The sequence below is a fragment of the Nyctibius grandis genome, chromosome 31, assembly GCF_013368605.1.
Source record: "Nyctibius grandis isolate bNycGra1 chromosome 31, bNycGra1.pri, whole genome shotgun sequence".
In the NCBI taxonomy this organism is placed as follows: domain Eukaryota; kingdom Metazoa; phylum Chordata; class Aves; order Nyctibiiformes; family Nyctibiidae; genus Nyctibius; species Nyctibius grandis.
The window spans coordinates 2,334,308-2,456,663 of NC_090688.1; the positions used below are offsets into that span (position 1 = coordinate 2,334,308).

Below are 122,356 nucleotides of genomic sequence, written 5' to 3' on the forward strand. Positions count from 1 at the left end.
GGATGTGGTGAATGTTTTCTTCACCGTTTGCTAAAGGGCAGAATCTGCCTTCTTTCCGATCCAGGGTGAACACAGGCCTGGCATTAACCCTGCCATGGGGCTGGGTTGTCTGCTCCTTGGGTAACCCCTGGCTCCCTCCCCTTCATCTCCTGTAAAAGCCTCACCCTCAGGTTGGGAAACGAGGGAAGACAAACCTCGCAGCCATCTGCCTTATTGCAGCGTGTGAACAGCATCCAGAACCGCCTCCAGCCGAGATGATTACTGACACAGGATTTGGGATCACGTATATTTATTGCCACAGCAGTGAATGGGAGACATGTGGCCACCAAACCCCCGTGTGGGCTCAGAGAAAGCCAGCCTGGGGCTGAGCATCTCCCTTCAGGCTCCGGGAGCATCCTCCTGCTCACCCTCCTCACCTGCTTCAGGCCACGGTCAAGGACAAGATGCCAAAGTAACTGCGCTCCCACCTTGTTCCTCGCTCGCCTTTGTGCGTAGCACCAGAGTGGCCGGTGTTTCTCTTTAAGGCAATATTAAAATGAAAGAAGAAAAGTTCTAAGTTATTTCAAAGGCCTTTGCTTCAAAAACATTCAAACCAAATTTACGCACCAAAGCCATAAATGTTCCTTTTATTGCACACACAAAATAACTCGCTGCAATATGATTCCTTTAAATTTATGGTTCTTCCAGAGCTATTAATTCAGCCCAGGTCTTCTCTTTTTCTTCTCCCCCCCCCTCCCACCTTAAGTCAAATAATTCATAAATACTTCACGCTGGAGTGTACTTTATGAGCATTATTACGATCACTTGAACATGGAAATGCCTCTGAAGTTATTACAACAGCTTTAATACAGCACAGACTCCCCAGCGGTACGGACAGCGAGGTATAAAGCAACTTCATCACACGCTGGAGGGAAGAGCTCTCTTGAGAGGCTGCTTATTTGGCCAAATAATAAGGATCCTGTAGCCCATATATGTCTCTGAATCGAATCAATGACAACGTCTGGGATGAGTTTTACTCCAGCTCAGGAGAGTTACGTGTGTAAGTGAGTCATGGCTTAGGTGCACAAGTCTCCATACAATTTTCAGACCCAAAGCCAGAAAAAAAGACATAGAAAATGGTCAGAGGTGCAACAGCAGGGCCATCAGGAACACGTTTAGAAGAGCAGGTAACTTACTTGGAGTCCCCAGGCGTGCAGGGAGGCACAGATAAGCCGACTTGCCCTTGTCAGGAGAAGGCAGATGCTTTTTTGTGTTATCCTTGAACACATCACAGGATGGCACGCTGTTGAAAGCCAGAAGTTAAGAGTCATGGGGCTGTATCGTCCCAAAGACATAGCTGAAACCCATTGGTTTCTTTAATGGAAAGAGGCAGAACACTACAGCTATTAAACTACACCTAGATGTAAACAGGAACTCACCAAAATTAAACGTATTTTCTGAGATTGTTGAGCCATACAGGGCCTTTCCTCAGGGTATCTCAAGAAAGGGGCTTTGCACATGCTTCTGGATTCTGCATTTCTCCTCCTCATTCTCCCACGTAAAATGGATCACTGGGGGCAACCACGGCCTAGAAACTGTAAAGCCAAAAATCAGTGAGAGCGTGTTTGAATTCCCTGAAAGGTGCTGCAGGAAGATAACCCCTCCAGCACCCAAAACCAGCTGCCCCCCGACCTTCCCCCCCAAGACCACCCAGAAAGAGCTGCAAAAAGAGCCCACAAGTCCTGCCTGCCTCTGAACCACCACTGCTCCCCAGGAAATCGGTCTTTTTCTCTTGTAAAGAACTCCTACAGTAATTGCCTTCATATCTCAAAGGTGTCTTACAGCCACAGAGGTGCAAATATTTATCCATACTTGGGATTGCAGAGTGAAGCCTAACTAAGTGTTCCCAGACACTTCAGCAATTGTTGTTTTTAAGACCTGAACCGTAGACACCTGGCTGGAATTAATCAGCAGATGTGAACAGGGAGGCAGAGCAAAGCCCTTATTAACCCTTCACACATCAATGTCAAGGTCATGGGGCATTTCAGTGGGGCAGCCTGTACCTAGATGTCAGCTGTCAACAGCCTGGGAATCCCAAAGCAAGAAACGTCCTCCACTGAGCAGGGCATGAACTGGTAGCAAACTTTATCATGCTCCTGTCACCACTTGAAGACTTGCTGTGCCGAGGCGCTCTCTTGTGAATAGCGGCAATAATAAATGTTTATTACTAGATAATAAAACACAAGAGCAAACCACCTTCTGTATGGGCTCTGTCTAAAATCAACAGGAGTTTAAGCATCTCTTTAGGGGAAAGTATTCACTTTGCACCAGGTGGTTTCAAGTAGTTCACATCATCAACAGCTCCCCATCAAGATCAAAAATCCAAGCCCTTCAGAAGTGATCAAGCACAGACCTGGGAAACACCCGCAGCCTCTCCCATTCCAGTTCCTCTCCAACACACTGGCTTATCCCTCTCCCAGGGTAGGCAATCAAGCCACATTGTCCCAATCTCAAGCCTCCAAAAAATACACAGCACCAATGACTTCTCCAAAGCCACTGTCCTGGGAGGGTCAGGACAAGGCCATGCCCCCGTGACTCCAGCCATGGTGAATCCCCTGGTACCTCCGATCCAAATGCCTTCACTCTCATCAGTTCCTTTCCAGGAAGGGACAAAAGTCAATGAAGCGAAGTACAAACATTGGCACACCCAAGATGAGGCACTGTGGAGTTTATCTTAATGCTAACCCACACAAACCCCAGGTGGGGACGTGGTTGGCGTTGATGAACTACATCAAGACAAAAAGGAAAACTACCTCTGCCCCGTTCTGCCAGCCCTATTCATTGTGAGACGTCTGGTGATGGAGAGCTCGCCTGCTTTGAAGTGGTGATGGATCCAAGAGCTGGGCAGGTGCAAAGCCTTCCTCGGCAGACAACATGCCACAGAGCTCCCCCTGCAAATCCATCATCTGCAGGTTCTTTGGGGTGGGGGATATTTCTAAGCAGATTATAAACCTCTGCAGGAATCCCACCAGTCAATCCATTTGAATCATCTGCCACCCTCCCCGAAAGGCATGAGAGAGATCTGTTTTCTCTGCCACTGACCCATGTCGTTCCTCTGCTGCTGAGCAATTCTGATTGTGGAACTTAATGCAGAACAAAAACAAAACAAAACAAAACACAACAAAAAAACCTTATATTTTAAACCAGAGGAGAAAAACCTTCCTGGATCTGTCACTGTAGATATTAGCCCATTGCCAGCTACAGAAAGCTGCATCCTTGACTGATGTTGCTTTTCATGGTCCATTTGCTTGTTTGCTTAAATTTCCCCTCCTCGACAACTCCAGGAACCAGCAAACTGTAGAGACTGGTTTTTGTAGGCTTGCTGGCAGGCTGGGAGCTGTTTCACACAGAGGATGAGAATAGAGCAGGAGGAGGCTGGGAGGAGGATCCAGGGGACCAAAGGAAGGGGAGAAGCAGAAGAGCAAAGGCACTGCAGGGAGAGGGAAGGTCAGAGTTTGAGTGCAAAGAGAGAAATTACTGAGAACAAGGGGCTGAGTTGAGACGAGGAAGTGGGTGGGATGGAGGAAGGGTCAGTCTCAGCCATCCATCTCCCTTTTTCCCTGCTGCATCTGAGCAGGATCAGACCTTTCCTCTCTTCTCATTCAGTGCTGAGATGGAAACAGCTTGGGCTTCCAGTTCATCTATAGAGCAGGTCTAAAAACCAGGCTCACTGGTTCACAGCTCAGCCAGCAGCAGAGTCCAACATCAGCTCCCTGGAGAGGCAGCTGATGCCAAAGCAGCAGAACGTGACCCCGTAAACAAGAGTCAAGGGACAAGGTCCTCACACAGACCATCCCACCAGGTCAGGCCAAGGGCTCAGTTTCCCTCAAGCTTCTCTTTAGCAGTGACCATAAAAGGATGCCCAGAGACATGTAAGAACAAGACAAACATATATGATACTACTCCAAGTCCTCTCCCAGTCTCCAGCTGTTTCCAACTCAGAGGAACTCTTGAGCCAGATGTACTTAGTAACCCCTCAGCAATTTCTCCTACAGGCAATTGCCCAGTCTCCTCTTAAACCCATATAAACTTCCAGCATCCGCAGGCTTCTTTGACAACAAGGTCACAGGGCAAGATCCAGCGCTGGCTGTTGACATTGCTCCCTCCAGCTCTGGAGGACTCCCCTGCCTGTCGGTGAGGTCGGACAGCAGCACATCCTCTGTTCTTCAGACCTCGCAACCTTTGAGCAGCTGCCCAGGCCATCAGATGCTGCCTCCCTCTCCAGCCAGGCACTGGGAAACACCCAAAGACCACAAGAGCCGGACTCATCCTGGAGAAGCTAAAAAACAACAAGGAACTTCCAAAATCTGCATCCTGCTGCACTTGAACTAACAAAGTCCCACCCGGCCAAGCAGGTGTGAAGGCGGCCAAGGACCAGGATGCTTTTCACCATGGCTACCTCGACACTAAACAATCCACTCCCCAAGCCAGGGCCAGCCCCGGTTCAGCAAAAAGAAAAACAGAACAGCAGGTTGCTGGACAGCACCGCTTACGCCCTTCTGCGTGTTTTTGTGCCCAGGGAAGTCAAAGAGGCAAACAGGGGAGGGAGGATTTGCTGCTGATCACCAGGGAGGAGGGTGTGGGTGAAATGTTCCTGTTTATGAGATGTAAACAAGCCCTTCAAGCAGGTCAGGCCACGCTGATGCCCTCTTATCATGAGTCATTTGGTTTGGCATAAACACCAGCCCCCAGGTCAGGGCCATAATCTCTCCCAGATGCTTTTGTCCACGGGCCTGATCTAAGGCTTCAAACCTCAAGTGGGGGATGAAATAATCCCCACCCGCTGCCTTCTTTCTCTAGCAGCTCTTTTCTACCCCAAAACATTATTTCTCCAGTGCAGGAGGTTGGAGAATGGTTCCTACAGGAGGTGGCCATGGCTCTGCTCCACACCATCGGGGCCACCACAGCAAGAGCAGAGCCATACGGTGCTGCAGGCAACAAGGCTTTACCCTGATACAGAGCCTGGGAAGGGATGGCTGTGCCAGGGGCTGCTACCCTGAAGAGCTTATTGGGAGGTGACCACACGCCCTCAGCCTGTCAGGGAGTTTAACTTGACCTGTCAGTCAAGGTCTCCATCCCCATCACAAATGAACTTGTCTCACAAAGCCCAGTCCGACATGACAAGTGTTTATACAGGACTAATGAGCGTCTCCATCCCCAAGGACATTGGGGATCGCTCAGGAGCCGAGGTCCAGGCACGCATGCCATTTCCCTTGCTGCGTGTGCAGGAGTGCAAAGAGCCACAGCCCTAATTCTGCCCCACCGCAGGGAGCAGCCCGGTGTGCTCTGGGCTGTGCTTCTGCACACAGGGAACCTGCCCGTGGCAGGAACCACAGATGCCTCTCCGGAGGGGATGATGGCTGGTCCAGCAGTGAGGCCCTCGGCTCCTGTGCAAGGACCACACGCCACCCTCCCGGCCAGGACCACACGCCACCCTCCCGGCCAGGACCACACGCCACCCTCCCGGCCAGGACCACACGCCACCCTCCCAACCCAGCTCTCTGCAGGACTGCCCACGTGACCAGTGAGCAACCAAAAGCATCTCCTGAGAAAGAAAAGCACCATTTTCTCATTGAGGTGCCTTAAATATACCAGGATTTGAGTAAGAAAATGCCAGCCCCTACCCTCACGCCTCTTTTCATGCTACACCACAAATATCTGGTGCAACTCTCTCCACCTCTCCAAGGAGCCCTGGCTCTGCCAGATTTGCCTCCCTGGAGAGGCTCAATAGCCACGCAAAGTGATGGGGCCCATCAGCAAACGCCTGCGATGCTGGGTTTGGGCCACGCATTCCTGACAGTCGCCTCTGCCCACGCAGGGGCCTCCTTCCAGCCGAGTCCTTGGGGCCCCGTAACCTGGCAGCCTCCTCGGAGCAGACGTGCATTACCCCCATCCCACGCAGCCTGGGCTGTGCTCTGCCACACGGCGCTGCCTTCGGATGGGGAACCTGTGGCCAGGGAGGCACCATCCACCCCTGCACGTCCCCGCTGGAGTGGTCAGAGGCTGGCGGGACCCAGGGGTGCCAATTCCCCACAGATCCCCAGCTTGGCCCCATCAATGTCGGTCAAGACATCAGCTTCATAGGAGAGAAGGAAAGGTGCTGCCAGCGGGGTCTCAGCTGGGAATCGTGATGCCTTCGGTTTCCAGAAACATCTGGGCACTTACCTCCCTTATCCCTTGGGAGATGCATAACTTTATCAGTGCAGTTGGTGCCCACCTAAACGGATCCTTCCTTCTCCACACCGCTCTCCTTATGCCCTCAGCAGCTCCTGGGATTCACGCTCACTCGTACCTCTGGATTTCATGCACAACTGGGCTTCACAAGACTTCGTAGCAGCACCAATTTCCTGCAAAAAACAGAGCGCGAGAGGCAGCAAAGAGGAGACGCAGAGGCTCCCGCTGCTGCAAAGCCTGCACCCAACACGCTCTGGTCCACCACAGGTCCCACCCCTTTGAACCAAATCCTTAGGAGTACCTGGTCCCCTCCACATCTGAAAAGCCCTGAGGCAAAGGGCCTGATGCTACAGGGATGGGCAGAGATCCTCAGGGCAGTGGAAACATCATGGCGTGCATCACAGCACACTGACCTATGTCACACCGGTGCCCAAACAGGCTTTCGCTGGTCCCACCAGACTGGGAACTGCAACAGTTGTCCTGTAAAAGCAACTGGAGAAGATAAACCTCCACTGGAGAAGATAAACCTCCCAAGAACTGGAAGACGCTGCAAGGAGAGGGTGTAGGGGTTTCCATATGTTTATTCCATGGTCTCCAGCTCTGCCAAGACCAAGCTGAGCTCAATAGCGTCAAGTGCAGAGTATGGCCATGCCCATGTCAACATTGAGCTGCCCTGCACACGTCCAAGCAAAGGAGAATTCAGATCTACAACAGCTCCTGTCATTCAATGGGAACGAGTCTGATCCAATCCCACATTTCAAAGACCTACCAGATCCCAACATCATCCCTCCTTCCCCAGCTCCTCTTCTTGGATTCCTAGAGGTGAAGCCTAGACCTATGCAAACAGCTGGTCTGTCCTTTAAAGATCAAATTAAAAAAAATCAGGAAAAGGAAAATTTTTTCTCTTTAGGTCAACCCAAAATGAAACCTTCCGATTTGACACAGAAAAACATTTTTTTTTCCTTAAGTGGAGATAATGAAAACATTTTGTTGTCCCCAAAATAAAACGTTTCTCTGTTTTCAAATGCATGTTTGAAGGCTCTTGCGGTCCCCCGTTTTTTTTAATTAAAGGCAGGCAAATTTCAAATGGAGAATGTCACAGTGTAATAAAAAGTTAAAGCATTTAATTTCAAGCATATCTTAAACAAAGCCTGCAGTTTTTCATCCCCAAAATACTCCTTTCTTTTTTTGCTTCAAACTTTGGTTCTAGTTGTAAATAATTTCAAAGGAACCAAAATAACTTTTATTTTCCCTACAAACAAATGTTTCGTCTTAATTTCAGCCAGGCTAGCTTAACGTGATTGGAGCCAGACTCTTCTCAGTGGTACCCAGTAAATGGACAAGAGGCAAGGGCCACGAGGTGAAATACAGGAAATTCCCTTTAAACAGAAGAGAAATTTTCTTTTTTTTTTTTCTTTTTTTACTGTAAGGGTGGTCAAACGCTGGAGCAGGTTCTGCAGAGCAGTTATGGAGCCTCCATCCTTGGAGATAATCAAAACCCGACTGGACACAGCCCTGAGCAACCTCCTCTGGCTGCTTCTGCTTTGAGCAGGAGGTTGGATTAGACCATCTCCAGAGGTGCCTCCCAGCCTCACCCACCCTCACTACGTGCGATTTTACCACTGACTCGAAGAGGAAGCACCCAGGCCCTGAGGTCTCCTCCCAGGGATACACCAGCCCCGTTAAAACACCGTGAGCTGCGGCATCACCAGCCCTGCCGAGTCTGAGCCGCACACAGCTTCGTGGTATTTTCAAGCTCCAGTTCCTGGGATTTTTGTAATTGAGTGTTTCAAATAAAATGCACATTTCTTACCCTCATAAATGAGGGGAAAACCTGTAACCTCTGCCTGACCTGTAAGGGGGGGAAACAGAAGGCAGGTTTGTAAAAGAGAAACCCGCAGGCACTTAACCGGAGCCGTCCTGTGAGCAGCCAGTCTGAACAAGCTGGATTTCTGCAGACCTTACACCTCCTGCTGGGATCCTCCAGTGTCCAGTAAGGTGTAAACTCTGAAAAGCTTCTCCCAGAGTTGGGTATTCAGAACGTCCTGTGCCTATGTGGATTCTCTGGAGTTTACTAAGAGGTTTAGCTCATGCTGGAGCATTGCACCCATTAGGGCACCCATTTCTTTCCTGGTCACCTCGTAAGACCTTGATAGCCCCAAAAGCTTGAGCCCACTGTCAGCTTGCGTTGAAACTGGCCACCAGCAGCACACAGCACTTGCTGGGCACCATCAGCTGTGTCACAGCCATGCAACAGGCTTAATAAAAATGCCAGGGATGTCAGGACAACTGGGGAAATGCCCAAGCTTATCAAAAAAAGGGGTAGGAAGAAGAGTAAACAGGTGATAGCTATTTCTTATTTGGACTTTTGGAGAGGGTTGGGGTGTGTGGACATCTCCACCTAAAGACCTCTGATGGGGTCAGGAAACAGGAGTGTGAATGGAGAAAGAGTATGGAAATCTCAGACCCCATTCACCCCCTGGACCTCCCTCTCTGGGATGCTCTGCCAGATGCAAACATTTTGATGTCCTGGCTGTTAAGACAGACATTTAAAATGCCCTAAATTTCAACAAGACTCCTGCAAACCACACAGACCTTGCAAACGGGCACGCACACGAACAAGCCGCAGCCCCGCAATGCATCCGCACACCGCGGTGAGCTCTCAGCTCCAGCAGCCTGACCGGTGCAGCATTTGGGGAAGGTTTGAGTTTTGCTCCTACTAAAGTCCCACATCTCCAAGTTTGCCCAGTGAGCATCCCTCGTCCCTTTCCTTTGCAAAGGTCCTTGGGCCAGCGGCAGGACCTTTTCAAGACAGGCTGTTGGAAAAAGCATCTCAGCCCATCTTTAAAGAGCCATCAGATTTAGGCTGGGGCTAAACTTCCCATTTCTGCTTTCCCCTTGGAGAAAGGCCCCGGGACAATCTCACCTCTCAGCCCCAGCCATCTCCTGGTGCAAAGGGACCTCTACAGACCTTTTTGTGCATCTCCCATCGCAGCCAGAAGAGAGATTTCCCACAGGCTGGGAAGGATTCATCGCCCTCCCGTGGCAGACTCCAAACCAGGTTTCTCTCTGACTCCCATCAGTGTACAAGAAACAGCTGGATTTGCTGTAATAATAATAACAGCAGCATTTTTGAGTAAGCCAATAATTTCTATCATAGGTTCATACAGGTAGGAAAAGTAATCTAGAGCCTCTGGGTTGCTGGTGACCTACAGGACTGCAGAAAGTGCCCATAATCACAAGGTCTCACTGCCTCGAAATGAGCATCAAATTCAGGGAAATAAAAGGAAGATGCTCTTCCCAAAGACACTTTTCTCCCCCTCATGGGAGGATTTGGCTCACAGACTGATAAAACACACTATCAAGTAACATTCTCAGCTATTTCAGCTGAGAGGAGCATGTGGAGATACGAGAGAGACTGGAACAGGGTAAAAAAAAGCTGCTTGGGAAAACACCCAGCACCAGGAAGGACCTGATCCTGCACAACCCATTCCCTTGCCTTGCTATTGCCTCCTCCAAATCAGGAGGGCTCTGCAGGAGTCGGGCTCAGCACAATTCCCAGAGGAATTGCAGTGCTGGAAAATCAGCTTGGTGTGGTGTTCACTTTATACACCCCAGCATACCTAAAGAAAACGGAGTCCCAACAAAACCAGTTGGCCTGGCAAGCAGGGACGGGCTGTCTCAGCCCATCACCGTGTGCTCCATGAAATAACTCTGTGACCAGAGTGATGGGGTTTGGAAAAAGTGCACTTGCTCCAAGTCCTGGGACTGCAGCCAGTAGATGGCATTCACATGCTATCGTGTGCAGACATATGCTATCATGTGTTTAAACTGCCTTGGAAAACACGAGGAGAACATTTTTCATATAAAGATGCAGGTAAAAGGCAAATATTCACCTTAGCCAGAGATGACCTTGCAGACTTTGTCAATTAACGTTGGAGCCATCAGGTGTTCAAGACTTCCTGGCATCTCTCTCTGTCCCCATGGATCTTGGGTCTGCTTCTGATATAGAAATATATAATATATATAAAGAAATAGAATGCATCCCTAAAGCATCCATAAGTATCTTGTGTATCCTGGACCACAGGGATGCCCAAAATGTGAGACGTGAGTGAGGGACACCCCACCATCCCTCTGAGGTCTGACCCAGGATCCACCAGGCTGACCACGCATGTGGCTAGGAGCTGCTGCCATTTGGCTAGCACTGATGCATGTCACAGTCTTTACAGTGGCATCCATGGGATTGAGGAAATACTGTCCTCAGCACCTCGTCCCACAGGAGCCACTCACCCTAAGGGGACAACAACATCCCCGTGGAGTTACACCACTTGTGTTTGTAAGGGTTGGAACCTGCCATCTCCCTGCTGAGGTACCAAAGGTTCCCAACATGTGAGACGTGTGAGTACCCAGCAGGGACACACAGTTACGGGAGAAGGTTGGAAAGGGTGAAGTGACAGGACAGGCATGGTGTGTCCTAGATGGGCAGCTGGGGAGCGTGCCAGAGCAGGGCTTTGTGACACTGTGACTTTACCTGCAGTGCAGCACATCAGCCCTTCTCCTGAGCCTGCACACCTCGGCTCTCATGCAGTTGCAGGGAACAGGAGCTGATGATTCCCCAGCACAGCGAGGACCATCACTGGGGTCTGTCTGTACAGCCCCAGAAGCGAGACCAGTGCCTGTGGTCTACGTACAAACCAGCTTGGCATGTGCAAGGCAAGACAGACCATTAAATCCTGCATCCTACCACATGCTGAGGCCACCTTTTATTTCCTCAGTGAATGATGCACTGCATGTAAAAGCCCTCCCCTTCCCACCCACCCCTGCCCAGCTCCCACGCCTCCTCCAGGACCAGATCCTGCTGGGTGATGGGCACCCCTCGCTCCCACTGAAAGCGGCAAGAAGACAGTGTGCTCAGCCCCTGGCAGCATCACTCATCCAGAGGAAGGGTGCAGGGAGATATTTGGTACCTCGCAGCCAATTGGCGGAGAGGTGACAGCGAAAGGGGGGTGCTTTCAGCTCCTCTCTCCACCCATCCTCCATAACACCCCCCTCTCCCTGTCACCACCACCACCGCCATCCTCCTCACACACAAAAGCAGTGCAATTAGCTGACTTAAGAGAGCTGAGGCTTAGCCAGCTGCAAGCAGAAAATAATAATAAAATACCTTAGAGGGGAGAGAGGAGGCAGCAGAGGAAGCAGCAGCCATGGAAGAATACAAATAGCTGCCCTCAATTCCCACCCCCCGCCAGCCAAACAAAACCCAAATCACAAAGCAAGGGCTCCTGTAAGAAAGGCCGACCTAGATGCATCCCCACACTCCTCCGCTGAGAGATCCACACACATCTGCACCCGGATCCAGGCGCTGGAGCTCCTGAGCAGCCCGGCTCCGTCGGGAGGAATGCCTAGCTGGGATCCAGGCAGGATCTGCTTTGTTCCTCGTTAGCCGCAAGCATCGGTGAGTACAGCATCATCTGGGCTTCCATACTGCTGGGCAATGTCTGGTATTAAGAAACATCAGAGTCCAGCCTGGGAATTGCTTCAATATCTTTCCTTTCTCTTCCTCCCTCCATGATGCCTTTGGGGTCAGCAGAAAGCAGATGACAGCGGTGGGGAGGAGGGAGGGAAGGTGGGGTCTCGCTGAGCCCCAAGGTATCTCCTTTGCCTGCATGTAGGGAAATCAAAAATGGAGACGTGTGTGATGGTGTCACGGGCATCGCATGCAGCCAGGCGTGGGGGTGAGGACAGAACACATAATGTGCGTGCTGGGAGGACAGGCTGAGAGACACCGGGCAGGGCGAGAGCCCTGGGACGCTCGCAGCCAGCTCTGTGCTCCGATTCCTATCTCCGCCAGCGCCTGTAATCAAGACGGATGCTGGATTTACTGAGGCCTCTACGTGGCTTCATTCCTTTAAAGCAGATACGCACAGACAGATTTATCTCCCCTCAGATCATCACCGGTGACACCCTCTGTAAATACAAGCCTCCAAAGGAACAGAAAAAGCACTGGCTCTCTAGAAGAGCTTATAGCAATGGGTCAAACTCTGCCAGGTGCTGATTTCCCTGACACCAGGGGACAGACGGAGTAGCCCCATCCTCTTGAGAAATCACCTTAGGTCCCTTATCCTAAAAAAAACACATTATGATCCAGGCAGTGCCTGGGTACATTCAGAGTGTAAAGGCTGAGCTCAGGAAGCACATTCAAAACTGTCCTGCAGTGGATGGGTTAATGCACGTGCCCAACACACGAGCTGATTTCACTTGAACATGCTCTAGTTAAAATAAAGCCTGACCTTATCCCCTCTGGGCTCAGGTCCTACTAAGCTCAGCTGCAGCAGCATCCAGCAGCATATCCTCTCTGCGACCAGAGCTGGTCCTGCAAGAACCGGTCCTGAGCCCTCAGCCGCACTTTCCTAGGAATTGCGGGTGCAGCCCCTGGAAATAGGTACAAAGGGCTGATTTTTGCTGGTTGGCAGCATAGGAACCTTCTAGTGAAGGCAAATTTGAACTTCTCCTGTTCACACCAGTGCAGGAAGAAGCCCAGACTGGGAACAGCTCACCCACCTTGCCTCCATTTGAGGTGCTCTGTTTATTTGTCATCTGCTTTGGTTTACCTGGGAGCAAGGCAGAGATGTGAATTCTTCAGGGGTATAGAAGGACATTCCACATCCCTGTGAAGGTCTCCTCACCCTCCTCCCTTTCTCTCTGGGTGCGGGGACAAGCGTGGGGATGGAGCACAGACCAGGCAGCAGTCGTCAGGAATTCCTCTGCAAAACCAAAGCCATTAACTTGTGCCCAGGCCACCGAAATGGAAACTGGTGCTGCTGCCAAACCAACCTGAAACCAGCCTGGGAGGAGTCGCTCTTCTCTTCCCTTTCAGCCACATTTCATTTCCCTCAGCAGAGGTGCTTGCTTACATTGAGATTAGTATTGGAAGAGAAATAGAAAGGGAAAAATGGGTGGGCATCAGCCCAGAGAGTGCTGATCCTCAGGGAGAAGAGCTAAGGTCCCACCAGAGCAGAGATGTACCTGTTGCTTTGATCCAGAGCCAACCTCACCTCCTCTTTTCTTGTCCAAAGCGAGTCAAGTAGCCACAAAACCCCACATTCTTGCCTTGTTGCTTTTGCAAAACAAGTAGCTATCACGCTGCTTCTCTGTGAAGCAGCATACCTGCTCTGAATGCGTTGGAGTAAATGCTCCCCAGTCGTGATGCTCAATACCAACCTCTCTGCCTTCCACCTTCCAGCCTGAGCCCTTCCTCGAGGGAACCACTGCACAGCCAGCCCCTCTCTGAGCACCATGGGAACCACAGAAGCCACTTTGCGGATGGAAAACGTGGATGTGAAGGAAGAGTGGCAAGATGAAGACTTCCCCAGGTTTGTTCCCTGCAAAAAAAAAAAAGCCAGGGAGAATTTTATTTCTTCCTATAAGAAACCAGCAGGGCATGGAGCATGCAGGTCCCTCCCACCCAGCAGCAGGATCTTAACTCCAACAGGGCAATTCTGGCCAGAGAACAGAGCTTTTGTAGCAAGGCTGCTCTGAAGGCTTAAAAATTTTGAGGAAGCTTCTGGCAACCCTGTGTGAGCAATGCCAAGGAGAGGGGAAGGAGCTGGGTGCAGAGGACGGGGAGATTAGCAGGGATGGATGGATGCATAAAGGGATGGATGGAGGGATGGATGGAGGGATGGATGGAGGGACTCCTTCCCAGTCTCTGAATCAAGCAGTGTCTCCCCAAACAGAGCAATGCTGCTTTGCCAGGAATTTGCCAGAGGAAGTGGAGCCTTTGGGATGCAATGACCGCTGGCACTGACATGTGGAATGTGAATGGTGGCAAACCTTGTAAGAAATGATGTGTGGGTGACAGAGGGTGCCAAAAAAAAAATCCCTGTGAGCTCCGTGTGCACTGAACTACCTGCAGCCACCCTAAGGGTGCACCCACCTGCATCCCCACCCCAGCACTAAAGCCCATGGCCCAGCAGCAGCTCGCTGGGGCACGCACAGCATGGCCAACACCAAGCCTTGCTGCAGCTGGCGTCTGGGCTGTCTCGCCCTGTCCCAGCCGCAGCTGAATCGCCCCCAGCAGCCCACAGAGCCCCAGTATTCGCAGACAGTGGCGCAGTGTGCCGCGCGGGTGGGCACGCACAGCCCCTGCCGTGCTAGAAAGGGTCTCCTGTTTCCCTCGGCGCCAGCGGATGAGCTTCGCTCTGTTTACCCCGGGGTCCAGCTGCACTGCTAATCTAAGCACCTCTGTCTGCCAGCCCAGCACCCGGCTCACAGGACACGGCTTGTCCTTCCGCTGGCCCCCAGAGGTGGGCTCAGCCAAGCCCTTGGGTTTCTAGGATGGGTTTTGCTTTCCTCTGAGAGCAGAGCTGGGCAGAGCTTTGGGCTGATGGACCTCTGCCAACCTAAGGCTGCCCCAGAGCACTGTGCTGACAAGCTTTTAGATGAGTGGAAAGGAAAGACGGGTATGGAAAGGAAAACATTGACCCAAGGCTCCCTAGATAATCTGGGGACAAAGCTGGACTAGCACCTGGACACCTATGCACTAACCCACACCATCACGTTGGAGCAGGAGCTGCCAGGCTCCGTTTCACACTTGCCAGGCAAGCAGCAAACTTACCCCAGCCACAGCCAAGCCTTCAAGGGGCATTTCTTCTGCAGAGCCCCACAGCACCACCTGACCCGGGGATCATCGCTCCTGCCTGGCAAACGAAGCGCAGGGAGAGGCAAAGGGATGTGACCACAGCTGGGTGGCGAGCCAGTGGCAGGGATGAGGCCAGAGCCCTACAAACAAGCTCCCCAGCCTGCTGACAGGCTGCTGCAAAGGGATTAAATCAGGAATGATGCAAGTGAAATGGAGCCCGAAGAGCCACTAGGCAAAGGAATAAATGCCAGCTGAGTTTAACTGGCATTAAAAATAAATAAATAATAATTTTCAAGACACTTCCCCCTAGAAGCATTAAAATAATAGGGCAGAAGCTGCTGCATGTGGGACAGCAGCTCTCTAGCAGATGATTTGCTGCATAGCTATTTTTGCTTAGCTGTGATTAACCAATCTTGCCACAAAAAAAAAACCCACCATATCCTAGACAAAGATCTGGGCTGGGGGAACTGAATTCAGCTGCTCATTAAGGACACAAGGCACCATTCCCATCCCTCCCCGAGCAGCTCAGCTGCAGAACAAGCTCCTGCCTTGCAGGCTCCAAAGGTGCAACGCCAAGGCACCGAGCGAGCAGAGAGGAAAGGGTCCCCCCCTCCTGCTGCTCCCGAAGGTTCAGCCTCCTGTCTCCAGCCTGTCTCAGCTGTTTGTGCAAGCGCTGTCCTGAATGATGCTGTGGCGGATGCGGGAGCATGCTCACTCCATCACGCAACCATCGGCTCACGGGCGGGGAAGGCTCGGGCTGGTTGGGGCCCAGGAGAAGGTGCTTATAGAGGGAAAGTGGGCAGGAGGCTATCAGCAGAGAGCAAAATGGTGGCACCCCACCCTTAGAAAACCTGCTTCGTTCAGAAAATCTGGTGTCTGGGGCTAGCTGCGTTTGGGAAGGAAGATTTACACTGGGAGGCAGCGATTCAAGCATCCTTAGGGAAGGTAAGGAAGCCCTTTTCTTCACCTCTGACTTTTGAATTTCTTTTCTTAAATGAATCCGAACATGCGAGAGCAGCGTGCCTGGCTGCAGCACGTACGCGGGTACAGCTGGGCCTCTCCCCCCTCCTCCTTTGATGCTGTATCACCGAGTTGTGCCAGGCGCCAGCTCACAGTCGGATAAACAACCAGCCAGGCCCTGTGCAAGACAAAAGCAAAAGGGAGGAGAAGAAGCTGCAGGGGGGGCAGAGGAGCTTTCTGACTGCTCAGGAATATTGTGGCAGCCCATGGGGTCCGGGTGCCACACAAGCGAGCAAGGAGCAAGTGCCTTTGATCAGGTCTCCAACCCTCATAAATATACAACAACCAGCTGGGAGAGGATTATCCCTTAATCTAAATATTTATAGGGTTTAATTTGGCTGGTGGCTCTGGTGTCACAGCAGCATGAAGAGGAGCCTTTGTAGGGCAGAGCTAGGCTCCATCCTCCTGCAGACCCGGAGGTATCGGTCCCCACCATCTCCCTCCCTGCCATCGCTGCTGGCCACCAGCCCCATGCACAGTCCCATCCCCATTCTTCCAGCACTGGTGGGTTTCCCCCCGTTTCACCCCAGGGCTGTCCCAGCACCCAGGATACATGGAGCTGTTGGAGCGAGTCCAGAGGAGGCCACAAAGATGCTCAGAGGGCTGGAGCATCTCCCCTATGAAGACAGGCTGAGACAGTTGGGGTTGTTCAGCCTGGAGAAGGCTCCAGGGAGACCTTCTAGCACCTTCCAGTACCTGAAGGGGCTACAGGAAAGCTGGAGAGGGACTTTTTACAAGGGCATGCAGTGATGGGACGAGGGGGAACGGTTTCAAACTGAAAGAGGGGAGATTGAGATGAGATGTTAGGAAGAAATTGTTGACTGTGAGGGTGGTGAGACACTGGCCCAGGTTGCCCAGAGAAGCTGTGGCTGCCCCCTCCCTGGCAGTGTTCAAGGCCAGGTTGGATGGGACTTGGAGCAACCTGGTCTAGTGGAAGGTGTCCCTACCCGTGGCAGTGGGGTTGGAACTGGATGGCCTTTGAGGCCCCTTCCAACCCAAACCAGTCTGTGATTCTATGATTTTCCACCTGGAGGCATAAGCTCTTCCCCCTGTTGAGGGGGAGCTTCCAGCAAGGGGTAGGTGGAATGAGGCCGGTTCAGAAGGTCCCTTTTAAACAGACCTTCGACATCATGAACTTATCATGGGGTGGTGGGGCCCAGTCACGCTGCACGTGAAGTTTCAAAGCCAGCTGATGCCAGGGGACAGGAACAAGTCCCAGCTCAAATTAAAGGGAAAAGTGTCCAGAAAGTGTCCAGCTCAGGGTGGGCAGTGTGCTGCTCAGCCACCAGCAAGGGTTCCTCACCGCAGCACTGCGGGCCAGATTCTGGCTTCACTTACCCCAATATGGGTCAGGAGCAACTCCAGCAGCTTCTAAAGGGCGACAGCCACGTGATGAGATTCAGCATTAGCAGCTGTACGGGAAAGCCAACTTTTAAATCAATTGATGTTTCTAGTCCCTGGCTGGAGGCAGGTGATTTACACCAAGATGGTGCAGGAGACAAGCATGACAAGCATGAGAAGCAAATCCTGACATCTGCCATGGAGCCCCAGGAAGGGAGTGTGGATCAGCCTTTGGCTCCAAAATATGGGTTTGAGTGCTCGTGCCTGGATCTTAGCTCAGAATGAACCTGCTTCCAAACCTCAGCAGGGTTTAGGTATCACCGTCAGCTTTTGCCAAGTGAGGGCTGAGGTGAGGATGGGGTGACAGTTCTGGTATCACACCTACAGTTTGATCCTTGCCTTGAGCATGGCCTGCCTTGGAGCAAAGTCACTACAGACCAAGGAGACCTCCCAGGAGAGGTGGCTGTGGCAGGCGCTTTGGATGAAGTTTTGCTCCCCTGCAGCCAGGTCCTGTGGCAGAAAGCAGGACGGACTTTACAAAACCATTGGCAGAGAGTGCAAAAGCGCTGCTGTGCTAATCACCCACTGCTAACTCAGCTGCTGCCGGGATCAAAGCATCCCCCGCTGGGCTTAGGAACGGCCAAACTCAGCCTGTCTGCTCAGCCCGCTGCATCGCCCGCACCATGCAGGGAACGGGAACACAGGCAGCAAAGTACCAACCGCAGAAGATGTTCCCTGGAACCCTTGATGAGGAGCCCTAGAGCTCGGCACTGCCTCTCAGACCCCTGACAGAGATAAAAATGGGGATAATATGGGGAGAGGGAGGATGTTACCAGGCTCTGCTGGGGACAGGGTTTGTTCCCTGGCTGGATTTTCCAGCCTCTTGCCCGAATGGCAGCATGAAGAATGTATCAGAGGGGTAAATGCAGGGATAGTTTGGAGGTTACTAGGGATAGCACAGTACTCCAGGTAGAAAGCACAGCTGCTGGGTTGCTCTTGGGTAAATCACCTGAGGGTATCCCCCAGGCTGAGCTCCCAGGCAAAAGGGAAACCGCAGGGCACACATGGGGTTGCATGTTTTTCCCTGATGTTCCCAGTTCTCTCCACTGTCTGCCATGGAGTGACTTTCCCCTAAACATCACCTGTTATCTCATCTCTTTTTACCTTCACATCTTGGCTTGCCTGCAGACCTCTCCCAGAAGAGACGGGGATGGAGTCGCTGAGCAGCCCTACGGAAGACGAGAATACATCGTGTAAGTACCAGCCTGCCTTATCAGGAGTGCAGAGGAAAACAAGCCTATGGGAACGGCAGCTTGCAGTTAGGGTGAAAGCCAGTTCCCTTGGAGTATCCACAAAAATTCCCAGGTGGGAGAGGAAACCAGCAGAGATTTCAATTTGCTAATCTTTCACAAGAAGCTGGGGGAGGAAATAGGTTTCTCAGAAGTGGGGGCACTTTAACCCAGCCATACCTGCAGGCGACCAGTACCTCCCAGCTATGATCCACCACCCTTAGCTTCCAAGACAGTAGCCTGAGATATGCATAATGAAAGCACCATGTCTTGCGCTAAGGATACAGGACGAGGACAACCTGTCGGTTATTTTCCTTTTAACTCCAGCTCCCCCAAATACTTTAAACTTTAACGGGGCGCATCGTAAGCGGAAGACACTTGTCGCACCTGAAATCAACATTTCCCTGGACCAGAGTGAAGGCTCCATTCTCTCCGATGACTTCCTGGACACCCCAGATGACCTGGATATTAATGTGGATGATATTGAAACTCCTGATGAAACAGATTCCCTCGAATTCCTGGGAAATGGGAACGAACTGGAATGGGAAGGTAAAAGGCAAAAGGCTGGTTTGGGGTGAATGTCTGCAGGGTTTGGGGCTTTTTTAGCCTCATTTTAACCACTTTTGACACCACTCACCATCAGCAGCTGAGGACCAACCTCCCCAGCAGTGAAGCACAGCACACACAACCAAGCCCCATCTTCCACACAACATCTGCCCCACCAGGACCTCAGCTATAGCCCAGGAGTCTCACTGCTGCTATCTCAGCACTTCCATCTGGGCATAGCATGGGCAGAAGTAGTTCAGGGACTTGGAAACGCCCATCTAGCCATAATTCAGGATGACATAAGCCACCAGCCCAGGTTGGAAGGTGCTGCCTGCTCAGCTCTGCCAGTAGAGCTGTCACGTGAACGTTCAAACATCTCGAATAACATGCTCTTGGCCAACCTGTCTGGTTTTGACTGAATCGGGCTCAGAAAGACTCATGCAAGCAGCTCTGCTGGCAGATCAGAAGGCAACTGGCACAGGCGGTGCCCTTTTCAGCCAGTATGGATGGATCTGAAGGAGGATCCAGCAGAAAGTCTGGAGCCTGACCTGTGACTGCAGGTACTATAAGCAGCGTGAGATGTTAAGCTTATTCCTATTACAATTTGGCAATGGAGCACGATAATTAAGAACCAGAAACTTACACAGATCAAAGTCGCAGATGAAACAGGTCATCCTCAGTCTGCGGTTGTTATTGTCTCTTACTGGACACCAAAGCTCTTGCAGAGACTCTTCGTACATTATATTAAAGGCAGAAATGTTTGTCCCTTTTCCAGATGACACTCCCGTAGCCACAGCCAAGAACATGCCTGGGGACAGCGCAGACCTCTTTGGAGATGGTGGCACAGAAGATGGGAGCGCTACTAATGGACGGCTCTGGAGGACTGTCATCATTGGAGAGCAGGAGCACCGCATCGACCTCCAGATGATCAAACCCTACATGAGAGTGGTGACACATGGAGGTAAGGGAGAGGGAGGCCTAATCCTGGCTTGGTGGACTTCTTGCAGTCCACCTTTGTCGAGCTGGAGGGGATGCCATGATGGCATGTTCTCACCAAAACCAGGATCAGAGGCAAATTGAATTGTAGAAAGATGTCCATGAGAGGGACAAACACTTAGAGCTGAACAGAGGCACAAAAACCAGCCCAGGTGCAAATTTGGCAATACATCTTCACTGCTATTTTTCCTTCAACTCTTGCATCTCCCCCTGGAAAGTGTCACTGATGCTGCCTGTGTTTTTCTTTCCCAGGATACTACGGCGAAGGTCTCAATGCCATCATTGTCTTTGCTGCCTGCTATCTCCCAGACAGTAACCTGGCTGATTACCACTACATCATGGAGAACCTCTTCCTGTAAGTGGCTGGTCAAGGTGTATGAGGGAGAGGAGGGCAAGGAAGGTAATTTGGGCTCTGGGGAAACAGTTTCCATGTATTCATTGCATCAGGAACCTCAGCTGGAAATAGTCTGAATCGAGGCCAGACGTACCCAGTGTGCAGCTGCAGGCTGGAGTGAGCATCACTGGGTGAGACACTGTCCACAGCATTTGCATCCAATAAGTCAAAGCACTCAAACAGTCAGTGTTAATTATGCCCATGATGGACTCACAACCAGGCTAGAGCATATGTACACAATGCTGAACAGCTGGTAGATGCTACTGCTAGGCAGAAGAATGGTGCAGGGATGCCCCTCAGTGTACGCACTATGCTAACGTGTACCAGCTGTCCCTGAGAAATACTCCTAGAAACTCTGCAGAGGTGCCAGGAGAATCTGAAACCTATTCTAAGATTACAAAGAAGGGGTCTGAAGGCCTTTTGGGATGGCACACAGGCACCTGGAGAAACCTCGAGGGACCTTTTTGGAGTCTCACATCCCCGTTGCTTTTGATCACCACCCAACAGATACGTGATCAGTAGTCTGGAGCTGCTGGTGGCTGAGGACTATATGATCGTGTACCTAAACGGAGCAACGCCCCGGAGGAGGATGCCAGGCCTTGGCTGGCTGAAGAAATGCTATCAGATGATAGACAGAAGGTGAGAATCCTGTTGGTGTTGCCTCTTCATTCTTCCCGGTCCTCTTCCCACATCTCTTCCGCTGCTTCCTCGCAGCCTTCCCAGCCACCCCTCCAACCTCACTCCCCACATTCTATAATTCCTTCCTCTATCACAGCTTTCTAACTTACTCCAGGCTCTCTTCATCACCTCTTCTTCCTCCTTCCCTCACAAGCACCTTCACAGAGATCAGGCTGCCAGGTCTCAGCTTAGATAGGGTTTCTAATGCCATGGGCAGGGCTTTTGCCTGGAGACACCAAGATGAGGCTGGTGAGCATCATAATGCTTATTAGTGCCCTGACATGTTGCAGGTGAGTTTAACAAAAGGTACTTGGAATCTGACTTTCTGTCCCATGGCTTTTCCACAGGCTGCGTAAAAACCTCAAAGCATTGATAATCGTGCATCCTTCGTGGTTCATCCGGACAGTGCTGGCTATATCCAGACCCTTCATCAGGTAAATACATGTTCCCAAACTCAGCTGCTTTTGGAGTGGAAATTTAATCTCATAAAACAGGTCTTAAGCTCACCTTTATCTAGTAGCGACCAAGGTGGGACTGTTCGTCATTTGTCCTACATCTCTCTGATACTTCCAAGGACAACTCTAAAGGTGGTTTTAGGAGGCACTGTGGTGGTCTGGATCCAGATCAAAGTTTGTCCCAGTGGGGAGCACACAGAGATTTACTGGGAAGAGTGGTCCCTTTTCCCTCCTACATATATTGAGAGGCGGGGTCAAAGCAAAGTGAGGTACAGTAATGTGGCACCACAATTTTCAGTCATCAGCATATTGGCACTGGGAGGAGATAGGTACACTCAGACTACAGAGGACACAGAGATGCAGAACTCCCCCATTTCCATCAGGAAAATTCTGACTTCCTACGGAGAGAACATCAAAACAAGACCTCAAGCACACACTCTTTCTGTCTCTCTGCCAGTGTGAAGTTTATCAATAAGATCCAGTATGTTCACAGCCTGGAGGAACTGGAGCAACTTATCCCAATGGAGCACGTGCAGATTCCAGACTGTGTCTTACAGTGAGTATCAGGGGGACCCTGGGGCAGACATAGCTCTGAAGAGGCGCAGGACAAAAACCTTATGTAGCAGGATATCGTGTTGAGTCAAAACCCATGTACTGGCAACGCAGAGCCTGGGGCAAACCTTCTCTTACTCATACCCTGGTGCCAAGCAAGAGCCTGCACACTGTGCTGGCTTGCAGTTTCTGTCACCGTCAGAGCAAACATTGCATTTTACTAAAAGTGAATGGTCCTGACTGGATAACATTTAAAGAATGTTTCCTGTTTGTTGTAGATATGAAGAAGAGAGGATCAAGGCCAGAAAAGAAAGGTAAAATTAATTTCTGGGGAGGGGGCATGGAGGGTGGGTTCATTTTCTTGGGATGTTGTTGCTTTCTCTAATCATTATTTATGTTATAACCAGTCAATTCTGTGTTCCTCCTACCCAATATCCCACACAGCCTACACTTACATTCTACTGATTTTCTCAAAATAAGCGAAAGCTGCAGGAGGGAGGAGAAGCTTGATTAAAAGGTTATTTATCCATAGAACTGTTCCTCTTAACCCCATGAGGGCATGCATGCTGAACGTGCACTGTATGTGCTAGCAAAGGTCTTCAGAAATCACTCTGTGTATAAAAATGGCACATTTCCCTCATGTGACCATGCAAACTGGCCTTAAAGTGAGAACTAATGCTTATTTTGTGATTCTGTGATTTTAAAAGCCACTTCATTCCGCTAGAGTGGCATAAAGGGAGCCAGCAGTTTGTTTTGTTTCGTTTTCCAGACCCATTCCATCCCGGTGATTTAGGATACTCTACTCTTTCCCACTGTTCACCTCTAGATGACAGATTTCAAATGCCATTTGTGTTTACAGGGCAGAAGAGAAACAAGACATGGCTGAGAAGGAAAGGTAACTACTCTTTTTTTAATTTATCCTTCACTTACAAAATAGCTTAGAGTCTTTGGTGAGGAAAATGGCCCTATTGCTTGGTAGCACCCCTTGGGGAGCCAGGCTCTGCGCTCCCAGGAGATGTTTGGACCCAACAGGACATCTCTCAAGTGTCTGGGAACTGATAAAGCCTCTCCTCTCCCATCACTTTTGTGATGTTATTGACCTTCACCTATGCCAACGGATTCCTGACGCTGCTTTTTACCTCTGTAAAGCTAGTGAACCCGTTTGGTTGTGGAGCAGAGCCAGAGGCACCAGGGAACGTTCTCCTGACATTCAGTTGTAGCATTTGCATGCTGGTGCACTGCAGAGGGCCAAATATTGCTGTCGGGCACATCTTGGCTGGGCGTAAAGGCAAGATATGAGGCTGTAACATTAGATGGGAAGGAAAATTCTAGGGAGGTTTGGAAGACAGTGTCAAAATCCTGTGCCAGGACAATTTGGCCTGGTTTTGGCTCTGCTTCAGAGTGATATAGCCTCTCTTTTTTTTTTTTTTTTAATTCTATCTAACTAGCTCCTGAGTGGGAAGAGTGCATATTTCTGCTATTCTCTTCCCAGAGAAAAAGGAGATTTGATCAAAATTCTCAAGGTCCATTGGACAAGTCTGAATTGTTCCAAGAAACAAATGGGACCTCAGGGCCAAAAGAGAGGATGATTAGTTTGTGGTGGAGATTCGCTTATTGTTTTGCTGGTTCTCTTCCAAGCAGGCCTGTGCCCCCAGCAGAGGATCAAGAAACCAGGTTTGATTCATACCTCACTCTTTCATTTGTCATCTCTCTGCTATGCGATAGATTTCATCACATTTGTAATCCACTACCAGGGAAGGCTGGGTTAGACCCAGGACCTCCTTAGTCCGGTGCCACTCACCTAGCAAAAAACAGGTTTTGCAGCAGGATGGGGTACAAAACTGGGATGCTGGTGACACCTTCACCCAGCCGCACTGCAGAGCTGCCTTCCTTTGCCCTACAGTAACTTCTTCATGGTCCTATATGCTCAGGAGAAGACCTTAGAGAAGAAAGCCCGTTAAAGCTATGAATGACATTATCTTTGGCCCTGACATGCTTTTGTAGAGGATTACACCCAAACATACTCATTTTTTTTGACATAGTGGGAATAACAACATTTATACTACTATTTGCTTTCTAAAAATAACTCTTTCTGTTCCCTTCCCAGTATGTCATGAATCGAAGTCGAGTGGAATGAATGGAGCAGAAGAATGACGCAACCTGGCAGTCACCCACGTAAATGACCTTTTGGTATAAGACCTTGCCGCCATCTTATTCCGAGTTCTGTAAGATCACGGAGCCTGCCTCCTCTGTCTCCAAGATGCAGAGTCCTTTAAACATTTTGGAAATATTTTACTTTAAAAAAAAAAATTCCACAAAACAAAACAAGCCAAGAATAGCACTTTTCAGGACAGGTTCCAGTGTGTTTCAATAACGGTCTGTGGAGAGTTATTAAGTAGTACAAATAGATACCATGCTTCCTCTTAGTAAGTTAAGAGCATCCTGTAGTCCATTAGTCACCAGCCCAGAAAGAGATCTATTTTTTGTTTAAATTATAAACCCTTCCCCCAACTTGCTGCTGGCCAGCACTGAGACATTTTGCTTTAAACTGCACAGCCAGTTTCCTCCCTACAGACATCACAACAGCCATTGCCCCAGGGAATAACTAATACAGGCAATGAAAAGACTGCAGTTTTGTCCTTTCTACAGCCAGTGGATGTTTCTTCCTTCAAATACCAAGTGCCCACTGGTCTAGGCACCTCCTCCAGCCTTGACCACCTCAGTTAATTCATTGCCAGTTCCTCTTATTAATTCACACTGAACCGTTCCTATGAGTAAATGCCATGTTTTTTCCTGATTTGTTCTGCCTCAGTTTGTAAGGCTCTCTGATAACTTTGAAAGAGGGTCCCATATGGCATGGCAGCCTCCATAGAACCTTCTTACGAGCATCTTCTCATATCAACGCGCACACACCAAAAAGGTCTGGTTTTAAGAAGGAGCCTTACGGACAAGAAAGTTTTTTCACGCCTTGTCTTTGTCTTGATTTCATGACATTGGACAATCATTCGCTATTAATACCTCCTACTGCGGAGACAAGCTGCTAAATGTTTGGAATGTCCTACTTCCCATCCCTGAGTAATGAGGGTCTCATCTATAAACATACCTGCTTGGGAAAAACCCAGGTGGAGAACGCCGCCGATGTGGAGGTATCTGGGTTCAGCTCCTCAGTTAGCCAAGAGATGCAGATGTGACAGAGAGACTCTTGAAATTTGTATTTTGGACTCATGAGGATTCTGTGAGCAAAGGAGGGAAGAAAATTTAAGAAACAACTCTCTGGCCAAAATGATTCAGAAACTCCTGATTTCACCAGAGCCAGCTTCCACAAACTGTCTCAAATGCATCAGGTAAAACCCCTTGCAGACAACTGCAGATGAAGAATTACCTGCATAGTTCACCACTTAAGGAATATTTCAAGCCTGGCAACCCCACCCATGGCTATTTGAAATTACCACCACTGCACTTGGCGCTGAAATCCCCTGGAGAACAGTTCTGGCCAAGAAAGATTTTCCTCAAGACAGGGATGTCTCTATATACACAAAGCTTCTCTTTTTCCCTTTCAATCAATAATACTGCTACAGATGAGATCTTTATTTTCCTGAACGCTACAAAGGAGCACAAAATATGCTTTATAACTTTCCTTCTCATTTGACAGATGTTTTTCTCATGCACTTCCATCATGGATGTATTTACTGAACAGACCTTTGCATGAAAAGCAGAGCACTGCATCCACAGCACTAACCCTAGAAGCTGAAGATGGTAAAAACTCCATATTTTGTCTCACTGGCATGTTAATAATATAAGCACCAAGCAAGTATCAACCTCCACGGCTTTCTAGAAATTTCGTTATGAGCCAGTTATTGACAAAGTGAATTCTATGCTACAAGGGAAAAACAGCACTTCAAGTTTTTTAGAGTTTAGGTTTTATGCCAAGCAACACCTTCCTTCCAAACAGCCAGCAGACATCATTTCAAGACAGAAGCAGCAGGCAGAAATGTTCAAACATTAATGTGTAAACCCAATCTGCAAAGCCGGGCATCCTTTTTCACACATGGTCTGTCAGATGGACTAAACAAACCCATGGAAATTAAGAAAAGACTCTTCTGATCAAATTAACTTTAGCTCAGACTATAAACAATCACAAATCTCCTTGTAGCATAAGATTATGTGAACTCACTGTCTCCCACTGATAACACTTAAACCTAGATTTTCCTTTTTTCAAAAATCATCTGCTGTGCTTTCCACAAAAGAATGCGACGCAGTTGGGACACTGAAAGGGAAGTTTACAATTATATAATGAACAAAATTGATAGACTGTTTAATAATGTTGAAAGTACAACTCTAGAAACCATTTACGCATCTCTAGTTACTAAACACTTCAGTGAAAAATGTTCACATCATGGAAAATACTGCTGTTATGGAACACTTGGAAGATAAGAAACCTCGATTACGTTTAGTCTTGGGACCTGAAGAAACAGACTGCTTCTTGGTCCTCGGCAGTAACCACACCAGAAGAATGTGGGCTTTAGTTGTTTTGGGTTTCTTTTGTTTTTTTTCCAAAGAAAAGTCACCGTGTCTGCATTTTCTGTAACACTACAGAATGAGCAGACCTGAAGATGAAACTTCATAGCTTTTTTCAAGTAATTCCTTCAGGGCAAGGTTAAGAGTTCAGCTGTGAAAAGGACAGATTAGCAGTTTCATTTCAAGATAGGAAGGAAGTTGTTTGACAAAAGTCAATTTGTAACTTCTTTGAAACAATTTTTCAAAAAGTGCACTTTCTGATAGAGCACTCTAAGTAGTATGCACTATATTTTAATTTTTAACAAAATTTTATGAGTGTATAAATTTTATGTTCCTGGATGGATGGATGTCTATATGTCTTTTCAACATAGAAAAGAACCTTCAACCCATAATGCATAAACTATAGTTAAATGTAAAAAGCGCATTTTTATAGCAACAGCAAAAAAAAAAAAGTATCATTAACTTCTTTCAGACAGTGATTTTAGATGCTACTTGGAATGAAAGTAGCAACAAATCCTTTGACAGAAACAATCAAGTCGGCAGTGTCCCCTCACCAAATACGGAGCAACATATCTAGAAGTTTGATGTATAGACCTGCACAGGCTTCAAACAAAATCAGATGTACGTGCTGTAACAAACACACCACCAAATACGCTGCACTCATCTTCAGATCATTACAAATTTGGATCCACCTCGCAGCGGAGGCGAGAGCTTGACAGTGATTCTCAAGGAGAGCTGACCAAAGTTTGGGAGGCTGCAGACAGATGATATAATTGCACTGGTGGGGAGTTGTCAACCAGTGGCTTAAACCCAAGGACTCACCTTACCCCCAAGTCATGCAGTGACAACAGACCAAACAGAAACCTGAGGGGATTGAAGCCATTTTATAAATTTATTTGCCAGTTCCTTAAGGAGAGCTGCTCTCAAAGCCTATTTGCAAAGGGTTTACCAGCTGCACTCTACATTTCCACTGGAGATGCAGTTTGTAAGAGAAATGTGCTATATCAGCAAAAAAAAATGTTGCTAGTAAAAGTGCATTTACATTAGGACTTTTGCCAGTATATATATATGTTTTAAAAAATAAAATTAAATAAACTACATCCTTTTAGCAATACTGCTATACTGGTCAATGTTCCAAGTGTACCCCAGGCCTTGTTTCTGCCTCATAAAAACATCTCCGAAGGATAAATATTTTGACTTTTGAATGCACTGTATTCTATCAAACAGCAGGTATTATCAACAACATTTTTCTGGTCTTGGATTCGACCTTTCATGATATTTTCTAATGGTGAATCCATGGATAGCCACATTTTAGCTGCAGAAAAATGTATTTTACAGCCATGATAGTGTATTCACAAAACCTATGGTGTTCTTACTCACAGTCTAATTAATGGCTGAATTTCAACCTTCACCCAGCATCAGCCTACAAACTGGAAAATCAGAGCCCTTCCTGTACAGTTGGTGGCAGACCAGGAAATACCTTCCCATCTCTTTCAGGTAGTCACAGAACTTGACCCAGCCTTCGGAAACGCAGGCGCTTGTCACTGCATCACGCAGCAACCATCTGATTTCTACAGTTAAAACTACTTTGGTTTGGCACATATAGGAAACCCCCAGATTTGGGACTGTCCAGTAATTTTCATTTTGATTCACAAGGAAGACACAGGAAATAAAACTGAGATGCTGCTGTATGTTCAAGATGGATAATTAATACAATTTCTTCTGTACAGTACTGTGTAAACGTGAGTGGATATTTAGAGCATACCTCATTGCAATTTTTCCATCTATTTTTTTCCAAAGATTATTTGCTTACAGATGTGCATACACATGTATGAGAAAACCTAAGTGGTAAAGGGTTTAAAAGCAACACATCTACTTTACATATCTAGGGATGAAAAAAACAAAAGAGTTAATGAAATGCTGGTGGCAATAAGCTGAGATTGGCCTGACAGCAGGTGAAATGTACAGGCAAAATTGCTATCAATACAAAAGCACATGTTTTCTCTTTTGTATTTCCATATTTACTGGCAGTCAAAAATACAGCATGCTACTGGTAAAGTGAATTTTAAAAAGTCACCATGACAATAGAACATAATCTATCTCCGTTTTTTTTTCCTTTGTAGTGGGCCCTTTTAACCCAAACCTACAAGTAAAAATGTGTGAACTGTCCTTTTTCTAAAGTGTTTGTAATTAGGTGGTTTATGCTAGAAGACATAGATTGCTGTTCAGTATGTATTATTCTTTTTGCTTTGTATTATTCCATAAGAATCTGTGGATATTCAATTAAAATGAGACTAATCCTTAAGCAAAAATGCATACCCCTCCTTTTGTCAGTATCTTTTATTTAGACTTTGGCTCCATATGGAAAATATGATGAAAATTTTTGTTTGGATGCTATTCCCTTGACTAACACAAGTCAAAGTCCTCCCTGGAAATTGTGATGCTGCAAAATGAACCTCTCAGAATGTTTTTACTAAAATAACTTCTATTCTACCAATATGGCATATGATCTTTCCAAGTTTCCCTCAGTGTTATGCTTTAGAAAAGAGTCATGGAAAAATTGCTTCCCTTGGGTTTCTATCAACCTGTACAGAACCATACTTGTCTTGGGGTTTTTAATCTCACATTATTTTTACATACCTTTTTATACTCAAATTGATAAAATGGTTGGGAATTAAATTATAAAAATAAACACACAAAAAAACAAAACTAAACCCCAAAGCTGCTTAAACAGAAAAAAAAAAAAACAAAACACCAAACCCTTATAAACAAGTATTTACAGGAAAATGCCTGAGATGTCTAATTTGAGTGGGTTTTAGATAGGTTATTAACATATTTCAATTAACGAATTGGAAGTATGAATACATACAAGTCTAATCCTATAAACAAGCATTACCGTATTCATGCTGTGAAATAATTCATTCAGGCAATGCCTATTAGTTTAAATGAGTATAAATTCACAGGGCTACATTTTTTCTGTATGTATGGATGAAAGCAGATTTTTTGCTATGATTTTATTTTCACCAAAAACCTTCTACCCCAATTGTACTAGTATCGACAACATTTTTTTTCTGCTCAGCCTCTCTGATTTCTTGTTGATACACAGAATTTGAAGGAATTGCTATCTCAAATACTAAATTTGTGTGGACAGTAACAATGGAGGAACCTGTTGTTCCAGGGGTGTAACAGTAGTACACTGCTAACCTCAGGCAGCGTCCTATAAAATCCTGTCGTTACCTGCTTTTGCAGCACCTCTGCTGTATGCACATGTTTTTAGGTTATGAATTAAACACTTATCAAATATTTCTCGTGGCCTCGCACCAAAAGGCCACTAGCGTCGGTGGCGTGGTCATGAAGGAATCTGGTCAATGCCGACAAAAAAGGAGACAGGGAGTCTTGGTTGAGGTACATCAAAACCCAGCTCTAAGCACAAAGAATGCAACCAATACAGCAGACAAAGTTCAAAAGCTCATCGTGTTATGACTACACCATGGCACAAGAAATAGGATTAGCTGCTACCCTACCAAAGCAACAAAGTTTCCCAATCAGAAGACAAGATGTCCTTCCTCAAAAGAAAACACAGCCTTTAATCAGCCTCCACTGTAGTTTTCCATTAGCCATGTTATAGTCATCTATTGGACTGATTGGAATTTTATATTATTATTTTCATTTAGCAGTCTTTAAAAGCTAAGATTATTCCCTAGAAGAGACATTTTAAAAGACTTCTGCAGCAAACCAGCTGCTGTTTAAAAGACAGAGAGGCACTCTAAAAACCCCAGAATCTTGTAAATATATGAAGATTATATTGTTGGTCAGAGAGTTTTTGGCAGAAGGGGGGAGAAAAGTTAAAGATTAACTGTTTACTGCTCTCGTCACCACTGAATTTACCTGTGCTACGTTATTTTAAGCATCTATCTGCAAACCTCTGCTGCAGCACTGAGCGCTGGGTGCGTGGCTAGTCCTGCAGGCCAGGTCTGCTCTGAAGACACCAGATCGGGCCTTTCAGTGGATGGAAGAGCTGGGACACATACTTCGTTTGTCTCGATTGGACCTGCAATCCAGGTATATTTATATTCCTTCTAACCAAGATGGTGGCACCTGTGATTAAGATCAATAGCAGAACGTCAGGTAAATTTTCCGGAAATATTTCTAACGAAAGTTTAGACGCTATAAACTCTCTGTCAACCGCACAGTGAGTTTTCACAGCTCATTTTCTTTGTATTAGGTGCCTAAACCCCACCTAAATTACGTGCTGCCTCTCGCATCTACTCCACAATCAGCTCTAATTTTAAAGCAGAAGAAAAAACATTATAACATCACCATATTGCATGATTTAAAACTTTTAAAAAAGCGTTTGTCTTTCCTCCAAAACAGAATCACTTTCCACCTTTGGCAGTTTGAATGAAAAGTCGGAATTTTCCCACTCCGGCTCAGTACTGAAACCTCTTCTGTCACAAGAGCTGTGAAATAAACTGTCACCCAAGTGGAAATCTCTTCCCCCACATGTGCATTATGCTACTGTTCTTCCCTTTAAATTGACTGAAGTTCCTGAATGAAGCAATATTCAGGAACGTGCTAATTACGGCGCAGGCTATTCGGAGGCGTTTGCCATCATTGCTAATCATGATGTGCCACAGATAGAAACCAAGATTCCCATCTTAAAACAATTAGAATCTTCTCCAAACAATTAACCTCAACACGAGGGATGAGATTCATCTCGCCTAATTTTATCAATCCACAAATTAGATACAGAGTCTAAATTAGTTTTAAGTTCCCTCTACAGTGGAGGGAAAGAGATGATTTCACCTGTCTTAAGATGGGTTGAATCACTCTGTGGTGAGGCCTCTCTCTCTCCACTGATAAGAGATGTAGCTAAACATGTAGCTTCACACTACACACGTCTTTTAGCCTGCCAGTTAAATGAGTCACAACGTAGAGGAGAAAAATGGAGCAATAATGCAAGTGAAAAGAGAGAAAGCCATAGAACATTCTTTCCTTTTTTAGCACAGGGGAGGTTAGTACTTTGATCATTCAGCTTGTCACCTTGGGTTAACTTCTCGGGATGTTTGAGACTTTTTGTGTACTTGATCTTTTGTTTAACAATCGAATATGATCAAAAGCAGTCCCTTTCTCTGAGTAACATAAGACTGGAGATTAACAGGGGAATGCTAGCTGAAGAGCTGAGTTTTGAGAAGAGATTTGAAGCAGAAGAGAAAGCCAACACATTCCAGTTAAAATTCATTTGAGATTGGTTGTATTTTTTTTGTCTATGAGACAACAGCCACAACAGAAAACTCAAACTCTAGAAAAAAGTTAATAATATCCAAACGTGAGCTGTAAGAATGATTTTGTACGTGGGATGGAAAGAAAAGAGAAATTAGGGGTAGGGATTGGATAATATTGCAAATATATGCACAGAACATAGCTTTGAGAAAAAACAATTGCGAAAGCACTTGAGATAAAGACTGACTGAGCTTGAATGCAAAGACATTGACTTCTACTGTTATTGTAAGCAAGCAGCACCGCATCAAAATGAACTGGCCACTCCAGTGACCGCCCGTCTTAGACCATATGAGTAACACAAAGATCTGGGGAGAGAGATCCTGCGCAGGGAGACGATCTTCACCAAATAAATTAAGTTGCTGTGGCGGCATTTGATATAAAAATGTAGTTCTCTTGGTAGATTTACTGATGTGACTAACATTTTGGAAGATTTTTCGTTGTTGAAGACAAACAGACAGAAAAAGGATACCAGGTTAATCCCATATCCCCAAAGTAATGATGTACTGAAACGTTTTCAACCATATTTCTCATGTGTGGCACAGCTGCTTCTCCCCAGTCCCACCTTGTCTAAGTTCTCGGAGCGTGACCTGTCTGCCACGCCGTCCCTGTCTCCTCCATGGGACCACAGACCCTCTGCCACCAACAGCACCCATGGGCTCAGCTGCAGCAGCGTCAGAAAATACCACCAACGGTGGCAGCTCCTGGCTGCGAGCCACTCTGCCTATCACTGTGACCAAATGCCAGCTAGTTAAGCATTCTACTGTTTAAGCTTGTTATTCTACTAGCCTAATTTGCCTTACTATTAGCTGTTGTAGTCACTGGCAGTTCACAGTGAAGTACTGTTCTGTTGATGTTCTCTCCCTTGTTCTTGATTAAAATAAAAGCCTACCTTCCTCCAGAGGGGGTACAACAGTTTTGGCATTGTCGGGACACGAGCAGCCTCCAAAGCCTTGGAGAAGGATTCCTTTAGCAACCCAACTAACACAGCATTCTGGAAAGAATAAATAAACCCTCAATTTAAAAATCCACAAGTGAAAATTACTCTCATTCCTTTGCCTGTTCTTTCACTAGCTGGTACGTCGTCACATCCAGCACCCTCCCCCAGCTCTCCAACGGAAGGAACCGTGGCATAACCTTGCTCATACCATAAACAATGTCTTATGATTAGTGAAGGATTTCAACTCTGAATTAAAGCATTAGAATAAATGAGTCATATTCTGCAACAGAAAGGTCAGTGGACACACAGAATCTAAACAATCCCAGGGAAATGATACCATGATGGCTCCATGAATATTAAACTGGCTTCTGCCAAATTGATCTTAGGTTTAACAAAGAGGATTAATATTAAACTTCTAGTAAACATAAGTATTCTAAAAATAAGGAAAAGAGAGGGCACATTTTCTGTCTTTGATTGAAGCACACTGTTGAATGGTATTTGTATTAGTAAAGTGTCAAATAGATAACGTATCTGGAGTATAAACAAGCGCAAAAAAAGGGAAGTTTCAGATAAGCAACACATAACTCACTGAGAAATGCAGCTAACGTAACTTGCTAAAAAAAGCATTTACGAACACTTGGTATTTGCATAGACATATTTTTACGGGTTGGGTGAAGTTTGTTGTAACTGGTAAGTGTAACTGTCACCATTCATTTCAGACAATTTTTTTGTAGGAGGGTTTTTTTGTTCTCAGGGAAGCAGACAGCTGAAATGCCGGAGATCTCCAAGTACAGGCAGGCACATGCCACCACCGAAAGGAACAGCAGGTCTGAGGCCATTCAGGCATCTGACAATTTGAGCTATGTGGGTGAATACGATTTCACTGCATGTTTGGTACAAGAGTATGAATAGGGGCGATAGAAAAACCATGACAAGTAGCTTAAAAACCAACTCAGGACAAGCCAGACACATCCGCAGGGGAACTGAGGGACCATGAAGTAAAGGTGTAAAAAACAAGCTTTTGCACTGAGGGCTACAGGAACAAGATTTGCAACTATGAGCTTAAAAAAAAACACCAAAAAAACCCCCAACCAAACAAAAAAACCCTTACCTTCTGTCCTTCAGTCCTCCAGTCTTCAGAAAAAAAACAGTTTTGACATTCTTTTAGAGATAGTGGAACTTCTGTGTTCTGGAACTCACTGATCCCAAACAACTCAGCCAAACACTAAAAACTGCTGCTGCTACCGCCACAATTATTTTTTGTTTGCTATCTACACTAGAAATATTTCTTTTGATACATCTTAGGCCAACTACTCATTTTTTTTCAACGCAAAAACCCAACCTGTATTTCTGAAGCACATTCATATTAGTAAATCCAACAGGGCAGAACACAATTTTCACTCACCTCTAGGATGGCACATTCCAAAACCATTTGGATTAGCATGACTCCAACGTAAAGAGGACAGGATCAGAGGTAGCCAACACCAGTGTCCTCTCCTAACTCTTATAAACTTCCGAGCAGTTTTTGCCTAGCACATAAGGTCAAATGTGGTAAAATAAACACTGAAGTAACACACTTTGCTTTCTTAACCGAGACACCTTCCTAGCTCAGGGACAGAAGAGAAACACCATAAAGGACATGAAAAATTTGAGCAGAGTTAATCATAGGTCATGTTTTCAGTTGGTGTAAACGAGCATTGCTCCACTTGAGTGCACAATGACAATTTACACCAGCTGAGAGGCTGACTCAGTGGCTCTCCACTGCAAATGCTGTGCTTAAAGCCATGGGCAGGTGCTGGAGATCTAACTTCTGAGAGTCACATCTCATTCTTACTCAACAATTCGAGCTCCAAATTCCTCTGGAGGGATCATTTTATGTAGCTACCTTGGAAATGATGACGAAAGTATAATTTGCAAGTGATGTCTCCAGGAACAATCAACTAGTGTGCTAATGTTGACCATAAATAATAATCACAGTGGCAACACTAGCTGAGATCTATTCATTAAACACACAGAATTAAGACAGCATAAGACTGGAGAAGAGCATTCGCTATAAATTTTTACATATCTTTTTATAAAATTATAAATAAATTATATATTATATGTTCATTAATTTACCAGGCTCTACCTTAAAATCAATTTATTTTCTTGCCTTCAATATCTTCCCTGCAAGACTTCCAGAATCTCACACCTCTGATGGTTAATAATCTAATTTGCAGGCCATGTTTATTCACAATCAGCTCATTTTATCAAAGCACTGAGCCTTGACTTTATGGCTGACTAGCATAAAATAGTGTTGTAGAGAAAAGTAACAGCTTTTATTAGAGCAACAGACACAGCTGGGGTGAGGCAAACAAGGTTTTAGGCCACAAAACCTTTCTTCAGGCCTGAAATAGGGGCAGAAAAAATCAGCTTGGGAGCAGCTGTTCTGAATAATAATTAATGATGGCAAACAATTACCCAAATTGAGGAAAAGGTACGCACAAAATACTGGGGATATTAATAAGGTGTGAGGTGATTAAGCTATAGGATACCACATGGACCAAAAGAGATGCCATTAACTGCCAGAACTAAAATGTTCTATAGGCTCCTAAAGACATCGTATTACTTAGACAGCTCTAAAACCACAGTGTATGGGTGAGCTCCACAGAATGTACCCCTGTGAGCCCTGAGGTGCAGCTCGATAGCCTGGATTAGTGACTGCCTGTGGTGCTGGAGCTGCACCCACCCTGCCCTCAGAAGCAATTTTAGGAATACTCCTTCAAAAACGCTTCCCTCGGATTCTTGATGGTTAAATTCAGGATGTGTGGGTTTTATACTGTAACAGATGAAAAGCTCAAGGGACGATACTTTGTAGCCAGCGAGAAAATGATGGAGGCACTACAAAAAAACTCCAATAGAAACAGTATCCATCTACTCCTTGGAGCACAGTGACAATCGCTCCACCGTAACAGCAGCTTCTGTATTCACCTTCAGCACCAACACCCGCTGCATTCTGCTCATCTATCAGTACAAGATCACGATGCAAGAATCGGCTCTGCAGACTCCAAAGCTGTAAAGAAAATGAACAAGACACGACACACATCAATATCCGTGTCACTAAGGTGTCTTACAATCACTTTACAAACCGCTGTAGGACAAGGAATCTTTAAGTATGCCTTTTAACGCTTCCATAGACTGATTTTATAAAAAGGAAGAACCACAGAACACAATGGTTTGGGTGATTTAAGCTCTATTAGACAAGATATTATTTAAAAATGCACATTTTATACTTCACGTTCATCTGAAAAAACATTCAGAACCGTTGCTAACTCTGCCTTCACCTAACACCTCTCAAGACAGCCCTGATTTTAGGAGCATCTGAAACAATTAAAATGAAAGCGCAGGTTCCACGACGTGTACTCTTGGTGAAAGGTATTTACTGGAGGAAGCAGTCCAAGCTAGAGTTAATTTACCTTAAAAAGCACTACCTTACATGAGTAAACTGTGGAGAAGGAGGCCCTCTGGAAAGCTGTTATCGTTTTATGACTTTGTATCTATGTATGAAGAATAAGCTGTTTAAAAAGTTCCTCCTAAAGGTTCAAAAGATAATGGTCCAAACGGATTCACTCATCAGCCTCTGCATATTCCTTTCTCTGAGCAGCTTCACTAAAAGGAGTAAAGAAAATAATTTAAAAATTAGTTCCCTTGCCTTCCCTATCAGTTTAGAGTAACAAAAAAAAGTCCTCTCATGACATTCCTGGATGCATTTCAAATAATCGAACAGGAATTGGGAAAAAGGAAGAGGAAGGCAAAGAGAGAGCTCGTCTGCCTTCAAGGGAAAAAAAAAAAGACTACACTTAATTATATCCTCACACACCTCTGTGCCTCCCCCAGAACTCCCAAAGGAATTGTTTAAAGGGGTGACATTTCCACCTCCCCCATTACTAATTTAGGCAAAGGCAGAGCTTGCCAAAAAGCTATTTAGAGCGAAGCCAGCGAGGGCAGGGGCGCGGGGGTCCGCGAGGGGTGCAGGGACAGGTGCAGCGGCAGCGCGCATGACCCCGGCCGCCGCTGTCGGGGTTGGCTGATCCCGGCTCGAAAATATGACATCTTGGGCTCATGATAGTCACAGGGCTTTTCCATCAGCAGGCAGGGCGGGGAAACGGCACGGAGGGAGGGAAGGGCGATGCAGCGGGGCCCTATAAATTAGAGGCAAACCCGCCTTTTCCTTCAATGAAATAGTTCAGGCAGGGCACAGCTGAGCGGGTGTCATTTTGTTCCGCTTGAAAGTAATTTCAATATTTTGAAATTCGTTTTTTTTTTTTTCTTGCCACATTCCTGCTAAGGAGGCAACTCTGAAGATGAAATACATCATAGGCATCGGAGGGTAAGTGCCTGTTAATATTGCATATGTATATACTGCTTTTTCATCCCGTTTCATTGTTGTATGTAAGACTTGGAGATTATGTATCTGACCGTAAAATAATATCACAGGATTCTAGAAAAGATGTAGCTTGCTGACTCTTAATTTGTGCTGCTTTTAGATAATAGAGAGCTCTGCAGGGTGGCATATACCAAACCTATAGCATTAACTAAAGGTATGCTGCAGGAGAAGAAAGTATTTCAAGTAGATTTATAGGTCAGATGAAGGGAGTGGTGTGCCTCAGCTATGGGAAAGGATGTTTTCAACATGAAGTTACACTTTTAAAAGCTTCTCTGAAAGACAAAGAGGAAAAGTTCTGCTTCAAATAAGATGGGGGGTGTGGGGGTGTGTGTACAAAAGGCTTTTCTTTTCCCACTAAGGCAGGATTTAGCAGCAGGCCTGTGTGTGTGCTCAGGACAGGGTGACCGAGCTCAGCACATCCCTGCCGGCTGCAGAGGGCTTGGAAACTAACACCGGGCAAGACCTGGATTTATAATGTGGGTTAAAGACAGTGTGAGGCTTTTATAGCCTTTGAATAAAAAATTAGAAATAAGCACATTCAGACTTGACAGGTCTCTCTTTTGGAGAGGAAGGTTATTCAGGCATTTTATGTTAAAACGGGCTTTGCAGGTACAAGGAAGCCTGAATTATCCCCTAACAACTCATTTAAGGCATTTTTAAAAAGCACTTTTCACAAGCCTGACTTTCACGGGGTGGCTTCTTAAGCTGATGAGTGTAAGCCTCCTAACGAGCAAGGCTGTTTTAGGGCAATGAACGCCGGCAAGGGCCGTTTTGAATCCACCTCGGAAGCTGCCAGCTCCCTGCGCGGGGGCAGCGCTGCGGGGCCGGGAGCCAGCGCGTCACCGAAGCCCCTGTGGGGGCTCCCAGGGCGCCCGGAGGGAGAACAGCTCAGCGGCCCGAGCCGCGCGGCCTCCTCCATCTTGAGGAGGGGCCCGCCGGGGCTTCCCTCAGCTCGGGCCGGTCCGCGGAGAGGCGGAGGAGCCCCCGCCCGGGCGACGGCTCTGAGGAGAGCGGAGATGGCGCCCGCCGGGGCTTCCCTCAGCTCGGGGAGGTCCGCGGAGAGCAGAGGCGGAGGAGCCCCCGCCTGGGACGCGGCTCTGAGGGGAGCGGAGATGGCGGCGCGGCGCCATTGCGCGCGCGGGAAGCTCCGCGGCCGTTAGGAGCGGGGCGCGCGCGCGCCTCGGCCACAGCCGGTTGCCGGCGGGGAAGGGGCGGGGCGGGGGGGCGCTCGCAGCCAATCGGCGGCCAGCGCGCGCCGCGGCGCCGGCGAGGCGGGAAATTCAAACGTGGGCGGGCGCGGGGCGCCGCCGGTGTTCGCGTCCCCTCAGGGCGCCCCTGACGCGGCTCTTCCTGCCTCTCCGTGCAGGGTCACCAACGGTGGCAAAACCACCTTGACCAACAGGATCATCAAAGCGCTCCCCAACTGCTGCGTGGTCCATCAGGATGATTTCTTCAAGGTACGCTGAGCTCCTCCCCTTGTTTAACATAGCGGCTGCTGCTTGTCTGTGTCGTGATAGTCGTAGCAGGTTCCCTCCTGTAAGTTTTATATGCTTGTGCATGCTTTCCAAGTAAGTTTTGACAGCTTAGAAGTAATAAATTTTCTTATTTATTTATTTTAAAATATATATATATGTAATTTTAAAAATCATTTTGGATAGGTGAGATACCGTCAGTATCTTCCAGCTTCCACAGAAGTGGAGCTTGGCACAGTGGTTGCAGCAAAAGCTTCCTTTTAGTTTTAACAACAGGTCTAACTTTAGGTTAAACTACTGATCTAAGTTAGAGCTTGTTTACTGAACTCTGCACAAATCATTTTCTCCATGTTGGGTTCTCCTCCTTATTTTATTTAAATAAGAATGTTGCTTATAAATAATACTTTAGGATTTAAGCACCCCTGCAGCGCTTTAAAAGACAGCGATATTGGGGAGCTTTGACAGCTCCATATCAGAAACCCAACTCAAAAGATTGCTAAAGATGATTAGAGAAGACCTGTGCTGACTTGGGTGCCCCCTGCACCCAGCCTGGGAGAGCAGCAGGAGCCGCAGCACTAAACCCTGGAGGCTGCAGCCGTTTCACAGGAATTACAACATATCTGGACCCCACCACGTGTGGAAGTCCAAGAGATGTGGCAACAGACTCAAAGTAGTTGTACGGCATCCCCCAACACACGAGGTGCTCCAGCGTTGGCAGCCGCGGGGTTGGTTTGTCCTGCCTTTGCAGGAGCACGTGCCAAAGGAAACAGAATGAGATGCTCATTTGGAAGCGTTTCTTTGCCAGAAGCCTCATGCACAAATTTGGTCAGATATGAGCCCTTAAAGCAGAGGAGGAATTTTCCATAAAGATCTATAACTTCTCTCTAGGGTGCTTAGCTCATAAATGCTAGTGCAAATAAAGCTATAACTAAGTCATGCTGTGCTGACCTGCATTTTTATTAGAGCTGTTAGAAGTTAAAATAGCTATTATTGAATATGTAAATTTTAGCAATTACTTAACGCTGTATTTGCATTTTAAGCTCTTATATGTTGACTATAAACAAGGACCTGTAGTATTTTGGCTAATAACACCCTATCAAACTATTAACCTAGAACTTTGTCCAAAGTGGCTTGACTGAGCCAAGAAAACTTTTCAAAGCTCTTGGGGTTGGTGAAAGACGGGAATTTAAATTTTAACGTAGTCCAAATAAGGTGTGTAATTGTTTTGTTAAGTGAACACTTGCCTTGTTGTGTATTGCAGTAGTGTCCAGGTTGTGATCGGATCTTAGGTAACTGATCACGCTGAGTTTGCAGCAATGTTTTATTGCTCACTATATTTCAGCCACAAGATCAAATAGAAGTCGGGGAAGACGGCTTTAAACAATGGGATGGTAAGAGCAGTGTTCGCTATAGGATGCAGTAATGTATATTTTTTCCTAAGTATTTCTTTTTAATTATTAAAGATTTAACAGTAAATTTCTGTAATTTCAATTTTACAAGCTCATTCTATATTATACTTTCAAGCCGATGTGGTTCGTGGTATTTGATTATATACCTTTTTCCCCACCCACCCCCTTTCTTCTAACTAGTGTTGGACTCCTTGGATATGGAGGCAATGGTGAGCACTGTGCGTGCCTGGATTGAGAACCCAGTGAAGTTTGCCCGTTCCCACGGGGTGAATGTCACGCCTGGCTCTAAAGAGCCAGCCTCCAAAGATATCCATATATTGGTCATTGAAGGCTTCCTGCTTTATAATTACAAGTAAGGTTTGGGGAACTACGAACGGTTTGCCAGGGAAGAACACTAGATCGCTAGTGCCAGGGTTAAAAACCTCCTTTTTACTAATAAACCCTCGCTGCCTTGTTCTGAGGTATCGCGCATCGGAATTTTTCTCATATTAAATGTAAAATTTACCAGTAAATGCTGGTAAAAGTGAGGTGCACAAGGTGACTTTCTCAAGGTAACGTAGGATGCTCTCACTTAGGGCACACCCTTGAACTCTAGGGCACGGGGAGCTTTAGACCAGAACTTGTCAATACAGAGCCAGCAGTGAAGGCAGAGGCTTCCCTCCTGGTCTCCCACCACGGTGCCTCAACCTTGACCTGAGAAGGTCATTGATGACAACAAAAAGATAATCTGTTCTGCATTCACTGCTTGGAATCTCTCCTGGAATTCAGGAGTAGTTCTCTCACGTGATACACTTGCTTCACGCTGACTAAATTGAGCTTAGAAATTAATTGTACATTGGAGCAAGGATCAATGAGTTCTGCTTTTTTATACGAGGAAAAAATGCTCAGCAGGAAGATGGGGAGACTAGACTAGGAGCAGAGAGAAAACTTCCAATAGCTGAACATCTAAACTTCAGAAAATCGCGTGCTATAAACATAACGAGCAAAAGATTCTTGGCTCCAAACTAGAGTTTTCTTTACAAAACTCAAGAGAACAAACTGTGCGTGACACATAGCAAATATTGAGTTGTTTATAAGCTGTACTGTGAGACAAGCTGCACCATTCTGGCTTTCCAAACTGAATGGAAAATGTAAAATGCCAGTCTGGGACTAACCATACCGAGAGTGGCCAACTGCAGAGCACACTGGCAAACTGCCGCCTGTTCTTGGCCTGTCCCCAGGGAGGTGACTCTCGTTATCTCTCCTGAAGGTTACAAACACCTCTGAAGCACTCGCTCTTGTTAACGGGAGCCTTTCCGTAGTCCAGAGGGAGTATTTCACCCACAGACGTGGAGCTTGCTCAGTTCATGCTATATTAAGCATTTATGCAACCCTCAGCAGGCTTTTAGAGGTCTGTCGGCCCCACCAGCTTCGAGCTAGATTTGCTTTAAGGATTTTTCTGGGTTTATTTTCTTCAGCCGAATAGGAGCGCAACGCAGTAAGCCATGACAGAGCTAACTCCCTGTATTTCTGGAAAAGAACACGAGCTGATGAGTTGCCTTGTACCAAATCTGTGTGCCCGTGCACATTTGGACAGCTTGCTTCAGCACAACAGGCCAGACGGTTTGATAAGCCAGTTCATATCAGACTGATGAATCGCAGCTTTAGTCTAGTGCCAGCAGAACTGGAAATTATCTAGAAAGAGTCACAGTTCACACCCCAGGTCTTCCCAGCCCCGTGTCTGATCTTCCACGGTAACTAGTAGCAGGGATTTGGGTGGGAAAAGTACCTGGTGTACCATTCTGCCCTGCAGAAACAGCATTCTCCATGTTTTGTAGCTACTAGTAAACCTACTGTACGTTGGCTTGTGTCTTAATGCAAACACTTACACTTCTGTTGTCTACAGTAGACAGAAATACAAGAGAGAAAGAAAGATTTTTATGGCTTTCAGGGGTGATTTAACACTTTTCTGCCAGAAAAATAGACACTTTCTTTCTTTCTACCCTACCCTAGACCACTGATAGACCTATTTGACATCCGCTACTACCTGGCAGTTCCGTATGATGAATGCAAGAGGAGGAGAAGGTAAGAAGATTCTTTGACGTAAGTCTAATCCTTCCTTCCAACAAAGACTCTCTCCCTGCCTTTAAGTTGCTATTAATGGGACACACTGATGTCACTAATTGGAATTACAGTTGTAAATTTTAATATAATTGGAGAAAGAGAATTTCCTGTGGCATTTTCTGAAACTGGAGCTCTAGCTGTCCCCTTGGGGGGGGATGGAGAGCAGCACATCAGTGCAAAAGCAGCAGAGTTGTTGCATGCTTCCCCTGCGAGCATCAGCAAACCCCCAGAGACTGCTTGCTTCGCCTTCACTGGCTACCTGTGCCTTCTGTAGTCACTTTGGGTCCTTAAATAGCAAAACAGAGACAAATACCCATGAGAAACTGGACTATGACCATCAGCTTTTACACAAGTGCAAGTGAGCAGCTCTCAGGTGAACGTCAGGCCTCAGCAGTGCGCGAGAGGCAGCGCCGTCCCGCCAGTCCTGACGTCCTTTTCCATTTGGCTCTTTGCAGTACACGTAACTACACTGTTCCTGACCCACCGGGTCTCTTCGACGGTCACGTCTGGCCCATGTACTTAAAACACAGGAAAGAAATGGAGGACAGTGGTGTCGATGTCGGTAAGCTTCCCTCAACACAAACCCTTTGGCCTTGTACTTTGGATTTTAAGGAAGTGGGTAATGTAATTTAAGGAAACTTTAACTGCCGTGATGCCAGGCACTGTTTTTACTACTAAGTTGTAATCCTGGCCTACTCTCTGTCCAGATAAATAATGCAGTTTTATAGCTAAGAACTTCTTCCCTTTGTTCTATATTATATTGGACTTTAAAGGTCCCTTCCAACCCAAACCATTCTATGATTCTATAAGCACTTACTGGGGGGGGAAGAAAAATAAGAAAAACATTCTTTATAATGGAATAAGAGATGTTGCAGGCCATAATTTTTTCAGGATGATTCTGTCTTTCCAGTTGGAAAACAAGTTGTCACTTGGATCAATTGAGTATGAAAGATTTTAACTCATCTACGTAAGTTTTGTTCTGATAGAAACCTGCAGACTGAAACCTCCATCTTTTTCTTTTAGTTTATTTAGATGGATTGAAGTCTAGAGATGATCTCTACAATCAAGTCTTTGAAGATATTCACAACAAGCTTTTAAATTGCTGATAGGTAAATACATCCCTGCTTCTGAGGGGGTGAGACATGAGGGACTGACTGCTGGAAACAACCCGCCCTTACGCCTGGGTAGTCAGACTTTCCCTTCTTCCTTTTCAGGGTCTCAGAAGACCTGGAAGACCCATGTACAGAATGATGTAAATAGTACTTAAGTGGCGGAACGAGGGTTTATTTGTGTAAACTCTTCTTATACTGTCCTTGGGAAAGTATCTTTTGTATATAATCGGAAAATGAAGGTAACTTATTCACAACTCTGTGATGGACAGGATTGTTTGGGTTTTTTTTTAATTATTTTATATTCCACTGGCTTAAACATAAGTTGACAATGCATTTTTATAATGGAATGAGTGGAGGTGCATTGGGAAAACAACTGACTCTTCTGCTTCTGTGCTTCTGCAGATATTAAGGCTTTATGTAACGGCTTGTTTGTAATGTCATCTCTTAAATTCAGTAAAAACCAATTTTAAATCTCTCTTTTTATGAGGTCCTGTTTTAATATGTCACCTTTACTGTAGTAGAAATAGGCACAAAACTCCCCAAAACACACCAACAGCCCCTGCTTTGTCATCCAGCATTCTGTGTTTCCCACCTGTGCAGCCTCAAACCTCCTTTCGTGTGACACCGCTTTGGTTTCAGTGGTAACACCGGCCTGGAAACCCAGGTCAGGCATCCCAAGGAGAGCAGGATTCTCAGAGGTGCTTCTGGGAGGTGAACAGCGCTTCAGATATTTTTCGAGTGCTGGTATGAAACCAGTTTTATGTCAGCCGTGGCTTTGTGGCCTTTCTCACTTCACACTCAAAAACAAATTAGCGCTGAGAGATACTACGGCCTCTTTCACACAACAGTTGAGTGCTCCCAAGGTGAGAACCTTGGATAGAAGCCTCTAGTTCTGCCTCTTGCAGTCCAAACAAGAATGTTATTTGGTCCTAAATTCTCCAGCTCACCCAGCCTCCCCAGGTGGAAAGGGCTTGCTTTCTGAATTTAAAATCCAGAAGGCAAATCAGTGGGATTCCTCCGGGAATGGGAGTAGCAGCCTTGTATTAAAACTGCGCTTCCTCAGGGAAATCTTTTTCAGCAATTAGACCTTCACCTCCCTCCCAAATGGTGGGGCCCAGCGCTGTAGCTGTGCACAAACCATGAAGCCCTGGTTGCAGCGTCGTCCTTGGCTAGCACCTAGCTCCAAGCTAATAATAAACCCTCCACGCTGCCCTGTGCCTGGTAACTTAATTGAGCTTAACTCCTGTGGTGAGATAGGTGAGGGTGTTGAGATCTGTCACCCCGCTATCGAAATACACCGGCTAAAGATAGGAAGTGCCATTAAACTGATGTCCTAAAGCACATGCGGCGCGCCACGCGTAAAGGGTTCGCCACGTTAAAGTACAAAACCTCTCATGTGGGATGAGCGGGGTGATCTTTTGGGCACTAAAATAACTTGGCTGTGGTGTCAGCACAGCTCACTTCAGAAGATTTTGGGGGTATGCCTTAATTAGAAACATTGCTTCAGAAAAGCAGCTGCCACGGATTAGCAAGAAGTCCCCCCAAAAACCACCGAGCCTATTTCAAGGGGTGTTTTAAACAGCCAAAAGGAAAACCAGCAGCAAGTCAGCTCCACCACCTCGTCCTCATCTCACACCGATATTTTCTGATTGTCCAGCCGGGATGGGGACGCCGCAGCCAGAAACGAGCTGCGAATACTGATGGCATCACCCACACTTCCCCAAGCTATAAAAAGGCATATTTCCTTGTGTGCAACCCCGCGCGTGCTTGGAGAGACCCACAAAACTATAATTACACCGTTACACGGCCGGGCGCTCGGCAATGGCAAAGCTGAGGAACGCCCGGGCCAGGCACAGCGTCCTCCGACTTGTCACCGATACCTTGTAAGTCCATTGGACATCATTACGCGGAGTGTTTCCCACAGATTAGCTGCAGCTCTGCTCGCTGGCAGAAATAAAGCAGCCCCAGCTCCTCATATAATTTCCATCAGGGTTTCCCCTGAGTTAACAGAGAGGTTTAACCCTCGCCTGATAAGCCGTGCAAAATCGTTTGGCTTTCACCAAGACATGTAAGGAAAAGCCATCGCGCTCGCTCCAAGGCAGCCTCGAGGAAGCAAAAACCGAAGCCTAAAAAAAGGCACTTGGAGATTTGCTGCCCACACGGAATATAAAACGCCCCAGGGCGGCGTTGGCTCCGGTTGCAAAGAGGGGAACCGAGGCAGGACATCCACATCGCTGAAATCTCCTGGGGACCAGCACAGCCCCTCGTTTCTGAGCACCACCCGAGTTCCTGCAGTGTTTACTGTTAGCTGAGTTCCTACTTTTTTATCTCCTGGACACTTTCTCCCCGATAAATCCTCCTTCACGGTGAGCAGTAGGTATTTTCCCCCTCCTTCCCAGCTGTACATCGTGCAGCCTGCTGAACTCGTGCAATTTTAAACCCTCTAAAGCAGGTCATCCTGAGCGCAGCGGCAGCAAAAACCACCCCAAATTCCACTTTTTAAATAATATTTTGCTGTTATCTTGTGCATCCATCGGGATGAAATCCCCTGTGGAGCCGTGTACCTGCCGGGCAGCTGGGGAGGAGATGGCCAGAGCGCCTTCCAAGAGCCTTGAAACAGAAACCCACGGCCCCAGGAGCATCTGGGAAGCCTTAGCACTATGTGAACTTTGCCCAGCTCGGCAACAACTGTTGCTATAGGATTTCCACACATCCTTTCACACGCTGGCTCTGGCGACGAATCGTCTCTGCAGGAGCGGATCAAATGCCCAGGACTCCAGCTGAATCCGCACCCCAAATCCCAGCCCCGAGGACTCAGCACCCAGGGGGAGGACGATGGCCCCAAGTCCTCCAGCCAGGCTCCGGTGTCCCCCCACCATGGCTGGAGCCCCCCTCCGGCACCCCGGGGGCTGTGGCATGGATCCTGCTCTGCCCTGGGACGCTGCCACCAGCCGGGCGGTCACGTCGTCGCCCCTGGATGCCAAGTGCCTTGGCCTGGAAGAACAGGGCCGACTAAAATTATCCCCAGGCCCGCGTGCCCCGCGGGTTGGGATGAAACCTACACCCGGCGGGACGTCAGCGGGCGGCAGCCGGCACACGGGGCTACCCAACAGCAGGCACGGACAGGGGCACGGGGCACGTCCCCTCTGCCCAGGCTGGGTCTGTCTCGCTGGACCCCAGACCCCTGGGGAGCTGGTGGGGGGAAGTACGGGACTGACAAATAAAGCCTAAATTGAGCAAACCCCCTTGGCCCAGTGCTCGGCCGGAGGAAAACCCGCCGTGCCCCCCCGCCGTGGGTGCTGGCGAGCCGCCCGCCATCCGCCGGGATCTGGCCGGAGGTTCCCCCAGATCAAATTCAGCTGCATCTTGGCTCCACCACCCCGGGGCAGCCGGAAACCCCTCGGTGCTCCCGGCGGAAACCCGGCCCCGGGCTCCCACACACGCTCTACGGAAAGCGGCGATTTGGGATCTCATCCCCTCCCTCCCCAGGAGGCCAGGGGACAGGGTCCAGCCCATGCTGGCCCCCCGGCCCTGGCCACCAGCTGCTCTCCCACGCTTGCCGGTGCATCTCCTGGTGATGCCAGAGCCCAGCAGCCTTTCCCAGCCCCGATAATCTTGGGGTCATTCCTTATCTCCCTGTTCCCAAGCAAAACGGTATCTGGCTGGTCCCCTGCAACAGGAGGATCCCTGGGGAAAAGGGTTGGGACCCCCCAGAAACCCTGGGACCCTCCCTGCACCCAAGCGTCTTCCTCAAGCCCCAGGGACCTTCCCAAACCTCACTGACCTTCTCCAACTCCCAGGAGCAAATCCCAACCCTCCCTGAGCCCCCCAGACCTCCCCCGGGGTCCAAGGGAAGAGGGGCTGGGGGCTCCCTCAGCCCAGCCCCAGCCCCAGAGCCCCCTCCAAGCCCACAGGGAGCTCGCCTGCCAGCGTTGGGGCTCATAAGGACAAAAAAAGAAGCCTTTCCCCTCCCAATTTCAGGAATTCCCTCGGGGATGGGAGCTCAAACACCATTTGGGGGCACAGAAGAGGAGCTGTCACCCCACAGCGTGTCCTTGCCCCCTTCCCACCACCCGTCCTCCCGCGGCAGGAGCCAAGGCGGCCGCCCCGGTGCACGGAAACCTTTATTTTGTTAAAAGGGGGAAGCGCCCGGTGGGACGAGGGCTGGGGTGGGTGCAGGGGGGTGCGACGCCCCTGGGGAGGAGCAGGGGACAGCTGGGGTCACCCATGGGGCTGCTGCGCCTCGGGCCACGCAGGAATCAGTCCTTGGTCGTGGCTCACGTGTGGCAGACGCCAAGCTGCTGCCAGGGTTTAGAGGAGGGGTCTCCCCACCAAGACCCCCCTCCCTGGCCAGGGCGTTGCAGCAGCTCCGAGACCCAGGCCCCGAGTGGGACGGGGAGGGGAGAACTGGTCCCCAAGTCCTGCGGCGACGAGGGGAGGAGCGGCCGGGGGCAGCACGGGGAGCACGCGGACGGCAAGCCAAGCGAGAGCCGCACGCAGGAAGCCAAAACCCAACTCAAGCCCCCTGAGGCCAGGGGTCTCCAGGGAGGCACAAGCCCCCGGCACGCCACCGTGAGCCCCGCAGAGGCCGGGGACGTTTACCGAAGGCTGTCGGTGGACCAGCTCCTTGGGCAAGCAAGGGGCAGAGCCACCGAGGTCCCTTCAGTGCGGGGGGGATGCGGGAAGGACAACCCACCCTGAGCCCCAGGGCAGCCGGCCCCGGCACCGGCCGAGCTAGCGGATGCTGCCGTCTCCCTCACCGCTCTGCAGCTTCTCCCGCTCGATGGACCACACCAGCTCCTGGACAAACTTCATCTCCGAAGCCACCTGCTTGGCCAACGCCTCGTAGTGGTTCTCCAGCTTTCGGTAACGCCTTTTGAGGCCGTTGGCCACTTGCACCACGCTCTTGGTCTCCTCCTGCGCCTGCTTCTTCAGGGCCTCCGTTTTCTGCAGCTCCTGCCGGATCTGCCGGAGGTCCTGGCTGATGCTCTCGTTCTCCTCCTTGTACCACGACTCCTTCTCCTCATAGATGGACAGCAGGGCCTCGATGTCCTCCTGGAAGGACTTCTTGTTCCTCTCCAGCTCTCGGAGGCTCTCCTCGGCTGCAGCCACCTCCTCCATGACCTTGGAGAAGCGCTCGAAGTTGATGTACGTGTTGTTGGGTGGCATGCTGGAGTGGGACTTGATGGTGTACTCCTTCAGGCGCGTGGTCTTCAGCCGGCGGCGTTCGGGCTTCTTGGAGTTGTCTTCATTGCGGACGTTCCTCCTCTTGATCACCTGAAGAGAGGGACAGCCACAGGCGTGGGGCACAGCCGGGACAGCGGGAGCCACGTGGCTTCGGCACCCACCCGCGGCCCTACACCAGCGGCACCAAACCAGTCCCAACTGGGGGCTGGAAGAGCAGTGGAGAGCTGCCAGTGCATCAACACCCACCCCTGACCTGTTGGATATTTGACACCCAAAAGATGCTGATTCTTTAACTTCTCACCTTAATCCAAGGGTGTTCCAGGCTTTGGGCGATGATCATCCGCTTCCTGCAAGACAGCAAGGCTGCGACTGAGGGGCAGAGGCTTTGCTGCCTCCGTCCCGGTTAGACTGGAGCAGCAGCTCAGACCCTACCACCTTCGGGACACAGCTGAGCCCAGACAAACTCGCTGTACTCAGAGGCCACCCCAGACAGGGGCCACATCCAGCTCCCACGGCCTCAGCCAGCCTCCCACGAGGAAACAGGCACAGAAGAGCCCGCAGGAACCTCCCGCCTGATGTCCAGTCACGCAGCACCACTGCTCCCACCTCACCCCAGCCCAGGGTCCTGGGGGCTCAGGTCAGCCCGTGATCCCTTCCAAACCCCGTTCGCTCCTTTTCAGCTGAGCTGCTGCACCCTCAGGGTGATTCCAGAATTCACCCCACGCCCGACATGAGGGAGAGACTTTGGTTTCCAGATGTTTCACAACACCAAATCCTACAAGCAGTAGGAAGGAAAGGGGGGGGATAAATGGGATTTATAAATAGGGGCAAAGGCTGGGCGGGCAGCAGGCAGGCTCAGAGCGAACCCCTAAGCGTGAGCAGGAGATGTGGGAGCTGCCTGTACGCAGGGGGTCAGGCAGGAGGGACCGTGCCCTCTCCCAGGTTAACCCCCAGCTCTGCTCCCTGTCTCTCACTTGGGGTCCTTGACGAGCAGGCGGCGGATGAAGTCCTTGGCCAGCTCGCTGGTGTTGCTGAAATACTCCTCGTCGAAGTCGTAGTTGACGGCGGATATGTTGGTCAGCGTCTCCTGCTTCGTTTCCCCCAGGAAAGGAGAGGCTCCGCTCAGCCTGCGGCGAGAGCGGGCTGTGACACCCCGAAAAGGTGACAGCCCGAGGCGGGGGACTCGCCCTGCAGCACCCGTCTCCCCCAGACCCCCCTTATACTCACAGGATGTAAGTGATGACCCCGATGCTCCTGGAAGAGAGAGGAAGAGGAGGCTGAAGCCCCGCAGCGCGCTGTCGGTCCCCTCTCCCTGCGCTTTCGGCAAGAGGGGAGATACACCGGCACGAGCCCGGCCCCAGGGACCGACCGCTGGTGCCACCGGGGCCAGCGCTGGAAGGGGACTCACTCACCACATGTCAGCCTCCAGCCCCAGGGGTTCGTAGTTCACAATTTCCGGAGCTTTAGGAGGAAAGAGAGAAAAGAACAGGCTGATTTTGGGGAAAAGAAGTCTGTCCCCATGGCCATGTCCCAACAGCTGCCCAGCCTCCCGCACCAGGGCTTTGGGCATCTCTCCGGGATGAAGCCAAAGCTTTGAGAGCCCAGAGGAGCCCCGCAGGAACACCGCCAGCCTGGTCTCACCTACAAACTCCGGGGTCCCAAATATATTCTTGAATTCATTCCCAGCTTCAATCTTGTGAGCGATGCCGAAGTCGATGAGTTTGATGCGAGGGTTTGGCACGTTCTTGTCCAGCAGCATGATGTTCTCCGGCTGCGGGGGGGGAGAGGAGCCGGCGTTTACCCCCCACACGCTCACCCACCCTGGGCTCCTCTCCTCAGAGGAGAGGACACACGCCTCAAGTAGGGAGAGATCCCAGAGCCAGCCCTGCTGCTCCGCAGGAGCCTGGATGCTCATCCCCGCTCCCCAGCTGCCGAGCACGGGGCGTTTGCACCTCCCAGACCTCACCTTCAAGTCAAAGTGGGCGATGCGCTTGGAGTGCAGGTAGTGCACCCCGTCCAGGATCTGCTTGAGGAACTGGGTGGCCTCCTCCTCTGTCAGGGACTCCTTCTCAGCCAGGAAATCAAAGAGCTCACCGCCCGACACCAGCTCCAGGATCAGCACCACGTCCGTCTTGTTCTCGAAGATGTCGTGCAGCGTGATGATGTTGGGGTGCTGGATCTCCCGCAGGATGTCCACCTCCCTCTCGATCTCCTCCCGGCTCACACCCCGACGGCTGGACGACAGCCGACGTTTCTTGATGAATTTGGCCGCGTACTCCAGACCCGTCTTCCTCTCCCGGCATTTTCGTACGATGGCAAACTGGCCACTGTGGGATGTGGGAAGGAGGTGAGGGGGGATCTCCTGCATCGCACGTGTGCTTGGCAGCGGTACGAGGATGGGGGATGCTGCTCAGGGGGACACATGGTTTCCCCAGGGTCTGTTGGGAATCGGGGTCCTCCTGGCACACAGCGATGATGCCTGCCTGCTCCCGGCATGCCCTCAGGGTTTACACACCCTGGCACTGCTGGTGTAAACCCCAGCGCTGCCCAGGATGGAGGAAGGGAATTCCTCCCAGGGACGTGGCAGCCGCTGACCCTGCCCGGGCTGTCTGGGTGCTGCTGTGATCACCCAGGGTGGGACATGCCCACTGGTTCCCACTTCCAGCCAGGAGCCCCCGGGCTGCTCCCGGGAGTGAACCCCGGAGCCCAGCAGCCCCAGGGGACCATAAAGCTCTGATGGGAAAGGTGGGTGGGGAGGGGAAATGCCTGAAATAAGAGTAACGGGCAGTTCAAAGCACGTTTGGGTGAGGGCCGGGGAGAGGCAGGGCTCTGGGCATCGACAGGCGCCGCAGGGAACCGGGTCCTGCCCACACCAGCATCGCTGCTACGGCAGGATCCCCACCCTTGTCCCTCCCCACCCAGCCGAGCCCCCCGCAGCCCCTCTGCCGGGATGCACAAGGGCCCCTCAACACCTTCCCCCTGACAATGGGATCCGTCCCACATCCCCAGGCTGCTCCCTCCCCTCCCCGCTACCCCGGCCATTGGCCATCCCGGCTGGCACGTGGTGACGTGCAGTCCCCGTCACCGGTCCCCGTCACCGGCCTCCCTGCACGCCCGGCCCCAAGACTCCTTTATACATCCCTGGATCATGGCTGGGGCCACCCACAGCCCCCCGGGAGCATGGACCAGCCTTGCCCAGGTGGCATCTGGCCCCCAGGCACCACGTCCGTCCCCACAGCTCACACCAGACCACAGCTACAGTGCAGCCCGAAGGGATGCGGAGCAAGCGCCTGGCAGCTCCCCCCCTTTTAAAAAAAAATGCTAAAGCCACCCAAAATGTTTCCACTGCACCATTATCTCCCAGTGCCCAAGAAGGAGCACCCCCAGGGAGCCCTGTGCCCAGGCAGCCATGGTCGTGGCAGAGCCCGAGTCCCAGCGGTGCTGGCGTGGGGCTGGCGTGGCTGAGGCAGCGCTGGAGGATCCAAACCCAGCCCACGCCCCCCCCCCACCGCCACGGCTTTTCCATCCCGGATGATTAAATCCCATTTGCACGCAGTGATTCACCCCCACATCTGCACCGCAGGCGCAGCAACCGAGAAGGGCCGGAAGCCGGCAGCGCCGGCCCCGCAGCCCGTGCCAAAACCAGATAGGATGGGAGCTCTGCAGGGAGCTGCTGGGCCTGCCCAGGTACAGGAGTGAGTTTAGCGTTAATTAACGCTTTTTTTTTTAATATAGAGCTGCTAGAGGTCCCTGGCTCTCAGCACAGCCCCCAGACCCACTGCCTGCAGGTAGCACAGGGGATGCCACCAGCATGGGGACACCACGAGGGCTGCAGCAGCCGGGTGAAGCTCCCAGGTCGGTGCTCAGGCAGGCGGTGCAGCCACAGAAGCCACCCCTGAGCGCGGCTGGATGTCACTCACCTGCCCAGCTCTTCCCCCATCTCATAGAAGTCCTCCACGCTCTCCTGCCGGAAGGTGGACATGGCTGCGGGGCCCTCGCGGCGCTGGAGCCGCCCCGACGCTGCGAGCGGAGGAGGACACCGGGGAGCAGCCAGGGAGCAGCCGGGGATCAGCACCTGCGGCCCCAGAAAAGGGGGTTTATGCCCTGGGAGCCGCACACCGACAGCAGCAACGGACGGGCCCCGCTTGGGGCCAGGACCCAGTGCAGGGACCCCGTCCCCGTGGGGGGATAGAGGGCAGGGAGCCCCGAGGTGGCGCAGCCCCGTGTTGTGCTGCGCTGTGGGGCAGCTGGGGCCAAGCCCCACGTTAGTCCTGGGGCCCCCCCAGTCCCATCACACCCCAAGGCCCGTGGGAGCCTCCTGCCTGCCCTGGCCCCGGTGGGGATGCCCTGGGCGGGGGGGAGAGAGGAGGGACCGGGGCGGTGGCTGCCTGGGCCCCATCGGTGACCCCTTGTCACCGCAGCCTGTGACACCCACCTGTGGCAGAGGGACCCCCCCCCCCAACCCGGCCAGCAGCACCCCGCTGCCCCCCACCCTGCCCACAGCCAGCACCCCCAATCCCCCACAGCCTCCCCCACCCCATAGCCCCCACACACCCCACCCCGGTCCCCCACAGCCCCCCTGCCCCATAGCCCCCACACACCCCACCCCAATCCCTCACCCCCCCCGCCCCATAGCCCCCACACACCCCACCCCAATCCCTCACCCCCTCCCTGCCCCATAGCCCCCACACCCCCTCTCTGCCCCATAGCCCCCACACAACCCACCCCGATCCCCCACACCCCCTCCCTGCCTCACAGGCCGCAAACCCACAGCCCCCCCCATCCCTCACAGCCCCACCCATCCCTCACCCCCCCACATTTAACCCGTCGCCCCTCTCCCACAGCCCCCCCAACTCCCCCCCCACCCCACAGCCGCCCCAAACCCCCCCATACACCCCACAGCCCCCCCATATCCCCCCCCCAACCTGGGCCGCCGCCGCCCGCGTCGCCGCATTCCAACACAGCCTTTGGCTCCGCCCACTCTTGGCTCCGCCCCCTCAGCGCGCAGCGCGGAGGGGGCGGAGCCAAGAGTGGGCGGAGCCAAAGGCTGTGCCCGCTGGTGTTGCCACTCCCCCCGCTTCTCCATCGAGTCCTCCCGCCCGCCAGGGGGCGCCCCCAAAAAGCCACATCCGTCACCATTCTCCGATTTTATTAATTCCAGTGGCACTAATACAGGCGGCGATGGGCACGAAGGACAGTCACACTGCAGGCGGGCATCCCTCCCCTCCCCTTTTCCTTATTTTTGTATCGATTTACCTTATTTTTGTATCGATTTACCCCCCCTTTTTGGAAGGAAACCCCCCCTCCCCCTTGCTTTCGAGTCAAATAAATACAGAATTGGGCAAATCGAGTGGAAATGGTTTAGTTACAATGGCAAAGATGAGTCATGTGCAACACACAAACCTATAAGGCTTTTTTTTTTCTCCTGTTTCCTCTTCATTTTTAAGTCTCAAATCGCTATGAAACCGATTAAGAATGCAAAGAGATGGTGGTCACAGGCGTCTACCCCTTCACACAGGCCTTAACGCTAATTAATTAATTTTTTCTCCCCCTTCCCCCCCCCTCCCCAAGAGTCTGACGAGTTTAATTAGAGTTTGTCGAGGAAGTTGTCAAGGGCGGGGATGCCTTCCTTCAGCCCTTTGCGTTTACGGGTCTCGGCCACCACCTGGCAAGGACGGCTGGCGCTGTCGAAGGGATCCCCGGGCAGGATCTGCCAGTGGTCGAAAACGCACTGGGGGAAAGCCTGGCCCCCCGTGTTGGACCTCAAATCCGCTGTGAAACCTGGGAAGAAGAAGAGAAGGGGTGAGGAGGAAGGGGAACGGGCGTAATTTGGTGTCAAAACCCGCGCTTCGGGTCACCACGGACACAGCTAGAGAGAAGGAACCCAAAGCAGCGCCCAGAAGCCTGCAGAGATGCTCATCACGGCGCACCTCGGCCACGAGGAATGGCTGGAGAAAAGGCTCCAAGGAGACCTCACCTACACTTAAGGGGGCTTCTAAGACTGGGACAGACTGTAGTGGTTTTAAACTAAAAGGAGGGAGATTCAGAGTAGATGCAAGGAAGATATTTTTTACCCCGAGGGTGGTGAAACCCTGACACAGGCTGCCTGGAGAGGTGGGAGATGCCCCATCCTCACCAACATTCAAGGTCAGGATGCATGGGGCTCTGAGCAACCTGATCTAGTTGAAGATGTTCCTGCTCATTGCAGAGGGGTTGGACCAGATGGCTTTAAAGGTCCCTTCCAACCCAAACCATTCTGTGATGTTGGTCTCCCATATAACAAGCAACAGGACAAGAGGAAACGACCTCAAGTTGCACCAGGGGAGGATTAGATCGGGTATCAGGGACAATTTCTTCCCCGAAAGGGTTGTCAAAGCACTGGCACAGGCTGCCCAGGGCAGTGGTGGAGTCCCCATCCCTGGAGGGATTTAAAAGCCATGTAGATGTGGTGCTGAGGGACATGGGTTAGTGGTGGGCTTGGCAGTGCTGGGTTAATGGTTGGACTCGATCTTAAAACGTCCTTTCCAACCAAAATGAATCTCTGATCACTGCCATCAGCAGCTGGACACAACCTCCCCAGGTTGGCACCAAGCTCCTGGGAGCTGCCACACTCCCAGGGGATCACCCAGGACCATCACTCACCGAAGGACTCGTTGACAGGCAGGTAGGCCTTGACCACGAACATGGGGGTACCAGCCACCTGGGTCTCCTCAAACACGTGGCCACGCTTCCTGTTCAGCACACCGTAGATGCCACCGACCACCTGCTCCGGGCACTGCAAGAGAGAGGTGTCAGGACCACAAACCTCGTTTTCTTCACCCAGGATCTTCTGGGCTGAGTAGAGGTTTCCTCACCTGGATTTCCACAAGGTAGATGGGCTCCATGAGCCTGGGCTGAGCAGTGAGCACGCAGGCGTACAGGCATCTCCTGGCAGTGGGGATGATCTGCCCGCCGCCACGGTGGATGGCATCGGCATGCAGGGTGACATCGTGCACATCGAAACGCACGCCACGCATGTTCTCCTCACACAGGACCCCCTGGAAAAACAGAGCAGCGTGGGGGTCAACCAACACCGTGCCAGGGGAGAGCTGCCACTCCCTACCAGAAGGCTCCACTCCCTCGGCTTAAACCATTTCCACCAGAATCTTCCTCTGAAGTTCTAGTCAGCAGAAGTGCTGATACACACTTATGATGCTGCAACTGAAATATTTGGCCAGGAAAAGTATTTTTTTTCCATATTATTGGGACAAGAAAAAAGTTGTTGGCATGGTGAGGAATCCTCACCTCTTCTTCTAACTGAGCCTAACTGAAAAAAAAGTAAACAGGGAAAAAAAAAAACCCTCTCCTGCTGCTGTTTCCCGTCTAACCGTCAACGTGTTGGAGTAACCTGTCCTGAAAAAATTACTGGCCAACAAGGCCAGACCGTTGCTGATGCTCTCAGAGCACCCTCCACCTTCTCCTGACACCAGCTGCATCACTCATCCAAACAGTTTCTCTCCCTTCTGTGGCATCGCGTTGTCTGAAAAGCTTTTTAAAAATCTTAAGTACGTGCTGCCACGATGAATTTCTCTGCAGAGCTGGGAGAAGCTTTTAGTCTTGAGGTCGCGTGTTTTGTGTGTGTCTAAACTGATACGACCCCTTCGTTCCAGCTCTCAGAGTGTCATTGATCCTAAAAGACACTCCTGAGTTACAAACACGTCGCACCGTGATAGTTTTTCTGAGATTTCTTTGAAAAGAAAGACGTGCGGGAGGCGTTTACGCCGCTGCATGCCAGAGCGATCCCAGCCCCACCATGACCAGAGCCAGGCGCTGCCCCTACCTCCTTCGTTGCCCACTGGAAGCCGGCCACCACGCTGTCCTTGATCTCGTTCAGGTACTGCACCCCCTTGGTGATGTCGGTCAGGATGTTGGGGCCGGTGCCGTCGGGACCAAAGCACCAGATTTTCCTGGCTTCGGTGACGTCCCACTCGTACTTCTCAGCCAGGTAACGAGCTCGCTGCTTCAGCTCCTGACGGGCAGTGACCTCACCCTTGTCGATGTCTTCGGCCAAGCCGTCTGGGAAGGGCCGGGCCTTCATGTAGAGCCTGTTGTGTTTGTTGGGGGACTTGGAAAGGCACATCACGTTGGACTCCTCGCTGACCGTCTCACGGTAGGACACAACAGGATCCGATTTCTGCGGGGACGAAGAGCAGAGCAGAGCAGTGAGTCACCAGCCAAACCACAGCTCACCAGACACCCGCTCCGAGCTCACCAACAGCTCTGCCCCCGCAGCCCCTCTACCTTAATAGGGATGCACGCGTGGTCCTCCTCCAGATCCTTCAGGCAGATCTCCAGGTGCAGCTCCCCGGCACCAGCGATGATGTGCTCCCCAGACTCCTCAATGATGCACTGAAAAGACCATTTACACAGCAGGTGAGGCTTTAAACCGCGACACAGCGAAAGCTCTCGCACATCAAATCCTAGTGACCGTCTCAGATTTTGGTCTTTGACTCATCGAGCTCTTTCCACTGATCTGGGGATGACTTGGCACCAACCCCAAGGTGAAACGCAGCGTTCCTTCCCACTCTGGTGGGGCTGGGACCAACACTTAAGACTTTTCTGCCAGCACCCCCAGTACAACCACAACTAAGAGGCAGAAGCCTCCTGTGCCGGCAGGCCTGGGATTTCTCCTGTCCCCAAAACCATTCTGGACATTCACCTGCACCATAGGGTCAGACTTGGCGAGACGCTTCAGTCCCTCCACCAGCTTGGGCAGGTCAGCTGGGTTCTTGGCTTCCACAGCCACACGCACGACGGGGCTGACGCTGAACTTCATGACTCTCATGTTGTGAGCGTGTTCGAAGGTGGTGATGGTGCCAGTCTTCACAAGGAACTGGTCGACACCAACCAGACCAACAATGTTTCCACAAGGCACGTCCTCGATGGGTTCAACGTAGCGGCCCATCATGAGAATGGTCCTGGTGAAAGAGAAAGTTGTTTCAATGAAGCCTGAAGGAGGAGGTCCCACCAGGCATATCCTGAAGTTGCAGCAGCAGATTCAAAGTCCATGGCCAAGTATCTTGTCTGGCCTCAGAGATGAGAAGAGGCCCAAGACAGTACTAGAACCATAAATCTGAGCCACACCCCAGCCAGGACTGACCTTTGAATTGGCTTCAGGTACAGATCCTCCTTCTTGCCAGGTGTGTAGTTTGGTCCCATGATTCTGACTTTCAAGCCAGTTGAGACGAGACCAGAGAAGACACGTCCAAATGCGTAGAAACGTCCCTTGTCAGAGGTTGGCACCATTTTAGAGATGTACATCATCAGGGGGCCTTTGGGGTCACAGTTCTTAATACCTGGGAGAAGGGGGAGAGATCAACTTGGTTCAGTACCATTTCTCACGTGTGGTCTATGTGCCCTGTCCCCCCACCCACCCCCAAATCCAACACAAGACCTGTACCCACAACCACCCCACGCACCGCTACAGGCTGGGGGCAGAGTGGCTGGAAAGCTGCCTGGCAGAAAAGGACCTGGGGGTGTTGGTCAATGGCTGGCTGAATAGGAGCCAGCAGTGTGCCCAGGTGGCCAAGGCGGCCACCAGCATCCTGGCTTGTAGCAGCACTACTGTGGCCAGCAGGACGAGGGCAGGGATTGTTCCCCTGTGCTCAGCACTGGTGAGGCCACACCTCAAATCCTGTGTTCAGTTTTGGGCCCCTCACTACAAGAAAGACCTTGAGGTGCTGGAGCGAGTCCAGAGAAGGGCAACGAAGGTGGTGAAGGGTCTGGAGCACAAGTGTGATGAGGAGCGGCTGAGGGACCTGGGGATGTTTAGCCTGGAGAAAAGGAGGCTGAGGGGACACCTTCTTGCTCTCTACAACTGCCTGAAAGGAGGGTGTAGCGAGGGGGGGGTTGGTCTCTTCTCCCAAGTAAGAAGTGACAGGATGAGAGGAAACGGCCTCAAGTTGTGCCAGGGGAGGTTTAGATTGGAGATCAGGGACAATTTCTTCACCCAAAGGGTTGTCAAGCACTGGAACAGGCTGCCCAGGGCAGTGGTGGAGTCCCCATCCCTGGAGGGATTTAAAAGCCGTGTAGATGTGGTGCTGAGGGACATGGGTTAGTGGTGGGCTTGGCAGTGCTGGGTTAATGGCTGGACTCGATGATCTTAAAGGTCCTTTCCAACCAAAACAATTCCATGAGTCCACTGTCCCAGCCCTGTTGACTTCTGTCTGGCCAGCCCAAGATCACACCACCAAGAGATCTTTTAAACAAATGCAGGCTCAGACTGAGCCTTTGGCATATACCCTGGCTACTCTCCAGTCCCTTAGCTAGCCCACTCCTCCAGAGTAAATCTCATAAGCTGGTTTCATCCATACTAGAAAAGCTACAGACTCAAGAACTACAGCGACTACCGAGGTGTGTACTTGGAGAACAAGATGGCTACAGGTATTTCGGAGCACTGATGTGAAGAGATGTCTGGCAGAAAAGCAGCGTCTCAACATACCTATGGCAGCCTCGTCATCAGGGGGTCCCTCGTAGAGCAGCTCACAGCGGTACTTCTGGGCTGTGACAGGAGAAGGCAGGTGAATGGTGATCATCTGCAGCAGGGCATCTCCGGCAGGCAGCCACCGCCTCATCACAGCCTGCGCAGAGATCAGAGCAGTGAGACCCGGGCAGGTTGGTCACAACCCAGCAGTTAACCTTCCCTTGCTTCCCCAGCCTCCAAGCTGCCAAGGGTTTGTAGCTGCTTAGTAAATTTACACAGTTGGAGCAGCACAGCTACTTGTCTCCTCCCCCCAGACACATCAGACCAATCTCACCTTCAGCAGGGGTTTGCCCTCCTTGTCCTTATCTTCGCTGTCAAGTTTGATGTCCAGTTTCTCAATCAGTTTAGCCGCCTCCTCTTTCTTGAAGTTCATGATTGCATCGAAAACCTGGAACAACAGCAGCCGTCACGAATGTTGCTGGTGACCCAGTTTGAAGCAGCAGCAGCACAAACATCTCTGAAGAGACTCTGTTCTTGCTCACCGCTCGGCAGAATCCATTTGGAGGCTCAGACACATACTTGCCAGCACAGTAGCTACCACCAGCTTCCCTGCCTGCACGCAGTAACGAGCCAGGCTTGTGTCAGACACTTAAATTTCTTCAATCAGACAAGTCAGGTCAAAGTGAAGAAATTTTCCATCATCACACACTGTAACTGAAGCGGAGGGCGTCAGGCACCAGCAAGGGCTGAACGCTAAGGAACTCACCTTGAAGATGGGGTCAAGTATGAGCTGGCAGAAGGTCCTGGGCAGTTTCTTTCCATCAGGGCTGGTAGCAGATTTGCTGAATTTGCCAGTTGCAGGATCAAAATATCTGGAGAGAAAAATCAAGTCAAGCAAGAATCAATGCTCAGTTCAGCTGCAGAAGCGTGGCTTGTTCCGCTTGCTCAGGCCAGCAGAAAGAGCTGCTGGTAACAACTGTCTTTCATACCTTCCCCAATCACTCTTGGCTTTCAGAGCTCACCAAAACGCATTTCACTCATGCTGCCAACTCACCATGCCCTCCCCATTTATCTGGGTGTTTCCTATTCTGCAAAGATTTCATGGGAAACGGTTCTTTTGCCAGCACAGGGACCAAGTCACTAAGACAGGGCCATAAGCAGGCACGACCACATCCTCCCTCCTTACCCATCTTCTACAGCGTCAGGTTGCAGCCACACAGATCCGATCTGGAATTAAAACCAACAGCCGCGACTCCTCACCTATCTCCCCACAACTTCTTCATCATGTCTTCTACTTTCTTGGCACGCTCAGTTGCGTTCAGCTGGGCATCACCTTTGGCAGCGAACTTTGCAACATACATTTCAGCAAACTGTTTCAGAGTGAAAGCCCAGCCGTGCAGGCCAGAACCGAAGCCGACGGTACCAAGCACAGGATCAATCTGAAAGGGGACAGGAGAGCTGGGTTACAGAGGAGCAGCCACAGCTCTTACAGCCACGGAGCGTTACAGCAGTCAGCCTACTCAGTCCCAAACATGAGAAGAGTTTCAAGACGGAGCTTCAGAACTATGGGACCCTCGAGCAGCTCTGTGACAGCAGCCATCTCTGAGGTCTGGGGACCGCCTGGCCACACACCCACCATTTTAGCTTTGTACTGCAGCACTAGATCAGTTTTTCATCACTTCAACCAGCCACGTACTCAGACAGCTCAGCAGCTGCGCAGATTTGCGTGCAGGTAAGATTCCTGTCCTTCACGGGGAGGATGAGCAATAGAGAAAAACCTGCAGCATGCAGGAGAGTGCTCAACAGGAACAAAGCACAAGCTTTTTCTCAGACCTGACAGCCCTGCTCGCTACCCAGGAACCCAGCAGGGAGCTGTGCTCAGAGAGCAGGGGCTGGCGGACACCTACTGGCCTCCCATTTCAGAAGGCAGCCGGGGGAGCGATGCTGCGTAGGAGAGCCTAGGATCTCGCATCCCCTGACATCACAGATGTGATGAGGGGAAGAAGGTATCCTACAAAACAACAGCACCCTCAGTACAGAGAAAAAATACTTTATTTATAATCTTTATTTGCTCAAGCCTTGAAATAACGGAAGATTATGGAGGAAAGCTAGCGAGAGCTCCAAACCAGCACAAGCCTGGGTGGTACAGGCATCTTCGTTATTCTGCGTTCACTTCTCCACTTGAGATAAGAAAGGACCAGCAAAAAGCCACAGCTGCTCCCTCTCACTCATTTCAAACACAGCCTCCCACTTACCATGATATTTCCCATGGGGCCACTTTCTCCTTCTCCATACGTGGAGATAATGACATTCACGTTTTCCACGATGCGCTGGAAGGTCTGGTACAGCTCTTCTGGCTCCAGCTGCAGCTCCAGCAGCGCTCGGTCCATCTTGTTCATCATCAGGACAGGCTTGATCCTCTCGGCAATGGCCTGACGCAGCACAGTCTCTGTCTGCACGCAGACGCCTGCCAAACACGGGAATTAGTTATCCTGATCTTCAAACTCGCCCAACACATGCTCCAGTTGCATATGGGTGCAGAAAACCTTACCAGAGACACAGTCTACAACAACCAGGGCACCATCAGTGACACGAAGAGCAGCAGTGACCTCTGAAGAGAAGTCCACGTGCCCAGGAGAGTCAATCAGGTTGATCAAGAAACCAGAACCATCCTTGCTCTGCTTGATGAAGGCCAAATCGTTTTCAGAGAGCTCATAAAATAGAGAAATAGCTCTGAAACAAAAGAAAAACTAAGATTATTATCTATACATTACCACTCCCCAGTGCTTAGAAACAGCTTTTTATCCTGCACAGCTGCACCTGGGCTTAAGGATTTCCTGAAGCATCTTCCTGGGAGGACAGTGTGGGAGACAACCAGGCACGCAGGCTAAAATCTGCCCTTCCTACGCTCCTCTGAAATCATAACCTCTTCTGAAATCATAACCTCTTCTGACTCCATGCCATTTAAAGTGCCCAAAGAGGGCTTCGTTTATTTCAATCAAGGATTTATGCCTTTTCTACTAGGCCCAACCTCCTTTCTGATCCATTTTCATACCCCTCTGGGTCCTCAAATCTCCCACAGTGACACAGTCGCCAGGTATGTTGCCAGAGACGCTCCCAAGACAGTCTCCGTACCGCGTCCGTGGGACTCCAGCAGACACCAGCCACATTCAACACCCCCAGTGCTAAAATGGAAGGCTAAAGCTCCTGCTGCACATCTGTTTCCCAGTGGCCAAGGCAGTGCTCTGTGATTCACCACAAGCCAATCAATATTTGCTCCTTCATTTAAGTAATCCTCACGGGCAAGAGATGAGCTTCTGAACTAGACTAGAGCAAGCCTGACACCGTCTTCTTTCATCTCATGATCAAACCAGTTAGAACCCAAAGTCTCCCTGAGCTCAGCCTACACAGCAGAAGCATTGAGATGCCTGAAGGGAGGGAACTCACGTTGATTTGATGGTGATGCACCGTTCCTGCTCATCCTTCCTTGTGTCAGTGAAACGGGTCTCCCCCGCGCGGGCAGAGGCAATGATACCGGCTTTGCATACCAGAGAATCAGTCAAGGTTGATTTGCCGTGATCAACGTGAGCAATCACAGACATGTTTCTGATGTTGGCCTTTTTGTCCATGATGGCCCGTATCTGGTCTACTGTGAAGTTCACCTTGAAGAATGAGGCGGAGAGGGAGAGAAAAACACGTAGGGGTGTATAGAAAAGGCTTCAGCAATTCTAGGAAGCCCAACCAACTCCGCAAATACCTGCCATAGTCACACCAACATCAACTCTGCCCATGCAGCCTTACAAGACAACCCACAGGGAGAACAGCAAGGGCACCGCAGACACCAGCACTACAAGCAGAGGGGCCTGGGCCTGCAGCACCCAGCACACTCCCTCTCTATCTCGCTGTCCTACAAATTGCAGCAACATCAGTAGTTCCTTGAGGCAAACCCCAACTAGAACCGAACCCTCGTTCAGTCACTGCTCTGCAGCGGGCGGGTGACAGCCCAGTGCACCGGTATGACGGTCCCCACCCAGGCCGCAGCGTTACATAAGGCTGCCGCTGGTCAAAGGCCCCGTCCCCAGCGTCAACACCACCCCGGTATCACATCACCGCCACCACTCCCTCTCTCCCCAGGGCAGGGGTAGCACCACCGGGCCCCACAGCCACCGCAGCCCCGGCACCGGGAGAACAGGGCCCTACATGGGCTGACACAGACCCCCAGAGCCGCCGAGCCCCTCCCACCGGACAAGGGCCCCGAGTCTCACCGCAGACAGTCCCCTCTCCCCTGGCACGCTTTCCAGCCCCACCCCTCTCCCCTCAGCAGCGGCCCAGCCCAGCACGACAGGCCCCTGCCGTCATCGCAGGCCACGGGCCCTCCCAGGACAACCATCCCCACTGCCGCAGCGAGTGCGGTGCCTGCTCAGCCCCCCCGGGGCGGCGGCAGGACTCGGGGCCTCACCATGGTGGCGGATGCCGGTGGATTCTCCGGGGCGGGGGGGTGACAGCAATGGCGGCAGCAGCGGCCCTGTCTCGCTGGCGAGCGCAGAGCGGGCGGAAGAGAACGCTGACGTCAACCGCCCCCTTCTTATAGGACGGCGCCGGCCGGGGGGCGGAACCTGCGCACCCGACACTCAACGCGCATGCGCAGTGGTGCCTCTCTGGCCCATAGCAGCCGGCAAACTCTATGGTTGGGAGGGCTGTTCCGCCGGGGCGGGACCACGTGGCCGCGCACCGGGGCTGCACCAGGGCTTGCGGGGGAGCTGGGACCGGCAGCTCCCGCTCCGCCCCGCCCTGGCTCTGTCTCGGCCGCAGCGGGTGGAAAGTCCTCCCCACCCGTTGCCAGTAACTCCGGTGGGAACCGGCCCGGGGCAGCGGAGCCGGTACGGCCACCGCGAGTGGTGACCCGCTCCCCCCCCGGGGACGGAGCCGGTGCAGGCGGCGGCGCTGCCGCTGTCGGAGCGGTGAGGGTTGCCGGCCCCACCTGAGCGGCAGGCGAGCCCAGGGTCTCGGCTCCCAGGAGGAGGCGGTAGGGCAGAGCCCAGTGTCAGCCGCGGCCCGGGCACCAGCACCGGCCACCGCGGGAGAGAGCGGGCACCGGCGGGGGTTGGGCCCGGCCCCGCCCCTCCTGCCAACGCCGGTCGGGCACTGCCGTGGCCCGGCGCCCCCCGCCCTCCCCGGTCTGCAGAGTCCCCGCGCTGCGCATGCGCCAACCGGCCCCGGCCGGGGAGGGGGGAAGGCGGGCAGAGGCGCTGCAGCGCCCCCTGTGGGCGGGGAGGAGCGCGGCGCCCCCCGGCGGGGCCGGGCTGGGGGCACCGGGGCGGGGGGAACCCGCGGGGCCACCGCACCGGGCTGGGCTCCGGGGCTGTCATGGAACGACAGAGCACCGAGGCGTCCCCGCGTGCCCTGATCACCTCCGCACCCCACGCACCTCCACTTGCTGCCATATTCCCGGCACATCCCCAGCCCGTCGGTCCCCGCTTACCGGTCACAGGCAGGGACCGGCAGGATGGCGGTGGAGCTACACCCGGGATGGATTTGGCCCCTGGGAGGCTGTGCCCCCCCGCCGCGCTCCCGGTGTGACAGGAGCTTTTGGGGTTTCCATAGCAATCGTTTGAATTTTTAGCACCAATCCTGGCTTTTAGCAGCCTGGAAGGGAACCTGATTAACATATTGGCCTGCCTAGGAAACTGGCTAATTGCCTTTTTTGCTTAATTATCTTGTGGGGTTGATGACAAGGAAAGGAAAGTGCTAGAAAACCTCTCCCAGTGCAGTGTCTCACCTCAGCTACCGGGGTTACCTCCTGGTAACTCAGCCTGGAGCTGGCGAGGACGCTGCTGTGCGCTCGCTTCTTAAAAATGGAGACCCCAGGGGGGACAGCATCGGGTTTAGGAGAAATAATTTCTACTCACGTAGAAGGCATTTTTAATAAGTGATGGGTTATGAGAGAGATCGTCTCCTCCCTGAGTGCCCGTGGTGAGCACAAATGCTGTGCAGGAGGATGAGGGGGATCTCTGGGCCGCCGTGGCCATGGAGGAGGTTGGTTTTGGCCCCAAGGTGCCACGTGTGCCTCGGCAGGGAGCGTGTCGGAGGGGAAGGCATGGCGGGGGGCTATCGAGGCCCCCGAAGCAGATGCTAGTGAGGATGTCGGAGGGTCTGGCAGCCCGGAGGTGTGAGATCCAACGGGAAAAGCTGAGATTTGCCAGTTCAAGTTCAAGCAGAGGCTGTCGCAGGGTGAGGAGGATGGTTCAGCCCGTGTCCTTTGGGTTTCTCTGCTGAAGGCACAGATCCAAAGCTCCGGGTTTTGGGGGTTCTCTCCAGAGTGTTTTCTCCCCAGAAATGCCCACCGCAGCCGCCTGCTCTTCAGAAGCGTTTCCCAGCGAAACCACGAGCGATCAGATCCCGGCGCTCCCCGCTTTCAGGGCAAAACTGCCCCCGGGCATCAGCGCCAGAGACATCCCGGGCCAAAACGCAGCGCCCCGGCGTTGGGCCAGGAGCCGGGGTGCGGGCGGAGCCCCGGGGCTCCCCTCCTGGGCCCCCCAGCCTTGGCCAGGCTCCTCCAGCGCTGCCCCTCTCAGCCCCAGCCACGCTCGGAGGGCCCGGCACAAGGAAGCGGGGCCTCGGGACAAGGGCACCGGGCCCGAGCGAGGCCGACACCGGGCGTAGCGGGGCCTGGCCCGGGATACCCACCTGCCGCCATTTTGGGGGCACCACGCATCGCTCCTGGGGGGCCGCGCTCCCACCTGCCCGCTCGCTCTTAAGCTCTGATCGTTGCGGGGAGGGGGGTGATCCCCAGCCCCGCTCCCACGGGGCACAGCCCCAGGGCTAACACCCCCCCAGCCCGGTTCGCGGGGCGCTGGCCCTTTAAATCAGCCGGGAAGGCGGTGCCGGGCGGGGCGGGGCCACTGCGCCTGCGCGGCGAGGCCGCGGCTCGCGGGGGTGAAGAGCGGGCGCGCGGATTGGGCGGCGCGCGCCTCTGGCGGCCCCTCCCACCCCGCCACGGACGTCACGTGACTCGGCGGCGGCTCCCGGCGCGGTGGACGCTGGAGGCCAAGATGGCGGCGGAGCTGGTGGAGGCGAAAGTGAGTGAGCGATGCCCTCACCGCGCCGGCGGGACCTGGGCCGGGCCGGGCGGGGCAGGGCGGCACCCGGCGCGTGGACCGCGGGCAGCTGGCACGGCCTCGGCCCTGGGCCCGGTGGTGAGAGCCAGGGGGGCGGCGCCCCGGGACCGCCGCCCCCCCCCCCCCCCCCCCTCATTTACCTCAGGGGCTGCCCCGCCCCGGCCTCTGGGTCTGGCCGCAGCCCCCGCTGGACCCCGGGCCTGGCCCGACCCGGCTCGCAGCCCCCGGGAGCCGCCAGCCCCTGGGCTGAGCCGTGGCCTCCCCCACAGTTAATTCCCAGTGATTAATTAGCGCAGGTGGCTTCCCCCCGCCACCCGGCAGAGCTCCTTCCCCCTCGCCCCTTCCCTGGGGAGCCCCGGGCCGGTCGTGCCCGGCGGCCCCTCCACGACCTGCCCTGGGCTCCCTGACGGGTTTGGGGGCGCGGCCGGCGGGGCGCGGGTGTGCTCGGCGGCGGCTGGGGCGCGGAGCGGAGCTGTCCAGCCGGGCTGAGGGCTCGGGAGCCATCGCAGCGGGCCCGGCCCGGCTTTGCCCGCCTCGCCGTGGCTGCGGGGATGGCGGTGGGATGAGCAGTGCCCGGCGCTGGGGGGTGTTGGGGCAAAGCCCCCGGCTCTCCGTGGTGGGGGAGGCCTGGGGCGGCCTCTGAGGCTCCTCTGCAGTGGGGTGAGGTGAAACGTCTTCACAGCAGCCGTGCCTCAAGTTGTGTTGTGCTTCCAAGGTGTGTTGTGCCACCCCATTGGGCTCCCGTAGGGGACAGGGCCCCAGCTCTGCTGTGGGTTTCTCCTTTTCCCTCTGGGTCCCCCTTCCCTGGCACCTCTGTGGGAGCTGGGGCTTCTCCGTGTCCCGCTGTCGGTGCGTGGCAGCGCAGAGGACCAGCTGGCAGCACTTGAGTGGGCTTCACCCAACAGCGTCCTGGGGAAGCTGCTGCTGGGGGCACTTGCAGAGCAACACCGACGGCTGGAGAGTGTTGAGCGCATTGTGCTGCTTTTGGCTGGGGCAGAGTTAATTTTCCTCACGGTAGCTGCTGTGGGGCTGTGTTTTGGATTTGTGCTGAGGACAGTGTTGATAACACAGGGATGTTTTCGTTATCGCTGAGCAGTGCTTACACAGAGTCAAGGCCTTTTCTGCTCCTTAGAAAGGCCTTGGGGGTGCACAAGGAGTTGGGAGGGGACACAGCTGGGACAGCTGACCCCAACTGGCCCAAGGGATGTTCCATACTGTATGACATCATGCTCAGCATATAAAGCTGGGGGAAGAAGAAGGAACATCTCTCTGTGTTGTGAGCTGAGCCCAGGACCCCTCCAGAGGAGATGAGCTTCCCAGGCATCGTGGTTGCCCCCATAGAAGGTGTTTGATGGAGTCCTTACGGCTCACACGCAGCTGGGGGGAGGAATAGACTTTAGCATTAACGATCTCAATAGTTAATGTGATCTCTCTACTGCTCGTACTATCATACAGGTCCAAGCCTCAGTGACAGGTTTTCTTTGTCAGAAGCTTCTTCTTCTATTACTGCTCAAATCTGGTCGTCCTACTGGATCTTAAATCCTTCCAAATGGAGACTGTGGAAGCCTGTCAGCGCAAACTCTGCTTTATGTACCGACAGTCCCAAGTGACCGGTGGTAGAGGAGCAGTGAGTGCACGAGTACCTCGCTGCTGTGCTCCTGTGACTTCCCTGGTACCGCACTGTGGAAGTATTTATATCGCCTTGACGTATTTATCTTTGCAAATACGCTATTTATCCTCAAAGTGCCTCAGAGAGGAAAATACGCTCTCCATTTTGGAGAAAACTGAGACACAGAAACTGGATTTCTCCAAGATTTTGCACAGGTGGTATCTAGGGAAGCAGTGACATGAATCCAAATCTCTTGAATCCTGACTTGCTGGCAGTTAAACCTCCTTTCTCTGCTCTTTAAAGTTCTCTGCCTTTTTTTCCCTTTCATCCAAAGGTATTTTGGGACACATCACGACTGCCAAAAATTTTAACTACAGCCAGTGACGCTTGTGTAACATCTTTTGGGCTTCCAGATTAAATGACAGATTTCATGAAAAAGGAGAAAGTAAAATGCCATTTTCTTTATAGTCTAATTCCCACACATGCAAAAGTGGCTGTTAAATGTTTCGGGAGTCAGAGAAGCTTTTTTAATTTAAAATAAATAAATAAATAACTCCATAGCTGTTTTATTCCAGGAAATCACAAGACTACTATTAACTTCCACAGAAATCTGATTTTTATCCTTTTTTTTTTTTAATTATTTAATTCACAAACGAGAATGGAGTATAGGTGGGGGAAGAGAGACCTGCTGGGTCTCTGCTTCTGGGTTTTTAAGTGTGGGACAGCTGGGGTTTCCTCTTGAATTCCTGTCTCTTCCACAAACCAGGAAGGGTATTGAGTGAATACATGTGGGTACGTATCAAGTATATTTTCAGGGCAGCTTGAATTTTCAAAAGCAGGTACCTGATAAGCTTGTTTTGTGCATTTGTGATGCTGCTTTGTCATGAGAGAACTGAAACATCGATCTCGCCAGGCTCTAGGAGCAGTTTTTAACAGAAATAATTTCTAGTTCTTCGTCTGATGAAAAGTTGCTTTATAGTATAGTGTGGTCTTTGAATCTGCTGACAGTTACAGGTCTTCTGAGTTTCCACAGCAGCAAGAGAGTAAGTTTTTGAAGACAGAGATATTTTTTTACTGCTTATCAAACCACTGAAATCGATAATACCAGTGCAACAGCGAAGGCAGTGGCTGGCTGTGATCATGGGGGTGTGCTTGGCAAAGCACCCAGATAGAATTTGGGGGCCTTGTTCTCATGGGAACATGTTGCTCTCTTTAATAGTCTTTTAATATCTTTCCATAGTCTAAAATACATTATATTTTTTTAAAGATCCTGTATATATAGGAAGCATTCTGAAGGGTTTGGCTTTGCCTGTACGAATAATATACAGGTGCACTGAAATACGGTACGAAAGGATTGGTGGCCTCAGTTCACTTAAATGTCATCTGCCTTCCAGTTCACATTCATTTTCTTCCTTTGCCTTAGGCTAATACCGTTTTAGATGAAGTTTTCAAAGTAGCTCTCTTACCCAAAGGTGCCTGGGAAGTTGGGATGCTTTGAGCCTCTGTGCTAAAGGAATTAACGTGCTCTTTCACATGTGGGGCCTGCTGTTTGAGACGTTCGCCTTTGTGGTCACTCTTGCTTCCAGTCGACCTGTCTTGAGGACACTTAGCATTTATCTCAAATTATTTTTGAGTAATTCGATGACCGTTGTGGTGTTTCTCTGATTTTGGTGATATTTCACTTGATGGTCTCTGTGTTTGCTGTGCTCAAACAAGTATCTAAGAAATGGGATGCTGATCAGGTGAATAACAGCTGATTTGAGCAGAAGGTTTTGTGTCTTTTAAGAGATTTTTCAGTATTTTGGATTCCAGTTATAGAGTATAGAGCGAACTGACACTTTGCCTTTTTATAACTGTAAGAACATTTTTAATTTTTTATCCCCTAGAACATGGTGATGAGTTTCCGAGTCTCAGATCTTCAGATGTTGCTGGGTTTTGTTGGCAGGAGTAAAAGCGGACTTAAACATGAACTAGTCACCAGAGCATTGCAATTGGTCCAATTTGACTGCAGCCCTGAAGTTTTCAAGAAAATTAAGGAGCTCTATGAGACTCGCTACGCCAAGAAGAGCTCTGAAGTGGCGCAGCCTCAGCCGCAGCAGCACAGGTCTCCGGAGGCGCTCTCCATACATTCATCCTACGATCGCGGGAGCGCCGTTGCTCGGACTTCTATCTCCACTACTAATATTGACTATCCTGCGCTCTATGGGAAGTACCTTAACGGACTGGGAAGGTTGCCACCCAAAGTGGCGAAGCCTGAAGTTCGGCTGGTGAAACTTCCCTTCTACACGACCCTGGATGAACTGTTGAAACCGACAGAATTAGGTGAGTTTTCAATATGCTGGAGCGTGTGTTATGGACTCGGTCTGGGAGAGAAAAGTGAAACAGGTTTTCGGTCTAGGGAAGGGATCGTCCCTCTGGACTCGGCACGGGTGAGGCCGCACCTTGAATTCTGTGTCCAGTTCTGGGCCCCGCACTTCAAGAAAGATGTTGAGGTGTTGGAGCGAGTGCAGAGGAGGGCGACCAAGCTGGGGAAGGGTCTGGAGGGTCTGACCTACGAGGAACGGCTGAGGGAGCTGGGGGTGTTTAGCCTGGAGAAGAGGAGGCTCAGAGGTGACCTTAGTGCAGTCTATAACTACCTGAAGGGAGGTTGTAGCAGAGTGGGAGTCGGCCTCTTCTCCCAGGCAACCAGTGACAGGACAAGAGGACACAGCCTCAAGCTTCGCCAGGGGAGGTTCAGGTTGGACATTAGGAAGCATTTCTTCTCAGCAAGGGTCATTAGCCATTGGCAGGGGCTGCCCAGGGAGGTTGTGGAGTCACCATCTCTGGAGGTCTTTAAGAAAAGCCTGGACATGGCACTTAGTGCCCTGGTCTAGTTGACGTGGTGGTGTCAGGGCAATGGTTGGACTTGGTGATCCCAGAGGGCTCTTCCAACCTGGTTGATGCTGTGATTCTGTTTAAGTGTCAGAAAGGTAACAGTGTTTTCAAGGATTGTAAAGTCATGTGGCAGAGGAGAGACTGATTAATATGGTGACGAATACCCTCCTGTCCCCACTCTCCCCCCTCAGAGTTTAGAGAAGAATATTTATATCGGTTTTTTTTTTTTCTCCTGTACCTTAGAACAGGAATGTGGTCACTTTGAGATGTAATTTGAAAGCCTGTCCTGTTTGGCTGTAGCTTTCATATCCTTTATTGGAAATGCTCTTGTGTTGCAGTCTTTTGCTGTGAATCATAATCTGTCTTTTCTCTCCAGAATTTGGCAGTATATTGAGGAAAATCTTTCTGTGGTGGTGTCGCACCTGTGCTAAGCAAGTGTGCTGGCACATTCTACACTAACGCTATTTTTCAGTGCTTAAAATACCTGACCTGAAGCCTCCTATGGATGAAAGAGGGTGGTACACACATCAAACAGTATTTCTGACTCTCTTTTTTGTGCTCGTCATGGTTATTTGTGCGTGAGGCTGTGTATTTTGAGGGGCAATTAGGAAAACTGGAAGAAGTGTTTTTTCCAACCTTGGGGCTAGGAAACTGATTTTTCATTATTTTAATTCTGAGAAACAAAGAATATTGTCACGGATGTTAAATATAACGTTCTTGTAGCAAAGACAGTGTCTACAGAGGAGAAGTATTGCTGTAGTCCGCTGAGGTGTGGCGTCTCATAAAGTCAATGGGGTAATATCAGGCTTCACTACTAAATGAACCTAGAACTTGGGAAGCTGGTCTGTCTTTGCTGAAAAAAATGTTTGGTTGGAGGGGAAAAAAAAGATATATGAAGATATGATTGTGCAGGCACAAAAAAAAAGGACTAATTCACTAGACTTTATGTAATTTTCGTCCTCGTTTGGAGGCATTAAATATGTTAATGCTGTGACCATTTAAACAGTCAAGGGGTGACTGCCAGTGGAAGGCTAAAATATTTTAAATGTTGTTTGGGGAATGAGTTAGTTCAGTCTTAAATGTGGGGTGGCATTTGTTAGTCAGGAACGCAAATGTAGTATTTTGAAGGAAAACTTTCAAGAGGTGGAAACCTCTTTATCTTGATTAACAGATTTTGTTAAAAGCTGACATGAAATTTTCTCCATCAGCTCAGAACTGAGGTCTCATTAAATTTAGTGTCTCACCTCTGTTAGCTGACACCTCCCTCGGGTCAGCCTGTTCCCTAAAGCATATTTGACTCATTTTTCCTTCTGATGAGAGTGTTTTCAGCTTAACCGTGGGGGATTGGCGGTGAGTAGCTGGGTACGAACAGATGTTCAGTCTTCATTGTCCCAGTCAGCTGTTCAGAACCTAACGACATCTTCTAGACACTTGTTTAATTTTCCCAGCCTGCTGACCTGCAACTATAATTCCTTCTGCCTGCGCCGATGTGAATAAAGGAGCATTTGTTTCTCTGTAAAACTGGGGTTATTTCAACACTGCGTGGATATCAGCTGCTTCCCATTGCTACCTGCAACAGCCAGGTGCTGGAATAACTTTGAGGTTAGAAGTTATGCTTGTGTGGGGCTCTGCTTAGTGTGGAAGGATGATAAAACAAAGCACAGTGAGGAAAATGGAGTGCTTTTCCATGTGGAAGCCACACCAGTTCATGCTTTGTTGCCCAGATTTCCCATTCTGTGTTTGGATCAAGCATAAGCTCCTTGTCAACCTCAGAAACTCATGATGTGGAAGTACCTGAAAGGGATTTGAGATCTCAGATCCATTTAGAAACACCTAGCTGCTGTCATAATTCCCCACTTCCCAAGGCTACAAAAGAGGTATTTTAAGCATATAGCTATGGTGGGAGTAGGGGAGGCTTAATTTATGTTTTACGGACTTCAATTGGAAGCATCTTTCTTAATGAGAAGGCTCTTTTGCCTCTTTGAGATGATTGCCTTGAGATCAAAGGTGAGGTGGGCGATGCCTAATTTGGTCTGTAGGCAAGCAGATTCCCTGAAGGGCTATCAAATTACTATTAGACTTGTAGACAAAGGTGGCTTCAGCTAAAAGCAGATAGATTTAAGCCCATTGTGAACAAGCTAATGTCTCATATTTGGTAACTGCACACACAATTTTAGTCAATTTAAGTATTGAGTTTAGCATCTGAGTTATCTACATGAAAACAGTTTCTGCCGCAGCTTTCTGGTTTGGTCTAAGGATGTCAACATGAAAGAATTCTTCTAATTTACTGAAATCACTGCAATTCTCTTGGGTAGATAAGGCTTAAAAGTAAGATTGATCAGATACCTTTTAGAGGGGATGAATACAATATCTTCCCTGCATTGTGTTTTAAGTAGCTAACAAGGGGAGTATTTGCGTGAGCTGTGTGGTATGTGAGCACCTCACTGATGAGTGTGCTTATCCTCTGGCACCTTTTTGGGTAAAAGCAGTGTGAATGTAGTTTTTGACAGTGATAGTGTGCTGTAAGGAATTCTGAATGATTTGTTGTTGTTGTTCTGAATGTTATCTGTGACAGCCCGTACTCGCTGTAGATACTGAGGCTCCTGGTCTTCTCCTGGAGACATGCCAAAGGAGATCTTGCGGTGCAGCTGTGGGAGCAGAAGGCCATGTAGGCTGGGAGGTCCTGCCACTGTCAATGTAAACAGGATTTATTTGGGTTTTTTCCCTTTGATAATACTTGCCTTGCAGTCGTGGCGTTGCTCTTCTCTCGTGTGTAAGTTGTAAAACTCCTGCTCCAGCCCCCTACTCTGAAGCTGGACTTGAGTCACTGTAAACAGGACCACTGATTTTGTGGCAAAGGCCAATGCAAGCGCGTTCCCCTGACTGCACAGCAAATGCCGCTGCGTTGGGTGATCTCCAAGGAATCCCAGCAAAAGCACATGGTCACACTGTTGCTGTATCCACCTAAACAAGCTGTGGTGTGCCTGAAAACGAGCGCTTCCGCCGCTTGCAGAAATAAAAGATGTCACGCAGTCAGCTTGCCCATCTCCCCAGGCCCTTGCATGAACACAAATGACCTTCAGTCTAATCAGAGTAGTTCCAATAGCGAAGGAGGAAAAAAAAAATGACCAATATATTGTATTGTGCCCTGAGGTGGGCTGGTTTGGGGTGTGGGGATGTGAATGAGAACTTGCAACAAGCTCCTCAGCCCTGCAGAAGTCTCTTGCCAGCAACTCATCTCTGGCTGATCTGCCTTTGGGATCTCCAGCCACAGTAATGACAATATGATCTCTCTTTCTAGGGGGTATATAATGCCTTTAACGAGTTTAACCAATAATTGTAACAGTGAGGAATATTACCTTTAAAAAAAACTGAAACAAAACAAAAACCCCCTTGGTGCACAAAACCCCTGAACTCCCAATATCAATATTGTCCTTATTTTGCACGGCGTGGTCTAGCCTGCCAGATTGAGAGCTGCAGACGAGGTTGGCTTCTTCAAACAGGAATCCATTGCAGCTACATTGGGCTCAAGTCTTAATACAGTTTGCCAAGTCTTTTGGGTTTGGAAATTTTACGTCTTGACTCATTCTGAGGATTGCTGATCGAGCTCAGCCTTAAAAATTGATTTCCTGCTATTGTCAACTGTTAAAATAAATTGATCCCAGCAGCCGTTTTACAAGTCAAGGAACTGAGTTGTTTGCTGAGGCATCTGTCCTGGAGAAAGAATGAAACTCAGTTATCTTAAAATATGTAGCTTTAAAAAACTGTATTTTTTTTCCTGGCTGTTCAGCAAAGAAATGAATAGCTGAGTAGGTCCCTAAAAGTACCTCCTGGAGTTTGGGCTGATTTTCCAGCATTAAGATTTTGAAGGAGAATCGGGTCTTCACACAGGTCTGTCCTGGTGAGGTTTTTCTTCCAGTCTTTCAGGGCATCTTCTCTCGCACTTTTCTCCGTAGCATCCAGTTCTGATGGCTGTTGGCGACGAGGTATGCATGGACACATCCCAATTTTTTGGATTTTCATTTTCCCTTCAGCTGTTTTCTGTCCAGGTAACCTCGAAGTGCTTTGTGTGACTCTCCAGCAGCTTTCTGTGAGCGCAGTTGAGAAGTGCCCCTCGATTCTTGCCCAGAGAAGGGCCTTTCACAGTGAGAAATAAAGAAAATGGGGAGCATGTGCATGAAGTAAGAGAAATGAGAAGCAGCAGCACAAAGAGGTTGGACATTAGGAATAATTTCTTCTCAGCAAGGGTCATTAGCCATTGGAAGGGGCTGCCCAGGGAGGTGGTGGAGTCACCATCTCTGGAGGTGTTTAAGAAAAGACTGGACATGGCACTTAGTGCCCTGGTCTAGTTGCCATGGTGGTGTCAGGGCAATGGTTGGACTCGATGATCCCAGAGGGCTCTTCCAACCTGATTGACTCTGTGATTCTGTGAAAGAGGAGAGTTGTTAACTAAGTAGCTGTAGAGAAATGTAGGCACCTGACTATGTTTTGTTTTCCTGTACTGGTGGTTGCCCAGTCGAACAGCGTAGCCCATCGATAGCTGGTGCTGTGCAGACTCACCATCGCATCCCGTACATGGTAGCAGTGGTCTTTCAGCCTCAGCCCCGCAGCGGCACTTGCTTCTGGTGTCGTCAGCAACTCTTTGGTGTGTTGCAGGAGTGAGCAGATGACCTGTTTTGAAATTCAATAGGGTGCTGGTTTTGATGCTGGGATATTTGGCTGGAGAGGTGATAGCGAATTGGTTGGATACTTTGCAGGGTTTGACTTGTGTCCCTGATGGCATCCTCTAACGGTGCCAGTCAGCGCTGTGGGCACCCTGCTTTCTTTGTGAAAGGAAAGTGAGCTGATATAAATGCAAAATAAAACACTAACAGATTCTGAGTTTTCCTAATCAGGTTTGCTTTGTCTTTGTGTAGCTCAACAATCAGGAGGACACTGTGTCTATAGGCAGTTATTTAAGCAATAATATTAAAATGATTTTTTTATTGTTCTTATCATTCATCACTTTCTAAAAATAACAGTCCTTAGAAAATGCTTTACTTCTCACTGGTTGTTTTGGTCAAGACACATTTGGATGGAAGGTGGAATTCAGTTAAAAGTCCTTATTTTTTTTTTATTTCTGAAATCCTTTTTGCATTTTTAAAGCTGAATTACCACAGGGAAATACCTGTAGTCAGTGAGTTGGATTTTCACCACGTCTCCCAAGATCTTAGAGCTGCTGACGTTTTATCCTTCCTTCATCTCAGCTTATTCATAGACAGCAAAGCACACTTTCCTACTTCTCAAATTCTGGCTTTTAATAAACTAGCAATTGAAGTGATGCAAAGAAAAACACTCAATTCTTGCTAAAAAAGAAAAAAAAAGCTGTTTTATCACTTTCTGTTCTTTGTGTTTATCCTGTGACTTGACTTCAGTTGGAGACGTGTACTGACAATAAAACTGAACGTGTTTGAATTTAATAAAAGGTACTAAGTGGAAGTTGTAACATAAGTTTTTCACATCTCAAGCTTCGTTTTAACCATATTAAATGCATTTGATCTTAAAATTGTCAGTGGATAAAAGGCCAATTAATGCCCGGTTCTCACTTAAGTGTTTGGGAGGAGTGCTGTAACACCCTGTCTATAAATGCACCCTCAGGGTCATGTGTTTGTAAGTCATGTTTTGTCTCTTACTGCTGTTTTTTGTGATGCTTTTTTATTCTCTAAGCTGATCTGTTGTTGTTGTTGTTTCCAGAATCAGTCTGGTGGTTTCATGCTTTCATGTCATGCATAGATCTCTTCTTATGCTTCTTTGAGTTCCAGTCTCCACACTGGACTCCACTTATGGTTTGTTCTTATACGAACACCTCACTGTTGGCTCATTGATTATTTGAGGGGAGGAAAAAGAAGGGGGAAAAAAAAAAAGCAGGTCCAAATCCACTGTTAGCGTGCAACTAGCAAAGCAGGCAAGCAATAAATGAGCAAAGCTGTAATCAACGGTAGGTGTACCAAAATGCATGATGGTTGGAGTTCTTGTGCAGCTGTATGGGAGAAAACAGGACTTAAAAATAAACATAGCTCAGAACATAAAAAAATCACCTTGTGCTTAGCCAGATATTATCAGTTTGATGTACAGTCTTTTTTTTTTTCCTCTTCAGTTCCACAGAATAATGAGAAGCTTCAGGAAAGTCCGTGCATTTTTGCATTAACACCGAGACAAGTGGAGTTGATCAGAAATTCCAGGTACTTCTCGCTGGGTGTTAACAGTTCAAGAAAACATAGCTGTGTAATTCCTCTGTGGAAGCTTTTGTTCTCTGCAAGGAAACACAGTTTGTTTGAGGACGTTAGCAGGCAGCCTGCTTCTCATGTAAAGCAAATAGCTTTGGGGAAGGTGGGAGGTACAATTTCACCCATCTAAGTCCCTAAGTTTCACTTCTGCTCCTCTAATCTTGCTTTTGAGTCGTACATTTGGGCAGGAAAAAACAGTATGAAGTTGTTGATGACCTAAATTCTCTGTTGAGCTCGTGCTGGGAATATTTGCACATTTTTTCTTTGCATCAAAAGTTCAAAAGCTGTACGTGTAATGCTGTTTGCATCTGAAAGCAAGCTTCCTTGTTGTAAAGGGTACTATAGTAACTGCAGAAGAAAACATCTTGCACCGATGAGGATTTACCCTGACCTCTGTCACCATGCAACTTTTGATTCAAACAATGGAACGCCTCCGAGATGTCAGTGCAGGCAGTGAGGCTTCCTCTTCTGCTGACCTGCTCCCTTGGTCCTTGCTGCTGTGAAAGGACAGCGATGCAGAAGAGGTCCTCCAAAATTAGGCGTAAAACCTTTAAATATTTCTCTTCACGGTAAAATGGTACTGTTATAGAGCTGGAGAAAGATGATGTTTCTTGAACATCCAGTGCTTTATTACTGTTGTGATCCCAGTATGTCAACAGAAGCAGTGCAGGGGGAGCTGTTTGAAGACTTAATAGAAAGGAAATGATACACCACGGAAGTCTTTAAGGGTGATAAAAGAACTGCACGTGTTGTAGCTGATCCTTGACGCTCTTGTCTCCATATATTCAGATTTGTGAGAAATCTTTCACTGTCCATAACACAATTTAAATATTTCATAGCAGGGGTTTCAGTGAGAGTCTAGAATGGTCACTCAGTGCAGGTCCATCTTCTTGGGGGTGGTATCCAGATGTGTTTCCCCCAGATCTAAACCTGCCACATCAGCTCCTGTCTGTCAGCTGAACTGAGGTTCCATCCCCCAAATGAAAACATTTATACTAAAACACTGAATTGGAATGTTAAACTCTTTCAGAGGCAAATGAAGACTAATTTTGGGATCTTATCTAATGCCTGGTGTCCTGTGCACAAATTAGAGTATGTTTTACACCAGTGTGTAAAGACTCCTAATAAAATACCCTCATTACGTGCAATGTTGCTTTCCTGATACCAGTTGAAATCCTGTTAGGAATAGAACTACTGAAGTTAGCGATGCTAACGGTTGTTCTGCTGGTGCCGTAATACTTGGTTCCTTGGTTTGTATGAAGAGATTTAGCTGAATAATTGAACAAAGAGAGTCTTCAAAGAACACTCTCAGGTAGACCTGACCTTAAAACCTAGTTTTTGTAAATTCTTACAAATCAGCAAAAGGATGCCAGGCAAACTGATACTTTTCACTCAACACTCTTACAGCCTTGAAAACCCAGAGAAAGGCTGTAGGGTGGTGCATTATGAAAACAAAATACAGGACCACTGATATTTGCAGAGGGAATTGTACAATTTAAATACAATTCTGTAAAGTAATTCTTTAAAGGTTTATTAAAAAAAACCCTACACTCTTGTGTCTGGTGAAAGTAACATCTGATTTTGGTTGTTTTGGGGGTTTTTGTGTGTTTGGTTTTTGTTTGGTTTGGTTTTTTTTTAAACATCATTAATCTGAATTTTCTCTTTCTTTTTTAATTTACTAGGGAGTTGCAACCCGGTGTGAAATCGGTTCAGGTTGTGCTAAGGTATGTGTGAGCATGGGGCTGATTTAACATCAGGTGCAGATCAGGGGAGGAGGGAACGCACTACCAAAAATATGAACTTTCCATGTGGTTTTCATAGCTACAAAGATAACTGACAGTAAATTGTTCACAAGCATCTTAAACTCTACTTTGTAACCGCTTCCTACACGTACCCCTTGAGTTAGTGCTGCAGTAGAAAACAGCAGTGTGTCAGCTTTTGCTGCCCAGGTATTAAAACCTGCATCCAATGTGGGAGAGCCGAGGGGAATTGGCTTTGCTTTGGCCAGATGAGGGAGCATGGGTTGGTGTGGTGATGGTAGGCTGCTGGTAGCTGTTGATGTGCAGAGAGCTTTGAACGTGCAAACAGCGTGGAGAATACTGAGAGACGTGTCGTTTCTTTGCAGAATCTGTTACACAGACACTAGTTCTCCTCAGGAGGATCAGTACCCTCCGAACATTGCAGTGAAAGTGAATCATAGTTACTGCTCAGTGCCGGTAAGTCAGCTCAGACAGGAGGTGTGACGTTGCAACTTTGGAAGGACTTGTGTAATTCAGAAAGAAATTGGTTTCCTGATGAATGCAGACAAGAAGCTGGAGTATACAAGTGCACTGCTTAGTTTAAAGCTAATTTTCTAATGGATTAGCAATGTTGTTAATAAACTGTTCTTGCAAAAAGACTCGATCCTTTTTACGTTGTGCTTGGTCTGACTGTTCAGCTCCTTTCTACCCCCTCCTTGAAAACTGTGGGTGAGTAGAATTTAGTGAAGCTGATGAATAGATGTACCCACGTAGAAGCATCTTCATTAAAAAAAAAAAAAAAATTATTTAATCTTTCTGCTTTAGGGCTACTATCCATCAAACAAACCTGGGGTGGAACCTAAAAGGCCCTGTCGTCCCATCAACCTCACCCATCTCATGTACTTGTCTGCAGCGACCAACCGCATCACCGTTACCTGGGGGAATTATGGCAAGGTACGTGCCAAAAGAAATGGCACAGAACTGCACAAGTGAGCGCACAAGAGCAGCGTCACTCCTCCTTTCCCTTCCTTCTCTCACTAGAGCTATTCTGTGGGGCTGTACTTAGTGCGGCAGATGACCTCAGCGGAGCTGCTGCAGAGGTTAAAAACCATTGGGATCAAACATCCAGAACTGTGCAAAGCACTTGGTGAGTATGTCTGCTTACGAGGTGGCTTGGGGAGGTCCGCTGTGTGCCTGACAGACTGCAGCATTCCTGATAGCCAGGCTGCTAGAGATGTGCTTGGGAACAGTTTTATACCATTTCTTTCTTCCAGTTGTATAAAAACACTTTTTATTTGAACAGACTTGCTAAGCTGTATGTCAGTCGTGTGAAATTGCCCCAAATCTGTGTGCAAGTGCAGCACTTCTGCAGCGTGTGTTTCTCGTGGCTCTGCAGAAGCCCTGAATCACTTTAGTTGGATTTAGAATTTGTCCCCAGGTCGTATCGTGGTGAGTGCCGCTGAGGGCCAGTGTCGTTCTGACCCCAATGGCTTCATGCCTTCACCTGAGTAATTATGAGCTGACGAACATTACCACAGCACCTTGGCCTTGACCCGCACAATTTCCAAAGGAGATTTCTGGAGCAAGGGATCCTGGTGAAAATGTCCTGCTGCCCCAGCACCCCGTGAATCCTAGGGGCTGGCAGTGGGATTTCACCACCAGCACTTTCATTTCCGTTGAGAGCTTCAGAGAAGAGATGATCCCGAGAGATGCTTGTCCTAGACCACTCAGGTAAACCATCGTCGGATGAGGCAAATGCAAAACGTTATTGAAAATGAGGGGAAGGTCCCTTTCCAAGGCAGAGTCTGACTTGCAGCTCGTGAAAGTCTGGAGGATTTTCAGTTATTTAATGTTACCAGAGAAAGCATTCTTACTATTTAGTTCTGCAGGGGAGAACTAACACTGTGAATCGTGATGGTCTTTAAAACATACTATTCAGATCATGGACAGCTCTTACCAAGTATAAGAAACATAATCTTGAGGATAGAGAAGGGAGATCATCATAAGGGAGATGATGATTTCAGGCATGTCAGTCTTCAGGTGCCTCGGGCACATTGTGGGACATACTGCTGCTTCAGCCAAACTTTTGAGCTTCATGTTAAGTGCAGTGTTTCTGCAGCAGATGTTGAATGCTGCTGTGTCCATGTGCCACACCGAATAGTGTCCGTGGCACTCTCGATCATATTAGACCGCTCTGACAGCCAGCACTTGTCTATTGGCATAAGAAAGGACAATTTCCATTTGTTAAATATCCTCCCTTCTCAGAAGCCCGAGGCACTGGCTGTGCTCCCTTTTTGCTGTCCACCAGAACTTGAATTGAGCAGAGGCCGGCTTTTGAGCTGTCCTAAACTGCAGAGGATCCTCTCGTCCTTCTCTGATCCTTCACACTTCTTGAAACCAGGCTCAGCAGTACGTGCTGTTCCCTTTAAAGCAAGCGCTTGCAGGATGGCCTCTCGATCCGAGAGTGGCAGGAAGAGGTTCTGAAAGCAGCTTTCTTGCCTTTTCCACTCGGTAACAAGCGTGTGCCTCCAGTTCTACTGAGTTAGATAACTAACAGCTTTGGCTGGACTTCGAGGCAGAGATTAGTTACGTTTGGTGACCTTAAATTTAACCAAATGGGAACATTGTCTTGTTCCACTTCCTTTGGCCTGTTACTGCTTGGAAGTTGTTTAGACATCTGAAACTGGCAAGCACCAGGAGCTTGTAAACTTTGCTTTTATAGCTCTGCTCTGTTCTGCAAATGATTCCATTCCACGTGTTCATTGCAATATCCCTCCGTCCTCACTAAAGCTACCCTTTGGCTTCGGTTGCATCTCGGGGCTGACTCAGCTTCCTTTGCATATGCTTCTGTTGCCTTTAGTATAGGAACATTGTCTGAAAACAGAGATGCTTGCATACCTAGCTCTGGATCCAAAAGCAGCTTGATTCTAATCAGGAGATCCCAGAAAATGCCTATTTCTCCTTCCTGTGGATCATACTAATTGATGCACAGAGAATGCTCTTACAAAGAACTTCACGAAAAATTAAGCTTGCATGAAAAGTCTCCTAATGTGAAGGAAACGCCACCAAATCTTGTAATCTCGTGGGAATGTCACATCTGAGAAGTCACTCTCTAATTAGAGCTGTGTGTTGCAAAACGGCGTGTAGCCTCATTGTCTGGAGACATCTTGTTATGATCTGAAAAGGTCAAAATAAATGGTTGACTTGCTCCAAAGAAAAATGGTGATGGAAGTGTCAAAGGCCTTTTCAGACAGCAGCGTTAGCAGCAGCTACTCTTTAAGAGTTGTGGAGTAGCATAAAGCTAATTTTCTGTGTTGATTCCCCGCCTTGATGTGGGACCTGCACGTGTGGGACCTGCACGTCTGCTGCTCTTTTCCATTTGCCTGCAGCTCCTCTGGGTTTTCTTTTCAGGATGCAGCAATGGGGGCAGGATTCTCTATCTCCTTTTATCTATCTTATTTTTTTAATCTATCTTATCATCTGATTCTTTCCAAATATATGCTGGATCACTGCTTGTGACTGGTTTTGCATGGCTGCCTTGCTCTGTGAGCTGTCTGCCCTGGTACCTCTGGGTCTGTTTGTGGTTCCTGTGAACCAGTCTGCTGGCAGAAATGAGCTGGCCAGTATATAAGCTGAAGAGTTACAGCCCAGTAGCACTCAGAAGAAGCTTGTTTATTTGATGGGGAAATGATGGGATGTGGTTCCCTGTCAGTTTGACTGTATCATGTGTTTGGTCACTTCTGGGGGGACTTTGTCTGAATTTCAAGGGGCAGGGGGAGGCAGTTAACCCTGTCCTATTGCCACTGATCTTAGAAGGGAATAAAACCCATTGTGCTTATGGTAATAACCAGATAAGCCTAAACTGACTTCGTTCCAGAAGTCTTGCCATGTGCTAGAGCTTTATCCATCCACTCTTTCCCTCCCTGCGGGAAGTCCAGGTATGTGGGTGTCTTAGTCCTCTCCGAAGGGGGAAAAAGTTAACTCCCAGTTGGCTGCCTTGGTATAATATTAACATGAAAAAGCTGGTCAGCAGTGGGATTTCCTCTGTGTACCCCAGCTGCTCAGCCTGTAAGTTTGTGAATAAGAGGTGGAAGGGTTGCTAAGAGAGTGTGGCTAGCAGATAGCATGCAGGCAGTTGCCCTCATCCCAACACCTAAGTCCATCCCAGCTCCTTCATCTGCTCTGCCTGGATGAGAGGCAGCACATGCTGGTTGGCCGGGAGACCTGGGTCGTTGGGAAGGGGGATCTATAAGAAAATGTGAGCTTCCTCGGCCAGTAAATACTCCAGCTGGCCTGTAGACCATGAACTGCCTCACCATGCACAAGGTTTTTGGCTAGCCAAGCAGCATCTCTACTGAGCTCTGCAGGTTGCACAAGCCTGGTCCAGTACAACAGCTTTCTGTCTCGTGTGTCCTCTGTCCCTGAGGTTGTCATCTGTGGGGAAAATGACTCATGTGCAGCCAAGGGCTGTCGGTGAGCTCCTTGACCTGTGCTACATGTTGTTTCCAAGGTTTAAGTTTGCATCCATTAAATGTTGTGCCCTCTACTCTTACTGCAGTAAAAGAGAAGCTACGCTTGGATCCAGACAGTGAAATTGCTACTACGGGTGTTCGTGTCTCTCTTATCTGTCCGGTAAGTCTTTGCGATATATTTTAGTCTGGTTTTGTCAAGAAATGCTATTCTACTGCCAGACCAGCTTTGCAAGCTAACGAATCTTTTTGCTTAGGAGGAGATAGCTGGGTGGATTTTATGTGGTGACAGCTTGGGTGGGTTTTATCGCTCATCTCCTGCTCTTTGGTTCAACAGCTAGTGAAGATGCGGCTGTCTGTCCCGTGCCGGGCGGAGACCTGTGCACATCTGCAGTGCTTTGATGCAGTCTTCTACCTACAGATGAATGAGAAAAAGCCCACATGGATGTGTCCTGTGTGTGACAAACCAGCACCCTATGACCAGCTAATAATTGATGGGTGAGCACGTACACTTCTTTGTCCTCAACCCCTTTCTTTTTCTCTGCTGGCTGCGGCATCTTGCCTTTTTTGTGTGCATCTGATTGAAGTTCACCTCGAAACAAAGTTGGAAGCTTATTCTGCTGGTGCATAATATTCTGACTTAATTGTCTTGGTGTGTTAGAGCGAGGTTTGACTGTTGGTGTGCCGTTCTTAATTTTTGGATTACACTACAGCATTTTGAGAGTCAAGCATTTACTGCCTCACTCTTTTCATCAGGCTGATGAACCCGCACAGCCACCTTGGCTGACCGATACCATTCTGCATGGAATAAACCACTTTATAAGCACTTGATGAGGTGGTTTTTGATAGGAAACATCTTCCTGTTTTCTTGTCGGTGTGAGGTGCTCATCAGCTCCCAAGCGATTCTTGGCACACTGTAAATTTGACTGGGGGATCTTCTCTGCCAGCTGTTAAACAGAACATCCTGCAACACAGAGCCCTGAGACAACGGTATTTGGAAAGATTTTTGTCTAGTCTATATGACTGTTCCAGTACAAATTCTGTGGCCATTGTGAATATCTTAGTGGCAGGGATGGGAAGGATGCCTCAGGAGGGACTGTTTTGCATGCCTATAGCAGAAAGAAGCAGCAGGTTCAGATGTTCTGGAGGAACAGAATTAAAATGCTCTGGGTAATACTGTCCAGGCTGGAGGTTTTTTGGATCTACCTGGTTCTCTTTCTACTGTCTCATTTTGAATGTGGCATAGTTGGAGGAGTGCTGTAAAAGCACGGGAGAAAACGAAAGCAAAGTAAATTCCAAACAGTATTTGGGAAAGGATGAGGCAAGAAATGCACGCCCTGAGCCCTGCCAAGAGTTCTCTGGTCGTGAACTGGGGAAAGGTTGCTTTAGTCTTGGCACTCAATTTGTCATCTGGCTTTTAGTCCGTATGGGAATGGTGTTTCCCATATCTCTGGACCAGAGTTAGTTTGCTCTGTCTTTTTACCAGAGAGAAGAGCAGAGGGCTCGCCGTAAGCTGGGAGAGCTGGAGTGCTACAGCTCACTTGGAGGTGTGACGCTCATGTCTGAGTGAGGTTTGATACTGGAAAGCTTAAAAATGCAGCTGTGTGCCAAGAGGATTACCCTAAAACCCAGGAGCTCTCCCTTTCCTCGTTGCAAACCTGGCAGACGGAGTCATGTATGCAAACTGCAGAACGAGCCGGGCTGACAGCAGGGGCCACCTGAGGCAAGCCAGAAAGCTGGCGACGGTGCTCGTCGGCTCCCGAAATATGGGTTCCAGAGGCTCTCTCTGGAGAAGAGCACAATGAATTGCCTGGCTTTTGTCCAGGAGTAAAGGAAGGAACAAGGAGTGAATTAATGCCATCTCCACCCACCCCCCAGCTGAAGCTTTGGTGCCTCAGAGTGCAGGGAGCCTGTTTTATGGGCTGGGACCACCGACATCCGTAGTGGTGCTAGCCAAGCCAAGAGCAAACCTGAGGACTGGTGGAGCAAGATGTGTGGTTCTTGGCTTCTGGAAAATGATCCCCACCCTCGTGGCTTGTATAATTGGCCTCTAACGCAGATTCCCTCAAAAGCAGGGAGAGTTTAGAGAGAAATTGTTCAGGTGCATCCAGCTCCTTGGTGCACAAGGCAGTGAAGAAGGCTCTGCCTGGGTGGTACATTCCCAGGGCCAGGCTGATAATCTGGGCATTGCTGTGATTGTAGGTACTGATTTGATCCAGGAGTTGTGGCTTTTTTAGACAGTCTGAAGCAGCCTGGGCATAGATAACCTGTTTGCTTTGTCCTCTGGCCAACAGCGACAGGAAAATCCAGTTCCTTTTTGATCTCTAAGAAGGCTGCTGAGACTGAAGGGGAAGGTACAAGGGGTTGGATTGTGGAACCTCCACAGGTCAGCAATGCGCATGTCCCTCCTGGACGAGGAGGAGGAGGAGGTCGTCAGTGGTGAAGGCTCAGCAGATTTCTTTGTCCCTGCTCTGCAGTGCTCAAGACTGGGTTTCAGTGCCGGTTCTCTTGGATGAAGGTCATCTTCAGACCTCCCTGAAAGTCAGCTGGAGGGAACCTGGCAGTCACAGATGGATGTTGTTAGTCAAAAAAGGGGCGTAGGCTCCTGAGGAGGTTGGTGGTTGGTGGAGTCTGAGATCCTCGGGGCCCTGTCAGCTCTTGTGGAATTGTAGGCTCAGTGATTGCTCTGCTGGGTGATGGGACTGTCTGTGGAAATGTGTTTCCTACTTCAGCCAGGAGAAGGCAGAAACTTTCTCCCACTAGTGTGCCACGAAGAGTTTTCTTGAGCTTGTAAGATTTTTGCTGTTAGTTCTCCTTTATACTGAAGGGAAACGCTCAAATCCAGCAGTCAGTAAGGCCTTGCAGAGCAGTGGTTCCAGTGTGTCCAGAGAAACATCCCAGGCAAATGGTGGGACAGATCAGAATAAAGCAAGTCCCCAGGTTGAGGCACAGTGAGCCAGAGTAAGGGCCACCTCCTGGTTAGTGTCCCTGCAGCAAGACATGGCTGACATCGAGGTGTCTGTGCTGGGTGTCTTTTCAGTGGTGAACATGGTTTTTTTTCTATAGCAGGAGGCTGCATATGTTGTTTGGGTGGCTGTTGTGGAGGCTTTGGGAAATAAAAATAGGGAAGAAGTGAAGTGTTGCTGCTTGGATTGCTTATTTCCTAACATCACAGGCTATTTTGGTAATGCCTTAGTGTGAGTGTACCTGCACCAGCCCCGACAGAGCTCTAGATGGGGCATCAGGCGTCTGTCTGGAAGCGGTACCACAGACTTGGGAAACTGGGTGAAGAGGCAAGACTGTCTTCTAATTGCATGTAATTAAAATGTTAGTTCATGGTTTAGGTACGTTGTCAGAAGGGACTGGGATGGTTTGCACTGTCCGAACCTGTACTTGTTTTTGGGGAAATAAAACAAGCCCTTGACTGCAAGGGCTCTCTGTGTGGCAGCCTTCTGCCAACACCAAATTTCTTTTAAATTTGGGGCTGTTTAAGGTGAAGATCCCGGTTGATGGCCCGTCACTAAACGCGTTCTGTCGATTGCCTCGAGCTTAATGGATGGCATCTTTTCTCCTGTCCAGGCTCCTGTCAAAGATCCTGACAGAATGTGAAGATGCAGATGAAATAGAGTACCTGGTGGATGGCTCCTGGTGTCCCATCCGAGCTGAGAAAGAGCGGAGCTGCAGCCCTCAGTGTCCGATATTAGTTCTAGGTGAGTGTCTCTGGGGCTAAAGGCTTTAAATTACCATAGGAGATGTGCACAAATTGCCAAACTAGAGTTCCCCAAGTGGCTTGGGAGAAGCTGTGTGATACCTTAACATGAGTTTGGCTCTTGGAGAGCTTCCTCTGGGCAGCCCCTTCATTTTCAACCTCTCCAGAAATGACCAGCGTCACCAGGGTGCATCGCCGCACCCCTGCGGAGGAGGGCCCGGCCCAGGTGGGGTTATTCTGAAAAGCTGGGTTCTTTTCCAGAATGGCATCAAACAAGTTTGTCGGTAGATGCACCTCTGTGAGGACCCCTGAAAGGTCATCAGCAAGCCCGTCCCAGAACAGCACTGTTGTTCTTTTGTGAGGAGAAGAGGATTTTGACTGGAAGGGCTGTGTCGGGCAGCGCGGTCCCTCTGGCAGCGGTGATGCCTGCTGACGGGGCTGGCAGGGCAGTTGTGTCACTTCTTGTGTTGGCCGAGCCAGTTCCTGGTTCTCAGGCAGGTGCTGTGACAAGTCCTGACCCCGATGAGAGCATCAGGTTTGTGGCATTGGCTCTTTTTTTAGGCAGCTGCTTGAATGGGGTTTGTTTCATGCACCCCTTTGCCTTTTAGACTTGACATCAGGAAGCACTTTGTTACCGAGAGGGTGGTCAAACCCTGGAACAGGCTTCCTGGGGAGGTGGTCGGTGCCCCAAGCCTGGCAGGGGTTAAGAGGCATTTGGACAATGCACTTAATAACAGGCTTTAAGTTCTGGTCAGCCCTGAAGCGGTCAGGCAGTGGGACTCTGGTCCCTTCCAACCAAAATATCTATTTGAAGTGCTACACCCCGTGAGAGACGAAGAGCATCTGGGCGTGAAGTGTCTTAATTAGTCCTCTCTTCCCCACCTCTTCCAGGTTCTTCAGATGTGAACGGGCTGTTGCCCACTCCTAACGGTAACGGTGAGAACGGCAAGGCCGCTGCTGACGTTGTGGATTTAACACTGGACAGCTCATCATCGGAGGAAGAGGAGGAGGAAGATGAGGAAGAAGATGACGATGATGAGGGACCCCAACCAAAACGACGCTGCTCTTACGAGAAAGGTTTAGTTTCTGCCTGCTGACTGCGGAAGCAGCTCTGAATCTCAGAATGGACAGACTTGAATACTCTGGTGCTTATTAAACTGGAGGAGGGGGAGAACGTCCTCTCCCACCTCATCTCCCTTCCTCCCTCGTCTCCTTTGACTTTCCTATTCCAAATTAATCGTTAAAACCAGATAAAAAGACACAAAAAAAAAAAAAAAAACCACACCTTAACAAACGAAAAACAAACCATTGAGCTGCTTCTTGATTGGAAAACGACCCCAGTCAAAGCCTGACCCTGAACTTGGGAGTCTGAAGTAAGGAAAGTGTCTTAAAGCCAGGCAGGCAGAATCCACAGCTCACCGGTCTCTGCTGCCCTTCGCCGGGACGGTTTGGATCGGTGGAGTCCACCTACGGATCTACAGGACATCTGAACTCCCGTGCATCTCCAAAGCTGTGTGCATTTTTATTGTCTTGTTAAATAACCATTCCTTAATTAATCGAAAATTTTTTTGCTGGACATGTGAGTCCGGGGTGGGGAGGGCGGGAGGGAGAGGAGTGGGGTGGGTGGGTGAGGGAGGTTTGTATAACCCGGCAAGCATAGAGGGGATTTTTAGGGGTGGGGATGGAGGGCACGGGGTGAAAGGGAAGAGATGTTAACGATTGGAATCGCACTGTTCTAGATAGGAGCTCCAGCAGCTCTGCACCTCATGTAAAGAGACACGTTTCGAATCTTTTAACCTACTCCCGAAGGTAACGTAGAAATTTGTGCGTAGTGAAATTGTTTTAGTTGAGCAGAAGCCATGGGGAGGGTGGGGAGGGCTCGAACCACAAATCTGTCGTATTTTTGAAGTGCAATAACTTGGTGTTTTTTGAAGACTTAAAAAAAAAAAAAAGGGCTGCGCATTCCCTTTTCTTTGAGAAGGCTTCGTTTCTGGAGGCGGTGGCAGTGACCTGCAGGACAGCTGGACACCTGGCACGTGAGGAGGAGCGGGGCGGGGAGGGGATGCTTGGGCCTTCCAGAAAATGCCAGGTGGGGGAATCTCAGTTTCTAGCCAACTACCTCGGTAAACTCCAATTCAGGTTTCTTTCAGTCACGAGCCAGCGTGCGGCCCGGCCCCGGCGCTGCTGGCGGCACTGTTGGCAGGGTGTTGAGGACAGAGCCGAGGGACGATGCGTGGAGCCCTGCGACCACGTGTTCAACAGCCTCTGGACTTTCCACTTCTCTGTTCAAGACTTTTTTGGTCCCAGACCCAAAGCTACTGCTATGCTCTTGATGGCAAAACCTTGTTGCTTTTGAGTTTTCCAAACCTTTGTGACTTTTGTCTTTGAGAATTTTTGTCGTTGACTTTGCGTAAGCGGCTCTGCCGGTTCCCGCTGACGCCTCTTGAATTCTCGTTGTGCTTTGGACCTCGCTGACTTTTCTCATCTGTAGATGAGAATAAACGTTGGAAGGAAGCTGGCCTGTGCCTCTGCCCCTCACCGTGCCCACGGGACGGGGGGCAAGCAGGTGCCCCCGTGCCCAACGTGAGGGGCATTGCCGCAGCCAGGGCCGCCTCGGCAGCATCCAGCTGGGCTGTACTGAGCCCCCGAGCTCTGGGCAAGGGGGTGCTTGGTGCCAGCGCCCGCTGCAGGGGTGGCCCCGCACCCAGAACCCTTCCGCTTGCCCTCACCTCCTCGGGGCGTTGGAGGGGGTGACATGGCAGAACCGAAGCGGCGGCGCTTCCCAAGCGCTCGTCCTGGGTTCGAGGAGAAGCAAAGCGTGGCCGATCTCACGTCAACAGAAACGCCACCAAGGTCCACCCCGAGCTATCCTAAACCCTGTTAGCGACTTACCCCAGGGGAAGAAAGCAAAGATTTATCCTCGAAACGCTGTGGAGCAGGAAGCTTCCCCCCGGCACGGCCGGAGGTTTCCTCTCCAAACCCTCCCTGGCGCGGTGTGGGATCCCCGGATCCCCGCGTGGCACCGGAGGGCACCGGGCGCTGGCACAGGGAGCGTCCGCTGCTCCCGGCCCTTCCTGCCCGTCTCTATTTTGTCTTAACAAATAAAAACTTGAAGGATTACAATCCCCCCCCAACGCTTTCTCCCCAGACATCGTGCGAGGGGGTCCGGGCAGGGCGGCAGCCGCGTCTCGCTCGCTCTTCCCCCCTTTCCACTCTTGCTCCCGCGGAGAAATTCTGATTTCTACGGCGTAGGCGTTTCTTCTTCTCTTTTTTGTCCTGTTTGCGCATAAGCAATATGTTTTCAGGTTTAAACGGGGGCGGGGGTGGGAAGGGCGATTAAAACAACAACAAAACCTGGGTAGAGCTCAAAATAATTCAGTTTTACTGTATAAAGTTCCGTGGCTCGCATCCCTGGCTGCACGGTAGCTTTAGAGTCCAGTTGTGTTGTTTTTTTTTTCTCTAATATTTGTATTCTAATTTAATTGCTTTTAAATTTTTCAGGCCAAGCCACTGTTTGGAAACATCATGCTTCTGTTACTGCTTTTCTGTTTGCGTTGGCCAGCTCTTCCTGTACATATGTTTTTTCTTATATCCTGTTTTTTTCTTTTTTTTGTAAAAAGAAGAGAAAAAACAAAAAAAAGGAAAATTATTTTTCTTTCCCTCAGTACACATCCTTCAAAGTTCAAATTATAGTGTTTGTTAAATAAAAAGAAAGATTTACATTTAAGTTCAGTCTCGGCGTGGTGGAGCCCCAAAATGAGCCCTGGGTGGGGGGGTCTGTGCATGGGGGCAGCACCCAGCTCCCCCCAGAGACTCAGGGGGCGGCCAGACCCAGCCCGGGGTGGGCGCGGGGTCCTCGGTGCCGCTTCGAATTCCTCCACCTCCGGCGGGATTAATCATTTTATTTATGAGGCTTAAAGATCCCAAATCCCGCTAAACCCGGGGCTTTGCCAGATAAACAGCCCGCTTTGCCAAGGCGGCCCGTTTGTGAAAACACAATTAGCAAACCCTGTAATCTGCACTAATTACCGGGCCAGGATCTCCCCCTCTGGCTGGCGGCGGCGTGGGGACCATGGGGGACGCGGTGCCTGGGGGACGGTGCCCACCCGGGGCCTCCTTCACCATCGAGTACCTGCTGTCGGAGCGGGGTGAGGGGGGACCCCGCAGCCCCTCTGCCCCCGGCCGCAGCCCCCAGCGCCCGCCCGAGCCCGGGGACAAGCCGCCGCAGTCCTACATCGCCCTCATCTCCACCGCCATCCTCTCCTCCCCGGAGAAGAAGCTGCTGCTCTCCGACATCTACCAGTGGATCATGGACAACTACCCCTACTTCAAGAACAAGGTGAGGGGCTGCGATGCTGGAGGAGACCCGTTTTGGGGGGGATTTTTTCCCCCAGTTTTGGTGGTTTGGAGTGGGTAAACTGGGAGCTGAGCTCTGGGTGCTGGGTGAGGGACGGGGCTGGGTTTGACTCTGGTGACCCCAATCCACCCCAAAACGCGTCTGCTGGCATCTGGCTCCCGGGATGGTTCCAAGCGGTGCCAAGGGGCTGGTTCCTCCAGGCGGGGTGGGTGCCGTTCACTCTGGTGCCTACTGATGTCCCTGGCTGACGGTGCCTCTCGGCCCAGGAGAAGAGTTGGCGCAACAGCGTCCGCCACAACCTCTCCCTTAACGAGTGCTTCGTCAAAGCCGGCCGCAGCGACAACGGCAAAGGCCACTTCTGGGCCATCCACCCCGCCAACCTCGAGGACTTCGCCAAGGGCGACTACCAGCGCCGGCGGGCCCGGCGGCGCGTCCGCAGGTCAGCGGGGTTTCGAGGGAGGGGTCCGGGGGGGGGGTCCCAGGGGGGTTTTGGGGCTCAGGGCTGACCCCGGCTCCTCTGTTTCCCCTCGCAGGGTGAACGTCGGCTACTACCACCCCTACGCCCTGTACGGCCTTGGCTGCTGCTGCCCCTGCTGCCCCCCGGTGCCCCCCGGCCCCCCCCTCACGCTGCCCCCCCTCGCCCTGCCCGCAGCCCCCCACCGCTGCCCGCCCGAGAGGGGACACTGGGGCTGGGGACGGGTCCCCCCTCCCCGTGGCCCTGGTCCCCTCCTTCCCCGGCCCCCCTTCCTGTAGCCCCCCACCCTGCTCCGAGGGGATGAGGGGGGCCCCTAAAAAGTGGGTGTCACGTGCCCCATGTCCCCCCCCCCCCGTCAAGCCAAGGGGTCGCATGTGTGTGTCCCCCCCCCATCACCAATGAACCCTGATGTGCCGGGATGGGGCCAGAGCCTGGGGTACGTGTCCCCATGAGGGACCCCCCCATCCCCACACCCCAGTGGGGACCCCCCTCAACTCCCCCCTGTCCTAATGGGGACCCCCCTCAACCCCCCCATGTCCCCATGCCCCATTGGGGACCCCCCCATCTTCCAAGGGCACCCCAGGATGGGACCCACGGCCCCACATCCCCCCTCAGGGCCAGCCCCATCCCAGCGGTGTCACCCACGGAGGACGGGGGTCCCCAAGCCCCCCACTGGGCCCAGGCACATATGGGGCTTAAAACCCCCCCCCCCCCCCCCATGACAGGCCCCTGCCCTAATTATTTTCTTACTAATTGTCCCTGACGCCCCTAATGAAAATCGCGGCTCCCAGGTGTTAAGTGGCATTAGGGCGACTCGGCCACTAAATCCCGGGAGATAAAACCCCCAAAGCTCCTCGCACTCCCCAAAACCGAGGCAGATTATGACACTAATTAATCCCTTAACGATGGTGGGGGGCGCGGGGGGCTGGGGGCCAGGCTGGGCCTCGCTCGAGGACGGGGCGGCAGCGGGATCGGGGGGGTCCCCCCGGTGCCACCCACGGCCCCTCGCCTGCCTCAGTTTCCCCGTTTGCAGCTGGTCCCCACCCTGGGGGGGGGGGTGCGGGGGGGTGCACACCCCAAACCCCATCCCCGGCGGCTCCTTAAACCCCCCCGGCCATCTGCGGGCCCTAATCTGTGCCCAAACGGGATTAGGGCCCCCCCCCTCACGCCTTGGCCCCCCGCAAGCAGCTTAACGGGGCCGAGCTGCCTCAGCGGGGCCCGATCCGGCCATGGGGGGACTGGGCAGACTGGGAGGGGGCACCCAGCTCCGCACTGGGGTGGGGGGACCCCCATTGCTGCCGTTATTTTATAAGGCGGGGGGGGGGGGTGTGTGTGCTTCAGTTGGGGAAACTGAGGCACGGTGACAGACCAGGACTGACACCCCACCTGCAGCCCTGGACCCCCCAAAATCAGGGTTAATCCCCCCAAATTAGGGTTAACCCCCTCAGAATCAGGGTTAATGGCCCCAAATTAGGGTTAACCCCCCCAAATTAGGGTTAACTCCCCCTAAATCAGAGTTATCCCCCCCAAAATCAGGGTTAACCCCCTAAAATCAGGGTTAATGGCCCTAAATCAGGGTTAACGCCCCCCAAACTCGGGTTATCCCCCCCAAAATGAGGGTTAACCCCCCAAAAATCAGAGTTAACCCCCCAAAATCAGGGTTAACCCCCCCAAACTAGGGTTAACTCCCCCCAAAATTAGGGTTAACTCCCCCCAAATCAGGGTTAACTCCCCCAAAATCAGAGTTAACCCCCCCCAAATCAGGGTTCATGGCCCAAAATCAGGGTTAACCCCCCCAAATCAGGCTTAACCCCCCATCCTGCTCCCCGCTGCCCCCCCAGCTCCTGCCCTGTCTCCAAACCACCAAAAAAAGGGAAAAATACCCCAAAACCAGAAAAAAAAAAACACAAACCAGCCCCCACTATAGACACCCCCCCTGGCTCTCTCCCCCCCCAACCTTTTCCCCCTCCCAAGAAAACCAAACGCCTCCACGTGTATTTTTAATATATAGTTTATTTTCTTTTTTATTTCTTTTATTTAAAGCCCCCCCCCCAAAGTGCAATTTTTATTATTTTAATATTTTTTTTTTTCTCTCTTGCCCCCCGCCCCCTCCTCGCCCACACTTTTATAAAGATCTATCAAAGTTACAATCTATGGAATGTCTTTTCTGTGCTTTATTTTAGTTTAGTTTTTTCCGCTCCCCCCTCCTCGCCTCACTCCTTTCCCCCCCCCAAACCTCTACCACAAAAGTAGTTTTTTTTCTTTTTTTTTACACATAAAAAAAACCCGCCACAACCTCGCGAGTGCTTTCGATAGCGAATCTCTCGATTATAGAGAAATAAGAACTAAAACGAGGGAAAAAAACAAAAGAAGAGGAAAAAATTAAAAAAAACCAACCCAAAATAAACTCCCAGTGGCCCCCCCCCCACCTCGAGCATCCTCGCTGGGGTCTCAGCCTCCCACGTGCCCCCCACGCCCCAGGAGCTGCTGAAGCTCTCGCCGGGTGTGTGTGTATATATATATATATAATTAATTTTTTTAAAAAATACAACTTTAAATGCGACATTTTGCTACTCAATTTGCCCCCCCCAGAGCCCCCCCCATAAAGCTTCGTCCTGGGTCACCCTAGGGGGGTTTTGCTCTTTTTACAACCGCGTTCCTCTGGATTTAAATAAAATTCTTTGTAAGAAAGTGAAAAATATAAATAGATACGATATAGCGCGAGCTCTACGATAGAGATTTTATTGTATTTTATTGTATTTTTTTCTTATTTTCTTTTTAAATAATCAGATCAGGCCTCGGGGGGGGGGAATGGGGGCTGGGGGGGGATGGTTGGATGCAGCATCTTTAGTGGGGGGGGGTGGGCACTAACTGGTGGGTGCTGAAGGATTTGGGGGGGGACACAAGGAATCAGCCCCTTCCTGCGGCAGGACCCCCCCCCCCCACTGCCTGGGTTGGGGGGGGACAGGACCCCCCCCAGCCCCATTTTAGGGAGGGGTGGTTGGATGCAGCATCTTTACAAGCAGCACAGGGGAGGGGGAGGAAGGTGATGCCCCCAAACCCTCCCCCCAGTCCCAGGAGGGGGTGAAGCCCCTGCAGACCCCCCCCAACCCCCCCCCCTTTTTGTGACTTCTCAGACCCCAAACTACCAGGGAATGACCCCAAACGCCCCCCCCCCCCCCATAGCCCCCACTTAATTGGGGGGGGGGACACAACACCCCAGCCCTGCCTGGTGGCCTGGGCTGGGACGCCCAGGGCTGAGCCCCCTCCTCACCCCATAACCCCCCCACCCCATAACCTCCCCCCATAACCCCCCTTCCATTGGGGGGGGCTTTTTTTTCCTCTTTTATACCAAAAAACCCTGAATTTTTCCTTTTTTTTTTTCCTTTCCACCCCCCCATTATTTTTTTTTTTTTTTTTTAATTGATTTTACTTTTTCCTTTCTCTCCCCGCCCCCGGCATAACTCAGCCGTATCTTTGGCAACACTTTATCCCAACCTGAATTAAAAGAAAAACAACCCAAAAAATTAAAAATAATAATGACAATAAAACACCCAAAAATAGCGGGGGGGGCGGTTTAAGGCAGGCAACAGCTGCGGGATGGGGCCAAACCCGCTGCTTTGGAGGGGGGTAATTATTTTTTTTTTTTAATTTTTCTCTTTTTTTTAGTGCAAATATCAAACTTGTGCTGAAGTGTTGGGAGGGGGAAGTCGGGCTGGGGGGGGGCGCTGGGGCTGGCGAGCGGCTGGGTGGGCGCGGGGGCCACGGGGACTCCTGAGACTCATTCGTTCCTCTGCCTTTTTTGTGCTGTTTTTATCTTTTTTCCTTCTTTTCCCTCTCTTCCCCCCCTTATCCCCCTTTTTTCTCCCCTTTGCCCCCTTTTTTCTTTTCCTTTTCCCCCTTTTCCTCTTCCCTTTTCCCCTTCCCCTTTTTCTCATTTCCTTTTTTCCCTTTTTTTCCCCCTTTCTCTCCCCCTTACCCCTTATTTCCTTTTTCCCCCTTTCTCTTTCCTCCCTTTCCCCTTTTTCTCTTAATTTCCTTTTTCCCCTTTTTTTTCCCCCTTCCCCCCCTTTTTTCTTTTTCCCCTTTTCTCTCCCCCACCTTTAAAATATTTTTCCTCCCTTTTTCTTCCCTTTTCTTCACCCCTTTTTAATCTTTTTCCCCTTCTCTCCCCTCCTTTCCCTTTTATCCCCCCTTTTATCCCCCTTTTTCCTTCCCTTTTTCCCCTTTCTCCCTCCTTTTCCCCCCCTTTTCCCCCCCTTTTCCCCCCCTTTTCCCCCCTTTTCCCCCCTTTTCCCCCCTTTTCCCCCCTTTTTCCCCTTTTCTCCCCTTTTCTCCCCTTTTCCCCCCTTTTCCCCCCTTTTCCCCCCTTTTCCCCCCTTTTCCCCCCTTTTCCCCCCTTTTCCCCCCTTTTCCCCCCTTTTCCCCCTTTTTTTCCCCCTTTTTTTTTCCCCCTCTTTTTTCCCTCCTTTTTTCCCCCCTCCTTTTTTCCCCCCCTCCTTTTTTCCCCCTCCTTTTTTTCCCCCTCCTTTTTTCCCCCTCCTTTTTTCCCCCTCCTTTTTTCCCCCTCCTTTTTTCCCCCTCCTTTTTTCCCCCCTTCTTTTTTCCCCCCTTCTTTTCCCCCTTTTTTTTCCCCCTTTTCCCCCTTTTCCCCCCACCTTTCCCCCCTCCCCGCTTGCCCACAACCCCCCAACCTCCCCACGGCTCTTCCAGGGCTTGGGGCGGGGGGGGGGGGGGGCAAAGAAGAAAAAAAAAAAGCAGCAACAACAAACTTGACGGGGGAAAAATACACCCCCCCCCGCCCTGCTCCGACAATACCCCCCCAATTAAGTGTCTATTTACAAAGCCACGCATAATTAATATATTTTTTTGCATATGCCAGAAGGAGCCGGTGCTGAGCAGAGGGTGGGGGGTGTTTGCTGCAGCCCCCACCCCACCCCACCATGGTGCAGGACCCATGGGGGGGCTGGCGGGACAAGCACTGGCTAGAAAATAGCGCAAAAAATCAAAATTAAACAAAATAATAATAATAATAATTATAATAAAGGGGGGGGGACTGACCAACACACAAACCCCCGCGATTCCTGCCTGCAATTCAAGCCGCCGGGGGGGTTTTGGGGTTTATTTTCCCCTTGGTGAGGGGGGAACCAACGAGCATCCATCCTCCCGGCCGACACCTTTTATCACTCCATGAAATAGAACTTGGATTCTGCCTACAGGGTTTGGTTTCATTTTTTTTTTTAAATATATATATATATATACACATTTTTCTTACAAAAATAAATTTAGGATTTTTTTTTTTAATAATTTTTTCAGTAATATTTTTTAATAATATTTTTTTCAATAATATTTTTTTCAATAATTTTTTCGATAATATTTTTTTTCTTTCCATAGAAGTTGGTTTCGACTTGTAAACATGGTTTGCTTTTGCTTTTTAAATTAAGATAAAGTGATCTCAAAGTACCCGTTCCATCGCAAAGTGCTAAGACTTCTTTGTTTTGTGGTTTTTATTTTTTTTTAGCATTTTTTTCTTTGTTTGTTTTTTTTATTCTTTTTTATTGCTTTTTTTTTCTCTGCATTAAATAAACATCCATCTCTCCCCCCATTCCCCACCACTCAGCCCTCCCACCCCCTCCCCAGCACACACTCCCCCTCTCACTCCCTCTCCAAAAAAAAAAATATACATTCGGCCAAACCTGCTTTTGCTTTGAAAGTAAAAACAAAACATCAATAAGAGGAAAAAAAAAAAACAAAAAAAATCAAAAATAAAAGGAAGAGAATCTAAAAAGTGCTTTCAAAATAAAAGGGCTTAAAATCTCTTTTTTTTTTTATGTTTTCATTTAAAAATGTGCATTTAGAAAACAGGTGACCAGCTAAAAGGTGCCTTTTCTTATCGTCCTCTGCTAACCCCGAGGGTTATATACCCGCCTCTAGAGCATCTATAGAGATACACGTATATATATATATATATATTTTTTTTTTTTTATATATATATATTTGTGGGGAATGGGGCTGGGGGAGCTGGGGCCGCCCCCCCCCCTGCCCAAAGGCCTCCTGCTCCTTTAAGGGAGACCTCAAATAACCTTTTTTTTTATTTTCCAAAGGAATTTGCCATTTTTAGGTGCTTTCGGGGCGTGTGGGACGGCTGCCGCTGAGCCAGTGCCTAAAATAGACCGGGGTGAGGGGGGGGGGGGTTTGGGGCTCCCCCTGAGCCCCCCCTAAACCCCGAATCCTGCCCTGGGAGGGGTCGGGGGATCCGTGTGGGGCTGGGGCCGTCTCAGCCCCTTGCTGGGATCAGCTGGGACAGGGACAGACACTGGGACGGCTCCAGCTGAGCCGGTGACCCCAAAGCCGGGTGTCCCCAGTCCCAGGTGGCCCCAAGTAGGAGTGACTCCAGTGTCAGGTGTCCCCTAATAGGGGTGACCCCCAACACTGGGTATCCCCAAGTAGAGGTGACCCCCCCCCCAGTAGGGGTGACCCCAGCCCGGGGTGTCCCCAACCACAGGTGTCCCCAAATAGGGATGAACCCAATGCCGGGTGTCCCCAAGTAGAGGTGACCCCCAACACTGGGTATCCCCAAGTAGGGGTGACCCCCCAGTAGGGGTGACCCCAGCCCAGGGTGTCCCCAACCTCAGGTGACCCCCAAGTATGGGATGACCCCAATGCTGGGTGTCCCCAAGTCCAGGTGTCCCCAAGTAGGGATGACACCAGTGTCGGGTGTCCCCAACCTCAGGTGTCCCCAAGTAGGGCTGACCCCAGTAGGGGTGTCCCCAGCCCCCGGGTGTCCAACACCCGCTGCCGACACCAACCCTACAAAACCCTACTAGTCCACACAAGATTTTAGGCAATTTTACACAATTTTAGGCAATTCTCGGCCCCGAGCCGCTGCCGTCCCCTCCCCTCTCTGGCAAACCCGGGCCGGGCTGGAAGGTCCCCACATCTGTCACCCCAAAACCCGCCCTGGCAGGAGCTGCCTCCACCCCGGGGGAGCCTGGCCCCACTCCCGGCCCCACGTACCGCCCCAAACAGCCCTTCCTCTCCTACCCCCCCCTTTTTTTTTTTCTATTTTTCTTTTTTTTTTCCTTAAATAGATCACTCTCTCTGAAATAGTTTTTTTTTGTTTTGTGTTGTGGTTTTTTTAACGTGTTTGGACACAAAATAAAGCTTTGGATTTTTACATGGAAGCTCTTTTCCATGTGACAGAGCCGCTTGCCATCCCCACCCCGTGCTTCCTAGCATCTGCCTGGCCACCAGAAGGTCCTTGGCTACCGCGGGATCCTCGGGGGGAGCCCTGCTTACCATGGGAAGATTGGAAACATAATATATATATATATATATCTCTTTTTTTTTTTTCCTGTTTTTTTTCTTTTTTTTTTAAAAAAAAAAGGGAGAGAAACATCTTTAAAGAGAAAAAATCGGAGGAAAAAGTACTAACTAGATTTTTTGTGACACTTTTGTGTGGGGGTTTTTTGTTTTTTTCTTATTTTTTTTTGGTTTAGGAGAGTCCTTGCGTGTTACCCTCAGCCGACCCTCCTGCTACATTCAATCCTGCCTCTTCGTTATTTGAATTCTCCTCAAAGTGCTGCTGCTCCTCGCCGTCCCTTTGCAGGGTGTCCTCTGATTCCTGACTTTCTCCACCGCCTTGAAAACTTCCGTCTTCGTTATTTCCCGTCGGAGTCGGAGGTAACCCCCCGGCATCTCTCACGCGGGGTCTCCGGCCCCTCTTCGATGGAATCCCGTTGCATCCATCCTTTTTAAGGTGCCTGTGCAAGTGGTCGGAGCGGACGAAAGTCTTCATGCAGCTGTCGCACTGGTAGGGCCGCAGGCCGGTGTGGACGCGCATGTGGTTCTTCAAGTCGTAGTTGTGGGCGAAGGCGGCGCCGCACTGCTGGCACAGGTAGGGCTTCTCCCCCGTGTGCTTCCGCATGTGCACCTTCAGCTTGTCCTGCCTGCGCGGAGAGAGGACAGGGAGGGAGGGGATGGGTCAGACTGCGGCGGGGGGCTGGCAGCGGCTGTGGGATGGGGACGGGGCTGAGCATCACCCGGTGTGGGGCTGAGCATTGGTGTGGGGCTGAGCACCACCCAGTACGGGGCTGAGCATTGGTATGGGGCTGAGCACCACCTGGTGTGGGGCTGAGCATTGGTATGGGGCTGAGCATCATCAGGTGTGGGGCTGAGCATTGGTATGGGGCTGAGCACCACCCGGTGTGGGGCTGAGCATCACCCGGTGTGGGGCTGAGCATTGGCACGGGGCTGAGCATTGGCACAGGGCAGAGCATTGGTACGGGGCTGAGCATCACCCGGTGTGGGGCTGAGCACTGATATGGGGCTGAGCATCACCCGGTGTGGGGCTGAACATCACCCGGTGTGGGGCTGAGCATTGGCACGGGGCAGAGCATTGGTACGGGGCTGAGCATCACCCGGTGCGGGGCTGAGCATCACCTGGTGTGGGGCTGAGCATCACCCAGTGTGGGGCTGAGCATCACCTGGTGCGGGGCTGAGCACTGATATGGGGCTCAGCATCACCCGGTGTGGGGCTGAGCATTGGTGTGGGGCTGAGCACTGGTACACGGCCAAGTATCAGCCAGTTCGGGGCCAAGCATCACCTGGTACAGGGCTGAGCATTGGCACGGGGCTGAGCATCACCTTGTACTGGGCTGAGCACTGGTACAGGGCTGAGCATCACCCAGTATGAGGCTGAGCACTGGTACGGGGCCAAGCATCACCCAGTAAGATGCCAAGAATTGGTACAGGGTTGAGCATCACCCAGTATGGGACTGAGCATCACCACAGGGCTGAGCATCGCCTGGTACGGTGCCAAGCATCAGTACGGGGCCGAGCATTGGTACGGGGTCAAGCATCACCTGGTACGGGGCTGAGCATTGCATGGCACAGGGCTGAGCATCAGCTGGTACAAGGCGGAGCATCAGTATGGGGCTGAGCATCACCCAGTATGGGTCTGAGCATCGTTATGGGGTCAAGCATCGCCTGGTATGGGCGATGTACGGGGCCGAGCATCGCCCGATATGGGTCTGAGCACTGGTACGGGGCTGGCTGGCTCCTGGCAGGGCTGAAGCTGCCGCAGCCGCCGCGTGCCGGAGCCAGGGGAGGGCAGTTGCAGCAGCCGGGCCGGGGGCCAAGGAGGCCACGTGAGCCGCAGCGCCTGGCTTCTTCCTGGAGGAAAAAACCTCCGGGCCGAAGCGCATGGCGGGGCAGCGCAGGCAGCGAGGAGCCCGATCCCCGAGGGGCGGCGGGCAGGGGAACCGCTCGCCCATCCCGACGCCGGGGGAAGCCTCTCTGCTCTCCCGGAGGGACAAGGCAGCCCCTGGGCCTGCCCACCCCGTCGCAGCACGGCCACCGCTGCCATCACCCGTCGGGGCAAATTCTGGCAGCACGAAGGCCCAAAAAGTCCCAAACCTTAAAGGTTCAAAACCCCAAGGACGTGCCCAGCTCTCCCTGCAATGCCCCAAGGGGCTGGGAAGGGGGGTCTTGCTCAACGCAGCGTGGTACGCAGCAGCCCAGCAAAACAGCTTTTTGTTTAAAAAGAGTTTTTTATCATTTATAATAAATTTTTATGAGGATTTATGATTTTTATAAAACCCCTCTGCCTTTCTTTCAGCAGGTTATTAGAGCAACATCACCGCTCCTCCCCCTGCCACCACAGAGGAACCAGGAAGCACAAGGGAGCAAAAATCGGTGTTAACCGACGGGCTCTGGTCCCTGCCCGGCGAGGGGGGTGGCAGGGAAACACCCTGTGCAAGACAGCCCTGGCCTCATGCCTTGACCCCAAAAGCTCCTCCAAGAGCAGGAGCTGCTTCCCTGAGCAGGCTCCTGTGCCCAGGCTGCCCCAGCCCGCTGGGGTACGGGGCGTTTTTAGGCACCCGGGGAGATTTGTTGGCAAGAAAGGCGCTGGCACTCACAGGGAGGAGGCTGGGGAAGGAGAGCACAGGGAGGGAACGCAAAATAATAATAAAATCATGGGGAAAATAAGGATGATGGAGTGCTTGGGCAGGCTGGCACCCAGTTTGACATTGGGGGTGGCCGAGACAAGGCTTCGAGCACAGCCCAGGTGCTGGGGGAGAAGCAGCAAAAAGCACCTCAGCAACACGGCCACCAAACCCAGCCCAGAGCAGATGGGACCTGGGCTGGCACCTTTATTCTGCCCTGCCGTAGCCCATCGCAGGCCACGCTGGGGGGACGAGCCAGCCGCGGGCAGAGGGAGCTGGAAACCCGCTGCCAGGTTGGGCAGGAGCCTCAAGGACGATTTTCCACGGCCGGTGGGGACGCCTGAGCTGAGCTCGGTGGGACGAGACATGGCATGGGGCACAGCGAGGCCCCCTGTCCCTGTCCGGGCTTCTCTGTGCCCAAACGCTGGCTGGGGGAAGCAGCAGGGGGATGTATTTTGGCTGGAGAACAGCACAGCCCTGGTATATCATGAAATTCCCTTGTTTATAGGAGCTGGGAGACAGTTTCCCCCCTGTTCCCTGCAGTGCCGGGCCCTCCAGGGAGCCTGGAAACCCACAGGAGGAGGGCGAGATGGAGAAGCGAGGAGGTGGCACTGCCTCACCGCCCTCCTTCCCTCACCTCTCCCCCTCACCACCACCCCCAGTGCTGATGGCTGCCGGGGACCCCCGCGGCCTTTCCGTGTCCCCTGGCTCCTGGCCACGCGAGGACCTTGGTGTGGTGGCCGGGTTCTGCACCCAAGGGCCCCCTGGCGCACGCGGGGCAGATCCGGCCGGGCGCAGGGAGGTGCCGCGTGGCAGGGCCGGGTGCTGGGGGAGCGGCAGGAGGCTGGCATCCTGCCCCCGCCATTATCTGCATTCCTCAGCTATCCAACGTGGGGCTGGGTGCGGCCCCGGCCATGGGGAGGGGGCCGGCGGCGCCGTGGGGCAGGACACGGCCTCCTGCCCCACGTCCCAGCCCCAGCGGCTTCACGCTGGAGTCACCTGCCGTGTCCACGGGCTGCCTGCGGTGGGGACCAGCCCCACGGCCCCCCAAGGAAGGGGCTCCCGGGGAGCGAAGCAGTTGGCGCTGGCAAAGCCAGGAGTATTGGAGCAGGCAGGGAGCAGGCAGGGAGCAGGCAGGGAGCAGGCAGGGAGCAGGCAGTCCGGCTCCTCTGCCAGGCAGCCCACGGAGTCCCTTGGCAATGCCAGGAGGGGACTGGGATGAGACCCCCGCCCCGGCTCAGCCATCACAGCCGCAGAGCCCAGCGCGAGGAGGCGGCGCTGGGACACGTGGACTCGAGTGAACCAGAGGAATCCAAACAATATCCCCTTTCTTCAGCGCTCCAGCAGCGGAGGAACCCTGATTAGAAACAGCACCGAGGCGAACGCCCCCGGGGAGCTGCACCGAGGCGCCGGGGTTTGTGCGTCATTCGCGGCGGCCATCGCTCAGCCCACCATGGTTCACCGAGAGAGGACACGAGCGATGGGGGCTTCAGCCTCTTCCCAACCCGACTACCAGCCACCGGAGCTTCAGTCACCCCATGGAGTCATTTCTATATGACTTTTCAACTCTCGCCTCAACCCTGGGGCTTCTCGGCCACGATGGAAATACCAAGGGCTGCAGCTCCATTTCATCAACCACGTTATTTGGCCTCCGCAGAAGCCCGGACCTGGCCAGGTTTTCAGCAGAGCTCAGCAATTTGGGACACCGGGACGATATCAAGACAGGCCCCTTGAGATGACCTCAAGAGTCAAGAGACCCAAAATTGCTCCTCTCTCTGGAAAACTCTGGCCTTCAGATCCAACTCGCCTGTTAAGATGGAAATTAGTCGAGCAGGCAAGATAAAATTGCACAAGACCAGCCCCGCAACGCCCCCAGGAGAAGCCAAGAGCCGGGTTTGTGTGACAGTCCCCTCTCCTCCAGCGTCCGCCCGCTCCTTACCTGGTGAATCGGACTTTGCAGATGTTGCACTCGTAGGGTTTCTCCCCGGTGTGGGTGCGGATGTGGCGCGGCAGCTTGCCGGCCCCCTGGATCACCTTCGAGCAGATGGGGCACTTTTGGAATGCTTTTGCCCTGATCTTCTTCTCTACCTTCTGGGACCAGGACGGATAGACGTCACTCTCGTTCGAACTGCCGAAATATTTCAAGTAATAATCCATGACCCCATCGTCATCCTTTCGGTCGTCCTCCCCGAGCTGCTGTCTCCCCGCGGAATTAATCATTTGCTGCAGCAAGGCGCTGGCAGCCAAGCCATCCACCTCCCTCGAATCATCCTCCATCTCCGCTCCAGCAGGAACGAAGCTGGGGGAGTCGCCGGCTTCCTGCTGGTCCAGAGACCCCCCCGGGGTCCCCTCCTCTTCTCCCGGTGTGGGCAGGCCACGGCTGCTGTAATGTCCGTTCTGAGAAGGTGAAAACAAGGAGCCAGGAGTCACCTCCTCCTCCTCTCTGTCCAGCCACATGGCTGGGTTGCTGTCAGGATCACAGTCAGTCACCTTTGGTCTTTCGTTTAGGGGGGCTTGCGAGTAGTAGTCTAAGCCATTGCAGTCCGGCTCCTCCTCCTCCTCTTGGCCTCGGAAGTTCAGTCTCTGAAGGTCTCTCAACTCTGGGTTGGTCCATGGAAAGCTGCCTTGGTGGCCATTGATGGGGTTGCTCTGGAAGAACTCCAGGTACTCTTTTGCTCTGAGATGGTTCCTTTGATCAATTTGATCTACTGTATCCATCTGGTCGTTTTTGGCCAGAATCTTCCTGTCCAGGAGATCCGTGCAAACATCCCGTACCGCCGGGATCTCCAGCAGTGTGGCGGCGTTGAGGATGTCGTTGACGTTGGAAGTGCTGACAGTAAGGGTCGCGGTGTAAGCGAACTCCAGCAGAGCCGACAAGGCATCCGCACTCACAAAGTCTATCTCATACACGTTTTGCTGGTCCACCACTAACCCTGAGGTGAAGAGCTTCTTGAAGTACTGGCTGCACGCCGCCAGGACGGAGCGGTGGGTGGGGAACTCCTGGCCTTCCACCAAGATGACCACGTCGCACAACAGCCCGTTGTTTCTCTGCTCATTCAGACTGCTGAGGATGTCGGTGCTGTGATCGGGGAACGGGATCCCTATGGGGCCATCCACGCCACCCGCCATCTTCGACGCAAAAGGCTACGAGAGAAGAAGGAAAACGCAATGAGTCACAGAGGCCTTGGCTGCTCCGAGGCACCACGTTGCACGGGCAAGCTCCCAACGCAGAGCAGGTACCTGGCTGCCGATGCCAGCCTGCTCCGCAGCAAGCACAGCTATCGTCGACCACATCACCATCGAGTCTATCATCCTGCTTGGCATTTAAGACATGCCTCCATCAGCAGGCGAGGACGGCCCCGTGCTTACCTTCGCTTTGGGAAGGAGGAGGAGAAACACAGCCCAGGTGCTCTCAGAGTCTGGAAGAACAGCTGAACTAGCACGGATCTGGGCCAGAGCTAGCAAGCTTTGGCAAGGACCAGGTTAATACAGCCAGACAGCATCTGAACCGAGCTGGCAGGCATGCTGGGCGTTGGGCTAGAGCGGCTTGAGCCTCACCAGTGGACCCCAGTCCACCTCTGGGAGTATTTGCCAATCCCACCACTTTTACTGGAAAAGTCGCCTGCTCATTCAGCCTCGCTCTGCCCAGTCAAACTCCTGATACAATCACGTAAGCGCTGGAAAAACCGTTCCCATCGCTTGCCCTGGGCTCCCAGGGCCTGCAGACACGCTCGGAGGGCTGCAGGCAGGGTGCTGGCCGCGAGCATCCTCTGCAAAGGGCACAGCAGCCAGCTCAGCCTGAACAAGACCCTTTACTCCTCCCAGGCCCAGTCTTCTGATCCCCAAAATCTGGAATAGTATTTCCCTCCTTTCTGTCTCAAGCAGTAAACCCTCGTACTCCTTGCAGCAGAGATGCTGCCTATAAATCAATATATTTGCCCCCCTGCCCCAAGCACTGGGATCATCAGGAGCCAAGACATCCACACACAAACAATTCGGTTCACAAAACACCCTGGCACAAGCGTTAAGTATCAAAGTCCCCAGTTTACAGATGGGGAAACTGAGGCACGGAGGGAAGCAGCCTGCCCCATGTGATGGGGGGGGATGGATGAGTCAGGAGCACATCCAGAAGAGAAGTAATTATACAGGGAGCAAGTCCCAGCACCGCGGTACAGCACGGGGAGCTAGCAACCGGGTTGCAAAACCACCCTCTCTTCCCGACACATACACACACCCCCAGCCCCATTCCGGGCTCGTGAGCAGATTTTTTCAGTAGTTCTTATTTTCTTATTGTTAAAAAACTTCATTTATCCAAAGGAAATAAAAAGGAATTTCTGCATGTTCTTATTTTATACAAAGAGAACACAGGAGAATGCAGTTCTGAGGCAGTTCTAAGCCTGTGAAACACCACTCTGAAGCAAACCCCTCGATGTTAACCACCACTAACGCATAAGGCAGCATTAAGCTCACAAACGTGATGGAAGGGAGGGGGTCAGGGTGGGAGGGAAGAACCAGAAGGGCCAGGCTGGATGCTCAGGGCAGCTGGCACAAGTCCTGCCATGAAGAGTGAGCACCGAAGCAAGGCAGCTTCCCCGAGACGCCCGGAGCAAGGGCACCCACTCCCGAGCTGCCTCCTGTGCTCCTGCAGCTGAACTTGAAGCCGTATTTCACAGGGTTTTTTAAAAAATAAAGAGGTCCTCGCTAGAGAGGAGAGGGCTGGTTGATGGCTCAGCGCAGCTTGGGGGCCAGGTAAGGCAGCACCGCTCCGAACTCGGGCACCGGCTTCAGGGGTGACCTTGGGCAAAGTCACCACATCTCTGCACGCTCAGGGGGTCCACGAGACCCCCCCAGCCTCCCAAGTGGCTACAAGAGGGGAGGCCTCTGCTGCCTCGGCATCGCTCGCCCCGTTCCCACCAGGGCAGCCCCAGAGCCCCCCGAAACCCCCCGATCTGAACCCCCACGGCGCGTTGATCCCCAGAAAAGCGGGTCCGATACCTCTGCCACCCCCCAACACCTCCTGGCCCTGAGAATGACATTAGAGCCTTTCTCCCCCCCGCCTTCCCCCTCTAGATTAGATGCTTTACAAAGCTTCCCCCCACCTCTCTAAAGAGAATTTGAGCTGCGTGAAGCATTTTGAAGCTTCAGGCAATAGTCTTCTGGGCAGCCAAGCTTCATCACCCACACAACCGGGCTTTGTCGGCTGCGGTGCCCGGCTCTGGGGACCGAGGGGGCCTGGGGGAGCGAGTCAGGCCGTGCAGGCGAGGTTACCCCCCCCTCACCCTGGCCAGGGGGCCGGGACAATCAGCCGGACAGTGTGGGAACGGCTGCAGGGTCATGAGACTGCCGAGGGCTGGCAGGGAAAGTTGTACAACTTTGCAACTCATTCTCTTCGCACAACACGCCCTTTGTGTCCCTCATCTGCAGCGGCCGAGAACGTCGAGGGGCAAACGAGCTGCCCCGAGCCCCCCCCAGGAACAGCCACGGCCAGGGACCACCGGACACCCAGCCCTTAAAAATCACACCCTGCTGCCTTTTCAGGGGGCTGAACGGCCGGAGTATTAAAGCCTGCACAGAGCTGCGTGTCTCAGGGGATTAGTAACAAGAGATGGAGCTTTCCACCTTCACAGCATCAAAAAAACCCACCAAACCCCACCGGGAGCAGGCACGGGGCACACCGCCGTGTCCGTGGGTTGGGTGAAATCCCCTTGGGAAGGAGTTCCTGACGGCCAGGTGACAAGTGACAAAAGCCGCTGGTGCGACTGCCAGCTAGTCCCCTCCTTGGCAAGGATAAGGTCTGAATGAGCCACCAAAGGGGAGATTCAACTCCTGACCTAAATTTCCCGGGCAGCTCTTTTCTCTCTCTACACCCCCCAACATTATACCCTTCTCGTCCCAGACTGCGCGTCTCCGCAGGGCTCCAAAGACGCCACATTTCACCCCAAAGTGGCTGCGCTCGAGAAGGTCGGAAATCGCCCTCGCCTGTAACTCGTGGCAGCTGAGGGGACTTAAAATATGGTCCATGTGAAAGAGAGAGTTTACAACAATACTGGAGCTCTCAAATATATTTACAAACCCGGCGTAACACAGCGCACGTCCCTAACTACTCAGCCAACTCTGCTTCCACCGGGGCCGAGCCCGCTCTGCATTTCCAAAATACCAACGCAACCGCGCTTCGGCTGTCCCCGGCTCCCCAGGTCAGCCCGACACAAACACAGCCTGATTCCAGGCAGGGAAAAATGACATTTTTTGGTGGGAGAAGTGCTGCTGAACACAGGGGTGAGCGAGGGAAGCCCTCTGCCTCCCTGACTTGCTGCTCATGGCAGTCTCGGCTGCTCCACATCCAACTGGTTTCGCACCGAGGCCGATTGCAGTTCGATGCCGCTCCTCAACACTAAAAGGTTATTTTCTTAAGCTCAAGTTATCAACTGGCTCCTTTCAGACCTACCAGACAAACTGTAAAAGAGCAGAACAGAGCGTTAACCGAAACCCCTGAGCTTGCACTTTCCTCACCTCGAGTCCAGCGGGACGTCACCCAATCGCTTTCCTACAGGAGTTCTGGAATTTGACATTTACATTCAAATGAGACGACCACATTAAGATGGGATCGCAACCAAAAGCGCTGACAAAACACTGCTTAATTACTAGTTCTCCTCATAACCTCAGTAGGTAATTTTTTTTCTTTCGCTTCTTTGCATCGCTTTAAAATTTAGCTGGGCGAACAGAGGAACCTGAGCAGCTTACGAGGGCTCTGAAATATGCAGGTATGGGGTGGAAGAGCTAAGTCACATCTGGTTAGCCGGGTGACAGCGAAATGTTTTCAACGTGCTCTTCATCCGGAAAAGATCCCAAATCACTTTACAAAGGCAGGGCCCTCCCCTCCCGCAGAGGTGCCACCCACTCCAGCAGCACAGATGAGAAGCTTGAGCAACGCTACGCACCCGCTCCGGGCAGAAAGGGAAAATTATCATTGTCTTTTCCACCCAGCACAAGACAAAATGGCTTTAGGGCACTGCTACAATCCACAACGCGAGGTTTGCTGGGAATAACTGCGTTTTGGGCTACGGCACGTGGTTATTTGGCCTCTCGTAGCTCAAGGTAGCCAAGGACTGGAGGTGACAAGTGGCTGTGCCCAGTTTCTCAGAGGAAACACGTGGATGATGGTGTCAGGGCTAGAAAAGAATTATTAAAATAATGTTGCTATATAAAAAAAAAAAAGTCAGTGGTTTGCTGCCCAAGGCCCAAACGTTATCCTAGCCCTCGCTCCCCACCGACCAGAGAAACGGGCAGAAAGCTGCAAGCCTTGATCCCTTGAGATAAAACGCAGCTCTCCGGCCATTTGGAGCATGAGCCATCATCTCTGCTGACACCGAGCTCTGCAACATCCCAAGGACAAGCCCAAGCAGGTCTCCCTCTGCCCAGGATCCACCCTAAAACTATGCAGAGGCCTCGGGAAACACACCTAGCACGCAGCAACATAAAGCCAAGAAGGTGGGAAGATGGTAGGCAGGAGGAAATGAAGGAGGGTGTTTTGCCTGCTTGGGAGAAGTCACTATTTCAACCCCACTATGGTGCTATTAAAATTCAACTGCTCTGGAAAAAGGAATGCGCTGTCGGCAGTTTAGTGCCAAACTATCTGAATTATGTGGACCTGCAAAACAGATGCATGTTCTTGAGAGGAAGACCCTGAACATCAACAGAAGGAAACAGCATCGCCTGGAAAAATTAAGATAAAATAAAAGCACTCCGACTTTTAAAAATCTAAATCCTCACTGTTTCAATAACGCAATGGGAAGAAATCTTATGTTTGGCAGGTAATTGAGCCATCGATGGCAAAAAGAGCGAATTCAAGCTTTCTTATATCTTGACCGGACATCGCATCGGGGTAAACCACCAGCGGACACATACGGCATGACCGAGATCACGCAGCTATTGAAGTGAAGAGATCAGAGAGGAACGAGCGTCCTGCAAATATCTGTGGCCTCTTGGCGGACAATATGGCTCTGTTTTCTGCAAGCGGGCATCCCCTCCAGCCCCCGACATCCCCCTCTGAAGGCACCGACTCTGGGAAGCATCTTATTCCCCAGCGCCTCCACCACAGCCCTCAACGCAGGGTCTCTGTTACTGGATTCACGACATGAAGGGTCATGAAGGAACGAGACTGACCACATCATGAGGGTTCGGTCGGCTCCCAAACAGGCACCGGGCTCCTCATCACACAACCAAACCAAACTACCTCTCCACTGGTTCCTCAAAGCCAGGGGGTTGTTTCGTTCTGATCCTTCTGAAGATCAGAGCTTTCCTAGCATCTCGCTTCAACGTCGCAAATTTAAGTGGAAAACCAATCGAGCTGCTATGACAATATCCAACAAGGCAGCCCCAGCTCCCAACAAGGCAGCCCGAGCTCCTCGGCGATGGCCAACCACCCTTCGTTTCAGTCCGACTCGATGAACTCGCACCACTATCAGGTAAGCAAAGCAGCTGGGGCTTTCCTTGCAGCTGCCAGGTCTGACCTGCCAGGGAGGTTTGCCTCTCCCTACTGTCTAGAAATATATGCCTGGGCAGCAAAAGAAGCTCCAGCACAAAGTCAACCCGTGTTCTAGGACCGTTTCATACCAAGCAGCTGCCCAAGGTAAAAGGAAATCCACCCAAAACCCTGCAGATACATCAACCGCCAATCCTTCAGCACGGATCAACACCACATCCCTCATCTTAGAAGAGCCAAAGCACTTTACGAGCCATGTATCGACAGGGAAGAAACACCTAATACACCACAGAAACAACCGTCTCTGGGGCAGGACGCACAACAGTTCAGCAGCAGAGAAGTTGAGACAGGAAAGAAGAATCCCACATCCTGCTACGGCTGCCAAGGGAACCCTGCTAGGAAGAATATCTGGTAATTGCTCCCACTGAAGCTTGGATGAAGCGCTGGAACTGAACGCCTCTCAGACCCTCAACGAGCATCACGGGAACTTTAACGACCACAAGTAATAAAGAACTTTGATTTTCCTTCGTGTTAAAAGAAAATAATCATAATAATCCCCTCCCACAGCAGATCACCTCTGAGGTAGGAGCGGTGCCAAGCGTTGGCTTTGCCACGGTGCTCTCCTCTCCTCGGGCTGGCCCAAAGGGGCAGATCTGCAGAGCCGGTGGAGCGAGGACAGCCCTGCCTCCCCCAGCCGCCAGCCAGCCATTTCCTCGCTCGGGAACGGCTGCATCCTGTGCTCATTCAGAGGAGCCTGCGTAGGTCTGATATATTTGGCAGAGCATCTAAATCAGGCTGGAAGAGCTGCATTGAAGAACTGGGATGAAGAAGTCCCAAGCCCACATCACACCAGTGTTTCAGCTCGGATATCAAACTGGGCTTTGAAGGGCCGACCACCAAGCCTCTCGTCAAGGTGACCCATCGCTTAGCAGCTCCTGGACAGACAGGTTTTGGGGGTCATTCAGCAACCTCCTGGCTACCTCGGGCAAATCGTGGCAGCTGATTGAAGGTATCCCCAAGAGATCAATTTAAATTTTACACCTCAACCCATTTATAACCTTTTGAGTATTCAAAACCGTCCCCCTCCCAGCCCGTACCACCACACCAGAAATGAAGGAGAACTTCAAGACACCTTGGTGGTGAAACAGTGACCACTTATGCCAAGCCAGAACCAGAGCACAAGAAACTGGAACCGGGCTCCCGGGTTGCAAAGCAGGCAGCAGAAGGGATGGTGGGACCATGACGGAGCACGGAGGTAATAACGACCCAGGTGGAGCTGGTCTCCATGGTGCTGTTAATGAGATGCTAGAGGTCTGGGATTCCTCATCACGCTGGAGGAAATCATTAGGGACACTGCTACGGAGCGCACCAGGAAGAAAAGGGCTTGTTGCTCTTTGTTTTCCAAAACTGCTTGAGTTTAAGTGGTTTTCACGTGTTCGTCCAGAAGATGACATGCCAGATGTGGCTTTTTTCTAGTTGCAAGGACAGCGAAAGGACAAGTGCGGCTGAGGAAAGGGCTCACAACCACCAGCTTTAACACCCGCTCCAGAGTCTGGATTGACCCTTCAGCAACGCCATCCCTGCTTCCCTCCTCACCTCGCCCATTCAGGCTCCATATTTCGATCCAAACTCTGCCCTCTAAGCACAACCGCAGCACGGAGAGCGTTATTGCTGCTGATGAGGAGAATTAAACCAAACCCAGCAAAGGAAAAGTCACCTGCAGCTGTGCAGAGGGCTCACTCCAACATGCCCTGAGCGCTTGGGGAGGAAACACTCTGCATCTCCCAGGACGAGGTCTATGGCTTTCACATAAACCTAATGGCATTCACCACCCTGAGAAGAGACACAGCGTGGCTCTATCTCTATGAAGATGCTGGTAGCCAACTTCCACAATGAAGAAAATGGATGATGGATGACCAAACGTCACGCTCTGCGACGCCGCGGATCCCCACCGATGTCTCTAAGTGGGAAGGGATTTCCTTCCAGGGCACAGCACAGCCTCGCGCAGCGTACGGGGAAGTTCGGTTTCCGCCACAGCATCAACTACCGGCAAAAACCAGAAGTCGCCTTAGACCCCGCCAGACGGCAGCGGTCTGCTCCCGCCTGCCACGTCACGTGGCGACGCACCGCGGCCCAGCACACCCGAAAGAGGTGGCCACGGCGCGGCGCAGAGCCTCGCCAACCCGCCGCCCCTCCGAAACCGCCCTGCGCCCATCAACGCGCGGCCCCTTTCACCGCTGACAGCAACAACCAGGACGGACTAAAACTTCTCTTTATGTCGCAAGGTTAGCTTGAACTGGTTACTCCACCCAGACCTCCTTGCCAATTTTCTCCTTTGTCATCAGAGACCGTATTTAACTGGGCAGGAATGTGTCTCGGTTCAAGCCCGTGTAGTCACGGACCCAAGGCCAGCGCGTGTCCCTTGAACTTGGGGGCGTGCAGGGGTTTACTCTTGTGCTAGAAGCCCCCCAGCACCGGCACCGTTGCTCTGCCTCGGGGTTTCTCAACGTGATGGTCCCAGGTCCATCACTCGAGGTCTGCGTGCTGGGACCGTCACCAAGCAGCACCGACAGCCACCTGGTAACAGGAATTTCTCTGCACTGAGAAGAAATGAGCCACCATCCACCCCGAGGAGACCAAGAGCTGCCCAGCGACCCTCAGACCTTGCTGCAAAATGCACCTTCGCTCCAGCAAGGCTGCGGGCGAGTTGCTCCCAGGCCTCCCTCCTCTCCTCAGCCTACGCACGCAGCCCTCAGCCTGCTGAAAAGGTCCAAGCATGGTTTAGGGGGCCAGGAAGGCCGGCCACCCTTGCGCTCATGGAAGCTGCTTATTTTGCTGCTGAAACAACCTCTTCAAAAGCCAAGCCCAAGTGTGCCCACACGCCTGTTGCCGCAGCCCTCCGACGGGTGTTCTCCCACGTAGCTCCGCTGTTGCCGTAAAGCGACGGAGCAGCTCCCTGCAAAACCACGGTGGGGTTTTTTGGGGAGATCCTGCAGAACACCGAGCCCTTGCTGTTCAGCCCCTAGTTCTCCTAAATACTTCAGAAAGCCTCGAAAGTTACACGCAAAGGGAAGAAAAAAAAAAAATCACAAACCATGAAACTCTGTGTGTTTCAACTCTAAAGGACTAGCCCTTGCGTAGGAGCGCAGCGGGCACCGAAGGGGAAGGTTTCTTTCTCAACTCCAAAGCCCCGTAAGCCTGAAGGTATGAGATCCACGCAGAAATTAGCTGCCAGTGTTTCAAAAAGGCAACATTCGGCCCCTTCGCCAAAGGGAGCGACTGAAGACTCGACACGAAGAAACGAAGCCGCCGCCAGCGTTAACCCACTGCTCGGCAAAGCACGAGGGGCTGAGCGGGGGCTGCAGGGCCACCGGCATGTCCCAGCCGCCCCAGGCTGGATGAAAACGAGAGCCTCTGCGGGTCCTATTTTTACACCCTCCTCCCCTTCAGAGACCAGGCATGACCACAGACCAAATCCTGCGCTCCCCACTCTGGCCCAAATCTCCCCAAGTCATCACCAGCGCTCTCCCCAAGAAAGGCCGACAGCATCTGCCCCCATCACACCACGTTCCCTCTCCCCTGTCGCAGCTTTTCTCCATCTCCCAAACTGAGAAAACCATAAGAATTGCTCAAATCCCAAATTTCCCCATTCCCACACCGCTCCCGCAGCCCCCATCCATTTCCTGATCAACCCATCCCTCTCCCACCCCGCAGCCATGTCACAGGTTCCCCTTCGCAGCCTCCGCGTCCTCCCCCTCCGACAAGCCTGACGTTTCCTGCCCCTCTCCCCCTGCCTTCGGCATTCGAAGTCGGAGGTCTCGCATTAATCTCATTGCCTCAAACGACACCTCGAAGACTGGTCATCTTTTCCACACCAGGAAAAGAGGAAAAATTAAAAAAAAAAAACAGGAAAAAAGAGTAAGATTGGAGTTTACTGACAAAGCAGAGCATACCGGGCAGGGCAGTCCCTTATGTAATTCCTAGTTTGCGGATGAACAGAGAGCTCGTCTCGCCGTTCTCGACTCCACGCGACGTGCAAAAGCGAAGCCCGAGAGCAAGCATGCCACGCGCTTCATCCCCGGCAACGCTCTCCTGCCATGAAGCTCTTTTCCTTCCCTCCTCGGCGCACAACCGGGCAGCGCGGGGATGAAGGGAGGGAACGCTGAACTGGTACCGCATGTGCTCTGCCTGTTGGGGCAAGAGGCTCCGAGTAACTAGAGAGCAGCAACCTGTAGCTACAAGTCTTCCTTCGACGCTTGCCCAGCTCTGTGTTGGGTAGGCAACTCAAGCAAACAACAAAAAAAAAAAAGAATCTACTTACTGGTTTCCAGTTTGCCGGTGGGAAATAAGTAGGTGCATGAACCAGGAAGGAAATAGGGTGCACAACTGCAGTTTAACAGCAGGCAAGAGGGAGTTAAAACGCAGCGCTGGGACGCTTGGGAGCATCCTCTGCTGGGGAAAAAAGCAGGGTAGCAGCAGTCCTTCCCGCAGCAGGGAGAGAGAGGATCTCACGCAGTTTCAGATGGGCATGACAGAACTGCAGGGGTGGAAAGCAGGAGGAAAACGGTCCCAAAGGTGCTGACCCTTCACAGGCAAAGAAACCACCCAGCAAGCGCCAGCGCCGTGTGTTGCTGCCCGGGCCTCTGCACCCCAGGAGGGCGCCCGGATCCGTGCCCGGCTTCAAAACGATCAGCGAGAAGTACTGGAGACAGCAAGGCTGTCGTCAGGGAGATCACGCTCCCGACGGTCCGGCTGGACGCATTTTTTAAGGGGTCGGCGAAGCAACGGCGTCGGAAAGCCGCTGATTGCCAGGGGATCTGCGGCTCGTCTCACCGACGCGGCCTTGGCTCCCACCTGCAGCCACGGGGCAGCTCGCACCAGTTTCCAGTTTCTCGCACCTTGTCACGTTCAGAGAGGACGCCGGCCCCTATAGTTCCCTTCCACCTGCAGCCCGAGATCTTGCAGGAAGATTTACAAGTCCCTCAGACAGCCGGGGGAAGAAGCCCCACCACAATTCAAGGCACAGAACGATTTTTGCTCCGTTTGCACCATGGAAGTTGCGTCCAGACTCCGCTACAGGAGCCAGCAATGACACCGGGGAGGCAAGGAAACTGAAACCATGCGCGGAGGAAAGACGATACGGCCAGGGAGCTGGGCGAGAAACAATTGTCCCTGGATACTCGCAGAGGATCCCGACGCTTGTCTGACCTCGTTTACTCCTGCTCTGACGTCCTACCCGAGCTCCTCCGGGACCAGCGGGATGCTCCAGGCACAGGTACGGGGACGGACACGCGGCCAACCGGCTCAGGCTGATCGGGGAGGCAGCACCGAACACAAAACCCGCTCCAGCTTGGATCAAAGGGTCATGGGATTGGGTACAAACGCTTCTCTTCATCCTAGAGACCGACTGTCTTGCTCCCTTTCCCCGAGTTTTGCTCGTCAAAAGGCTTTTAATTACAGATTGAAACCGGTCTCTTCAAATTTGAGGTTAAGGCTGGTTGAGAGCATAGTTAAGAGCAACTGTTTATTGCTTTGACTATGCAAGATAACGAGTAGGATTCTAATTGTTCGCCACACAAGTCTTCTCTTTCAATAAACGCAGCATCCCGAGACTGGGAAAAAAACCCTCAAGTGTCAGTTTTAATCAAGATTAAACCACAGTTCTCAAGCATTTAGGCTCTGTCTCAAACACAGACCAGGAATTTCACAGGCTCCCCCCCGGTTTTTAGTTAGACACCTGCAGGGGACTCGGTTCTGGAGTTAAAACCCAGCGCTCAGGCAGCACTTTAACCCCTAAAGGAGGTCTCGAGCACGACAGGCAGGGCACGCAAACCATCGCAGCGCCTTGACAGAAGCATAAATTTCTTCCCTGATTTGCGTCCCATGCCGACAGCCCGATTCTCACGCCGGGAAAACAACCGTAATTTTCAATTCTGCTTTAAAAGTCACCAAACACAAAGCGAACCCACTGCGTTCACCGCGTCAAATTAATTCCACCCAGCCCCGGCTGGCCCAGCACCTCTACAAAGCAGAGCTCCTCATTAAGCCCATGATACAGTTAAAGATCATCATCAGACCCACTACCACAAGATGCATATATGAGCAAAACCTAATTAAAATACAAAAATAAAGGCAAAAGAAGAGTTGCAGAGCAGCAGAAAAGGAAGAACTAGTTTCATTCGCCACCAAGTTTATGAAGAGCTCATGCCTTGCAAAACCCTCCCCTGAGTTACTAACGCAATTAAGGCTTGGTGGAAAAATCCCACCATCTCACTCGTGTTTGGGTTGCGCCTCTTCACTCCCTCTTTCACCAGAACAAGCCTAAACAGGGGCCAGAATGAATATTAAACAAGAACGGCTCCTCTCTAATAAACTGCTCAGTTTCTCTCCGTCTGTTTTTTTTTTTTTTTTAGAGAGTTGTTTAAATACAACATCTCCAGCAAAGCAGCAGAATTAAGCCAGCCCGTCTCTTCCTGATCACCCTCCAGAAGCACTCACATGCTGCCATTTCCAACCAAGACCAGCAGAAATATCCAGAAATAAAACATTTTCTTAAAAAAAACCCCAACAAAACCAACCCAACGCTTTTTAACATGACGAGATGACCTTTTAGCTCCGCTGCACACAACTTCTACCCTCATTAGGTCGTAAATTCTCCCAGGCAGAGACCTTCTCTACCCATGTCTATAAAGTACTTACATAAGTTACGGTTTCGATAGCCAAGACAATTAACAGCACAGGGAACGCAGCTAATCCAGAAGTCAGACCAGCAGCAAACTCTTACCAAGACAAACTTTTGCTGTCCAGACTCTGGCTGCCTTGCGAGTACGAGGGTCTCCAGGAGGCTGGCTGAGAGCACGGGGGAGCCGGACAAGGTACAAGCAGTCCCACCGGTTGCCGACATGCGACCGTTGTTTTCAAATAGGACCGTTGGGATTTAAAAGCTGTGGTAAGTGGAAGCGCCAGGTGCTGGGAGTCCCACTCCACGCGCTGGTCCAACGGCTCTTCCCCCACTACTGAAACAACGCAAGCACCAAAGCCCTCTGCCCAGGCAGCAACCGGCTCGCCTCCTGTTTCAGATCACCATCACCGTTGCAATCTGCCCCTGACTTTGTCTCCTGCCATCAGCCTCACAAACACAGCGCTCCTGGGGAAGCCGGAGATAACCTTCAGCTCTATCTCAGGAGCTCAGCACAGGAGCTTTGGGTACCTGAAGGCTCGATTCCCAACCCACCACCTCAAACTCAAGAGCCTTGAGCTGGAGGACAGTGAAGACAAGGAAGCGTCACAACCCCCTGGCCAAGCAGAGAGGCCTCCCCTTCGCTGCGAGCAGGGGATGCTGCCCCTCATGTCAACCTCCGCGGCCACTCGCCGGCCTTCACTGCTGCGCAGGTCCAGCGGCGGGGAGAGAGGCTTATCCCGCCCGGCTCTCCCAGGGCAGCCCTCTACGCAGGGCCCAGCCGACGGCTTTGAGGGCCCCAACCACCGAGAGGAGGGGAAGAGGGGGGGGATTATCACTGCGAACCGCCACCGGCTGCCCGACCGCCCTCTCCCCCCTCTGCGCTCAGGGGTGCATGCGGAGCCGGCCGGGGACAGATAAGGAAGGGGTAGGGAAAAAAACAAACCCCCACAGAACGAAGCCAGGGGAGAGCCGGGAGCTCCCCCAGCCCGGCTCCCCGCGGTGAACGACCTTGGGGTGCTCGGGGACAGGACGGGGGGGGCCCCGGTGGGGAAGGGAAGGAGGGAGCGGCCTGGCCCGGCGCCCCCGCACGGGTCGGTCCGGCCGCGGCCGGGCTGGCAGGACTCACGCCCCGGGGGACCCCACCCAGCAGCCGGCCCCCCCCACCCCGCTCCCTCCCCCTCCTCCGCCTCCCCGGGTCGGGTCGGGCCGTGCCGCCCCCCCCCCTGCCCCCCCGCTGGCGGCGGGGCCCACAGGGAGCCTTGGCCGGGCGCCACGACCCCACCCCTTCCCCCGGGCGGGCCGCCGCCAATGGAGGCCGGGCGGGGGAGGGGGCGCCCAGGCGAGGTGCCGGCCCCGCGGCCGCCGCCCGGGCCCCCTCAGGCGGGGCAGGGCCGGGGCAGAGCCGGGGCCGGGCGGGGGGCGCGGGCCCGCCCGGGGAGGCAGCGCAGGCCCCGCCGCGCCTGTCCTCAGCCACCCCGCACCCCGCGCGCCGCCCGCCATTGGGCCGGGAGGCGACGGGCGGGTACGCGTTGGGCGGAGGGCGCGCCCCGATTGGCCCCGCCCGCTGCCCATCAACACGCCTCCCACTCGCCGCGCGCGCGGGGGAAGCCGGGAACCGCAGTCCGCGCGCTCTCTCGCACCTGCGGGGCCGCGCGGGCACCGGACTACAACTCCCAGCAGCCCTCGCGCCGCGCCCCCTCCAACCGCCCCCCCCACCCCGCAGGGCCCTTCCCCCCCCCCCACCCCCCCGCGACCCCCCCAGCACAGCCCGGCCAAGTACAACGTATGCAGCCGGGGGGGGGCGGCAGTTACCCCGGCCCGGCCCGGCCCCCCCCGCCCGCAGACCCCCCCGACCCCCCTCTCCCCCCCCCCCCCCAGCCCCAGAGGTGGTTGGGGGGGGGAAAGGGGGGGGCGGCCTGTTTCCCCCCCAACACCCCGGGCCTGACCCCCCCCGCCCGCCGCCCCCCCCCTTCTCCCCGTACCGGGCGGGGGCCGAGCGGTCCGAGCGGAGCGGAGCGGGCCGCGCCGTGCCGAGCCGGGCCGGGCCGAGCCGTGCGGGCGGAGCAGGCTCTGGCCGCCCCGCGGGAGCTGCTCGCCGAGGCCCGTATGCGGCTCCTTCCTGCTCCGGCCGGGGCCGCCCCGCTCTTAAAGGGGCCGCGCGCCGCCCCCCCCTCCCCGCCCGCCCGCCCCCCCCCACCCGCCGCCTCGGGGCGCAGCCTCCCAGCCGAGGGGGGGCGCGCCCCGCAGCACAGGGCTGTGCGTGGCGGGGGGGGGGGGGGGGAGCGGGGGCGCGGGGCCCCTTTAAGAGCCCCCAGGGTCCCCTCGCCCCCCTGCCTCGCCCCCCGCCACCCCTGTCACCGCCCCGTGTCACCCCACGCGGCTCCTCCCCGGGGCTCTCCGTGTCACCCCCCCTGCGTGTCACCCCACGGGGCACCTCCCCACGACCCCAAACCCACCCGTGTCACCCCCCCCACCATGTGTCACCCCATAATGTACCTCCCCAGCACCCCGCCACCAGCTACCCCCCCCAGTGTCACCCCACAGGGCACCTCCCTCTGTCTCTCCATGTCACCCCCCTGTGTGTCACCCCCCTGTGTGTCACCCCCCCACTACCCCACATCCACCCGTGTCACCCCCACCCACACTTACCCCACATCACCCTACAGGGCACCTCTCTGTACCCCCAGCCCCCCCCATCACCCTCTGTCACCCCAGCCCCCCTGCATGTCACCCCCCCCCCCCGTGTCCCTCAGGATCCCCCCACTGTCCCCTGAGCCCCCCCCCACCCTGGGAAGGGGACACGAAGAGAAGCTCTGCCCAAGGTCAGTGGTGGGCTGGGAGCCAGCCCGGCAGGGACAGGGGACAGGACAAACCCGCCAGAGCCACCACCTCCAGGCCTGCCCCGGGGGGGGACACACACACACCACAACAGTGGCCCCCACCCATGGCCAGAGCTCCAAGGTCCGTGTAGATCCCCACCATTACGCTCCAGAGTGAACGGCTCCTGAAGGCCGGTTTCCTGCAGGTTGCCAGGTTCATCTGCACGGAACTGCAAGATTTTAGGGCCCCAGCAAGATTTTAGGGAAGATTTTGAATTAATAATTATTTAAAAAATTAATTAAAGGAAAAGAAAAAAATAAAAGGCCCCCAACAGACCCCCGGGGCCCCCAGGGGCCTCTGCTCCAGCCCCACCCCTGCAATTTCCCCATTTCTCCCTTTTTTTCCCTTAAATAACCCTCCTCAGCTCCTCAGAGAGGCACTGAGGGCTCTACCCCCCCTCCACCCCGTGTCCCCACCACCCCCCTGGCTGAGGCCCCCCCCCGGAGGGTTTTTAGGGAGGGTTTGGTATCCCTAACCCTGTTCTGCAGGTGGGGAAACTGAGGCAGGACGGGGAAACCTGGCTGTAAGTGTGGACTGGGGGGGCCTTGGGCCCCAAGAGCACGTGGAGGGGGGGCTGGGGTGGGCACCCCCCAGGCTGCACCCAGGGCCGGGCCCTGCCATGCGCCCGCGACCGCACGCTCGCCGCCTGCTTTCGCTTTCCCCCGGGCACGCCCAGAGCCCCCCCGCCCAAAAATAAAGCCCCAGCGCTGCCCCCCCCACACACCGGGGCCACCCCAAACCCGCCTGCAACACAGACATGGAGAGAAGTCTGGGGGGGGGGGCAGGACCCCAAAACACCCCCGTCCTGTCCCACAAGAGAAGCAGGGTTGGGGATACCCCTTCCTCCAGCCCTGACCGGACCCCCCCTTCCTCCCTGCACCCCAAAACCCTGCCGTGCCGCGGGGGCCCCACGGGACCCCGGCCAACATCACCGACACCTGCCGCAGCTCCCATGGGTGGAGCGAGTTGATCCCGGTCTCTGCAGGATGCCCCAGAGCCCCCGGGGGAACCTCAAAGCACAAGAACAGCACAAGAATTCTGCAAAATACAGTTATTTTGTTCAATTCTGGCCCTGATTTAGATTTCACCAAGGCTGCCCCCGGCCTGGCAGAGCCCAGCTTCACCTCGCCCTGCTGCTTTTCACCCCAAATATTTAAAAGCCGCATATATTTCACCCCAAATATTTAAAAGCCGCATATATTTCACCCCAAATATTTAAAAGCCGCATATATTTCATCCCAAATATTTCAGAGCTATAAATATTTTGCCCCAAAATATTTCAGAGTTGATCCCGGCTCCCCTGGGGCAGGATTTAGGGCATCGCACCGTCCTCACACCCCGCATACGTTCCGGCCAGGGCTGCCTTGTGTCAAAATAATTCTGTTCTCGCCTGTTTCCACTGGAGGCAGCTGATGGGCAGCGCGGTGAGAGCCACCGGTACATCCCAGTAAGAGCCACCAGTACATCCCAGCGGGAGCCACCCGTACCGCCCGGCGAGGGCAGTGTCCCCAGGCACGGTCAGTGCCATCGCTCCCGTCCAAGGAGAACCCATCGGGGTTCTGGCTCTGCACGGGTTAAAGCCACTTGAGGCACAACCAAGAAGAGAAAACGCCTGTAAATGTAAAGTGCCATTTATTATTATTAATTTTTTTTTCCATGATGAAAATATCAAGTTTAAAAAAAAAAAAAAATATTTCACCAACAAAACGCTCCAGGCTCTTCCTCCTCCTCCTCCTTCTCCAAAACCCAGCACCAAAACCAACCGAAAATACCCCAAAGCTTTACAAACCAGCCCCTTCCCCACCTCCCACTTAATTTAAGCAGCAAAAACCATAACAACGAGCAGCCCCGCAGCTCTGGGGTGCCCTGTCCGGGCACGAGCTGAGCCAGCAAGCACAGATCCCCCCAAAATCTAGGGTCTCCCTCCCAAATCTGGGGCCTTGCCCCCTAAATCTGGGGTCTTTCCCCCCCCAGGTTTGCCTGTGGGCAGCCCCCGGCAGGGCAGCACCTTCGTCCTTTGCTAGGGAAGGGGAAAGGAAGGGGGTACGAGGGGTTGGGGGTTACCAAGTCCCAGCGCTTGCTTTTGGGGGGGCTGTCACGGTGGGACCCGAGCGCAGGCAGAGGGGATGTCAGCCGCGAGCCCAACAGGGCAAAAAAACCCAAAAAAGAAGGAAAACACACCAAAAAAATCCCACTGGGCTTCCAAAACTCATCTCACAGGGAGCTTGGGGATTGCAGAGCCCCACGTCAGGGGAGTGAGTCACCCGAAAAGACACCCATGTGGCAGAAAAGGAGGTGACAGCGGAGAGGTGACAGCGGGGAGCTGCCATCGGGACGGATGCGGCCACTTCGCCGGGGCTCAGCCCTCGCAGCCACCGCGGGCCCCAAGGGGCTTCGCAAGGTCCTTCCCGGGCAGGAGGGGACGGGACAGGGAGGGACCATGAGGCTGAGGTGGCCTGGGGACAACGTGAGTCTCGCTGGGTGGGTTCATCATCCCCTCCCTGCAACGCCCAGCCCGGGGTCCCCGCATCTCCTGGCTGAGGGGAAGGGGAGGCTTGGGGGGGCTCCCACGGGGAGCCCTGGGGCTCTGCTACAGCCACAATGGCCGAGGCTGCTCGTGGGGTGGGCAAGAGGCAGCTGGAGGGGGAAAACCTGCAGCCTGGAGGGGTTTCACCCTTCCCCATCCCCAGGAGATGGCGGGGTCAGGAGCGGGAC

The 122,356-nt window shown here is 51.7% G+C and overlaps 7 protein-coding genes, 1 long non-coding RNA gene and 1 other non-coding gene across 12 annotated transcripts; 4 read left to right on the top strand and 5 right to left on the bottom strand.

The window, feature by feature from the left end:
* Nucleotides 1–13,509: 13,509 nt before the first annotated feature.
* On the top strand, nucleotides 13,510–24,086 carry ATCAY (ATCAY kinesin light chain interacting caytaxin). Its single transcript, XM_068420933.1, has 12 exons — nucleotides 13,510–13,586; nucleotides 18,404–18,468; nucleotides 18,832–19,053; nucleotides 19,826–20,011; nucleotides 20,299–20,401; nucleotides 20,948–21,079; nucleotides 21,466–21,552; nucleotides 22,031–22,129; nucleotides 22,404–22,439; nucleotides 22,985–23,020; nucleotides 23,764–23,799; nucleotides 24,029–24,086. Exons 1-12 carry the CDS (start codon nucleotides 13,510–13,512, stop codon nucleotides 24,084–24,086), a joined length of 1,137 nt encoding a protein of 378 aa, XP_068277034.1.
* A 12,931-nt stretch (nucleotides 24,087–37,017) lies between these two features.
* Nucleotides 37,018–43,860, top strand: NMRK2 (nicotinamide riboside kinase 2). Its single transcript, XM_068420434.1, has 8 exons — nucleotides 37,018–37,232; nucleotides 38,656–38,746; nucleotides 40,104–40,152; nucleotides 40,351–40,522; nucleotides 42,163–42,234; nucleotides 42,729–42,835; nucleotides 43,297–43,382; nucleotides 43,488–43,860. Exons 1-7 carry the CDS (start codon nucleotides 37,207–37,209, stop codon nucleotides 43,377–43,379), a joined length of 600 nt encoding a protein of 199 aa, XP_068276535.1. The 5' UTR covers nucleotides 37,018–37,206; the 3' UTR covers nucleotides 43,380–43,382; nucleotides 43,488–43,860.
* A 3,631-nt stretch (nucleotides 43,861–47,491) lies between these two features.
* DAPK3 (death associated protein kinase 3) lies at nucleotides 47,492–53,563 on the bottom strand. The gene is made up of 9 exons (XM_068420886.1): nucleotides 53,498–53,563; nucleotides 52,493–52,647; nucleotides 50,539–50,899; nucleotides 50,214–50,343; nucleotides 49,985–50,033; nucleotides 49,800–49,826; nucleotides 49,547–49,699; nucleotides 48,874–48,919; nucleotides 47,492–48,662 (listed from the first exon to the last, which is right to left on the bottom strand). Exons 2-9 carry the CDS (start codon nucleotides 52,552–52,554, stop codon nucleotides 48,120–48,122), a joined length of 1,371 nt encoding a protein of 456 aa, XP_068276987.1. The 5' UTR covers nucleotides 52,555–52,647; nucleotides 53,498–53,563; the 3' UTR covers nucleotides 47,492–48,119.
* A 355-nt stretch (nucleotides 53,564–53,918) lies between these two features.
* EEF2 (eukaryotic translation elongation factor 2) lies at nucleotides 53,919–63,582 on the bottom strand. Its single transcript, XM_068420885.1, has 15 exons — nucleotides 63,494–63,582; nucleotides 62,482–62,696; nucleotides 61,586–61,767; nucleotides 61,290–61,501; nucleotides 60,295–60,473; nucleotides 59,801–59,906; nucleotides 59,369–59,482; nucleotides 59,053–59,191; nucleotides 57,712–57,907; nucleotides 57,271–57,529; nucleotides 56,853–56,960; nucleotides 56,392–56,745; nucleotides 55,427–55,609; nucleotides 55,215–55,347; nucleotides 53,919–54,353 (listed from the first exon to the last, which is right to left on the bottom strand). Exons 1-15 carry the CDS (start codon nucleotides 63,494–63,496, stop codon nucleotides 54,160–54,162), a joined length of 2,577 nt encoding a protein of 858 aa, XP_068276986.1. The 5' UTR covers nucleotides 63,497–63,582; the 3' UTR covers nucleotides 53,919–54,159.
* On the bottom strand, nucleotides 59,674–59,740 carry LOC137675080 (small nucleolar RNA SNORD37). Its single transcript, XR_011049886.1, has one exon. It is a non-coding gene; the product is annotated as a small nucleolar RNA SNORD37 (small nucleolar RNA).
* A 1,350-nt stretch (nucleotides 63,583–64,932) lies between the features above and the next one.
* On the bottom strand, nucleotides 64,933–65,928 carry LOC137674980 (uncharacterized). The gene is made up of 2 exons (XR_011049877.1): nucleotides 65,722–65,928; nucleotides 64,933–65,387 (listed from the first exon to the last, which is right to left on the bottom strand). It is a non-coding gene; the product is annotated as an uncharacterized lncRNA (long non-coding RNA).
* A 109-nt stretch (nucleotides 65,929–66,037) lies between these two features.
* PIAS4 (protein inhibitor of activated STAT 4) lies at nucleotides 66,038–88,394 on the top strand. 2 transcript variants are annotated; one of them, XM_068420565.1, is made up of 11 exons: nucleotides 66,038–66,113; nucleotides 69,648–70,083; nucleotides 76,772–76,856; nucleotides 78,584–78,625; nucleotides 79,027–79,117; nucleotides 79,466–79,594; nucleotides 79,682–79,787; nucleotides 83,199–83,272; nucleotides 83,447–83,607; nucleotides 86,689–86,819; nucleotides 87,710–88,394. In XM_068420565.1, exons 1-11 carry the CDS (start codon nucleotides 66,087–66,089, stop codon nucleotides 87,913–87,915), a joined length of 1,488 nt encoding a protein of 495 aa, XP_068276666.1. In that variant the 5' UTR covers nucleotides 66,038–66,086; the 3' UTR covers nucleotides 87,916–88,394. The 2 variants fall into 2 exon arrangements, with proteins under 2 accessions (XP_068276666.1, XP_068276667.1); XM_068420566.1 differs by lacking the exon at nucleotides 87,710–88,394 and adding an exon at nucleotides 87,080–87,149.
* Nucleotides 88,395–90,890: 2,496 nt separating this feature from the next.
* LOC137675046 (forkhead box protein L2-like) lies at nucleotides 90,891–91,954 on the top strand. Its single transcript, XM_068420934.1, is given in 4 exon segments — nucleotides 90,891–91,157; nucleotides 91,442–91,614; nucleotides 91,709–91,785; nucleotides 91,788–91,954. Coding segments are annotated over 4 exon segments (684 nt in total).
* A 5,352-nt stretch (nucleotides 91,955–97,306) lies between these two features.
* Nucleotides 97,307–118,828, bottom strand: ZBTB7A (zinc finger and BTB domain containing 7A). 3 transcript variants are annotated; one of them, XM_068420842.1, is made up of 3 exons: nucleotides 118,744–118,828; nucleotides 103,537–104,741; nucleotides 97,307–99,599 (listed from the first exon to the last, which is right to left on the bottom strand). In XM_068420842.1, the coding sequence occupies exons 2-3, from the start codon at nucleotides 104,724–104,726 to the stop codon at nucleotides 99,146–99,148; spliced, it is 1,644 nt and encodes a 547-aa protein (XP_068276943.1). In that variant the 5' UTR covers nucleotides 104,727–104,741; nucleotides 118,744–118,828; the 3' UTR covers nucleotides 97,307–99,145. The 3 variants fall into 3 exon arrangements, with proteins under 3 accessions (XP_068276943.1, XP_068276942.1, XP_068276944.1); XM_068420841.1 differs by lacking the exon at nucleotides 118,744–118,828 and adding an exon at nucleotides 116,864–117,885; XM_068420843.1 differs by lacking the exon at nucleotides 118,744–118,828 and adding an exon at nucleotides 114,401–116,820.
* Between the last annotated feature and the right edge of the window lie 3,528 nt (nucleotides 118,829–122,356).

What these genes read in the sequence shown, in the direction of transcription:
- ATCAY (XM_068420933.1), top strand. Translation starts at nt 13,510, where the DNA reads ATGGGAACCACAGAAGCCACTTTGCGGATGGAAAACGTGGATGTGAAG. An exon ending in GAACGAACTGGAATGGGAAG is followed by an intron (nt 19,054 to 19,825) that starts GTAAAAGGCAAA and finishes TCCCTTTTCCAG; the next exon opens with ATGACACTCCCGTAGCCACA. An exon ending in ATCAAGGCCAGAAAAGAAAG is followed by an intron (nt 22,440 to 22,984) that starts GTAAAATTAATT and finishes TTGTGTTTACAG; the next exon opens with GGCAGAAGAGAAACAAGACA.
- ZBTB7A (XM_068420841.1), bottom strand. Translation starts at nt 116,983, where the DNA reads ATGTCGGCAACCGGTGGGACTGCTTGTACCTTGTCCGGCTCCCCCGTG. An exon ending in GACAGCAAAAGTTTGTCTTG is followed by an intron (nt 104,742 to 116,863) that starts GTAAGAGTTTGC and finishes CTTCTCTCGTAG; the next exon opens with CCTTTTGCGTCGAAGATGGC. An exon ending in TGCAAAGTCCGATTCACCAG is followed by an intron (nt 99,600 to 103,536) that starts GTAAGGAGCGGG and finishes CTCTCCGCGCAG; the next exon opens with GCAGGACAAGCTGAAGGTGC.
- PIAS4 (XM_068420565.1), top strand. Translation starts at nt 66,087, where the DNA reads ATGGCGGCGGAGCTGGTGGAGGCGAAA. An exon ending in ATAGTTACTGCTCAGTGCCG is followed by an intron (nt 79,118 to 79,465) that starts GTAAGTCAGCTC and finishes TTTCTGCTTTAG; the next exon opens with GGCTACTATCCATCAAACAA. An exon ending in CCTGGGGGAATTATGGCAAG is followed by an intron (nt 79,595 to 79,681) that starts GTACGTGCCAAA and finishes TTCTCTCACTAG; the next exon opens with AGCTATTCTGTGGGGCTGTA.
- EEF2 (XM_068420885.1), bottom strand. An exon ending in TGATGACGAGGCTGCCATAG is followed by an intron (nt 57,908 to 59,052) that starts GTATGTTGAGAC and finishes CCCTTCTCCCAG; the next exon opens with GTATTAAGAACTGTGACCCC. An exon ending in TCCAGTGGGCAACGAAGGAG is followed by an intron (nt 55,610 to 56,391) that starts GTAGGGGCAGCG and finishes CTGTTTTTCCAG; the next exon opens with GGGGTCCTGTGTGAGGAGAA.
- DAPK3 (XM_068420886.1), bottom strand. Translation starts at nt 52,554, where the DNA reads ATGTCCACCTTCCGGCAGGAGAGCGTGGAGGACTTCTATGAGATGGGG. An exon ending in ATGGGGGAAGAGCTGGGCAG is followed by an intron (nt 50,900 to 52,492) that starts GTGAGTGACATC and finishes CACATCCCACAG; the next exon opens with TGGCCAGTTTGCCATCGTAC. An exon ending in TGGGACCCCGGAGTTTGTAG is followed by an intron (nt 50,034 to 50,213) that starts GTGAGACCAGGC and finishes TTCCTCCTAAAG; the next exon opens with CTCCGGAAATTGTGAACTAC.
- NMRK2 (XM_068420434.1), top strand. Translation starts at nt 37,207, where the DNA reads ATGAAATACATCATAGGCATCGGAGG. An exon ending in ATCAGGATGATTTCTTCAAG is followed by an intron (nt 38,747 to 40,103) that starts GTACGCTGAGCT and finishes ACTATATTTCAG; the next exon opens with CCACAAGATCAAATAGAAGT. An exon ending in CGGCTTTAAACAATGGGATG is followed by an intron (nt 40,153 to 40,350) that starts GTAAGAGCAGTG and finishes TCTTCTAACTAG; the next exon opens with TGTTGGACTCCTTGGATATG.